Genomic DNA, 141,730 nt, shown 5'->3' on the forward strand with positions numbered 1-141,730 from the left:
ATTTCGATTTTACAACATGGAACATCCACAGCTTCAAGCTGTCTGGATATTTCCCATATTTGAATGGACCTTTTGTCAGTGATGTCAACAAATGTGCCTCAATGGCATCTGTACAGAACTTGTTCCTTTTACCTGAAAAAGCATATCCCATTTTCCTATTGCTATTACAGAACATGCACAATCAATAATTCAACATAATTCACATACTACATCAAGGGTTCAAATAAAAATCAAACCTTGGATCGAAGTTCAGAATCAAAATTGTAGTTTTCAAGGGCAGCCTGGAAATACTTGAAGAATGAAAGAAATACCTTCCGTGGAAGCAGTACGATGGCCTCCATAGGCATCCACGAACATCTGCTTGAATTCAAGCCTGTTTGGTCTGGTCTGGGGCATTGGAGACAGCAACAGCAGAAGCAGTGGGAGAAGCAAATCCAAGGTCCAAACAAAGTGAGCTACCATTTTGTGTATTGCAGCATTTAAAGGTCTTGCATCCATTTTAGCCTCTCAATAGTTTCTAGGATATTGATTCTAGGTATGCTTTTCCAATGTGATAGTAAACGATGATCTATTTTATCAAGCAGATGCATAGAGATATATAGATCTAGTAGAACAATCATTGATAAATTTTAGATTCAGAAATTTTTCCTAGAATATGGCATGAGATCCTGTAGTTTCCGATATCTGATAACCAAGTTGGATCCCTAAATGAAAACAGAACTCCTCCAACGTTTACTTTTCTTCATGTCCACCAGTATGATCCGAACTTGAAACATTGCTTAACAGCCACCAAACATTTTATTACTCATCCAGAAGGTTGAAGCTGCCATATATATGGTGCCTACCTTTATAAGCATGCTTACATAGGCTACTTGCAGCATGAAACTGAAGCATATGTATACATACATACATATATAATAGTAAAATAATGAAAATAACAAACAATCACAACATATATTGAAACACAAGTACTAATTAAGTAACAAATTTACCCTGTAAGAATATCACAATCACTATAACCCCTATAAGAATCATCATCGTCCAAGAAAATAAAAGGAGGCTCCCAGAATCAACTAAGATCTTTGATTTCATTTTTTTTAAAAGAAAAAAAAAGAGACATTATACAATTGATTCCAACAGGGAACACTGGAAATACAATATCTTGCAAAAAACCAAACAGATTTTTTTTCTTTCACGTTCAATATTGAAGTGCAAAAACAACAAAGATTACACTGTTTTCCCACTAAAGCAAATTGAAAAGCACCTCCCACTCCTCACAAAACAAAACAAAAAAAAAAACAAAACTAAAAAAACAGTCTTGTCTGTCTGTCTGTCAGTATATTTATCCATGGATTTGGAATCCAGCTTGTAAGTCAAAGAGTGAGGAACGAGGGAGTGGGGTGAAAAACAGCAAAAGGCTGACCTGAACCAAGTATTTCGTCTAACCATCCTGTAACAATGAGTATGATGATACACTCAGTTTTACAACAGTCAAGAATGCACATAACTACCGGGTCGCAGAATGTTCCAGCAGAAAAAAAAAAAGCCCCCATTTAGTCATCAGCCTAACCACGATTACTACCCTTTTTAGCAGTACCTCCTTTGGGCTGTAGGGTCTTGGGATTATGAGGAAGAGTACCAAATGTTAGGTAACCAGATGATTCAGTAAATCCATTGACTTTCACGGGCATAGATCCTACTGTTACCGTCTCAACAGCATCAGCATCTACAGAGGGTTTAGACTCGTCCTGCTTTGGATTTTTAGTGAGCAAGCCAATCTTTAAAGTAGAAGCATCGTTGTTGGCTTCAACTGAGATTTGATCTATATTATCATTCATGTTTCTTGCATTAGTTATATCAGAACCAAAAGAAACCTGTTGACTAGAAGAAGGAACAGTTCTCTTCAGCATGTCAGGATCGCTTTGCTTGGTAGCTTTCTCATTGCCATTCAGATGTAGCTCAAACTTTAGCTTAGTGGCAGCATCCAATGTCGATGCTTGGACTGGGCTCTGAAAGCTTCTAATTAGTAGCCTGGCCTTCTCTTCTTGCATGATTCGCTGACGATTTTCATAGTACATGAAGTCATCAAGTAAAGAAGTCTTCATTGTATGATTTTTGAATACCTTCAGCATCTCCACACCTTGCTTGAACATTATCTGGAGTTGAGAAGACATTTTATAAGACAAAATAATATGCAGATTTTATCAAGATTATATATAATCCTGAAATAAACATACCTCTTGCGTATCCCTGCTATTAGTCACAGGCTTGTTTTCATTATTCTCTACTATGATGTGTCTAAAGTGGCTATTTGGAACATCTTTAATGATGTGCCACTTGACAGGGAAGCTTCCGCTCCACTTATCTTGCTGCCAAAAATCCATTGCCTTTTGGAAGTCAACTGAGCCAATCATCTCCGCAACACCGCAGAATTGTCCACTGGCATTAACCTGTGCATACAAAATACCACATTGCAGTGGTTAATGAATATCACAAATCACAGACCACTTCCATTTAATAAAAATCTTAGAAGTCTAAAGTCCCTTAATACTGAGACAGGTATAGAACTCACAGAAAAGAAAAGGAAGATTGAACAGCCCCTAGGTTTCCCTGCAGCTATTCTCTGTGCATCTTCAAAAGCACTATCCAGCTTCTTGTTGCCATGGGGTGTGGATGACCAAACATTGTATTTGATGCTCTTGTGCACATCATCCTCGCTATATGATTTTATTACAAAGAACTTCGCATCAACATAGTCAATTGGAAAATCATCCTTGTTATATTGGTCGGTATAGATAACGATGTTCCCTTCGACATCAGAATTTCCTGCTTTAGTTGTGTAGGCTTTAACCATGAATTGATTTTTCAATCTGTTGGTTCTGGGACCTCGATTCTGTTCTCCCAATGTATCTGGGTAACCATGCGCATCATTCAAAACCCTTCCAACAGAGATATTTGGTCGAAGCGTATCTAGTGCACCGCGTCCAGGAGCACTTGATCTGTAGTCAGAAAAGGTATTACCAGCAGGAAGATCCATTTTTAATTGATTACAGTGAGATGGAAGTTTCCCACCAGGAATGTTGCCAATTGACTGAATGGACCCAGAAGCAACTCTACCCTACAAAGGTAATTACTAGATAAGAAACTTCAAACAAGATCAAAATTCAAGAAAGTCTAATTCAATAAGAGTTCAAATCAGAAACTATGCAAATGAACCTGTTGAGTGCGTGCTGCAGCTGGACTGGAACTATCAGGAAAATTCCCACGGTTTGCAGAATGTTTACTTTGTCCATCCGATACCCTAGTAAAGGAATCTGTCTGATTTGGAGCAGACTTTGAAGAGTTCCTAGAAAAGGCTGCAGATGCTGAAGCAAAGTTATGTTTAACTCCCCTTCCATCAGGTCTACTAGCTATTGATGCACGAGTATCAAGCAAAAATTCTGTAGAATTGTTTGGAATTCCATCTGGTTGAATGACAACGGGAACATAAGCAGTTGGTGTTACAGGGTTTGAATAAGGGGGAAAGGAGTAATATTGTTGTGCCCCTACGAATGGGCTATCACCCATCACAGCACTAGATATGTAAGGATTGTATGGGTTGTATGGAGACTGTGCATATCCATAGCTAGGTGTGCAATATACATAAGGCAAAGTTTCAGTTTGGGCACGCTGAAAAAGAGAATAAGGGGCATTAAGAAAATCTTAAAATGATAAATCATTAAGAAGCAATTTGCTATCAACTATAGAGTTAGAACGATAAATTTACACACCGTAAATTGGACATCTGCACCATCTGCACTAAAAATGTTCTGGTGTTCCTCCCATTCAACGGGTGATTCAAAACCTGTCCAAATGCAATCGACAGTATAAGCCAGAGATTCAAGAAGTATCATCTACGTACAATACGCTTTAAGGCATTTAAATTACCAGTAAAATAATATCCAATGCTGGTACCAGTAGGGTAGTACATTGATCCCTGATCAATGACAAACTCAGGGGCTCCTTCCTGGTACATAGCTTCTTCTGGTTAAAAAATAGTAGACTTTTTTACTATGTCGGTTCAGCAGAGAACTTGAATCTGAAATTCAATACACCAAGTGTCATTGATAATACACATCTACAGGAATAACAAGAATACATACAGAAGTCCAAGCAAACCACCAAACAAGATTTTTCAACTGCCATAAATACTGAGATAATATACCAGGTCTGTTTCTTAATTCGATGTTCGGAAACATAACACACAAAAAGTAGATTTCATTTTACTAGTCAAACAAGAGAAAGAAACAATGCACAACCCTATTGTTTATTGATGAATCTTAAGTGAAGGGCATGAACATGATATAATAATACAAAGGGGTTTTCTATAAACAAATCACATGGTCAAGAAAGAAGCTTTTCATTTTTGGTGGTCAAACCAACACCACCCTAGAAATCCCTGGGTTAAGAAGAAAACAAAAAAGAAGAGAAAAAGAAATGAAAACACAAGGAGAAAGAAAGCAGCAATTGTACACACACCTAAAGCATATTCCATAAAGCTACTAGATTTAGAACCAGAGATGGGAACAAAAGGGAACAAAAGGAAAAGAAGGCAAAACGCGTCAAAAATCAGCAACCTCAGAAATCCCCTCATTAAAATTCTGAAATTAGTTTAAGCAACTTCAAGAAACAAACTCTAGAAAACACTCAAAGAATCAAGATACACGCATCGAAAATAATCAAAAGCAAACTCAAAGAAATACCAAAAACACAACTTCAAGAACGAAAAAAAAAACCTCAGATTTTTTTCAAGACTTCAGACTCTTACAGATACACAAATCAAATCAATATCAACTCAAATGAAAATACCCCCAAAAAAACCTATCTTCCAAATCAATCTTTAAACAGAAAATCTCAAGATTTTCAGGCCTTGAAACACAGCAAGAACATGGAAATTTACCGTAAAAAATCAAAGAATTAAGCCATGGTTGACCTGGAAAGTTGCTCCAGAGAAAATTCCCGCAAATTGTAGAGAGAAAAAGGGGGTTTTCTGCAACATTTTTTTCTTCGAAGAGTGCCCTAACCCTATAATATAAAAATAGGGAAAATTAAAAAATAAGGGAGGGTAAGGGTAAAAGGAGATTATAAAAAAGGGCGGTTTTTTGCCGTGTGGGTTAAAATTGAAAAAAGGATAATATCAAATTTAATCCTTAAAATGTTGTAAATTATTTAATTTAATACATATGTGTTATAATGCTATTAGTTAATTCATAAATTTAATTAGATATTTTTTAGCACATATGGTATCAAATAGTTGCCACTAGACTTATTCACAGGTGAATTTGGATTAGTACGAATTCAGATTACAGGTTTATATGTTAAAAATTCTTTAAGAAATTGCAAAAAATCAATTAAGCCCTTATATTAAATTCTCACTCAATTAAGCCCTTATCGTTAATAAAAAAATCAATTAACTCCCTTCGTTAACAGTTTTCATCATTAACCTTGTTAACCATTAAAAATTAATGGATCAATCGACGATAACATGTGACAACTTTTGGTTTAATCTAATATTTTCCTATAAAATTATTAAAAATCATACAAATCATAAAAATGTATTATTAAAATTGATATAACTTATAATAATTAATAATTATAAAATATAAAAATTTATAAAAATAATAAAAACATATTTAAAATTTTATAGAAACGTATAAAAATTCTTTAAAACCGATAAAAATATTAATAATATTAAAATTGATATAAACTTATAAAAAAATTCATAAATGTTTTTTACTGGATTGAATCAACCAGTTAGACCAATCAGATAAGGGTATTAGTCTAAAGAAAATCATTAGATTGGTTGACCTGGAAGCCGAGCAGTTGAACTAATTTTTTTAATATTTTATTAAATTAAACTAGATTGATATATCAAACTGACACACCGATGACCTAATTGATTTGACCATTGGTTTGGTTCTGAAAACATTGGTCAAAGTATTTTATATTGACATATGTTAATTGTTGGATAATGAAGATTTATAAAATTAATGAAAACAAAATCAAATTTAAGTATTTTTTGTATAATTAAACTAGTGGTCAAGTCGATCAAGCCATCAGTTTGCCAGTTCGATTGGTCAGTCTAGTTTAATTAAATAAAACATTATAAAAAATCAGTTCAACTGCCCAGCTCCTAGGTCAATCAATCAATGGCTTTCTCCAAACTGGTACCTTTGTCGATTCCGGTCTAACCGATCAGACCGATTGATTCAGTCAAATTCAAGTTTTTATGATTTTTTTTATAATTTTTATAAGTTTATATAATTTTAATGTTTTTATTAATTTTTAATAATTTTATGATTTTTTATAAGTTTATAAGAATGTTATACGTTTTTATAAAATTTTAGATATTTTTTATTAATTCTATAATTTTTTATAATTTATTATTTTTTATAATATTTATAAGTTTATATTAATTGAATTTTTTTCCATTTCCTTAAGGTTTTTTGACATATTAATCTAAACTAAATAAATTTGATATATTATTTTACAAATTTAACTATAAATATTCGTGAATATTAAAATAAATTTTATATTTTTAATATTTTATATTTTATAATTTAAAATAAGTTATTTGTGCGTTGAGACCGAGTTTGATATTAGAAAATCTTTTTAGATCAAATAGTAGTTCAATGTGATCTACTTCTAGTTCAATGTGATCCACTTTTAGATTGAGTAGTAGTTGGCTCAAAAATCGGTATGAACCGGTTGAACTAGGCTAAAAAACTTATTGAACCATTTTTTTATCTATTTTTATTTTTTAAAAGTTTTTTAATGATTAACCGAATCATCAATAGTCAAACAAATTAGACCAAATAATCAACTCAACAGGAAGTATGGTGTTTTCCTGGTGATATTAATAGAAAGCAATGGAGATAAGAGCATAAACCGATGCTCGCAAACCTACTCAAGCTAGATTCGAAAAAAATTCAGATTTATTTAGATAATTACTAAATTATACTCGAGTTATTAATTTAGATGAATTCGAACATCATAATACTTAATTAAAACAACTTATGAATCTAATCAAAATCTTCATTTTAATATATTATATTATTACATTACATTTTACTCTTAATACATAAAATGAGTTTAAGTTCAAATGAACTTAATCTAACTCGAGCATCGATAACTAGCTTAATCAAGCTTAAACTTAAGTTGCCTGATTAAATCTCGAGCCAAACTCAAACATAAAAATTGACATTTGATCAAATTTAAGCCGAATATCGAGCCTTGAATTTCTGAGTCAAGCTGGAGCTTGCTCCCAAAGAAAGTTATAGCCGAAAGTTTTCACAATGTAACACCAATTCTTTTTTCTCAAGAGTGCTCTACGGTAGGTGACCGAATGTTTTCCTCGCAAAAATGGTTCAAACTTCTTCAGCCTCCTTCGAGCACTACTCGTCGGCTAACATTGCTTACACCTATGCTCTATCAGCCTCCTTAGAGCACTACTCGTCGCCTAACATTGCTTAGACACCTATGCTCTATCAGGAATTGGTCGGAGTAACAAAATATTCATCAAAGTGAACTAAGGACAAAAACCAAACCGAATTAACAAAAATATAGATTACCACACAATCAATACAGAACTGTACAGAAAATCTACGGCAACGGTGTCTCGTGATGATGTTATTTCCGGACACAAACAAATGTTACCTACAATCTGCAAATCAATTCCGAAAAAATATTCCTCCATCTCTCAACTACAGGCCATTCCAAGGTATCAAGCTACAGTTGAATCCGGATCAGCATCTGATTTAACAACCAGATTCTTTTGGCGTCTTCTATCCTGAAATTTAACTTGGGATTGTCAAGCTACAGTTGCACCCAAAACCGGAAATTCTCCTACTGGACGATTTATCTAAAAGCAACAAATTACCATTTTCTACCCAGTTTTTATTAATAAAAGATGAGTTGATTGTGATTAACGGGTTATCGTATGTAAAGTATCAGAACCGAACCTCTCGAGGAACCGGATACTCCTCTGATTCGAGCATGCGAGCAACCTGGCTCATTTTTGGTCTTTTATCAGCATCGGTATCAACACATCTCAACGCAGCCAACAAAGCTCGTTTGAGAGCACTAGTTTGCGGTCTAGTCTCAATGTTAGGGTCTACTACGTCCTCGAAGCGTCTGAGTTGAACCATCATCTTTAGCCACTCAACCATATTTACCTGATAAATAACCGTACAACGGATATAATGATTGAAACATCTCATAAATGTAAAAGCCTTTATAAAATATATGTCGATGAAGAAATGCTGTTCCTGTACCTCTGGCTGAGGGCGACCGTAATCTACCGGGTACCTTCCGGTAATTGCTTCTAAGAGCACAACACCAAAGCTATAAACATCACTCTTCTCGTTTAGGAGACCAGAGTTGGCATATTCTGGGGCAACATAACTGGGAAAAAAGAGACTGCATTAGCCGATGATTCTTTGCTTCTTAAGGATACAACTAAAAAGGGGAATGAATGAACTAGTGAACGTTGAAAAAGTCAAGGCAGATGATTGCAAAGGAATGCCATTGTTCTTACCCGAAGGTACCCATAACTCTAGTTGCAATATGACTTTTCCCATCGCCTAGCAATTTGGCCAGACCAAAATCGGATATCTTAGCATCAAAGTTCTCATCAATCAATATATTACTTGATTTTATGTCTCTATGTACAACTTTCGGTTCAATAGCCTCATGCAAATAAGCCAACCTGCAACATTTAGTTTTCGAGTGGCAAATGAGATTTAAAGCAAATGTAAGCATTAACCAACTGAGATTTAGTTAAAGGCAGACTTACGCCTTGGCAGTACCGAGAAGAATCTTTATACGAGCATCCCAAGTAAGATATCCCTTGTGACACATATCACCTCGGAGCCATTGCTCCAAATTCCCATTATTGACGTATTCATAGACCAACATCCTGGATTTCGTAGCATAAAATTTACAAAAAAATCATTAAAGAATTATTTCCTTAGTATGCAACAAGGATTATTATGAAGACATGGGCAGCCCCCTAAACTATGAAAATCTTAAGGGAGTACATAAAACAACATGGTACCTTTGAGTTCCCTCGATGCAGTACCCAAGAAGTCGAACTAAGTTCTTATGCCGCACGTGACCTATGGCTTCAACTTCCACCCTGAAATCCTTGTCAGCTTGTCCCCTAAAAATAACATAGAATCAGTATTGGATAACCTGACAAGTTACAGATTAATTTTACCATAGAAAAAAGCTTCGCTGCAACATACGGATTGTTAAGGAGCTTTTTGACGGCAACCGGGGTTCCATTAATCAGATTGCCTCTATAAACAACTCCATACCCACCATCACCGATAATATTATCCTTTGAAAACTGGTTAGTGGCAAGTTGTAGGTCTCTTAGAGTGAACCAATGACCCCACCCAAGGTGCGAAAATTCGGGCAGGCCGAACAAAGGTGAAGGATCAGTCAAAGGATGTGAAGTAGGTCTGTACGTGGAAACCGCACCCGTGCCTTCCCGTTCTCCTAGTTGAGGCCCTTTAACATCTTTCTCTAAATGATTAAAAGAATTCGATTGGCCACGATTATCTTCATTATCTACATTAAATCGAATTTTTTCCGAACCTCTGTCACTAAGTTTATCATTAAGTGCATCCAGGCCACCGTTGTTTGCTGAAAATTGATCGACACTTATCTCTTTAATTACCTCTAAAATATAAGATTCTTGCCTTATAGGAAGCATGTCATTAGCCCTTCGGGATTTGTTTCGAAAACTAAGCCATAAAGATACGCCGAGGATAACTAAAAAAATCACTGCCAAGCAAATAACAATAAGCACCCACAACTGCAGACCAATGTATGTCCTCGACAAGGTTCTGTTCAGATCAGATGCCATTCTAACACCGAGAGACCTTAAAACAACACAATCTGCATCTAACAACGAAAAACATCAAAATATTGCATTTATTCATCGTATTAATCAGTTTATGAAAGAAAAACAACCAAGTTTTAGGGTAAAAAAACAAACTAAACCCAATAAAGTAATCATATGCCAATATTGCAAACTGTTTAGGGTTAAAAGATCCCAGAATTGTCCCTGGTCACTAGCTCAGGTGGTAGAATTCTCCACCATGAATGACCTATATGCCATAAGACATGGGGTCGAGTCCAACCCTACACAAACTCCTCAGTTTCCATGGTTTCGCCTGTTCAGGCATTCGAAGATACTCTCATTCTATGAACCCACAAGGGCTTTCGGTGGAGTCGGGAGACAAAAACCTGTGAACAGTTCCCGACTTGTGTGATATACTCTTCCTATGAACCCTCAACAATATTGCTCATTGTTTCGAGTTAAAAACCCTCAACAAGACCGGTACTGTCCCCTCGCTAGCTCAAGCAGTAGAATCCTCCACCATGAATGACCTATATGTCATAAGTCATGGGGTCGAGTCCAATCCTACACCAACTCTTCAGTACCCTACACAAACTCTTCATGGTTTTGCTTGTTCGGGCATTCTGAGATACTCTCATTCTATGAACCCACAAGGGCTCTCGATGAAGTCGTGAGACAAAAACCCTAGTACAAAACCTATATTGTCTGATATAGTCCTCTTCCTATGAACACGTAGTGCTCTCAGTAGACACATTAAACAAGCTTAATAAGAAAATCAGACCTTGAACCAGAATCAAGTTTTCCCCAAAACAAAAGAACCCAATGATCATACAGCCATGGATAAACAAAAAAGAAAAGCAAAGAAACCCTTAACTTTTTTCTTTTCAAATGATAAACTAATATCAAAATCAAATTTCCAACATATACTCTTTACATTTAACAAATCATCACACATACAGAACCAGATACCGAATTCCAGGCATCATTCAACAGAATCAATCAATATTAAATGCCACTAAACCCAATTCAAAAAAGGAGCAAAATCTAACACAACAAACCTCGTTGAGCAATGGGTTTGTGGCAAAGTTCACGAATCTGGGTGTTCTACAAAGAAGAAAGGCTTAAACCCCATGGGAAGTACATTAAAAAAGGCTAGAAAAAAACAGGGCGCTGCTGTATTTTCAGAAATGGGTTTTGGGGGTATTGAATGATAAAAAGGAATATCCGAATATAAGGGGAGTTTGTTTAGAGGTAGGTGATGAAGAAAGACATTATGAAACTGGAATTGAAGCTGCTTAAAAACAACAATCAGAATAGGTAGCTTTTTCTCTCTTTTGCTGTTTCTTTCTTCAATTGTATCTATACATATATATAGAAATATTTCTATTTCTTTGTTGGTCTTGAAAGCGACATAGTATCTGAAATTTAACACAGAATAGTTATATAAATTAACAATTAAAAAAACTGTAGTTTTTATCAGTCAAATAAAAACTTGAACTTTTGAAATAAAGAAGAAGAACAAAGAGTAAGATATTTTAGTAATTAATTTTAGGTTAAAATATGCATTAAGCCCTTATACTTTTTGAAAATGTAAAATTTAGATCCTATATTTTATTTTCAAGAATTTAGTCACTCTACTTTTTAGTTTTTCAAAATTTAAGTCCAATTATTGACACAATTTTTTTGTTAAATTTAGGTTTATTACAAGTCATTTTTTAATTATATGACTATTAAGTGAGTTTTATTTTAAAATATCACATCAATAAATTTAATAAAAACATTTTAATAGTGTTAATAGCTAGACTGAATTTTATAAATTAAAAATAAAAGGACTAAATTCTTATAAATAAAAGCACTAAGATTAAATTCCAAATTTTCAAAAAATATATATAACCTTTGAAGGGATGAGAATTATCTAAGTATTTGATAAGAATTCTTATCACTCTTTTAAATAAGTGTTCACAGTTCAGTAATTAACTTCAAAAAGTTATGAAATGATCATTAAATTATTTAAAAAAATTTATTTAAATCACTGGGCTGTTAAAATCGTTATTGTATGACTTTCTTTGTTCGCATCGTCTATAGCAATCGAAAGTTTTCATTTCCCTCCTTTTCTATAATTCAATTTTTTTCACGAATCTGCGAACCAAAGTTTAAACAACTTTTGTCTTTGATCTTTGACACTGACCGTCAAATTGACTTGGATCTAAAATATATTCTACTCATTGATAGGTACTGATCCATCGTACAGATCATTGAATCCTCGTTTTAAGCTTGTTAACTTGACTTTTAAAAAACCAACTTAATAATCAAATTATTTAAATAATCAAATTACTTAAATAAACACTCTCAAATAATTCAATAACTTAAATAAAATTTTAGAATAATTCTGTGAACATGTCTTTACTTTTTTTTTTTTAATTAATAACTAAAATGAAAATTTATTAATGTGCTGCCCACAAGAAAGATGTTGAAACAAGACAAGAAATCGAAAATACATGATTAATGAGCTGTCTACCTCTTAACAAACAACAAATTTTTGTGTTCAAAATCATAAATACATAGTCTAATGTCAATGAATTTTATGAGTTTATTTTTGGTGAAAAAATTCAACATTTTACCTACTTACCTATCTTTACTTTATTAAATGTGACGAATACTCCTGTCAGGCTCGAAGGTTGATGCGAAATTTAGAAAGATTTTTGTAGAAATATTAAATTCAAAAAGTAGATTTAAACAAAAAAATTAGATCTGTTTAAAATATAGGTCGAGCTCGGGTTTGAATATTCAAGGCCCAAGCTTAGCCCAACTCATTTTTAAGTTTATAATACTTTATATTATGTTATCTTTATATATGATGTAATTTATAACACATTAAAAAAATAAATTTTATATTAAATTTATAACACTACTATAATGTAAACTTATATTAAATATTAAAATAAAAATAATATAAAAATTTTAAAATAATATAAGTGGGTTTAAAATAGGCTTTGGTTAATCTTTTACAAATATGGGCAAGTTTGGGATAAAATTTTAAGCTCATATTTCGGGTCAGGCCAGAATCTATTAAACATAAAGCATATTAATATCATACTTAGACCCGACCTGTCCCAGCCCATGAACATCTCTAACTACGACACAATTCACACGAGATTATCGAAAGTCGTAAAAAACAATGAACCATATTCGAAAAAAAATTCTAAATTATATTCGATCGACACTCACTCCACCAATATCTACATAAAATAAACCCAATATTCTTTTATTAAAACTCCAATCAAATAAGTAAATAATAAATTTTAAACGCGTGCAAATTTGTGGAATGAAAAAATCAAAATTGAGGAAAATGATAAAATCACAATATTTTGTGTCGGTGCGGTTTTACCATAAATAATTTAAATCACGTGTTTTTTTTTACTTAAAAAAAATAGAAATCAAACTTCAGACGTTGTTGTTTTTTTATTTTTATTTTTATTTTTTAAAGTTATAATATTAATGGATTCATGCCCCCAAGATTTGTACCACATATATGCGATGGGACCCAAATTTGGCATTAGGTCAAATCCACAAGACCAGATCAGAAATGGTACTCTACTATTATAGTCACCATATTTATTTGATATTAAATTTAAAAGTACAAAATTATATTTTTTATCGGTACATAAATTATAAATTTATATATAAAAAGTTGATTGAGTCTTGGTTCGATTGGTATAAGTATTGTTGCTAATGTAAGAGGATATAAGTTTGACTATACTGAAACGCATTGTCTTCTTATTTATGGGTTGGAGAGGGATTATAGATAATTCTAGACATTATATTAAAAAAAATTTTCAAGCCATGTTATCCGGGGCATCCTAATAGCCAAAGGAAAATACAAGGGGCAAACAGGGCCCCTATTTCCCAAAAAAATAAAAATTTACAATTTTAACCTCTTATAAATTATCAAAGTGGTGGTAATGGAAGTAATAGCAGACGGACCTCTCAACAGAAGGTAACGGAGGCACCCCCACTCCGTGAGTCATTCAAGGTAACATGGGGACAATATCTTCTATCGAGGAGTCCATCAACTCCTAAGTGAACGATGACTTCTCTCGAAGGAGAATCTAACCTCCCCTCAACATAAATATTAACTCTATTAAAATTTAAAATATAATCCATCTAATAATAAAACAACTTACCAAACTCATCAGATGCAAACTCATAAATAGAAGAATATCACGCTGTATTGCACTCGAATCTACATCCTATACAATCGAGTTAAAACTCGATTTTTTTTCAAATTCATCCCACTAGGAAGGAAGTTGAAATGCTGCAATCTCCAAACATGTATGATATGCATATTATATTTAAATAATATTCTTATTTTTGGTGTTCTTTTCTTGTGGAATACTTCCTTTTGATTTTTCTTTAAGGAATATTTCCTTTATTTCATATCATAGAAATATAAATATACATAATTTCAGATTAGTTAGCCGCCAATTCCTAACAAATTGCATGATGAAGGTCCCCATTCCCACTAACATTAAGCTAATTTAATATGATGATAAATCAATAAGCTGATTTGGAAGTTGAATGTCGACAACAAAAGCACTTCCAATGTCTCCATTTGATCACATTTTGGGGCTCTTTTAATGTTAAATAGAGAGATGTCTTAGATTCTTTTAATGAATCATGAGATGGGTAATCAGTATGTTTTTTTTTTTTTTGAAAGGGCATATTTATTACTGTATTAATGCAAATTTATATAATTTTTAAAGGGTTAAATTATAAACTTTCTGTTTTTAAAGGGATCAAATATAAATTTTAAATTTTAAGAGGGATCAAAATGAAATTTCGCTCTTAGATTGACATAAATTTTTGGTTTTTTTAAAGGGATTAAGGAAGTAAATTTTCATTTCGGGCCTACCCCTTAATGTCGTCCTTTGATAATATTAAATTTGTCCAGGCGTTAGGCGATCCATTTGATTCGGCAGGGTCGGCTAATGTTGGATGAAGCTTGAGAAAAGATTTTTAACTCCAATTGGCTCGATCCAGCAAAAATTAATATTAAATAATTTCAAATATATATATTTAAATTTAATTATAAAATATATTAATAGTATTATATTATATGAGTATTGTTGCCAAGAATGTGGGTTCGAGTGCGTTAAAACGTATTATCCTCTTATTTAATACCTACCGAACTCCGCCATTGACCTTATTATTTTTAACTAACCAAAAACTCTCGAATCAAATTTAAATTTTTTTTCAAATCGAATTATGCCAACACATTTAAATAAATATCAAAAAGAGAATGACAGTAGGACACTTCACCGAATTAAAGGCTGAAATACTGAATCTAAACTACAAAAATATGAAGATAGCATTCGCTGCATTAAGAAATAGGGTTTATTGATAAATTGCCCCTCGACAATACTCCAATTCTTAGATTAGTTCTTCAATTAGTTTTTCGTTAGGAGTGGTGAATAAACTATTAGTTTTATTTTTAATGAAATAAAGAAATAATATTTTGAAAAAAAATCAACTTAATATATTTCAAGCGTTAAGTAGTTATCTATTTAATTATCATATTCTAATATTTTTTTGGTAAAAAATTATATTAAGGTCTTATTTGATAAAATATGAGAAAAATTTAATGAACTAAAATTAATATTTTCATCATTTTAATTTTTAAATATATTTAATAACTCATGATGAAATTTATTAGATAGAAATTTTTCAGTAAAAAGTACGGGAAACGATAAATATATAGGAACCTACTTATCACTTAATAATTAATAAATAAATGTTGAAAATTTTCAATGGTTTATCAAACACACCTTAACGTCGAAAAATTAAGTATTAAATTTAAGTTATAAAATATGTTTGGTATATTTCTTCAAATTGAATACGGAATATGATTAGATTACTTGATAAATGTAACTTTTAAAATTTGAAAGGTAAAATGTTTAAACTTAAAGTAAATAAAATTGTTAGAATTGAGTGACTGAATCCTTGTTTAAATAAAATACAATGATAAAATACAATAAAAGTAAAATCCATATAGAACTACACATCTTTTATTTTATTATATAATAAGGTTTTTAAACCTTATCAAACTTAATTTATTTGATATTGATTAGAATAAGGTGTTTCAATATTACTACACTCCTATTAGAATATGGTTTTATAAGCCTATAAATAGACATAGTCTACTCCTCTTGTATTCATTCGAATTCGGCATAGTGAATTTTCTTCATCTCTGCCAATGCTTTTTTTTCTCGAAAGGGTTTCCACGTAAAAACCTGTGGGTTCTTTATTTTTTCTTTCTCTTTTTTTTGCGATATATTGTCATTACCGACATTCTATTTTTAAAAACTGGTATCGGAGCTTTCAGGTTGTTCATCTAAATCACGGTAATGACATCTTTGAAGTATGAAATTTCGCTGTTGGATGGCAACACCAGATTCGCATTGTGGCAGATAAAGATGCGGACAGTTATTGCATAGATGAACTTAGTGGAAGCCCTGCTAGGGGTAGATAAGATGCTTTCGACATTGACGGAGGAAGAGAAGAAGCGCAATGATAGAAAGGCGTTAACGCAGTTGCATTTGCATTTGTCTAACGAAATTTTGTAGGATGTGATGAAGGAGAAGACCGCCGCTGGATTATGGAAGAGGCTGGAATAAATATGTATGTTGAAAACTCTAACCAGCAAGCTGCATATGAAGCAGCGCCCTTATGCTCATCGTTTGGAGGAAGGTGCGTCTGTGCACGAACACTTAATAGTGTTTAAAGAAATTCTATCAAACTTGGAGGCCATAGAGGTTCAGTATGATAAAGAAGATCTAGGGTTGATTCTAATTTGTTCGTTGCAACTGTCTTATTCAACCTTTAGAGACACAATTTTACGCGAGTCTCTCACAGTTGATGAGGTTTATGATTCTTTAACCTCGTATGATAAGATGAAACATCTTGTGGTTAAAACCGACTCTCAGGGGGAATGTCTCATTGTTCGTGGGAGACAATATTTGAATGCTGATGAAGATCGTGGAAGGACATAGGAAAGGAATAATCGCGGTAAATCTAAGGGTAGATCGAAATCTTCAAACAGAGGTAAAACTTTTAACTTCTGCAAGAAAAAAGAACACATTAAATCTGAGCGTTATAAGCTACGGAACAATATCAAAATGGAGGTTGCGAATCAAAATGGAAAACAACCAGAAATTTTCAGTGAAGCTGATGTTGTAAAAGACTACAGCGATGTTGAACTTCTAGTCGCTTCTGTCAACAATTCTAAAGTGAGTGAGTGGTGGATCATTGATTCAGCCTGCACCTTCTACATGAGCTCCAATCGAGATTGGTTTACAACTTATGAAACAGTGTCTGAAGGTGTTGTCTTGATGGGAAATAATGCTTCGTGTAAAATCGCAGGTGTTGGAACAATTAAAGTTAAGATGTTCGATGGAGTTGTCATAACACTTAGTGACGTACAACATGTTCTAGAATTGAAGAGAAATTTAATTTCGTTTAATAGTCTTGATTCAAAAGGGTACAAATACACAGCTAGAAGTGGGGTTTTGAAGATTTTCAAAGGCTCCCTTGTTGTGATGAAAGGGCAGAGAAAGACTGTCAAGTTATATGTTCTACATGGTTCTACTAATACTGGTGATGCAACTGTCGTTTCATCTTCATTGTCAGATGATAATATTACTAAATTTTGGCATATGCGCCTAGGGTGTATGAGTGAGAATAGCATGGCAGAGTTGAGTAAAAGAGGACTTCTTGATTGTAAAGGAATTTGCAAACTGAAGTTATGTGAGCACTGTATTTTTGAAAAGCAAAAGAGAGTTTGATTTACCAGATGAATCCATAACACGGAGGGAATGTTGGAGTATACTCATTCTGATCTGTGGAGGCCATCCAGAGTGCCTTCGAGAGGTGGAGCTAGTTATATACTAACTTTTATTGATGATTTTTCCAAAAAAATTTGGGCGTTCTTCATGAAGTAGAAAAGCGATGTATTTTTCGCATTTAAGTCTTGGAAAACTATGATTGGAAAACAGACGGGAGAACAAATAAAATACCTTCACACAGACAATGGCTTAGAGTTTTATTCTGATGAGTTTAATAAATTGTTCAAGTCAGAAGGGATCGTGAGACACTGACAGTTCGTCATACTCCATAGTAAAACGGCGTTGCAGAATGAATGAACAGAACAATCATGGAGAATGTTCGATGCATGTTATCAAATGCCAACTTACCAAAGTAGTTTTGGGCCAAAGCAGCCTCTATTGCATTTTTTTGATCAACCAGTCTCTAACTGTTGCCATTGAGAAAAAGACTCTGGTAATCCTGCTGACTATTCTGATTTAAAGATCTTTGGGTGTCCTGAGTATGCTCACGTTGATAATAGAAAATTGGAATCGAGATCCATTAAATGTGTTTTTCTTAGTTATAAAGTTGGTGTAAAAATGTATAAGTTATGGTATCCTGAAAATAGAAAAGTCATGATTAGCAGAGATGTTTTTGATGAAACTGTTATGCTACCTAACTTATCTTTTAAAGACTCTTCTAATAAAGAAAATCAAAAGTAGATGGAGTATCAAATTAATCGATAATCTACAACAGAGTCGACGCCTCAGGCCAATACAAAAATTCAGAAAAGAGTTGCTTCTTCACCACAATACTTTATTGCCAAAAACAGAACTAAAAGAGAAATTAAACCTCCAAAGAAATATGCCGAGGCTGATCTAATTGCTTATGCTTTAAATGTGGCTGGAGATATAGATGCAAACCAAGAGTCATCTAATTATTCTAAGGCAGTTAGCTATGAAGACTTAGAAAATTAGATATTTGCTATGCAAGAGAAGATGGAATCACTCCACAAAAACAAAACATGGGACCTTGTGAAACTTCCTAAAAGTAAAAAGGTTTTTTGTTGTAAATAGGTGTTTAAAAAGAAAGAAGGGACTTTAGGAGTTGAAGAACCTAGATATAAACTAAGGCTTGTTGCAAGGGTTATAGTCAAATTCCAATAGTAGACTATACAAATGTGTTCTCCCCAGTTGTGAAGCATAGTTCAATTCGAGCTTTGCTTGGTACTGTGGCCATGCATGATTTGGAGCTTGAGCAGTTAGACGTAAAAACTACATTTTTGCATGGAGAACTTGAGGATGATATTTACATGCAACAACCAGAGGGTTTTAATATAATGTTTTTATATTAAAAATAATATTTATCAAATAAATTATCTTTAATATTATATAATATAATAGTATGATTCAATAAATTAATTTTATATGTTTTTTTTTCACGTACAAATTTTATAGAAATCCTTCTAATACTTGTAGGGTTAACTGTACTAAACATTCTTAAACTATTGTGCATATTTTATATTGGTTTATAAATTTTAAAATTTTATAATGAAGTCCTCAAAGTTAGGGGTAAGTAACCTGTTAAGTTGGTTAGTTCGGTCAATTTTTATACTCAAACTAATTTTACTGACCAACAGGCTACTATAACCAAACTGATTGACCTTCTTGGTCTTAACCGACTTAACATTGATCAGTCCGGTTATTTAAGAAATTTATTTAAATGATTAAAAAATACTTATTATGTATTATACAAATTTATTATATATTAAAATCATTATTTATTATATGTTATACATATATTTAAAATAAATTTAAACAATTTATATTAAATCAATATTTTAATAATTGATATGTTGAAAAGTTATGAATATCACATATATAATAAGAATAATTACGTGTTGTCATTTACTATCATAAAATGTTAACAATATGTGTAGATACTTTAGTAACTAATTTCTAATTAATGATGGGTGATTAAAATTAATATTAATGTGCAAAAGTTATATATTAGAGTTATTATCCTTAAATTACAAATAAATAACTTTTCCGACATCCCATATTCGAAAAGAGAGAGCATCGTTTTTAAAATACTTCTTTGTTCATTTAGAATTTTAAAACCACAAGTTTTCAAAATATCGAGATATCAATAGATTTAGGTATGCTACGCATTTAATTTTGTTCTTAACTTATTTTTAATGATTTGACGTTACAAACCCTTATTTATGATTTTAAGTTTTATATAAGATTTTTTATTCTACCATGATAATTGACTAAGAAAACCAACTTAACTGAGACCTTAACTAAATTAATAAAAATTTTGAATTACTTAAAATTTACTTAATCGATTAAATAATAATTAAATATTATTTTAATTTAATTATCATCTAAATAATAGTAAAATTAAGATTTATCATATTAAATTAATTATCATTTAATTAAATTTAATTAATATTCAAAGTAATTAATTACATTAAAAATTGAATGTTGATCATAAATAATAACGAGGATGATAGATATCGAAGATGATAGATTTAAAAAAGATCAAGATAAATTCTACTACAAGATAGACACACGAAACATTTATTTATAACTTAATCACATTATTATTTAATACATCAATTTATATAAATTAAGTAATTAGACTAAATCTCAAATTTTGTAAAAGTACGAGGAGTAGCGACGTATTTTAACCAAAAATTTAAGAGAGCTTTCTTACCCTTCTACGTTAGATCTGTGTTGGGCTTTTTTTTCTTTACTATGTTAGATCTAGAGGTGTTCATGATCCGATTGGTCTTCCCAACTTAATCTATTTTATTTTTATGAAATTAAAAATATAAAATATAGTAATATTTATATAAATTTATTATTATTTAAATAATGAAACATGCTATTTAGGTAGGTCAAGCCCGAGTATGAAAATCTCTTTTAGAAGCTTGTCTCAACCCAACCCGACCTACATATGTAATAACTATACACATGTTTTAAAGAGGGTCCATGTAAGAATTAAACCATCCTTTTAACCTCTAAGTTAAAGATTCGTCTACTTATATCTCAAGGACTCAACTGCAAAACATTTCTAAACTCAAGGACCAAATTAAAATTCAATCCATAATTTAACCACATCCAATGAAATTAACCCAATACATGTAACTAAGCATTATTTTAAAGTGTATATTTTAGTATTAAGATAATAGTCACACAGTAAACCGTAATACTGTAATGGAATAGAAATTTACTAATAAAAATCGTACTCTCTGTGTGTTTTGCCAAAAGGGTTATCTCCGTCTCCATCTGAATCTCTGATCTGCCAAAATTTTCCCCAGATTTGCAGTCGGTTCATCTTCCTGTAATTATCTCTTCTCATTTTTTCCCTTAAATTTTAATAATCGTAATTAATATACGTATATTTCTACGTAGTTAAATCAGTGATTAATTCATCGGAACCGGATCTCTGCCTCTCGTTCCCCCATTTTGATTTCCTTTTTTTTTTCTGATTTTTTTCGTTAAATTAGGTGAGCTTTCGTTCTCAATTTTATGATCTATCTACATTCTTTGTTTAATTGATTATGAAGTTTTTGCTATTTTTAACGAAGATTTGTCATTTTCAGGTGTAATAATCAGTGCGGAAGACGTTTTCAAAAGAAGATAATTGAAGTGTTTTCTCATTAGGGAAGCAAGTTTACTGGTAAGAACTATTTCTATTTCTGGTTTCCCGTCGGAGAAAGGAAAAATGTTTTATTTTTGTTGTTTTTGTTATTTATTTATTTATTTATTTGTATTATTTTTTGGTTAATAGCATTCTGCGTTCGGATATTTGGTTCAAAGGAAAGGAAAAATGATAAACAAGGCGCATGTATTGACGTATTTCTATCTATTGATCTACATTTTGCTTTCTTCAGGCGTTATATTGTATAACAAGGTAACTCACTTTATTGTTTTCCACTGTATGTAAATTGTACTGTATAGTGTTGCTCTTTTCTGCCTTTGCATTATCATGCAGCAAAATTACATAACCGATCAAGTTTTATTGATCTATTACTTGTAATAGTTAGGTTTAGATTTGGGTTGCAACTAAAGAAAGCAATGATTTTTCTGTTTCATTTTGACAAGGCAATTATGCAATTCATTTTATCTTTTAATTTTGCAGTGGGTTCTGTCTCCCAAATACTTCAATTTTCCTTTTCCTATAACGTTGACAATGATTCACATGGCATTCTCCGGAATCGTTGCATTTTTTCTTATCCGTGTTTTCAAGGTATGAGTGACATGCAACTATATTCAATTGCTAGCTATTGTAAGGAATGTCTTCATGCTAAACTGGTGAATGCAAAACAACATATTCCCATCTCACCATTATATGCAAATAGCTCTAGGAATGCCAAGTTTGTCACTATAAATTTGATTTTGATTACATTATCCTCAGTTCAATAAGTTAGTGGTCTCTCTATGACCTGAAACTAAAGATGCCATTGGATTTTTTGCTGTGTATTTTACCTACTGAAGCAAAATATAAATTTGAGAGCACTATTATTATGTTTCTTTGCAAGCTTCATTTTCCATTATTTTGCTTAGCTTTGAAGTAAAATTTCCTCTTCTCAATGTCACCATGCAGGTTGTAGCTCCTGTCAAAATGACGTTTGAAATGTAAGTGCTTTTCTTTATCCGAAGTTGCTATTATTAATCTCAATTATTGCATAGCTATGAGATCCATCTTCTCTCCCCTAACAAATTTTCTCGGTGTTGCAGATATGCAACTTGTGTAGTACCTATAAGTGCCTTCTTTGCTTCAAGTCTTTGGTAAGCACTTAACTGTGGTATTGACTTAACTTCCTGTTTTGTGTGTGATTTAATGCTATACTCATTAAGATGGTATTATTTGTGCCGTGTAATAAGTCATTTCTGTAGGCAACAAGTACAATCATACTACTTGAAAACCCCACTGAGTGCTGAGCATTACTTTATAACTTGTTGCTAAGTATTGATCATGTAGTAGATAGTTTGTATCACAGTGAATCCCCCTTTCTGGATGTTTCAGACTGTTTTTTGTTTCAAGTACAGTATTTTTCCTCAATGGATCTGTTTGCTTTGCTCTCCTAGTGGTTGTTACGGAGTTACTGCACCCAAGTAGTTAGTTTGACTTGACTTTGTTGAAGTACAGAATAAAATTTGAATCCAATACACCGAGATGATTACTTTTAAGCTGAAATCAACTTTAGATGCAATATCAGTACCTACAAGAAGTATTATTCCATCTTTTATTTTACCTTAAAGAGCTAAGCTTTAAGTGATTTCGTGGAGCGGTCAAGATGCATCTTGTACCCATCCTTCTCGGCATAATGAAGTTTGAATTGCAGCCATTTGCCTTGATTTCTGTTTCCTTCTCTTAATGTTTGACCATGAAATTGGCTCTAGTGGTACTAATTTGCATTTTGTTTTTTTGCTACTTGCTTTAATGGAATTTAAATCATTAAGTGCACTTATGCTATTGAGTTTCCACAAGGTTTCTACAATAGGCTGCAAATTGTTTATGATATAGCGCTTGTTACCTACTGGCTTAACAGAATTTTTACAGCTATGTTCTATATTTCTCCCCTTTTGTCGATAGTGTTTTGCATATTCTAAGCATTATTTATTTTCTGTTCTCAATACAGGTTTGGTAACACTGCCTATTTGCATATATCTGTGGCATTTATCCAGATGCTCAAAGCTCTTAGTATGTGGAAACAAATTGCACTATTTAGTTACATCGAATGAAATCCCTCTGTAATCTAATGACTGGCCATTTGCATTTTAATGTTACAGTGCCAGTGGCAACATTTTTCATGGGTGTAATGTGTGGCACTGATAAACCAAGGTGCGATGTGTTCTTAAACATGGTGCTGGTCAGCGTTGGAGTTGTCGTTTCCTCATATGGGGAAATTCATTTTAATATAGTTGGCACAGTTTATCAGGTCACGGGCATCCTAGCTGAAGCTTTGAGGCTGGTCTTAACTCAAGTCCTACTGCAAAAGAAGGGCTTGACTCTAAATCCAATCACCAGCTTATACTACATCGCACCCTGCAGGTACACTTCCTTATATATAACCTCTACTGTTAGATGTATGTGCAGGGCATTGCTCACATGGCATTTCATTGTACACGAGATAGCAATGATCATCGTGTGATCTATATTTTTTCCTTTTTCCTTGGTGGCAGTTTTGTGTTTCTTTTTGTGCCTTGGTGTTTACTGGAGAAGCCTGGGATGGAAGTTTCACAGATACAATTCAATTTCTGGATCTTTTTCTCCAATGCTCTTTGTGCTTTAGCTCTGAACTTGTCCATATTCTTAGTAATTGGAAGAACTGGAGCTGTCACCATTAGGGTTGCTGGTGTCCTAAAAGACTGGATACTGATTGCCCTTTCCACTGTTGTTTTCCCGGAGTCTACAATAACAGGGCTCAATATAATTGGTTATGCAATCGGTACTTCTCTACTCTGTATTATGACATTGCTTATTTTCTCTTATGTATTTGAGAAATTTATTGTGGTGAAAACTCATTTTGTTCTCTCCTTCCAGCTCTTTGCGGTGTTGTCATGTACAACTACATAAAGGTTAAGGATGGTCGTACACCTCAGCTCCCTTCGGATAGTATTCCTGAGAGATTAACAAAGGTCAGTCTTCTTAAATCTCAATAGTCAATAACATCATTATCATGTCGTAATGTTTAATTACTTGACTTTTGTCTCTGAAAACCTACTATAATCATACTAGCAAATAAACTTGCAACGTGCATATTGGGGATAAATATCAAAACTATACAGGAACTTTGATTCAATGCGTACTGTGATACATGAACTTTTTGATTTTATGCAATTGTATACATTAATTTTGATTTCAGTTAAATTTTCACAAACCATTAATACAATAGCCAATGTGGCATGATTTTAAGTGTTCTTTTGTGCATATATAAACAATTATATTTGACCAAGATGTGAATAACTAGAATAATTTGTCCTTTTCTAAATGTGTACAATTGAATCAATGTCAAAGTTTTATTCATACAATTGAATAGAAATAAAAGTTTCATATGTATAATTGTACCAATTCAAAAGTTTTTTTTATTTAATCATATCACACATCAAATCAAAATTCTTGTGTAATTTTGAGATTTAACCCTATATATCGTGATGGTGTCAAGTTCTAAAATACTACATAAATGTGTGGCTTTGCACATTTAAGATCTCTTTTCTCTTGTTAATATAGGATTGGAAGTTGGAGAAAAAGTCATCTGACATATTCACCCCGAATGCCAACAACGATGCCAACGGAGGAAGCAATTTCAACGGCTCTGAATTGAATGACGAAGAAGCACCTCTACTTTCATCAAGAATATCGCTTTTAGGGCGCCAGCTCAGCAACTCTAGCACTCAACGTGTATAGAGACTAGAGAACCATACTATTTGGACGACAAAGGAATTGCAAAAAGAAGCCAATTCACATAAGCCCTAGCCTTCTAAGTTGAAGGGAAGGGAAAGAGGTAATTCTTTTGGAAGGGGATTTGATTGATTGATGTTTCATACTTAAAAAAATCATAGAGCAAATGTTATTGTAATTACTTTTGATTTGATTTTTGTATGCATGCATAGCATGCAAAGATTATTGCAAGCTCCGAGACTGCGTAATTTGGGTGATTAACTTATGACACGGGACGAGCTTTACCGTAAGTAATATAGCCAGCTTAGTGACACTCTTATTTGGATAGGCTTGCATTGCATTGCATTCTTTAACCTCTACTTGCTCATACTCACTGATATCGAACCATTTTTGGATTCGTAAATGTTGCAGTATTTTTATTATTATGTTCATTAAGTTGATGGTAAGTACTTGATCGTGCCCCTTGTTTTTCTTAGCTTTTTGTCTTTTAATTTCTTTAACAATCTTAAAAGTATGCCACTCCTTGTTTGAATTGGAACGGCTGGTTAGATTGGTTGGATCAAGAACCGGTCAGGGTATCGGTTCAGAGAAAGACCGGTTGGCCCTGTAGTCGGTATAGACTAGTTGAATCAGATTAAAATCAGTTGAACTAGACAGTTGAATTGAAGTTCTTTTTTTGCTTTTATTTATTTATTTATTTTTAGTTTTTATGAATTTTTAATGATGCATTTAATTAAACTAGATGGATTGGTTAATCAGTTTGACCATTAATTCGGTTCTGAAAATCTTGATTGAAGGTTCCATTGATAGACAAGAAAGAGGGAGATTGTGAATGGAATGGTGGTTCATTTGTCCAACTGAGAAGAGCTCGCATAGTTGATCATGTCCATAAATCTATGTTCTTACATATGAGCAAAGTTATAAATATTGGATTATATCAGCCGACTGATCCGTGGTTTAATCGGTAGAACTGTGAAAGTTGGTTAGTATGGTTCTATCATATAAGTTGAATTTGAACATTAGAGAACAGAAACTATTTAAGCAAAAAAAAAAAACCAAAAATTGAGAACTGTAAAATTTGAATAAATAAAATCATATTTTTGTTTTTATTTTTTTTTTCAAAATGAAATTTTCATTATGTTTTGATTCTTTTCGTAAGTTTTATACTTGATTGATTCGAGAGAATTGAAAAACAAAACTTTAACCGATCGATTCAAACAATTCAACATGATATGGAATTTTAATAACAATGCTAGTAAGTTCTTATCGTCAATAGTAATTTGTTAAGTATAAATAATGAAATTCTATTACCTTCGAATCAACACTAGATGTGATTATGGGTTGGGTCCAAGTAAAAATTAATGTTTATTTGTTAGGCTTGGCTCAAATGAAAATGTTAAAAACTTGGGTTCGACTCGGTCTGCCCATAATAATTTTTTATATTATTTTTTACATAACTTTTAAATATATATAATACATTAAAAATACTAAAAATATTAAAATATAATATTAAGATAAATGCAACTTAACAAGAAAATGACTCTAAAATAATAACAAAATTAACAATAAAACAAGTGTTATACAATATCCAAACAATAACAACAAAATAGTAACAATATAATAGTGGAATTGTAGCACAATACAAAGAAAACAACAAGAAAATATCATTAAAATAATAAAAAATAACAAATTTTTTTTTTTGGCATTTAGGGAATTCGGACCGAGTTGAGTTTAGAAAATAAATATCTTACCCGATACATGACTCGTTTTTAAAACGAGTCTTTTTTTTTACCCAAACCCATTTTTCGAGTGGGTCTTCTGATCTGGTCAGATATCCTATGAGCAGGTCTAATTAACACCAAAAAAATCTAATTTCAGATCAAGATGATTTACCCATAAATATCCTTGACACTACATTGCAAACACTGGGTAGATTAAACTCGACTCTAAAATGTCAAATTTTAGAACCTCAACCTAATTGAGATGATGTTGATTTTGTCTAAAATTGTACATACGCAATGAAAAAAAAAGTATATACACGTGTTGGCCATAAACCGGGTCAAAATCTGGCCCATTGACTGCTTTGATTTCTTGACGGGTCAGAAAGATATATCTTTTAATCGAAAATGTAAACAAAACAACGCCACATCTTTTTCTATTTGGACCACCATTCATCAGTCACGTAAAATCCACATCAACAAAACTTATCCCTAATAAATAAATGCTATAAATGATTGAATTGGAATCTTAAACCAAATAAACAATGTCTATAATTTTCAATTTATTATAACCTGGGGTCCAATTTTTTTTTTACAGAAATTGTTCACCTAATTTTGTCCCTTTTGAATTATTAAAATAAATAATTTTTTAAAAATAAGAAAATAATAAAAAAATTGTATTTAAACTTTTAATTATATCGATAATGAATTTCTTTGATTATAGACCTTACAAATAAAATTTATGGTCATTTTTTAATTATTTAAGAGAAATTATTTCTCTTTACCCGAATCTCAAACTCCAAACCATGAACTTTGAACTCTGTAAGTTTAGAGTTTAGGGTTTTAATTCATGGCTTGAGTTTATGTTCAGGTTTAAGATTTGGGATCTAGGGTTTAGAGTTTAAGATCAAAAAATTACTAAAATTATGGATTAATGATATAAGGAGAAGAACCTATCAAACAATTTCTCCTTAAAATAGGGTAGCGTAAAAAATAATAAAAAACGCTTGAGATTATCCATAATTTGCTTGTGAAATTATATTTAAAATAGAAAAAATATTACCGGGTTGACCCAAATATGTGTAACTCTTATCCAATACCCGAAAACCAAAATTCATTGTACAAAGTAGCTTATATATTGCTTATTAAATTTTATAATTAAGATATAAAAGGATAGGGACCAATCACATAATTCTACCTTTTTCTTTTATCGTTACACTTACAATACGATTTATCCAATTAAAATCGACTTTTAAAAACATTCGATTTTTCGTTTCTACTTTTTTGGGGTTTTTGCCGTTTTGCATCATCATCATCATCATCATCAACCTCCAATCGTCTATCTCTATGTTAGTGTCATATTTTCCTTACAACGAAGTTCTTGGAATTGCATGTTGCTCGCCGCCTGGGGGGCCTGGCTGAAGAAAGGTCTTAGCTGAATTGTACAAACAGTGAAGGGGGAGGGAGGTTTGTTTCTTTTACAAGGAACGGTGATGGCGGCTAAGAAGGCGAGTGAATCTTTCTCCAAGACCTTAATTGAGGAAGTTCACAAATGGGGTTGCATGAAACAGACAGGGGTGAGCTTGAGGTACATGATGGAGTTTGGGTCTAAGCCTACTCAACGAAACTTGTTGATTTCGGGTCAGTTTCTCCATAAGGAGCTTCCTATTAGAATTGCCCGAAGAGCAATTGAGCTTGAGAGCCTCCCTTATGGTCTTTCTGAGAAGCCTGCTGTTTTGAAGGTTCCTTCTTTCTTTTATGCTTTTTTGATGGGTTTGCTGCTATTTTCTGTATCCCACACCAACTATTTGATTTTTTATGCCAATGGGTTTTTTGTTTGTTGTTTTTGCCAAAATGGGTATTTATATCACAAATTCAACTTGACTCTTTTTTTTTTCTCCTTTGCATACGTGATTCTGCATACCGGGTCTTTTACATTTAATTAAATAATTGGTAATTAATTCATTTTTACTGTACAAGGATATTCTTCTTGTCTCTGCCTTGTGATTTTCAAGTTATTTGTTGCCCTTGACATAGGTTGCTTGCTTTTTTATGCTGTCTGTTGACCTTTTAGAGCCTCTAATGGAATCATGGAGAAATTCTTTGTACCCTGAATCAGCTTTTGAGGCCATGGTTTCTTTAGAATGATATGTTGCTTAAAACATTATCTAGTGCAGTTGACGGGCTCTCGTCTCACAATTTGATTTCATATTTGAATCATGTTCTTGCTGCAGAACCTATTCTTTTGAACACTGTTGATCCTTGCATTATGTGGGAGTTCTTTGTTTTGAATCTAAAGATTGGTTTACAAGATGATGGATCAAGTGTTGAATTTTGATGATATAAAGTAATAACTCTTATCTGTTTTAACTTGTTCTTAGGTGAGAGACTGGTATTTGGATTCCTTTCGTGACTTAAGATCTTTTCCCGCGATCAAGGATACCAATGATGAGAGGGAATTTACACAAATGATTAAGGCTATCAAGGTGAGACACAACAATGTGGTCCCTATGATGGCTTTGGGGGTTCAACAGTTGAAGAAAGGCATGGATCCAAAGATCGTTTATGAGGATCTTGATGAGATTCATCAGTTTCTAGATAGATTTTACTTGTCAAGAATTGGAATCCGTATGCTTATTGGTTCGTTTCATGTTCATTTTTTTTACCATGATGATAATCTACTGTTTTAGTCTGTAACACCTGCTGGTTACTATTTTTTAATATTTTCATTTGTTACAGCTTCTTGAAGCTGGTGTTTAAACACCGTCTACATGTTTAAATTTTGGTGAAAGCAGGGCAGCATGTGGAGCTGCATAACCCTAATCCTCCTCTGCATTGTGTGGGCTATATACACACAAAAATGTCTCCGGTGGAGGTGGCTCAAAATGCTAGTGAGGATGCTCGCTGTATTTGTTTGCGGGAGTATGGTAGTGCTCCTGAAGTTAATATCTATGGTGATCCCAAATTTACTTTCCCGTAAGTTGGTTTAATCTCACCTTCGTCAAGTTTGCTATATTTAGTTTCACCTAGATTTTTCATCTCTTTCATTTTCAATACACTTTCAATTATTGGATTCTCCAAAGCAATTCTGGTTCTTTAGTTTAGTCATAAATCCGGTAATCAACAATCATTTGATTTCCGTCCTATGTTACTATGTATCATGTGTTTTCTTGATAACAGGTATGTTCCAACACACTTGCATCTTATGGTATTTGAGTTGGTCAAAAACTCCTTGCGTGCTGTCCAAGAGCGTTATATGGATTTGGATAGAGTTGTGCCACCTATTCGAATAATAGTTGCTGACGGAATTGAGGATGTAACCATAAAGGTAGTTTATCGTGCTTTGTTATCCATAGAACTTTGAGCAACTATTTCCTTTTTATCTTTCTTTCTTTTTGTTTGCGGAAGAGCATGGGGATTTAAAGTTTTTAATGTATACGATCAAACATACACTATGTTTTTACTCATTGTCTAACAATATAACTTCCTTTAACTGGCTATGCAGGTCTCTGATGAGGGGGGTGGCATACCAAGAAGCGGTCTTCCCAAGATTTTCACATACCTATACAGCACTGCCAGAAACCCATTGGACGAGCACTCAGATCTGGGAACAGCTGATACAGTAACCATGGCTGGATATGGTTATGGGCTACCAATAAGCCGCTTGTATGCTCGATATTTTGGAGGAGATCTTCAAATTATCTCCATGGAAGGATATGGTGAGTGCAGTTTGCTATGGTTTGACCACTTAAACTCTTGCAAAATTAAGGTCAAGATCTGATGTCTTGACAGTTGATCTGTTTTCCTTGTAAGCATTTGGTTGGCAACACATGCGTGTTTACATGTGTGTGCATGTATTCTTGCCCATATCTAGTTTTTGGTATCATCATATAAGATGAGCTCACTCTAGAAAGTTTTCCCTTGCCATCAAGGCATAACTGTATCGAAGCCAATCTGAGTGCTTTTTCCATGCGAAAAGCAGTATAGTGACCTTGATAATCTAGACTTGCAAAAATGCAATTATAAAATAGGGAGCCATGCCACTAAGGCCTTGGCTCTGTTCGCAAGTCTTGAGGTCTTTGCCTTTGAGTGCCCAAATTCAAGTCCCACCCTCCTGAAAATTATGTGTGGGTTGGTTAGTTAGTTGAATTGAAATTTTAGTTAGTTAGTTTGAATTGAGTTTAGTCATTCAATTCAGTACTTGTAATGAATGATTCTTATTGGAACTGTTGGTAGGATTGTTAGAGGGTCCTAGTTTTGTTCATGTTGGAAATAGGTAATTACCTCATAACTAATAGTTAATGAAGCATTTTACCCTTTCTTAACTCTTGAAATTTGAGATTTTCTCAGTAAATAGTAAGATAAAGTCTGCATTTTTAATGATGGCAAGTTTTGTAAATATCAAAATCCTCAAAAGTTCATAAAACGCTACAATCTAGACTCGATCTATATAGTTTGTTGCCTGTTAGACTATATCATATGTACCAAATATAAAAAACTCAAAGTTGGTAGACAGATAAAATGATAGGCAATAAGGCATAATGAAACAAACAGTTTGTTGCAGAAGAACCAATCTTCTTCTAAATTACTGTACTTAGACTGTAGGGTTTTGTTGCGACTGTGGGGTTGCAATTATCATGGTACAGTTTCTGAGACACATGTTTGTAGTTGTTCTCAAAAACTGACATAGCTTAGTAGTTTCATGTTTCGTAATACTTGTGTGGTTCTGGTTGTTATGTTGGGTTATCCCGAACTCCCGATATCAACTGTTTCTTATTATTGATAGCAAGAGATGATATTGTGCGATCGAGCTGCATTAACACGGCTTGTATCTTGAAATGCTTTATTTTTCACCTTCCCGAGTGCTTGTATTACTGGCTTTCTTAAGATTTATTCACTTATTGTGTTTTCTCTGTCTAAATTAACCCATTAGAAACTTATCTGTTTTTTTCTTGCAGGGACTGATGCATATCTTCATTTGTCTCGTTTGGGAGATTCACAAGAACCCTTGCCATGATTTCATGAAATAAGTTCATGGCAAAATTAGGGTTTTAGGGAAATTGTGATGCATTTCTATGGATTGTGTAATTTCCAATAAATTGGTATTTGGCTCATACTACATTTCATGTTCTAGCATCAATTGTTGCAAATGGAAAAGTACCCTCCTTTACTGCTTTTATGAACCGCCAATTCTCCTTTAACTTTTTTAACATTTTCTTGCGCACCAAACATACCAGAGAAGCTTGCAGGCATGTCTGCACTATCGGGATGACAATGGGGCGGGGAGGGGCGGGTGATTTATGACACTCACTCAAGCTTACTTTGTTTCGAACTTTATTTGATATTTTCGTACTTTCTCTTTCTGAATTCAAATTGACTTGAACTCATTTCGTCTCGAACTTTATTTGATACTTTTGTATTTTGGCTTCCGACTCTGATCATAAAATGATTTCCTTGATCTTATGTCAAAGTTTTAAATAATATTTTACATTATATTGGTTTTTTTTTTTATAAAAGGAAACCAAATATACATTCTAATTTTTATAAAATTAATAAATATTAATAAGATGTATTTAAAATGTTTATAAAATTAAAATATACATTAAATCTTTTTATAGAATCAAGAAATTATAATTGAAAATATAAAAATAATTATAAAAAGTAAATATATTAATGTGGGATGTCGACGTGATTCTAATAAAAATATAAATATATATTTAATCAACTATAAAATATAAAATATAATTAACAAAAAATTAATAAAAACCGAACAAAACCTACGTATAGCTAAAGACTCACATATCATAATTCCACTCCAACCTAAATACTTAAAAAGGATCTGACAATTTATTTTTAATGTTTATGTTGGGGAAAATAGTTATGTTTCAGAAATCATGATTGCTGCTAAGTAGAGGTGATCATGGGCTGGGCGGCCCGGCCCGACGGCTCGTCCGAAATATGGGAGGGTTCGGGTAAAAATATAGGCTCGAAATATGGGTTTGGGCAAAAAAACGAAGCTCGTTTAGAAAACGGGCCAGGCCTCGGGCACCACTTTTTTGGCCCAGGCCTGGCCCGAATATAATATATTTATATTTATTTTTTTAATTTTAAAATACTTTTTTATTTTTTTAATTTTACAATAAATTTTTGGTGTTTATTAAAAAAATAGGTTGGACTGGGCCGGGCCGGACTTAAGATTTTTTTCTAAGCCGGGCCTGGACAAAATTTTAGACCCATATTTCAGGCCGGGTCCGAACCTAGGACACGGGCCAAATTTTTTCTGAGCCCGGCCCATAATCACCTCTACTGCTAAGCACAATTCGTGGCAAAAGAGGCGTGGCATGAAAGTGAAAATTCTACTGCAATTTGGATTACATCGTTTAACGTACCCCAAAGATAACAAATGCCCAATCATCTGTTTATTCGTTATTTCAATAAAAAAAATACATTTATTGAAGTTTTTTTTATTAAGAATTAAATTATATATTTTTATTTAAAAAATAGTAAATTAATTATTATACATTAAATAAAAAAGTAATTACTTTTTTTAGTTAAATTTTTCTATCAATTTTTATTGTTAAAAACTGATGTAACCGACGAAATAATTAAATAGTTGCACATAGCGTGCCTAGTATACCTCATTTTGACGTGCATAGATCAGAATTTAATAATAGAAATGGATAAAATTTTTAACAAAAATATCAGTTTACTCTCTAATCTAACATACATAGACTAATTTACTTATTTTTTTAGTAGAGTAAGCAAAATGCAATCAGATTTCTAATATAAGGGCCTCCACGATATATTTACCCTCGTTTAACCGTTTGTTAAGAAAATAAAAATCTATTTAATTATGTATTGGATTATAGCACATCAATGTTGTTGGTGAAATTTTTATGTACAACGATAGTTATAAAAAAAGGATAAATATGGTTTTGATTGAAATGATAAAATAAGTTTTAAAATTTATGTTTTTATTGTTTAAATCTCATTTTTGTATTTTTTAAGATTTATTTATTAGCTTAGTATTTAATATACTGATAATATATATTTTTAACTTTAAATGAAATAAATTTTAAAATTTAAATTAAAAATTTTAAAATATTTTGCTTTAAATTTAATTATAAAATGTACACATATTAATATAAAACAATATGTTTTTAATATTTCATTAATTTTTAAATCGAGATATAAGCCTTTGCATGAACTGAGCTGATTCTAAAATTTATTTAACTTCCAACCTCAACGCGACTCAACTTGACCCATGGACTCCACGTGGTCATCCAACCTTTTCTAAAATATCCTTTAACTTTAAGGACTAAATCGATAAATGGAATAAAACTACAGTGCCTTTTTATTTTATTTTTTCTATGCATGTCAGGTTCAATTAACCTTAAAGCAGCTTTCGTAAACTCACCGACAAACAAAATTCAATAAATAAATAAATAAACAAATAAATAATCATGCTGTTATAGTTAACACCACTGAGTTCGTACCTACGTACATACCTACATAATTACATATATATTATACTAATTTAAAACTACATACAAACATAATCCGTACATTATAAGCGAAATTTTTAGACTCCACGAGCAGTGTCCTATAAAATTATAAAAAAATATTAAAAACAAACATTTAAAAAGAAATGCTATCAGTGTACTTGTAGAGTATGCCTCGCATTTCAGATGAAACAAACGGTGATGTCGTGACGAGGAAGAGTTGATGCCTCGATGAGAATAACCCTCCGTCCCGATGACGCGATGCATGGCGTCCCAACGTGGCGACATGCTCCCCACTTAACCATGTTTTTTTTTCCTAGTTAAACTATGTTATCTTTTCTCAATCTAACTTTGATTATTCGAGGAGTGTTTTAGTTTTACTTTCACACGAAATTCAGTCTATAAATAGGTCTTTTAGCAACCCTAGATAGTTTAAAATAACAACAACAAAATTAAGAGAAAGTTTGTGGGAATTTTAGATTTGGTTTTTTCGTTTTTAGTGAAATTTTTCTTTACTCTTCGGAAGAGTTCTTTCACGTAATTATTTATGTCCAATTTTACTCATATCTGTTACATAATTCAAATTCGACCCAATAAAATCAAATATTAACCCTTAAATATATTAAATAATATATTTCAAAATTTATAATTCAATCCGGATCTTTTGAATTCCCCATTAATATATATACAAAAGGGTAGATGTTAAAGGCAAGATTATCCAGTTATGTGGGAGGCAAATGGTATAAACACAGTGCAATAATAGATACTAATAATTGGAAAAATTATAATAAATTAAGTTAATCTGAAACACAACAGTGCATGCATCCTTATGTTGAGATATTTATTTAATTTCCCCATTAATTTATCATTAATTTAAATAAACAAATAAATTAATCATTGGGTGACTGTGGACTGCCAGTGCTTTCACATGTCTTTTATTTATTTTATTTTTATAATAAAAGTAACTGTTGGAAGTTATCCATTCCACCCCCAAAGATTCCCTTTGTTACTTTCAACGACTACATCATTTACTATAATTTTTTTCTTTTATTTTTTAAATAATTAATTAATTTTCATATTGATCTTATTTTACTTGTTTATGTTTTTCATATATACATGTGAACTTTGATGTCTATGTTCAATGAAAAGCTTTTGAGATTTAAAAAAGAAGAAGAAGTTAAATGTGATGAAAATGGCATGTGAAAATAGTTTTTGTTTAAGAAAAAAATATAATTAATTAAAACCGAAAATGATTCGGACTAAAACTTACACATAAACAAATTTTTTATCGAAAAATTTTAAATTTAACTATGTGATATATCGGGGTCTTTAATTAAAATTTCAGGTCGGATTCGGTAAAATTTGTCCCACCCTATCTCTAATACATTTACTAAAATACTTTTATATTTTATTTTTATTTTCTTAATTTTTGATAACTTATAACCTACATTTTAAATTTATAAATATTTTAATATATTTCATTATAATTTCTTACGTTCATGAGATTTTATAAGTTACGGGTATTTTTTTATTATGATTGTAATAATTAATTTGCAATCTAAAATTAAAATTTAAAAATTAAGTAAATATCAATATAAATATAAAACTATATAATAATTCATTAAGTATCAGTATATTGTATAGTTTATATAATAACATATTATGGTTTACAATATTAATAGGTATATAAATGGAATAAAATATGTGACTAGTTTTTATTTTAGTTACTTTTTAGAATTAATTTTTTAAGTAGTTTTTGTTTTATACTGAGATTTTATTATATATCTCTATTTTTTTCATTTAATTTTATCAATCGATTTTGTATTACATTACTCGCGACATCAAATAATTGAGTCTTAGTTCGACTAGTATGGGTTGAGGAGGGGTTATGAGTAGTTCTAAACATTATGTCAAAAAGAACAGATATGATCAGAACCTATAATAAAATTATTAAAAAAACATATAAATTAAAATATTATAGACTATAATATACAATTTTTTATATGCATCAACTATAATATATTATAGTCATGATAAAACCATAAGGCTTTCAAAACAAAATGGGTCATACTTTACACCAATTAGCATAATTAAGTTATACCTTTTTGATACTTTGAACAAATTAAGATGAAAGTTGCAAGGAGGCTAAATCTTTGGAGAAATTTTTTTGAAGTATTGTTTATTTAGAGTTAATGGACCTCTTAATATGTTCAAATTTGTCCTTAATCGAGGTTTTGTCTCTCGACTTTATGGATTGCTTGGGTGCTTGAGGGCTGAAGCTGTTTGAAGAGGTAACATGTTCAATAGAGTGGGAGTGTCTCATTGAATCAGACCGTGTGTGATGTATGGCTACTTACTAACGAAATGTGAGCATTAGCACTTTGTAGGATTTAAACCCATACCCTTATACGGTGGGGACAGATAAGATGAGAGGGGGAAAGGCAAGGGCTTTACCCTCCAAAGATTGGAAATTATGTTTTAGCATATATAAAATTTGAAGATAATGCATGGTAAAATTAGAGTTTGGCTCTAAAAAATTATGAAATTTTGATTTAGTCCTCCTAAAAACTATAAATATATATACTGGTACAATGGTGAAATTACATTTTGATTTGGCATATATGCTACCTCATTGTTGGTCACAAGTGCACAGGCTCAAACCTTACCAACCTATTGAAGGATTCGTTGATTCTAGACGAACTACATTTTAAAGGCTTCTCCAAAAAAAACCGACCTCCCTTAATGAAGCTAGTTGTGATTAGTAAAGGAGACAAGTTCTCAAGTCTAGTTGATGAACAATGGTCTTGTGATTAGAGTAATCACTCACTGAAACAGTATGTCAAGCTAAGTGCTACATTATGAGAGCCACATGGTGAAAGTCACTTTTAGAATCTCAACACTTATAGAGTAATTTTAGTATTTTAGGTTTGACGGGTGGAGATGCAATGCACAACAAGAGAGGAGTAAAGAGGAGAGGGTGGTGGATATTATGGAGGTCGGTTCATCCACTTGGGACAAAGAGTCAGAGGTTATCGAGAGTGAAGGAGAAGGGAGTGTTAACACTAGGAGCTAGAAGTATATTAGCAGAGTATAGACTTAGTATTCTTGGAGAGTCGATCCCTTATTCATTGTTCCTAGAGGTATTTATAGGTAGGGGTCTCGTGTAAGATGGTGTTAATGTGTTGGACTTGCCATCTAGCCATCATTACAGGACTTGTGGGGGGATGTCTTTGATGGGACGAGGGTGTCTATGACATGACAGATCCTATCATTTATCCTAACCTGATGGGATAAAACAGTTGAACTCACATGATGTTTGATGACCAATAACTTCATGTTCCCGATAAAGCTTTGGGATCTGGATGGTGGATGGTATGTGCTTGTTCGGATGTTCATCTTGGAAGGGAGAGCTCATGGGCGGCCTTCTGGTTTGTTGGTGGCAAGCTTACTGTTCAAGCGTCTTTTTTTGATTTGACACGTACGTGTCTTGATGGGGACAAGAGTATAACAATGAGGATTAAGAGTGAAACCAATTTTTTTTTTACAGTTTAAGAGGATAAGGCTTCTGTCTATCCTATTCTTTCGCTCCTGACGTGACGAGAATATCAAATTTAAAAAAAAAAAATCATAACACTCAAATCTCATATCCAAAAACTCTAAAAATCAAATATAATATATTAAACGAATAATTTCTTAATATAAGTCGCATATAATATAAAATATACTTTATAATGATTATACAATGATAAATTCAACATGTACTGCAACCTCTTTTAAATGCTTTGAACAAATTACACTGCATGGATATGCTTATCCCTCCCACAGAAATATAACGCCCCTACCGCTGTGTACCCATTGTATTCCATGTCCCAAAAATCATAAAAAAAAAAAAAATTCTCTAGAGAATTTTCTCCATTAAATTTAAAGTTGAATCAGAATAAATTTAAATAATGAGAGATAAAGTTTTTTTTAATATTAATTTTTTCATTAATTTATTTAAAAGATATCAAATGTTTTACCATCTCAACTAATAAATGTAGAGTTTGATTTTTTTTTGGTAGTGAGAGAGATATAAATGCAATGTTGTTTGAATCCAATTAGGCGGTTTTATCGAATTGATTGGACCAAAAATCGATTTGGGTATTGGTTTGATTAAAGGAGTTAAACTGATTGATTGACGAATTGGGTTAATAAATCAATTGAATTGACAGTTGAACCATTTTTCTCTATTTGTAAATATTTTTATTTTTTTATGAATTTTGAATGTTTTTTAGTCAAACCAGATAAATTGAGAACCGATGATTTGATCGGTTTGATCATCGATCTAGTTCTGAAAATATTGTATTAATGAATAAAACAGGGCATGCATGATATTAATACAATGTTATTTGAATCGAATTGGACCAGCCGGTCGAACTAATTGGACCAAGAATTAGCCATAATATTTGTCTAATTAGAAGGATTAGATCAATTGACGCATGAACTGAGTTAAAAAATCAATTGAACCCATAATTGAACTAATTATTTTTTTAATAACTTTTTAATCAAATCAGATAAATAAGAATCTATGATCCGACCGGTTCAACCATGGCTCCAGTTATAAAATCATTGATATTAATGAAAGAAACAGGGTATGCATGATGCTAAGGCGAAGGGGAAGGGGGGCGGTCGCTTTTAGACGCAAGTGACAGAGAGCATTGAAAAAGGTAAAGGCATTCACGTGTAAGGGTTGTGCTCGGGAGCGTGCACCATGTGCTTCGGTGCAGTCGACCAAAACGAAGAGCCTTTCTTTCCCATAACACACAAACTAAATAATTAAATAAAAAAGCTTGGTCTACCTTATCTCACGGATCTTGCTTCTCTTTCCACACATAACCTTGCCTTCCTTCCTTATACCCCTATATATTTATATGTATATATAACGCCTTTAAGAGTTGACCAAATTAACAAGAGCCAATAGAGAGAAGAAGAAAAAAAGAAAATGCAGTCATTTTGCAGATAGCCAAAAGCAAAGCAAAGCAAAACCCATCATTAATCTACAGCCAAACCACCATTAGTCATCTACTACAGTTGAGAAAGAAGGAAAGTATATAGGAGGAATTGATGGCTTCTTGGAAGAAAACCATCGCTACGCCTTTCAGAAAAGCTTGCACTTTCTTCAACCAGCAACCAAGGGATAAGAAGTCCCAAACAGGTATATATTTCTCTCTTCCCCTTCTCGCTCTCTCTCTCTCTCTCTCTAATTTCTCTTTTTAAAGGGATTAAATTGAATTTTTATTATTTTAGAAGAGTTAAAAGTGTAATTTTATTATTATATTATGATTTTTAAAGGATAGGCTATAATTCCTTTACTATATCCTTTTCTCGATAAATGGATTGTTGGATTTAACGATATAATTATATGTTGATTGAGTCTTAATTGATTGGTATTAATATTGGAGAGGACTATAGATAGTTCTAAGCATTTAAAATAAATAAATATCATAAAAATTTACGATGAGATTAATATTCAAAACAAATCCATAATATTGTATTCAAGAACAAATCCGAGAATTTGTTGTTGGAAGGGCCAAAATAAAATTACAAACTTTTAGAGGTTAAAAGCTAAAAGAAAGACTTAAAGTGAAGTAGTGAAAATTAGAAGGACTAAAGTTACAATTATCTCATTTAACTAAGTGCTTGAAGATATATCATATTGAAACTTACTGGAGCATGAAATATGATTATTATTGAATACTTAAAATATTCATAAAATAAAGTAAATTCAATATCAACAATAAGTCGTAAAAATTCGATCTAATCAATCGATTCAATCGAGAATTGATCGGTCAAGAAAAATCAGTAAGAAACCAAAATTTAAGGATGTAACTAGTTTGACTTTTCGATTCAATTTTTTCGACTATAGTCAAATATAATCTTTTTAATTAGTTAAACTAATTAACCGATTCAACTTCCGATTCGATTATTTTTAACTACGAATAATAATTTTTTTTATGGGTGCAGAGCATGAAAAGCATGTGATGGATCTGCATGGGGAAGTGATGGCATGTGCATATGAAGATGTCCAAGTCATGTGGTCCATTCTTGACAAGTCCAAGTCCACGGCTTGTAACATCAAGCCTTAGGATTCCCTTTTTACCCTTTTTTTTTTCTTTCTAAATTTAATTTTTCTTTATTTTATTTTGCATGTGATGTAGATAAAACTACAAACTCGATTGCAAATTTGGGGGAAATTAGGAGATTGGGGAAAGAAGGGCATTATTGTAATTTTGGATGGAGAGAATTCAAATGTTTATTTTTATAGGGAATCCCCGTGAGGATATGAAAAATCCACGGCGAGATTTTTAATGAAATTTCTCTATTTATTTTAATTGTTTTTATTTTTATTTTTATATTTTTAAGTATAAATATTAAAACTATATATAATTTTGATTTAACGTATAATGTCATACATAAAATTTAATTTTATAGGATTTTATACATAAAATTTTGATTTGATTCAATTTTCACAAATCATTACCAACATTATCGAATTAGAACCATTTTATGTTAATATATTCCATACGAAAACAATTATATTAATCCGATATGAAAATAAATGTATGCATTTATTTTTAAATGGCTACAATCGAATAAAAATCACAGCTTTTGTGTATACAAATGAATCATAATTCAAGTTTCATGTGTATAATTGCACTAAATCAAAGATCATTTATCAAATTATACATTGAGCCAAAGTTTCATGTTAAATAATATTTTATGTAACTGGATCTCCGGTAAATCTCCTCTAAATATTATAATAATTAAGATAAAAATACTATGGAGGCTTTTATATTAGGAGTCAGATTACATTTTGTCTCATTTACTTCAAAAAAAGAGAGTAGAATAGTTTTTATACGTTAGATCAAAGAGCAAATTGTTCATTCTTTTAAAAATTTCATCCATTTTCACTATTAAAAACTGGTCATTGTATGTCAATACGATGTACACGTGGCGTGCCACGTGTAACTACCCGTTTATTTCATCAATCATACTTGTTTTTAACAGTAGAAATAAAAATTTATATGTACATGGATAAATATACATAAACTTTAATCTGATATATAGGGATAAACATAAAATTTATACGTAAACTTTGGTCCAATGTGCAATTTGATACATAAACTTTGATTTGGTGTGATTATACAATTGAAACTTGAATTACGGTTCATATGCATACACGAAATTTTGATTTTAATTCAATTGTACACATTTATTTTCAAATTTGATTAATATAATTATTTGTGTATGCAATATATCAAAATAAAACGGTGCTAATTCCATAATATTGTTAAATATTTGTGAAAATTGAATTAAATTAAAATTTCATGTATATAATCGCACTAAATAAAAAAGTTCATGTATAGATTTGATATTTATCCTCATTAAACTCATCATTACCGGAGCAAAAAAAAAAAGAAAGTCAAATATATCTATGTATACTATCATAATATGCTCGATTGAGTTTATGTCACGCATCAATTGGATCCCAATTTAGTTACGGAATTTATCGAAAACACATTCCTTTTTACAAATTATTATAATTTACTATCTCAAATTTACAGTTTCAATCTAAATCAAATTTAACCTTTTTATCAAATATTTTATAAAATTGTTAATAACATTTCTACCCATGTTGTGTCATAATATGCATTGGCAGATATAACGGGTAGGTGGGGGTCACTACCCCCTAGTTTTTTTAGAAATTTACATAGCAGTCCTTTTAAGATGAATTTTATTACATTAAACTCTCTAAAATTTTAAATTCTGCTCTCCAAACCCTTAAAAACCAAAACCAAATATGTAATCGACAATGTTAATATAAATTTAGTCCCGTAAATAGTATTTTTAAATCCCGCACCAATAATATGTTAATTTATCTCATGTAAAATTTTAGATTCGTAAGATTGAGTGAGATCATATCATAATCTATGGTCAACTTTTTTTTTATTAAATATCTTCAACTTGCATCTCATCGAATCAAAATCTGGGTGCTAAAGGAAATCTAATAAAAACATGATTATTAGGATTTGATAGGAAAATTTTACAGCAATTTTCTAAATTTTTAAAGTGATAAAATCAAAATTAACTCACATGAGAGATACATAGATAAGAACAATGGTAATTCACAAGTTTGGAAATTAAGAAGGTATAATGATGAATTTAGTCCTTAATATTTGTGTTTTTAATTAATTTAGATTTTCTAGTTAAATTTGGTTCTTAATTTTTAAAATAGTCAAATTACTTTTTTATTTAACTAAAACGTTGACTAAAATATTAAAATTTTAATGATGTTGGACTGACAATCACATGACGGTCTATGTGTATTTCATCTTGACATGACATTATTTGTTATATATGCCATTTTAACAAATAATTTAAAACTTATAAAATATTTTAAAAATAAAATAAATTTAATATTTTAAATTAAATATTTTCGTTAAAACAACAATTCAACTCTTTTAGAAAGGTTGATGGTTAAATTTGATTCTTTTTAAAAGATCGAGGGCCAAATTTAACTAAAAAAATAAGTGTCAAATTGAAAAGAGATATAAACGTTAAAAGCTTATTTTTTTCATTATGCCAATAAGAATAAAAAATATCAAGGAAATCAATACGAATGCCAAGTTTTAAGTGTCTTTCAAGAAGTGCCGATTAAACCTTAACTCGATTGGTATGGGCATTGTTGTTAATACAGGAGGGCATGGGTTCAAGTGTGTTAAATAACATTATTCTCCTATTTATGAGTTGTAAAGGGACTATAGATAACTTTTGGTATTATGTAAAAAACGAACAAATATAATCAAGTATGAATTTATCAAAAATTGTCCCCTTTTAACAATCTTTAGCAAAATGATCATGACTTATCTTTCCCATTAGACCACGGATTGCGAAGTGGGAAGCACCAAGAGGAACGGAGCCAATGATTAAGACGGACGAGCATATAAGGTGGCTTATGACGTTGTTTGAGACACAAATGGACTTGTGCGAGTGGGTTGTGTGCCTAGCGACTATTGGGAGCTTTTGATGCGCTCTCGGTCGAGGCACATGTTGTCATCAGTGCACTCAAACTGGCGCAGTAGCTTTGGTAGCTTCACCATTGAGATGGATTGTTTTGCTTTTGTTTCTAAATTAAATGGTTGACCTTTCTATGCATGACTGAATCATTGAGAAGGCCCTTGGCGTTTGTTTGGTTGCTTTTAAATATGATTGTCAATGTGGGTTTTTCGGACTTAATAAAATTTTAGGTCCGATTGATAGGTTTGGCTTAAAAATTAAGTTTAAATTTTTGTTCAAATTTAGTCTGAATAAAAATGTTAAAATCTAAACCCGATTTGTTCGTATTAATTTTTTTTAATTTTTTATATAAAAAATTTAAAAATATATAGTACATAAAAACACTAAAAACATTAAAATAAATATTTCCCAACAAATTTTAAAAAAAATTATACTTAAATAACACTAAAATATGTGTAACTTAACAAGCAAATGCCTCTACTAGTAGCAAAAATAACAATAAAGTAAGAGTTATATAATATCCAAACAATAACAACAAAATAGTAGCAATATAATAATGAAATGACAACAAAGCAGTGGGAAAATAGTAGCAAAATAGTGGCAAAACAACAAATTTTTTTTTCAAATTCGGGTCAAGCTAGACCCATTTTCTAAACAGGCCTTTTTTTTACCTAAACCTGTTTTTCAAGTCTATATTTTTACCAAAATCCTCTTACTTTTCAAGTCTAGGTGCAACACGTAGGCTTGCTCAATGATCCTTACAAGAGAATGTTAATTGTATTCTTGATTTGGTTTATTCGGAGATTTTTCACCCCATTGTGTTTGATGACACATTGAATGTTTGATAAATTGTACCCAACATGCTTATTTTATATATATAAGAAAGTAAACTTATAAGTATAAATTGTGTCCGAGGAATGAACTCAAGATTTGATGTCAACTATTTCTTCATTCCAATATAAATATTTTGTCATTAAATGGATCGAGTAAACTTTTAATGATAAATCTAACCTCACATATACAGTTAGGTTAAAAGGTTATTAATATCAATAAATACATAAAAGTTAAGCAAACTTGTATTAAAAGAAAATCAAATCTTGTGAGTCGATTAAACAAGTGAAATTTTAAATGATTTGTGTCTAAGTTATTATTTGAAACCCATCTCGGTTTAATTTACTTTATAAATTAGTGTATTACGGTTTTAGATGATATCGAAATTTAAATGTTATGATTATTATCCATATCAAGAGTGTAGTAAATGTGGATGTTAACACTTACATATCTATTATCCAAAATGGTTTTAATTTTGCATATTTACTGTTTAATTGCATCCAATTTCAAACCCATTTTATTATTCTAAATAGTAAATTTGAATTCGGACATCTGAATTTGTTATCTATTTATTGATTTTCTATTTTTTAAAATTATTTAATAGATTTAGATATCCGAATAATGTAAATAATATAATTTTAAATTCAAATATTAAAAGAGCATAGGTATAATCAATTCTGTATAAATCAGATCGAATTGATTCGAGGTAGAAATGTTCGTGGGTTAGAGCGAGCCGTGTTCCGGTAGAGTCTAATCAAAATATTTGGCCTGTTTGATAAGCCTGAGCCCGATTTGAAAATATGTTTAAAATTTTGCTCAAGCCTAATATAGATAAAAATGTTAAAAGTTGGGCTTGACAAAACCCGCCCGAATTAATTATTTTATATTATTATATATATTTTAAAAAATAATACATAACAAATACTAAAAATATTAAAATAAATGTTTTCAAATAAATTAAAAATAAAATAAAGAAAATAAAAAAAAAGGTCTTAGTTTTTTTTTTGTTGTTGTTGAAGTCTATTTTTCGAATCTATATCTTTATCCAAACACTATTAATTTTCGGATTGATCCAATTCATGAACAGGTCTAATTGATTCGAAAATAAGGTTAGATGATTTAATATGTGAATCACTCGAAATTGGGTTAAAATATGATTTTTTTTTTTTTGTAAAAAAGTTTTTAATAGGAATAATTATGTTAGCGGCTCGACCACTGGTCGAACTACGAAACCTTGGCTGTGATCTTCTTTGGTAACGTGATCGGAGATAATTTGAATTTAGAGCTTTATGTTGTTAACTTAAAATGAAAATTGAATATATGGAATAGAGAAAATCGCAACCGGTAACTAGAAGAAAAACGAAAAGGCATTATCGGAAAATCGGCGTGAGCGACAACGTAGTAGGAGGTTGTAGGTGGTCATTGATTCACTGATCCGCCGTGAGAGTCTTATTTTTCTCTCTTTTATTTTTAAAGCGAAAGCATGGGAATTTCACCGGCGGAAAGCGGAAGTCCCGAAAAGGAGCAGCAAGCCGCTGGAGTGGGGATTCTCCTTCAAATTATGATGCTCGTCCTTTCATTCGTCCTCGGCCATGTCCTTCGCCGTCACAAGTTCTACTATCTCCCTGAGGCCAGCGCTTCTTTGCTTATCGGTTAGTCAATTTGGATAATTTCCTTCTTCATTTATCTTTATATATCTTGACGCTTTAGCTTCCTTCGTCACGAAATGATCGTCTTTCTACCAGGTTTAATTGTTGGTGGACTTGCTAACATCTCCAACACTGAAACAAGCATCAGGTCCTTCATTTCTTTCCCCATTATTGTTATTATATATATATATATATATTGTTTTGTTTGTTCTTTGTTTTCCATTTCGATCTTGTTTGATATAAAATTGGCAAACCGTGAATTTCATCGTATCTTATTCCTTTGGCAGGGCGTGGTTCAATTTCCATGAGGAATTCTTCTTCCTATTTCTCTTACCTCCAATAATCTTATATCCTTAAAACCTATGATTGCTAGTTTCTATTTATCACTCTAGGATACCTCATTGATTGTGTTTCTTAACTACCTTTTCTGTTTCGGGCACTCAATCAGGTTTCAGCTTATCAGCTGTAAGTAGTAGTATTATGCATTACACTCTTCGAGTTTTGCATGGTTGATCTCTCTGTTAATTGTCACCTCGTTTTGCCCCCTTTTGCAGAAACCCTTTTTCTCTAACTTTGGAGCCATTGTCACATTTGCTATTTTAGGGACTTTTATAGCTTCAGTTGTTACAGGAGTTTTAGTGTGAGTACTCTTAATTATAAAAAAAAAAAAAAAGAAGCCAAAAAACAAACCAGTCTGTTCTTTTTTTCCCCCTCACTGCCTTGTATAATCTAGCCGCATATGTACAGCTATCTTGGTGGTCGCATGTACATCATGTACGGACTTCCTTTTGTTGAATGCCTAATGTTTGGTGCTCTTATATCAGCAACCGACCCTGTTACTGTTCTTTCCATATTTCAGGTCAGGTTTTTATGCTACCATCCTGGCTATTTATTGTGGGAGGGTGAGGTTAAATGAAAACATAGCTATACTATGATACATGTCGTACAACTAGTCCAACACCAAATATGAAAATTTGTGAAGGTCTATTGTATTGCAATAATTTCTATGATCAGAAACAATAATAATATTCACATCAAATTGTGCTTCTTCCATGCTGCTGCCAAGACACATGTACTTCTTGAAGTATCATTATACCTTTTGTTTCTGTATTCTTAATTTAGAAAAGTGATTTAACTGAGATTAACTTAGGCTCCATTTGGTTTCTTCTTTTGCTTCTTTCGTTTTGCCATTTGAATTTGCTTCCCGATAAGTATATAAAAGGCAAAAAATAAATAGAGAAAGCAAAACAAATTATGGTTATTAGTGAACAAATAAGTATATGCAACACCATATCTAACATAATTGTTTTGTCAAGAATAATCATGCATTTTATTCCCCGAAAAATTTTAAAAACTTATTTTTCAATTATCAAAAGTATTAGTATTTTCTATAGTGTTGGATTCGGCCTTTTCTCTCTTTTTCTTCCAAAAGCAAAAACGAAACTGGATCCTAATAATATATATAACAGTGAAGCAACTTTTTTTTTCAGTTGCAAACATGTGGACCTTTACCTTCCAAAAGAAAAGTCTTAGATATACTCTCTTTCCCTTAAATATCTTGCTCTGTAATTGCTTAGCTGCTTAAGTTTTGCAAATACTTATGGTAACCTAAACCTTCTATTGCTACTGATTCTTTGAAGGTCTTTTGTTGTTTCCTTTTACTAATCCATCGCTTAACTGGACTTTCATTAATTTTAATGAAATGTCAGTTTGTAGTTATACAGAGATTTCTGAGTGTCTGTGTTGTAGTGTCTAAGCGGTAAAAGCAACAAACCATCCCATTTCAACTTTTAGACCTTGTATCCATGTATGATGATCTTAATTGCAGGAACTTGGCACTGATACGAACCTTTATGCTTTGGTGTTTGGAGAATCTGTTTTAAATGATGCTGTAAGTTTTTCTAGCATGCTATTGATGGTTTCTTGTTTCTCGTATTTAACATCTTACATGTGCATGCACGTTATTTACTGGGTGAATTGGTTCTTTATGTAGATGGCAATATCTTTGTACAGGTATGTGAAGTACTTGTTGTCCTCTGTGATTTGATTGTTTAGTTTCGTTTTTGAGTTAAAACGTTGTTTGCCTATGCAGGACAATGTCCATTGTAAGAAAGCATGCATCATCTGCGCAAAACTTCTTTATGGTGATTTTTAGGTTTCTCGAGACCTTTGTTGGCTCTATGTCTGCAGGTTTGTCTTAACCTTTGGTCTTACTGAGTGAATTTCTCTTATGCTATAATCTACTTACTAATTAATCTTTTTAATTGGAAAAAGAAAAGGAACATTGTTTTCTTATGCTTCATGATGCAAGTGAATACATTGCTATTCTACCATTCAGGAAATGGAGAATGCATTATTTTCTTTGGGTCCAAAATAGGACAAATTGAAAAAGAAAAGACAATTCAATCTAAATTTTTCAGTGCAGTTATTTTCTATTAACTTATGATTAAAATTCTACCCATTACATACTTGTATGTCCTTTTAATCACAATCACGAAGATGCTTTCCTTGTTGCTCTGCAGGTGTTGGAGTTGGATTTGTTTCTGCTCTAATATCCTTTCTGATTGACTTTATATTCATATACCATGTTTGATGCTATAAATTACAAGCTATTACTTTTACCTTTAAACCTTAACTCCAAGAACCTCTTTAAGTATGCTGGATTAGATGTTGACAAGTAAGTACTGCATTTGCATCTTTTGGTTCCTTCATCAAACTTCTTAGCATAAAAACTTCTGAAATTCCCTGACACATCTTTTGACATGCTCTTCTCAGTCTTCAAAACTTGGAGTGCTGTCTTTTTGTTCTTTTTCCTTATTTCTCGTAAGCAATTTTATGGCCCTATATATTCTCTGTTTTCCTACATTTTATATTTAATGGATTCATGGCACAGTTATGAAAACATCTTGCCTTTCTAGGTACATGCTTGCGGAAGGACTTGGCCTCTCTGGTATCTTGTCAATATTGTTCACAGCAATTGTAAGTGAACTTGTTATGCTGATTGAGTAGTAGAACAATGCAAGCTGATGCAGCATGATGAACTTTTTCTTTGTTTTAGGTGATGAAGCACTACAGTTACTCAAATTTGTCAGAAAATTCTCAGCAATTTGTATCTGATTTTTTTCACTTAATCTCATCACTGGCTGAGACTTTTACGTAAGAGAGTCATCTTTATGTGATATGACCTGATTTAACTTCGTCCATGTGATACCTTCCCATTTTGACGATTGATTCTTTTTTCAATGTTCCAGATTTATTTACATGGGTTTTGATATTGCCATGGAAAAGCACAGCTGGTCGCATTTGGGGTTTATCTTTTTCTCAATTGTATCCTTGTTAATTATTATTATTATTACAGCTTCTGAACTTAGGTTTAGTGGCTGTATTGAATTTCAGCGTCATTGTTATTCCTTTACTTTCTTCATAATCACGTCAGTTATTTATTGTAGTTGCCAGGTAAATGAGATTTATTGGTCTTTCAGTTTTTAAATCATATATTATTGAGGGACCATGAGTAGAATAATTAATGCAGTTGTGTAATTGAATCTTTAGGGCAGCCAACGTCTTTTCTTGTGCATATCTGGTCAATTTGGTTCGTCCTGTCCATAGGCAAATACCTTTAAAACACCAAAAAGCACTTTGGTACAGTGGTAAGAAAAATCATACTTACATCATAGTTGATTTTATACCTTCCCAAAATACTAAATTATTATTAACTTGGTTAGGACTTCGAGGAGCAATGGCGTTTGCCCTTGCTCTGCAATCTGTTCATGATCTTCCAGAAGGACGTGGTCAGATTATATTCACTGCAACAACTGCCATAGTTGTTTTGTCGGTATGATTGAAGAACCTTTAAATTAACAAACTATTGTACTGGGAAATAATTTCAATTTTATCTTTTGTAAGTCCTAAAATTTGCTTATCCATTCCACGCTCATTGCTTAGATCTGAGGGCAGTAGTTATTTACAAGTCGCTGTTTCATTTCTTTCGAAAATATTCAACTACCTGCTGGAGAGAACTTGAAAGTATAATTTCTCTTTTTCCTCTTCCTCCCATTATTTGGGGAGAAAATTGGCATTTCCTAAGCAAAATAATGAACTGAATTAGTTTACTACACTAATTATTCTACCTTCTGCAATCAGCATGCACCTGAACAATGAAGTGGTAGCTGAGTCTTTATTGCTTTAAACTGCGAAAAGAGTAGTTGATGTGATTGGTTTCTACTTCCTTTACTCGTGGTTTTATTCTAGTAAAATGTGGTGTCAAATTATGCTACTTTTGGCGCACTGCACTCTGATGGTTCACTAAAAAATTCAGTATCGTCTTTGCAATATAATCTTCATCCTCCGGAGTGGATAACCTACAAAAGACTGTTGGAGTTAGAATTTTATAAATTTTGCTAATATAATCATCTCGTAGTACTTATGGAAATATTTCAGTTTTATTCTGCTATTAGAGTGTTTAGACTAGCCGTCATCTTGGTTTGGTGGTTTATAATGGTTCGTTACCATATTGAAAGGTATGTTCCTAATTGGAGCTACTGTTAATCTAAGGTGAGATCTTGCATGGCCAGTGTAATGCGCATAGCTGAATCATCTGGATATACTCGTTTGAAGAGTTCTAAATGCTCCACAGTTTGAATGTTGTAATTGATACTTATCCTTCCAGTAACTGTTTATATTTTCCCGAAATGTCACAGGTTTTGTTAATTGGAGGTTCAACAGGGACGATGCTAGAAGCTCTGCATGTTATCGGAGATAGCCATGACGGTCACTTAGGTGAAGTAAGTTTCAATCGTTTCTAGCAATGTCGCATAAACTTTTTATATGCCGACTTACCAAGTTATGTTTTCAACACAAAAAGTTAAATTTAATCCAATGCTTACTTTGCTATTTGAACTGTTCAAATTGATGATAACCAAGTAAAGATGTTGAAATAGGAAATTGCTGCTGCCTTCATGAGGGTGGTTGTGTTTTGTTGTGAATTTAAATATATATATATATATATATATATATATATATATATAAGAGAAAACCCGGTGTAAACACAAGTAATTTTATTTTCGGTAGTACTGATCAATGACTTCATTGCAGAGCTTTGATGTTAATAATGGCTATGTTGCTCCATCTTTTAAGAAAGATGGAACATCCGGAAACGGAATAAAGATGAAACTGAAAGAATTCCACAAAAGGTAACATGTAGATTTTTTTTATTTTTTATTTACTTTCAGTAATATATGGATTATGCTCTAATTTACAAAAATTAAGAAGTTAGTCCCTCTACTTTACAAAAACTAAGTTACTTTAATTGTTAATAAACACATGAATTTAAAATGTTGATTTTTTGCATATAAAGTACTGAACTGTTGAATTTAAGGACAACTGGACTAACCGAGTTCTGACAGATTAAACTAGAATCACTAACTTCTCAGTTTTTGTAAAGGGATGAAAATTCAAAGTTAGACCATGAAGTAATCATCTAATTTCTTTCATTTATTGAATTAAAAAAACACCATTTATGGCCTTGCAGAACATCATCATTCACTGCATTAGATAGGAATTACCTCACTCCATTTTTCACTAGCCAGAATGAAGATGATGAGGAAGAAGAAGGTAAATTTAATTTAAATTCTTTTTATTTTATGTTATTTACATCTATGCTTTAATCACTTTTCTTTTTCAGAAGCTTTATTAGATGAGCGGATTTAGGGGAGGGTTTCTTGGCCAATAGATAAGTGTCCTCAAATGCTCTGCTACAAAGGAAACTAACTTCTGGTACATAGAGATGAAATTTTCAATGCATTTTGGGTGTGGAGGAAACATTGAGTTACTCATATTATCATTCCTTATTAATCTGCCAAGTTATATTAAAATTTTGAGTTCATAGGAGAGAATGCATAAATTTAATGTTTGTTGAGATTTACTTTATTGTTTAAAATATTAATTTTTATATTAAGTTTATATCTAAGAAGATAAATTTAGCCCCATTCGATACTTTGGTTCTGGTTCTAGTTTTGATCATTTTCGTCTTCAAACTTTAATTTTATAATCTTCTTAAAATTTTGAGTTCATAGGAGAGAATGCATAAATTTTGAGTTATTTTAAAACTTATTATAAACAATTTAGTCTAATGTCGAAGTTAAAATTTTGAGTTCATAAGTTTATATCTAAGAAGATAAATTTAGCCCCATTCGATACTTTGATCATTTTGTCGATTAAATTGATTTTTTCTTACAAAAAGTTGATTGAACTATTAAAATCTTATCAGCATTGATGTGACTATCTACATGATAGTATATATCTATTTCATTGTTGGTGTGAATAGTTTTTAAAAATTTTATGAATTTTCTTAAAATTTTTCATTCTTTTAACTTTATGAATTACTTGCTGTTAAAATTTTAACGTTGTCACGACAGAATAATAGTTTTTATGTGTACGTTAGGTATGTATATTACTGTAATTAAAAGGAAAAACATACAATGAAAATATTGATAAAAGGATGTAGCATTACTCAAAATTTTCCATCTTGAGAACACTCGATAAATTTGATGAAATCAACAATTACTCTTACTTTATAGAAAATTTAGACCAAGGGATTAAGGGTAAGATGTTCATTTTATCAAAAGTAATTAGTTTTTGTAACTTTGTTTACGCTAATGGAATTTATCATTTGACCAGGAAAAAAAATAGGTTAAAATACCATAAAAGCCTATGCAATAGGTGTCGGATTGCATTTTGACTTATACCCAACAAATGGATAAATTAATTTCTATACATTTGATCAAAAAAACAAATCGGTCATTCTTGTTAAAAGTTTTATCCATCTCTACTTTTAAAAGCTAATATGAGTAGCAAAACAATCAAATAGTGGCACATGTCATATGCTGACATAGAGGGACCAATTTTTATCTGTAGATGGATGGAACTTTTAACAGAACTTTACTCTTTAACCTAAAGTACAAACACTGATTTACCCATTTTTTGAGTAGGGATTAGAATGCCAACCGGTTCTATCTTTTCTATGATGGGTCTTATTCTTGTGAAGATTTCTGGTAATGTCTGTGGTGATTATAAACTAAAATAGTATTTGTGTAATGTTTGTTACCAAGTTCTAGACTTGAGAATGGGACGAAGTGGAAGTTCGGCTCGAAAAGTGAGAGGGTTTGAACAAAAAGATAAGTTTCAAAAATAGATTTGGGTAAAAAAACCCATTTTTCGGCTCGGGCCCAACCCAAATTTGCAAAAAAAAAAATTTATTGTTTTTCATTGTTTTGCTGTCATTTTATTATTATGTTGCTACTGTTTTTTAATACTGTTTGGATATTACATAACTCTTGTTTTATTGTTAATTTTACCACTATTTTAGAGGCATTTGCTTGTTAATATGTATCTATCTTAATGTTATTTAATTATAAAGACTTTTTTTAATTTATTTTCAATTTCTTGGAAAATATTTATTTTAATGTGTCTAGAGTTTTTGATGTATTATATTTTTAAAATTTTCTTTTATATAAAAATTTTTAATATGGGCGGGCTGGGCTCAAGTTTTAGCTTTCTTATCTGAGCCGAACTTGGACAAAATTTTTGGCTCACTTTTTTGGTTAAATAGTGTCCGAGCTTATAAAACGAGCCAATGAGGACCTACTTGCCAAGTTTAAAGACCAAAAGTTACATTATCTCACTTTTTTTTATGGCCATTAACATAATAGGCTTAAATAAATAACGATTTTCAAATTCAGGGGCCAAAGTGAATAAAATTTTTTTAAGGGTGTATGTAGACCTACTTATCAAGTTTAGAAACCAAAACTTATGTTATCCCCAAAAAACAAAGAAGATACATCGACGAAAAATAATTACAGTCTAAAATGTTTAATTATGATTATAATTTATTTTAATATAATTTATTTATTATTATAGTTATATTTGTAAACTTTTATCTTTTACTTTTTTATAGTGCAAGGATAGAATATGATGCATAAAAAAATAATTATACTATTTATGATTATAATTTGAGGATCAAATTGATAGAATTTATAAATATAAACGGTTAAATTTATTAGAATGATTTAGAATTAATATCACATTGATAAAAATGTGTAAATATTGAGAACTAAACGTGTTATTATACGAGTTAAAGAAATGTCGCATCATCATTTCTGTTAAATGGTTAACAGAGAATGACTAAAATAGAAATGATCTAAATCGTGAGTGATAAAAATAGAAATTATCTAAAATATTAGTGACTAAATTAAATATTTTCACAATTAGGGTAACCAAAATAGAAACACGCTAATAGTTGAGTGATTAATTCTAAAATTTACCCTTTTTTAAATGGAATAACAATCCAAATCGGCTTGACCCGATCCATGAAAAACTGTCATAAAAAATCCGACCCATACAACCACAAACTATATAACCCAACCCAATCAGCCCAGCCCAAACCCTCTTTCTTCTCTCTGTTTTATTCGTTTCTCTTTTTGGTTCTCAAAGCTTCCTTTTACAGACGAAACAGCGCCGCCAATCGCCGCCGTGCTTTCAGATTCCGGCAATCCGGAATAGAAATATGGGTTTTAAAAAAATAATATTTTTTCAGTTTCTGTTCAGAGGTCACAGTGACGTTGCCCTCACGGTCTTTCAGGTCCCTATCCATTCTTTCTTGTTTGGGGTTTAGGGTTTGTAAATCTCCAATACGATCGTTAGGTTGACAAGATTTGGGTATCTGGGGTAACCTTGAATTGTTTGTTTTCTCTTCAAGGGGAGGTGATGAGCTTCATAGTAAGCAAATTCAAATGTAAGGGCATCACCTTCTTCTCTCTACTTCATGTTACTCACTATTCTTCCCGTTTTAGCACCGCCGCAGTTGCATCCATTGAACCAAAAATACCACCGGATCTTTCATCTTGCATCGTTCAAGATAAGGATCTTCTTCTTAAGAGCTTGAATCCTTCGGGGACTGGGCTTCACGTTCTGGACCTCGTCGATGAGGGTTCTTTAGAACCCCACCCAACGCTCTACCATCTTTTGCTGAAAAAATGTACCTTTTTGAGAAAGCCCAAGCTTGGGAAAATTGTCCATGCGCACATTTCGAACTCCCATTTCCGAGGCGATGTTGTTATCCTCAATACACTTTTGAATATGTATGCTAAGTGTGGTTGTTTGGATGACGCTCGCAATTTGTTCGACGAAATGTCTGTGAAAGATATGGTCACCTGGACTACATTGATCACTGCCTATTCTCAGCATGATCGTCCTTTGGATGCTCTGCTTTTGTTCCCTCAAATGCTCTCCCTTGGTTTCTTTCCCAATGAGTTCACCTTGTCTAGCCTTTTAAAGGCTTCGGCTGCACTTTCTGATACGCCCCAAATCTACTTCCATGGTGCTCAACTTCATGGCTTCAGTTTCAAGTGTGGTTTCCACTCCAATGTTTATGTGGGCAGTTCCCTTTTGGACATGTATGCTCGCTGTGGTTGCATGGATGAGGCCCACTTCGTCTTTGATGTGCTTCCTACGAAAAACGAGGTCTCATGGAATGCATTGATTGCTGACCATGCTAGGAAAGGCCAACTTGATCGTGCACTTAGTCTCTTCTTGAAAATGCTTAGACAAGATTTTCAGCCCACTCATTTCACCTTCTCCAGCATTTTTGGTGCCTGTGCGTCCACGGGGTCTTTAGAACAAGGCAAATGGGTGCACGCCCATGTGATCAAATCCGGTGGAGAGATTATTGCTTTTATGGGCAACACACTCCTCCACATGTATGCTAAATCTGGTAGTATCCAAGATGCTAAAATGATCTTCGATAGGTTGGTAAAGCGTGATTTGGTGTCTTGGAACTCCATGCTCACAGCATATGCCCAGCACGGGCTTGGCAAGGAAGCGGTGCAATGCTTTCAAAAGATGCTGAATATCGGACTTGTCCCTAATGATATAACGTTCCTTTGCCTTCTCACTGCTTGCAGTCGTGCTGGGCTTTTGGAGGAAGGGCAATACTATTTCAAGTCGATGAATAGGTATAACATCGAACCGGGGATTTCACATTATGTTACCATTGTTGATCTTCTTGGTCGAGCCGGTCTTCTTAATGAAGCTCTGAGGTTTATAAACGAAATGCCAATCCAACCCACTGCAGCTGTGTGGGGAGCCTTGCTTGGTGCATGTAGGATGCATAAGAATGTAGAAATGGGCAGTTTTGCTGCGGAACGGGTTTTCGAGCTCGATCCTCATGATTCGGGACCCCATGTCTTGCTTTCCAATATCTATGCCTCCGGCAATAGGTGGAGAGACGCTGCTAAAGTGAGAAAACTGATGAAAGAGAGTGGGGTGAAGAAGGAGCCTGCTTGTAGTTGGGTAGAAATTCAAAACACAGTCCATATGTTTGTGGCAAGCGATGATTCCCACCCGCAAATGGGGGCAATCTATAAGAAGTGGGAGGAGATCAGTGCAAGGATCAAGGAAATTGGATATGTTCCTGACACGAGCCACGTGTTGTTCTATATGGATGAACAAGAGAGGGAAGTGAAGTTGCAGTACCATAGTGAGAAGCTTGCATTGGCATTTGCACTCCTCAACTCGCCTGATGGATCCACAATTCGTATCAAGAAGAACATCAGGGTTTGTGGTGACTGTCATTCAGCATTTAAATTTGTGTCCAAAGTTGTTGGAAGGGAAATCATTGTAAGAGATACCAATCGGTTCCATCATTTCTATGATGGGTCTTGTTCTTGTGGGAATTTTTGGTAATACTTGTGAAGAATTCCATTAGCCAAAGGCGAAATCCTATAAAACTTGTATGATGTAAAGTCTTCTGTCATTAATGTGGAACCAATGTTATTTAGACTTTTTAGAAATTGCAGATATGAATAGATTTAACTAAATTAGGGTTTGAAAGATTAAAAGATTACATGAAAAGGGTTAATTAAGTTTAAACTCAAAATTTGATGTCAATAAAGATTTAAGCAATTAGTGATTAATGGTTTGTCTTGACTTGGATTGAATTTGGACAAAGATTTTATGTATCTGGTTGATCAAGTATGACTCAATTCAATTTACATAATAAAATATTTTTAAACTACGTGATCGATCGGCAAATCAATTTAAAAACATATTTGGACAATTAATTACTTTTTTGAAAAAACTCAAATACCACTAAATTTTCCTTAAAAATTTGATGATAAAGTACATAGAAAAAGACAACAAATACATAACAATTAGATGTTTTTTTTAAAAGGATAAATCTCAAAATTATACGTGTACTTTGATTTTATGCAATTTTATATATGAAATATTGATTTGATTCAATTATCATAAATTATTAACACAATTATTAATATAACATAATTTTATACTTATATATTGCATACATATATAATTATATTTATCTAATATAAAAATAAATCGATGTATTTATTTCTTTAGATGTGCATGATTGATTCAAAATTAAAGTTTCATATATATATTTGAACCACAATCAAAGTTTCATGTAGATAATTGCACCAAATTAAAGTTCGTGTATCAAATTACACATTGAATCAAAGTTCATGTATCATTTTGGGATTTATCCCTTTTTAAAAATAAATAAATTAAAAAAAAAAAAGGAGCGTGTAGGAGAAAAATAATCATGAAAAATTTAAACAGTGAACTACGGCACGTGTGAAACACGTGACACGCTGTCCGCTATAGTGATTCAAATTTGAAAAACAAAACAAAAAAAATTCCCCAACGGTAACGCAAAATTCTTTCCCCCTTTAGCTTTAAACGAGACACCTAAAAGAAAAATCTCTTTCATTTTTCTCTAATAATTAACATCATTGTTTCAACTTTCAATTCAAAAGCACAGATTTCCCTTTCTCATTTCAAATCATTGATCCCTTTCTTTTTATTTTTATGTTTACTAATGGAAGATTCCAACAATTTTCATCATCTTCGGACTGACCCTCTTCTTCTTACCGACGTTTCTTGGCAACAAAACACCTCTTTTTGTAAGAATTTCGATCATCAAATCAAATCCCGTCAATTTCCCACTTCATTTTAGTTGTTTATTTTTTTCTTTTACTTCTTCTTTGGCAGATACTGATGCAGCTATGGCATCTCACTCAGAGAACCCTTCATTGTCTGATTTAGTTTCTTCTCCTAAACAAGATTCTGGTGATTTACTCTTCTTTTTTGATTAATTTTTGGAAATGAAAAATTGGGTTTGAATTCGATTTTTTATTATTATTTTGTATTGATCTAAATTATCTTGGGTTGTTTTTTTTTTAGCTGATGTAGTTGATCCTCGGCAATCCCAGAGCCCAAATGTAATTAGTACGCCTATTAGAGAATTTGATGGTAAAAACCCTTTGTTTAGAAATGAATTCAAGTGTCATATGAGTCCGTAGAGTACTACCACTTTTCTGGGTCGCACTGCGCCGGCACCATGTCCATAAACCGGTACCGTTTTTGAATGCTGTCTATCTCCTCAATAGATTCAAATCCAGGTCCTTTTTGCAATCATGATACCATTTGATCTAAGCTAGACCAGATATCATGGTTGTGAAAAGGACAGTAATGTATTCAAAGCCGGAGAGCTGCACATTAAAGTGACAAAGCTTAAGGGGTCAGTGGATGCCTACTACAATACTGGCTTCTGCTCACGAAAGTGGTAGTACCTTACCTGTTGCTGTTGGTGAGTCATGACAGCTAGTGTTTTAAGGATGTAATTTTTAATAAGAATTTGGTTTCAGGCCGATCTATGCTGGGATTTTCTCTAACGTCACCAGACCTTGTTATATGCGCTGGATCACCTGATATTCCGTCAAAAGCCTATGGAGATTCCCCTGAATTCTTGGAGAAACATAGGTGTTCAATTGAGGTTTCTTTAGAGAATGGCATTGAGGGATCTGATAATAGTAAAGCTAAGCAGAAATCCCCCACTGTAAAGTTCTCCACAGTGTGCGAAACATTCCACAAAGAACTGTCCCCCGAATCTTCCTTTGAGCTACTGCCATTAAGAGAAACTGCAGACTATTCACAACATAAGCATGAAGACTATCCTGCTATAAGCATTAATGCGGGGTGTTTAAATGGAGCAGTGGAGTTGGATGGTGTAATTTATTCAAACGACGATTGCTTTGTGGGTGGTGATGTTATAATTGCTGATAGAATTGTTGGAGATGGAGGGGGAAATTCATTATACAACACAGCTCGACTCGGTGACTTCTCATACAACTTTTTGACATTAGAGTGTGGCTTTTATGCTATTGATCTGCATTTTGCAGAAATAGTTTTCACTACTGGTCCTCCTGGAATTAGAGTATTTGATGTGTTTGTACAAGAAGAGAAGGTAAGAAAATCGGATTCAATGGTTTTGATATTACATTATACTAAATGAGTGAGTGTTATTATTTGATAAAGTTGATTGAACATGTTGTAGGTTGTGACCAGTCTAGACATATATGGCCAGGTAGGCGCAAATAAGCCTCTGGTTATTTCTAACATTAGAACTTTCGTTGATAGCGGTGGGGGATTGCTCATTAGATTTGAAGGTTTAATGGGGAGTCCAATTGTATGTGGCATCACTGTAAGGAAAGATTCCCTTGAAAGTAAGTTTATAGTTTGGCAACGTATCTCTGTTCTCTCTGCTTATTTATTTTGCCTTAGTACTTGAAATGTAGACATATTCTATCATGTATTACGACTTCATATTCCCCAAAGTACCCGTGTCTGACACTTTAGTCTGACACATACTTGGACATAGGTATCAGCGCATGATCCTCCAAATATATAGAAAATTTAGAGAAAAAAGTATCCATACCCATGTTGGGCATCTGGTCTTCAACAGAATTTTCACTTAGTTTGTCCACTCCTTTTGGCGACCCACTCCTGTTCTAGGCAAACTAGTCGTCCTTTTGTTTGTATCTGGGGTAAGCCCGCCAGCAGCTCTTTTAAGCTCTGTCCCTATGGTTTGCTCATCTCTCTGTACAGCGAGATAGTCTATGAAGGAGAAAAACTTTCTAGTAAAGAAGAAAATGAATTAAGGAATAAGATAAGAGATGAATGGATGAAAAGAGGAAGAGGAGCATATACCCGAATCTATGTAACATTGGGCATGGCTATTTAAGGTTCTCTGCGGGCAAACCTCATATTACAAGCTAGAAGGGTTTGAAACATTTTTTATATGATATAATTTCCTGAAAAGCATTTATTTATTGTTAAGAATAAGAAATAACTTGCTGCATGAATTTGTGCAACAGGTTTTAAGGAAGCTGGATCAGAGGAAATCATGGGAATGGACAAGGTGGGAGGTCATGAGTCACCAAGAGTAAGGAAACTTCCTATAGTTTTTTCAGTGTTTGAATAGAACTGCTCAAAATTGGGAGTTGAGATCATTACAATATGATCACTTGCAGGATATTAGTGACTGTGAGATAGAAGTGAAATATCAAATTCTTCAAATGGACTATGAGCGACAAAAGAAGGAATTAGCGGAGATGAGGAGTGCCTTGGAGGGGCTTAAGAGGGAGAACAAACTCAAGACTAAAGAGTGTCAAGAAGCTTGCAAGTCTTTACAGGAACTCCAAAATGAGCTTATGCGCAAATCAATGCATGTTGGTTCATTGGGTAAAGAATTTCTTTCTCTTTTTTTCCTTTTGATAAGCTGTAAATACCTTATAGTTGTAATACGGAATGAAATGATGTTGCTTTTATGTATAGCCTTTGCGATTGAGGGACAAGTGAAGGAGAAGAGCAGATGGTTCTCATCATTGAGGGACATGACAAGAAAATTAAAGGTAAAAATTGGAACTCAATGATGCATAAATAAAATGAAACACACCAAAATTTCATGATGTTCCAATTTGCAGATAATGAAAATGGAACGCATCAAACTATCAGAGGAGGTATCACATTATAAGAATTGTATCATGGATATCAATGATTTTGGGACTAAAATTCAGTCAAGAAGTAAGTTAGCAACACAACTTACAAGCAAATATACTCAAACTTTCGGCTATATTTTCTTCCCTCTTATACAATCTTGTTTATCTTTCCAAAAGTAAACCAGCAAGCAGATTTGCATGAAGATCTCAAGACTAAATATCTCAAAGGGGCCAAAGAAAGGAAAGAACTGTACAACAAGGTTCTAGAACTGAAAGGTTAATCGAGTTGGTTATTCAATATATAAAGTATTTGAAATAGGTTGGAAACTTGGAGCATAAACTGAATTTTCGGTTTCTTGCAGGGAACATAAGAGTCTTTTGTCGGTGTAGGCCCCTAAATTCTGAAGAAATAGCAGCGGGAGCTTCACTGGCTATTGACTTCGAATCTGCGAAAGATGGTGAACTCACTGTGATATCAAATGGTGCTCCCAAGAAAACCTTTAGATTTGATGCTGTTTTTGGCCCTCACGCTGAGCAAGGTAATGCCATGACTCATAGCTGTTTTGGACATAAAGCAAAATCAATATCAACGAAATTCTTATTGATGTTTACTTTTTTTGCTTTATTCAGCTGATGTTTTTCAAGACACAGCTCCATTTGCTACCTCAGTTCTAGATGGCTACAATGTCTGCATTTTCGCTTATGGCCAGACAGGGACTGGAAAAACTTTTACAATGGAAGGTACAAAAGAAGCCCGTGGAGTTAATTTTAGGACTCTAGAGGAATTGTTTCGCGTAATCAATGAGCGACAGAAGTTATATCGATATGAGATATCTGTCAGTGCATTAGAAGTCTACAATGAACAGATTAGAGACTTACTGGTGTCAGGCTCGCAGCAAAGCACAATGGCAAAAAGGTATGCAATTTGTTTAAGCCATTCATGTTGTTTACTATGTAAGAATGTGGCTAATATCCTTTTAAATTGATGTTGTTCATTGTAGACTTGAAATAAGGCAGGTGGGTGAAGGAATGCATCATGTACCAGGGCTAGTCGAGGCTCATGTAAACAACATGAATGAGGTGTGGGAAGTTCTACAGACTGGCAGTAACGCAAGGGCTGTTGGCTCAACCAATGCTAATGAGCATAGCAGCAGATCCCACTGGTCCGTCGATCAAATTCTATTTTAAATTAATTCAGTTCTCATTGCACAAAAATGTCTTTAAATGAAGCTGAAATTAGAGCATAATGATCTCTCTTGATGCAGTATACATTGTGTGATGGTTAAGGGAGAGAATTTGTTGAATGGGGAATGCACTAAAAGCAAGTTATGGTTGGTAGACCTAGCAGGAAGCGAACGAGTAGCAAAAACCGACGTGCTCGGAGAAAGACTCAAGGAAACTCAAAATATCAACAGATCTTTGTCTGCACTTGGTGATGTCATATCTGCTCTTGCTACCAAAAGCTCCCATATTCCTTTCAGGTTATAGAAACACAGAGATGAGTACTGTTTAACTATTAAGTTCGTAGAAATCAGCTCTATTTCCTAGGTTTAAACTCGACTTTACTTTAATCATGCAGGAATTCAAAGCTTACGCATTTGCTTCAAGACTCTTTAGGTACATTTTTTATCTTTATTCCCTGTGGTGAAATTACTCTGATATAAATGATTAAAAAAAAACAATGACAAGGTTTGTGTTCATTGTAGGAGGAGATTCTAAAGCTCTCATGTTTGTACAAATCAGTCCAAATGAGAATGACCTTGGTGAGACCCTATGCTCTCTGAACTTTGCAAGCAGAGTTAGAGGGATAGAGTTGGGTCCGGCGAAGAAGCAAATGGACACCTCGGAACTTCTGAGATGGAAACAGATGGTACAACTAACAACTTATTGGCAATATATTTGAGCTTATTTTGTCATTTTGATGTTACCAATGACATTTTTTCCTGTACTTGAAAAGGTTGAGAAATCAAAGCAAGACATGAAGATCAAAGATCTGCAAATCAGGAAGATGGAGGAAACAATTCATGGATTAGACTTGAAGATGAAGGATAAAGACCTAAAAAACAAGAACCTGCAAGAAAAGGTATTTGATTATCTAACAATATCGAAAAATATTCAATTTGTACCTAATAGATCTCTTTTCATGGTCCTCATATATCTCATTTTTCCAGGTGAAAGAACTGGAGTCACAGCTACTCATTGAGAGGAAGCTGGCACGTCAGCATGTCGATACAAGGATTGCTGAACAGCAGCAGAAACAGCAGAACGAGGATGTTAGACCACCTCTGGCAACACGACTTTTGGGTACTAACAAGAGTTCAAATGAAGTTAAAAATGGTACATTGATGAAAGAGCAAGTAAACCTTACTCGTCCACTTACGGAGAATAGCTTCAGGCCTTCTATGCCTCTTTCTGTAACAGATGGCTCCTTCAAGCACATTGATCCAGTAGAAAAAGAAAACAATCCCGAGGTTGCTGAACAACTGCGACTCCCCACGAGAACAGGAAGAGCCTCAATGTGCCCGACAATACGTAGAATGCCAGCATCCTCAGCTCCAAGGCGCAACTCATTAATACCATTGCCAAGCACGCCTAGCTCAGCACAGCTTGCACCACCATTTCACCCATTGCCATCACAACCGGATATAATAGAAGAGGTAGACGAGTTCATACCGGAACAAACAGTATGCAACAGTCCTAAAGGAACGAAAAGTGGGGGTAAGAAGCTGAGCAGCATATTGAGACGAAGCCTACAAAAGAAAGTTCAACTAAAGTCACCAATGCAGCAACATTTGAGAAGAGGTCTAAATGTGGGGATGGAGAGGGTTAGAGTTTCGATCGGAAGTCGAGGGCGGATGGCCAGTAGAGTACTGGTAGGCAATGGTAGAAAAGGAGGCAAGGAAATTCAGCAGAAACAAAACCAAAAGGAAAAGGAGAGAGCATGGAATATTGGGAGGACTGCAATCTAACAGCTTTTTAAGATTCATTCCTATTTATTGTAATCCAATGTACAGTTGAATATGTATTCCTTTGTTGCCTTATGCAACAGCTTAAAAAAAACACAAAACAAAAGTGTGTAGAGATCTCTTCCTAGATGATGCTGTGTTTGGTTTCTTGTGATTGCTAATAGTAAATGGATTGTTTAAAATTATGTGATCCTGAGGTCTTGATAATCTTCACAAAGGAATACTTGAAATCCATTTTTTTTTTAATCAAAAACATGAGAAATGTACCATTTGGTACTTGCGTTGAGGTTTAATGTAGAATTTGATACTCAGACCAAGTGAAAGTTTGGCATATGTGTTTTAGTAAAAAAAAAAAGCATAGGTACTTAATTGAAACATAAAAATTTACAAGTACTAATTTGAACATTGAAGTCAAACTTAAGTGCGTGACTAGGATAAAAGGACTATCAAATTGAAAAAAATTCATTAACAAAATGAATATTGAAGTCAAACTCAAATATCAAATAGAGATAAAAAAAAAAACCTCAGTATCAAATAGTATATTAACTGAATTCTTTATTATTCGTGAATAAGCAATTTGGGGAGCATTTAGCTATGAAATAAGGATTTCAAACTTAAAAAGGGAAAAATCATTCTGTACAATGCAATTTAATCTTCTTCTTTTTTGCTATAATCGTCTCAAACATTCATTTGTGATCATTATGCTTATAATATAGTTTTATAACTTAAATTACTTGTATAAAAACTAATTTGTTAAAGTTAAATCATGTACGACGAGTGTTTAGAAAGTCATAGGATAATTAGATTTTGTGTAATTATCGATGCAATTATTCCAACTCTCACCCACCTTAAGAATTGAAAAATGTAATTGAAGCCCAATTCAATGAAACCCATTTTAATTTAGTCGGTATAAAAAATCGAAAAAAAATTAAACTGGTATAAAATCAGTTGAACCGGTAAAAATATCAATTGGATCAAGTAAAAACCTAATTAAAAACTATTTAAACCGGTTTAAAAATTTTAAAATATTTAATTTAATTTTTATAATTTATAAATGGATTTTTATATTTCTATTATCCTGTTTTGTGTTTATTAAATTTAAAATATGATGCATAAATATTAATTTTTTTAGTATAGTTAAAAAAAACAAAAATTAGATATAAAAATAAATGGAATATTGCTATACCAAACCATCTCGGCTAGAGAAACTCACCATCATTAAGGTTAATTACTACAATTTTTACTAATGGTGGGTTTGGATAAGTGGTGTGTTGATGGTGGTGAGAATAATTATTGTATCCTGAGACAAAAAATAAGCTAAACACATTGCACTGCACTACACTGTTCATCCAAACCCACACGAAAAAGGGCTCACTAGATTCCAATGTATTTTCACATGAGCAATAATCAAATCACATTAAAATCTGTCTAGTCACATCCGATAAAGTTTCTCAATATGCTACTGTTGAGTGTTGACTCTACAAAAGTAAGACCAAATCTCATCTAATCATATCTTAGTAGAATACCCCAACGCTCTACTAATAGCATTCCATGTCTTACATGATTAGTCATTTGTGTAAAAAAGATTCACGCCAAGTACCTCTATATAAATTAGACCTGTCCATAGATCGGAGTGGACCCTAATAAAATTCTAGGCTCATTTGATATGCTCGGGCTTGACTTAACTTGAAAATTGGATCTAAACTTTTGTCTAAGTTCGTCCCATATAATTTTTTATTTTTTATATAAAAAATTTAAAAATATAATGCATCGAAAACACTAAAAACATTAAAATAAATATTTCTCAATAAATTGAAAATAAATTAAAAAAAGTTTTTATACTTAACACTAAGATGAGTATAACTTAACAAGCAAATGTCTCTAAAGTAATATAAAAATTAACAATAAAATAAGAGTTATATAATATCCAAACAATAACAACATAATAGTGAAATAACAGCAAAACAACGATAAAACAATAGCAAATCAGTAAGAAAATAATAATTTCTTTTTACAAATTCAAGTCGGGCCCAGGCCAAAAAATTTTACCCGAGACCCGACCCATTTTCTAAACAGACCTTATTTTTTTTTATCAAAATCCATTTTTTGAACTTATATTTTTATTCAAACCCTCTCACATTTCGGTTACAGGTTTAATAACTCCCCCATCTCTTGAATATTTTTTAATGTTTTCAAACCTCAATTGGCACCCTAAAAACAAACTTTATCATTGGCTTTCATCATAGAATTAAAAGAAAAATCATTATATAATTTTATATATTATAGTAGAATAAGTGATTACGAAAAGGAGCTGAATGTTAGATGAATCTATCGTTGAAAGTTATACATAATTTCACTTTTAATCCTTTTCAAATACAAACAGTTCAATTTATTTATTTATTTTAGTTTAAGTCAAATAGGAAAATTACACTTTTACTCCTTAAAAGCTTCAATTATTCAATTTAAATCATTTTAACTTCAAATCTTTTAGCTTTCGCCCTCTATTATCTCCGCCCAAACAAAATTTTGGTCTAATTGAATTAATTTTAAATTTACTTTGAAAGTGTAAGACATGCATGTTGGGATATTGTGATGGTAAAGTGAAAGAGAGAAATAACATGGTGATTAAGGCATGTGAGCCGATTGAAGAATAATAAGTGTGTCCATCACCATCCCCAACATGTAAGAAATCACAATCTTCTAGTATGGATCGTACATGGACAGTAGTTGGAGTCAGCGGTTCTCTTAAGTTCTCCATTTGAGATTCTTCGGGAAGAGGATCAAGTTGGCCCTTGCGAACAGCTTGATACACTATCTTCTTTCAACTCTTTGAGCGAAATACAACAAAAAGAAAGAAAATTCATACGAGATCATCCTAAAGACGCCTTCGATATCCAAGGGTCGTGGACCGACAATAGATTTTGCAGCTATTTTATAGCTAGAAAATACTTTTCTACGGTCATGCTCTGGTTATAAAAATTTTCAGAGCATACTCTCGTCCAAATCCATCTAAATAGTTTATTTTCACTATTAAAAAGTACTTTTATTTGAATTTTATTATAAAATATATAAATATTTTTATTTCTCAAGATATTTACAGAAGCAAACCCAATAACTAATATTTCGCATTCTGTAAGCCCTTTAATGCTGAAATATTTTATTATTTTTAAATAGTAAAATAAGTTGAGGCAAATCAATTAAAAAATTTTAAAAAATTAAACTCAAACTACTCCAAATCGAACCGTACTCGCCGGACCAAATTGACTACTTGGCCATGAAAGCCTCTCCAACATTAAAATACCAAAAATTACATGACATTTTTGTGATGTATTTTTCATTTTTTCATGACATGTAAAATATATATATTTTATTTTAAATATCTTTTCGTGATGATAAAATACGTCAACTATGTAATTATGTTTCCATTCCTTTTGTATTAACATAATTAAAATTCGAAAAAGCTCAAATTTATAATTAAAGAATCAGACTTTAATATTAATATAATTATGTGAAATTATGAAAATATTCATAAATAATAAATATTTATATTAAAATTATTAATAGAAAAATAATTAACATAATAATTAGTTTTATAATTATCACAAATGATTAAACATTATTTATTATATAATACTAATAAAATTAAATTTAAATCGTATTTTAATAAAATTAATATTTAATCTATATAAATTCGATATTAAAACCGTATTATTTCCTCTTTAGTTTTACAATTATTATGAATAAAATTGTACTCTACCAGTATTACTATGCTTTAATTTCAATTTCTCATCATCATACAATTAAGTCCTTTCCGAAGCCAACGCCGCCGCTTCACACGGTCAACTTGCCCCCTTTCCCTCGCCGCCCCACCCACTACCTCCGGCGGCTTGTACTGTCTAATCAAGGGCAAATTTATTCCATCAAAAAAAGGGTGCCGTTTAATGTCCTGCGCACCACTGGTGCACCCTAGTCTCCTGCTTGGATCTTTTACCAATAATTTCTCAATCAAATCCTTTGCCTCCGAAATTCCCGCTTCTTCCACGCCCGGCGCGTGGGCGAATCTCATTTGCCTGCTACTCGAAGCTATGTTCCGAAGAGTAATTTCGTTACTAGCCCCTTTAAACGGCGTCGTTCCGTATAACAACTCGTAAACAAACACCCCAAATGCCCACCAGTCAACGCCGTTACCATGCCCGTCACCGGAGACGACCTCCGGCGCTAAATACTCGTGAGTCCCCACGCATGACCGTGAAAAAGCCGTTACCGGCTCAGCTACGGGAACAACTTCTCCTTTATCGTTCAAACCGGCGGCGGGACCAAAACAACCGCCGGATAAGCGATTCCGATTCGGCTTACCACTTCTCCGGCGAACGAATTTAAAAGCGGGAACCACGTCAGCCACGAAGCACAAATCGAAATCCGTCAACATGATATGCCCATCTTCACCTAACAATACGTTTTCAGGTTTAAGATCCCTGTAAACGATCCCCAAAGCATGCAAATACTCTAAAGCAACCAACACCTCGGCGGCGAAAAACCGGACCGCCGGCAAAGAAAACCGGTTCCCGGGCTGTTTACGTAGAAGGGAAAAGAGGTCACCGTTAGGACAAAAATCGATGAGGAAGCAAGTATAGTGAGAAGCTTGAATATGGGCATAAAGCCTCGGAAGAAACGGGTGGTTCACCATGGATAAGATTTGACCCTCCGTTTGAACGTGAGAGAGTTTCTCGGCGGTTAATGCTTCTGTGTCGATCACCTTTAAAGCGAAGAAGGCGCCGTCGTGGTCTTTGAGTTGACAGAGGAAGACTCTGGCAAGGTTTCCGGTACCCAAATGACGGATAAGCTTGAGGTGATGAAGTTGGAGGTTGCCGTCGTCGGTTGTGACTAGTTTAATGGGTGAAAAACGGGGATCCCATTTGCGGTGGTGAATGGTGGGAGAAGAAAGGTGGGGTTCCTTGAAGGATAGGGAAAGGGTAGAAGAGGCTGAACTGGAACGAGAGCTGGAGCTTAAGGTAGTGTCAGTAATGGCGGAAGTGAAGCTTAAGTCTGTATCGGTGTCAGGGAAATAAGGTTCTTCGTCCACCATGGCTTTGTAGTTTAAAGCTTCTTAAGAGTAAGGATTTAGCAGCAAATTTCTATATATATAGACAAGAGAGAAGAGGGGTGTTCGGTTGACCCATTAGCGGTTTTTCCATGGAATAGAAAAGGAAAAAAAAATTTGCATGGAAGATAGAAAAGTTGTTAGCCAATCTCGAATTTCGAGAATAATTAAAGATTTGTTGGGAATTATATATTAATAGTCGAAAAAATAGAGGAAAAATCTAATATGTCGTTTTCTTATTCGAAAGAGTTAGAGATATATGAAATCATAATTTTATATAATCTCTTCTAATGTGAGAAAGTTATCATATATATCATTTTTAATATATTTAATTTTCTTATTACATCCGACAATTACATATCAGCTCTTATACCTATGATTGTGGAGTACTAGTAACAATGTATCAAATAATTTAATAGGTGACACATAGTCATTTAGGATGCAGTTTAAAGAAAAAGTAAAAGTTATATTAAAAAACTGAAACATTGTTATGCTTAATCATATCACGAAAGGGTTTCATCATCGTCAAAGTCAACCACTACAACTTTTATTAAGAAAGGCTCCTCAAGTTTCATATGCTTCTTATGTGAGTAACCACTACATCACATTAGGATCCATTGAAATTTTTTTTCAATCACATCCCATAAAATCTCTCAAGACTCTACCACTAACTTTATAAAAATAGGACAAAATCTCGTCATATTTTAGTAACAAACTCCATAACTCCACTGTGCCGTGTCCTACATGGTAAGACACTTATTTAAAAAGGGGTCACACCAAACTTCTTTACATAAACCCCTTTTATCTCTAAGAAGACTTCAAGCACTCATTTGGCTTTTAACTAACCATATTGCCAAATGGTCTCACCATCGTTAAGGTCAAACACTACAACTTTTACTAGGAAGGGTTTGTCAAATTCAACCACTAAATCACATAAAGATTCACTCAAAAACTTCTCCAATCACATTCTATAAAGTCTCTCAGGACTCTACCACTGACTATATAAGAGTAAGACCAAGTCTCATCTAATCACATCTTAGCAAAACATTCAAAACTTCATCGGTTGCATTCCATGTTCTACACAATAGGATACTTATCTAAAAAGAGTTCATGCCAAGCTCCTCAACATAAACCCCTTTTATCTCTAAAGAAAACTTCAAGCATTCCCTAATTATTGAAGCCCTATCGAATCTTTTTCATCCTTTTTCAGCACTCTCAAACTTCCACTAATGACTTTCGGCATCATGATATTTGTGAAATTCAAAAAATTATTGATAATATACCAAATGTTAAATTATTTATATATATTATATTGGAGCAATAATGAAGCAAGGTGATGTTCAGCAACATTATGCTAAATGCCCCTCTATGACCAACATGTTCTATCAACCAATTCTATCTCGTTTTTATACCCACTAAACCACAAATACAAATTATTTGTTTTCCCAGCATTAAGAATAAATGATTACACAAAAAGAGCTGAATAATCCATCACTCGAATCGAATCTATCGTTGAAATTTAAAATGATTATGATTTCTGGCCAAGTAAGGTGCACGTAAGAGTTTTGGTCTTTGTCGTTTTAAATGGTATAATTTCACTTTCAATCCTTTTGAAATAGAAACAACTCAATTTAACCTTTTTTGGCTTAAATCAAATAGAAAAAATTACATTTTTGCCTCCTTCAAAAATTCAAATATTCAATTTAAACCCCAAATACAAAATTTAACATGCATGTTGGGATATTCTGGATGGTAAAGTGAAAGAGAGAGAAGTTGTAATAATGTGATGTATGGTGGTGATTAAATTTAAGGCATGTGAGGCAATTGGAGAATAATTATTGTCTCAATCACCATCACCAACATGTAAGAAATGACAACCTTCTACGGAATTACGAATAATATATATATCTTTGCTAAATAGACATTTACACCTGAAGATTTTGCACCATAGTTTCTAGAAAACATTTTTTTTAGGCAAAATGTTGACGATTTGATTTTTTTTTTTAATTTATGTAATTATATTTTCTTTTACAAGTGCCTTTTTTTCTCCAACCCGTTTGCTTCTTATTTTTTGTTTTGTTCAGTGGCGGTGCCAGCCTTCAGGTTGGCTATCGCTCGTTTTTTTCTCTTCCACCAACCTTTTCTTTCTTTTTTCTTCTCATTCACTATACATGTTTTTTTCTCTTTTCAGTTTGTAGATCTGTTTTGTGAGTATCTTTGTTGTCTTCACAAGTTGTGATGGACAGATGATGGTGCATGTCATTCACTAAAACTCCACTGGCCACCAGTAATTTTTCTTGGAAAGTGGGTGGCTCTTCGCCAACTTCTTAATCTGTTTCTGTTTTGAAAGTATTTTAGAATAATAAATGATTTCACGTTTCGATTTGGACCCGTGTTATCTTAAGTTTTATATATATATATATATATATATTGTTTGTTTTTTCATTGTTTAATAAGTCTTCAGTTTTAGAAATTTCTGTCTGCTATTGTAGCACGTTTTTTAGTCTTGCTTATGCATGTAATCTTAGTTTTACAAGTGATTTTAGGGATGATTTTCTTGTCGTCCTCCCTAGTTTGGTGAATGCTTGATTCTTTTGTCGATTTTTTCTCGTCGCTTTGGACCATCCATGACTGATTTCCTTATTGTATTAAGTGCTTGCAATCACTCCAAATATATCATGCTTGAGTTGTGACAAAACCATTTGTCAACGTTTAATAATGTTCTATTGATGTTGAGGCTAAAGCTTTTATTGTGTTGGTGAACTTATCCTTCATCATTTACGACAAGTATTTACTATTTTTTAATGATAGAAACTCTAAATCGATTCATATTAAATTTAAATATATTATGTAATTTGTTTTCGTTCAAAATACACTATATAAAAATTTCAACACTTAATTTAATACATTTTATATTTTATATTTTGCCAAAATGGGTCCATTTTCATATAAAATTATTTTAATATAGTGTTTTTGAATAAATATATATTAAATCTAATTTGAACCAAATTAGAGTTTGTGTCATTATTTAAAATTGTTTTATACTGATATTTATATACTTTATAATTAATTTTACATAAAAATATTTTTAATATATAATTAATATGATTCAAAATTAAAAGAAAAACATGTTCAAATTTGATTTATTATGAACTGACGAATAGCTTAAAGTTTCGAGAGTGTTCATTATCATTCATGGAGTAAATATCATATTTTTTTAATATTTGAAAATTTGTATATTTTTCGTATCTTTTAAAATTTTAAGAAGTTCTTAAATTTTTTACAAATTTTATAATTTTATTAAAATATAAAAATTTTAATTTTTAAAATATTTTTTAATTGCTTATCTACTTTTAACAAGTAAACCAATTAGACAAAAAAAAAAATTTAGGGTCGTAAAAGTTAGTTTGCACATGCAAAATTGACGGAGGGAGCAAGACTTTTGTTTTGAACATTAATCTCATTACAAGTTCTTATCATATCTGCTCTTTTTTGATACGATACCTACAACTACTCATAACCCCTCCCCAATCTTTAAATAGGAGCATAATGCGTTTCAGTGCACTCGAATCCACGTCCTCCGGTACCAACAACAATGCCAATATCCATTAAACTAAAACTCAATCAGTTTTTAAATTAAAAAAAATATAAAAATCAAATATCTCAAAATTACAGAGACTAAATTTTAAATTCGAAAAGAGTGTAAATTTAAAGATATTCTCTCAAAAAGATGAATATTATTTGAACTCATATGCAATAATAAAATAAATAATATTTTTTATCAATATCTCATATATATATATATATATATATATATATTATATAACTAATTGTTTGTTAAAAGCAAAGGACAAAAATAACAATAAAGCACAGATAACTATATACCAACCTTAATGTATAGCTTGCTATACAATGTATCTATCCATCACTAATTTAACATTATATTATGGTGTCACATGCAATTTATTCAACTTCCAAACTTCTTATTATTAACCTCTATTTTTTTTATAAATTATTTTATGGAAAGTAGTATTGTGCATCACCGACATTTTTCTATATAATATTTAATAATTTTAAAATTTAATTAAAAATATTTATTATTGAATTGATAACGTTGCGTTAAAATTGAAGTTTTGAAAATTTTGAGGTTATAAATTTCAATTAATTAACTATTAATCCGAGTTTATGTAAATGTGCGGATTCTTTTTATTGATTTTTTGGTTAATTATTTATTCTGATTGATTGAGATTATTTTATAAGAATGATTGGGTTAGCTATTAAGTCTAATAAGTTGAAATTATTCTGTAATTTCAATTTTATATATAATATGTGGATTCTCTCCTAATTAGCTACTAATTTGGATTAATTGAAATTATTTTGTAATCGGTGGTGTGAATGAGGTATTGGCTGTTATAAGCTACTCTAGTTCGACTTGAAAAAAAATTTAAATTCGATTTGATAATTACCGAGTCGCGCTCGAACAATAGGTCGAGCGAGCTGAATTCAAGCTTAGTATTACTCAAATGGCTCGTGAGCCTTATCAAGCTTTTCATTTTAGTATATATTTTAAATAGTTTAAATTATTAAATTATGTTGTTTTTCTTAATATTTATTATTAACCCTAAGCTTAATTATCAAGTTGAATTCGAGCTTTAATACGCACAAGCTTAATCGAGTTCGAGTTTGAGCTTTAAAATAAATAAATAAAATTTTTAAAATAGTCCCAAAATAATTAAAATCCAAATTAGAAAAAAAAACTATTATTAGAATTGGATGAAAAGTCAAAAAGAAAAAAAAGCAAAGATTTTATATACAGAAGTGGATGCCTCAACTTGATTAATTACAGTTATTTTCAGTAGAGGCAGAAAGCATTTTCAGAATATAGGGAAAAAAAGTGCTCAAATGAAGATAATGAAAATGAAGGGAAAATAAATGCAAAACCCCCTGAAATTGGAATAAAATTAAAGTTAAAGTACATGTAATATTCTTTGTTTTTTTTTTTTTTTGGGTGATGGATTGAATCAATTGAACTAAGGACACCAATTACATGTGTGAAGCAGAGGTCGGATTCGTTTTGGAAGAAATTTTTGTAGCATTGACTGTCAAAATCGATGGACCCCTCAATGGTGAAGGATATTGTGCATGGGGTATTTGTGCTCGATTCTATCTCATGACTCCACGAAGAGTCTTGAGGGGTTCAAAGAGTGGGAATGCTTAACACACAAAGGAAACGTGAACATTTACTTTTTGTGGGGTTTAAACTCATGCCCTTATATGGCATTAGTGGTATGACAAAAACTTCTTCTATAATGAGTTAAACCTCCCTCAACGATACTTATATTAAAATCAATTTAATCAATTAAAAATCAATAAAAAAGGTAAATTAAAGGGCAAACTACACCATTGGTCGCTAAATTATAAGTAAGTTTTCGTTTTAATCATTTAACTAAAATAAGTTACAATTTAGTCATTAAACTATTCCAAAAAATTTTATTTAAGTCACTGAGTTGTTAAGTTTTTTTTTTTTAAATTCCACCAACAAGCTTCAAGTAACAATTTGACGACCGGTACAATGGATCAGTACTCATTGACAAGTAGAACATACTTTATATCCAAGTCGATTTGACAATCAATGTCAGAGATAAGAGAAAAAAGTTATTTGAGTTTTGGTTCGCAGATTCATAACGTCCAAAGATGTTTCATGAAAAAAATTGAACTACAGAAAAACAGGAAAAAGAGAGCTTTCGATTAGTGCAAGTAGTGAGTGTAAACAGAGAAAGTCATATAGCATCAATTTAACCAACATGGTGACTTAAATGAAAACTTTTGAATAGTTCAATGACCAAAACAAAACTTACCTATAGTTTAATGACTAATGGTTTAATTTGCCCAAATTAAAAAACAAATTATTTTCAACTTTCCAATTATATTCTTTTCGTTTTGAGCTTTGGCTGCTCTGGGAATATCCCATAAAAAGAATGGTAAATTTTTTCTAATATGGTGATGGAATATAATAACAACACATCATCTTTCGTCATTTAACTCCAATAAATTCCAATCCATTAAAATAAGAAATTACAGGGAGTATTCTTCGTTTTTCTAGCCTTCGACACATGAAAAGGAATAATAACAATTCTCTGCATTTCGTAAGTCTATTAAAAGAGTAGATACTTATCACAACTTTTAAAGCTACTCCATATCCAAAAAAAAAATCGAACCCTCAATCATAGATTAGGATATGATTAGGATAAGAGAGACCTTGCCATCTCACTTAATTTCAGTGATTATAATTATACAACTTTTAAATCAGCCATGTTAGCATGAATACAAATATTGGATATGGATATATATAATTATACATACTCGATAAACATGTATGAATTTTTAAACGATCATACCACCATAACTGCATATAAATATATGTTGAACTTAAATATCGAATACGAATAATTAAGTAGAAGAATGTTTCAGACATTTGGATCAATATACAAGCAGATCAATTTTGATCTTGATTTCTCCTTTGATTTCATCTCCAAATTTGATGAAAACTTGGGCATTTTGCTGATCAGCCCCCATGTTTTTTCTTTTGCTTTCCACCTTCAAAACACCATTATACTCCATTGTTGGAGGCATGGTATAGTGTTTTTTTTTTTCTCTTCTGGAAGGAAAAGCAGAGAAAATTTCTTCATTAAAAATGCCCTTTTTCAGATTTTCAGGTTGAAGATCTTCTCCATTGCTTTTTACTTTTCTTCTGAGGCAATTTAAACGGACTCCAGCTCTTTCTACGTTTAGAGGTTTCGCAAAAGAGACCGGATGCCAAGGCTTGTTGTAGCCATAACTCGAATTCTTCTTCATCTTCGTCGATCATTTCAGCATCCAAATCCCAAGGATATCGGCTCGACTTTGATCTTTGGGTCTTTTCTAAACCAACCATGTTTACATGGAAGCTAGGCCGATGCGTGTTTGGTCTACAAGCCATTCTCTGCAACAAACCATCAATGATAAGTTATACGTCATGAAAACAAAGGTCAACTTAGATGCATGTTCGATTTACATAAAATCTTAAAGAGGAAGATTCTTAGGGGATAAAGACCAGACCCTTTGTTTTTCGGTTGTACGTTATACGTCAAAACTGTATCTGATCTTCAGAATTATCTTTAAAATTGGATTTCAATCATTTAATTAACGAGAAATGGACCCGAACTTTAAAATGATTGGATTTGAATCATTTAACTAACAAGCCAGCTCACACTTGCACATTATGACACATACATACACATGCATGTTGGAACATAACATGAACCACTGACCTGACAGATAGCCCATTCTGAAACATCAAAGATCTTGCTTTCAGCACAAACAAAAGCCCGTGGTATTTCCGCCTAAAAGACAGCAAACATATCAAACTGCTAAATAGCCAATTCAAGACATTTTAGTATAGGATAAGCTCATTATCTTGTGTTTTTAACTTCAAACAAATAGTAAAAATCGTCAACGGTGACAAAAGAACATCCACAACTCAATGGTCATACCAAATTCAGTTGAATCAATCAACGTTGTAAATCAAACGGATCAAAGCTTTTGCACCAACTAACAAGGAACTTACTTTTTGAGGCCTATCAAACACCAAGGAACCTTTGTACTCAACCCATCCATCTCCGTCTTTGGCTTGATGATATTGACAGCAATCCTGAAGCCAAACTAATCTCAGAAATTTACAAAATGCATTTAGGGATAATGAAATGAGTTTCTAGACGTGTTTGTTAATGTGCTTGTCTTTTTGTGCTTCCATGCAAGCCTATTTTAGTGCGCAAGAGAACAAAGTTTGACTATTGCCTTAAACAGCATTATGGAACCATGCCTTGAGAGAGGCTCTAGGACAAGGTGTCGTAACATTTACAGTTTTCTTAAGTTATTTGCAGCCATTATTCCAATCTCAAAAGGCTTATGCCTTAAAGGTTTAATGGTTAAGACTTATTCCGTTCCAAGAATCAAAAAGTTACGCTTTTCAAAAGATAGGCTTTGACATAACAGAAAGTAGAGAAAGTCTGACCTGACACCATCTAGCCTTGGCCTTGTTCCTATTTGTGCAAACCCATATATGTGAATTACCACACTTGGTGCACTGTATACGCCTCGATTCTTCAGAGCGGTGATCTGAAGTAGCCTGCTGAAAGGAGAAAACGTTGAAAGATAATTAGTTTTATACGACAACTCAGTATCATTAAACTGATTAGGAATGACATCAATATGGATAAAATAAATACATTTTTTTCCAGTTTGCTTAAAAATCCAGATCTTTCTACAAATATAATATAACAAACAGCAAGAGAGCAAAACTGAGTCATAAGAACACTGAAGCTAGATTCAAAATATATCACCCAGTCGTTGCTTTTTAGTATAAACTCCAATGTAAAAAATTGAACTGCAAGGAAATATATAATAATGCAAGAAAAACAAAATGGAGTAACTTCAATTCAAACTACCTGGCGTGTAGAGCTATGGGACTTTTGACAGACACTCCTAGTTTTGGATTCTTCCTTTCTCAATTGCTCATCGTAGTCCTTCTTTTTCGTGGAATCTGAAAGGACCTATAAATCCACACCAACGTAAGCTGTGAAAAGAAGTCCTGATTGCCCGAACCGTTGACATTGTTCAACTTTAGTTTGAGATAATAGGAACTCAAAATGAAAAATGATGCAAATATAGTAACAATAATGATATGAACGTGGTTGCTCACCTCATAAGCACATTGAAGTTTCTTAAATGATTCACTTGCTAAAGGACTTCCCATGTTTTTGTCAGGATGTACAAGCATGGCCTATCAAAATAGAATCCCAAGATAATAAATTGAGAAAACTAGGGTATACTCAAAAAATGGGATGTACAAATGCGTTAAGGCTTCTTTCGGGATAGTATCTACCTTTTTCCGGTATTCCTTTTTCAGGATTCCAGAGTCAATTTTTATATGCCGAGGGAACCCCAATGCTTCATAATGATCCGTGCTATTCAATATTCTTTTCATTTCATCAGTCGAACTCGTATCTTCCTTGACCACCCTTTTCGCAGAAAACTCCTTTTGGTTTATAACTGATGTAGTAGCAGATGTGCTCGATGACTTGCATGAATACACCTTCTGCGGTTCATCAGAGGGAATAGAGTATTCACATTGTCCGGGCAAATCATCTTCCATAACTGGTTTGGGTTCCTTTTGCTCTTCAAAGTGCATGTTTTCATTCACGTTATCAAAACATTTCAGCAAATAATCCGCTACATCGTTCGATAGAAATGCAAGGTTTATTGATAGAAAAACACCAATCCACCCAACTCGAATTTTGACACAATACACAGAGTACACAGTCGCTATTAAGACTATCAATCTCGCATGGCTTAAGGAGAACAAATAACCTGTGCAGATACATATAACTCCATCAAACAAGTGTAAGCATAAAGAATCTTCCAAAATGAGATACAATTCATACCCCGTTTAGCATTGAGAACATAAAATAAATATGTATATCTAAAGTAAATTCACATGCTAGCCAGACATTAGATGACAGTATATGGATTACATAAAGTAGTACTCTTTTGCATACATTAAAGGCCAGGTAAGAGCTTTGGTTGATCACCGAGAATTATCAAATGGGTAATAGATAATGGATAGTCACAGGAAATCCTCAGAATCATCATTCATGAACAAGCTCGATAAAAAGAAAGCCATAATCCATTTTCATACAGCTTAAGGTGGATAATTTTGTGAAAATAAACTATTTCTCAAACAGAAAACATATGATTAGCTATAGTTGCAGATGTCACCGAAACCATAGATAGAGCTATCCATGTGTCATGTGGATATGAAAATAAAATAAGAAAAAAGTAGGAACGCCATATTACCAACAGGAAAATTTCACTCAATAGAGCAAAAAACAAGCCATACCTCCAACTATAAATAATGTTCCTGTTATCCAAAAGTTAGCATACATCCATAATACCAAAATGCCGAACAGTCCTACAATAAAGAGGCCAGGTGTGTAACCCAAGTACTGAACAGCAGCTCCAGCAGCTCCCTGAAACAAACGAGACCGGACTGTCAGCATCATTCTAAAATTTCTCGTTGTGCACTGATAAGATCGATGCCATAAAGTAGAATAAAGTTGGAACGGGATAGCATAAATCCACCTAAGTCTTAGAAAAACCTAAACATTACATGTTTACCCGAACATATGGAAAATATCCACAATTAACAACCTCTTGGTAACTTTTTGCTCCTTCAATTTCATGTCCGGTCATCAAAGAAAATGCTATCAAACAGAATAACATAACTTGTAGGGTCGAAAAGAAGATTTTTAACTTCCCTGAGGTCATTTTGTAGTGCAAGCGATGGCTCATTCGAGATTAAGTATTTATGCATAAATAGTTTATGACAAAAGAAACAAGGCCGGATATTCAAGAACAACAGCCTGAGGATAATATTCAAGGATCTCTAATAAATATATATACATACATACATGTATATATCATACATTTTGATATATCTTACTTCAGGGTATGATTTCCAATCAACACAACCATCAGATTGTAGAAATGAAACTTTTAAGCTAAAATTCAAGCATCTTTGCTAAGAATCTAACCTAATAAACACATCAAATCAGCATCGAAAAATCAAGCTTAATTCTATGACCTTATCAAACAAATTTCAAAGATAGATCAAGGTTGACAAGCATAAAATCCAAATAAATCAATCATCTCAACTTCATTTTGAGTAAATTGCAATCGTTTTCAACCCCCCCCCAATCAACAAGCCATATGAAATCAACAAGCAGCTATCCCAAAATAAAAGCAAAACACAAGATTTTAAGGAAACAACACATTACCATGCTTAAAAGCACATAAAGCAAGCAGGACATGGAAGTCAAGCTAAGGAAACAACTCCACATTATTACAAGCAAAGAAGCCGAACCCAATCTGCTACACGATTGAAACCCTCTCACTAAACAATCTATCCAATAAACCAAAACCAGCTTCAAAAACTTGCAGAAACCAACACATCCACTACAAACCATTGGCCAATGCCTCTCCATTAACAACCCCATTTTATCTCTACAATAAGTAACCGCCGTTTTGGCCTTGGAATAAACATGTTTCTGAGATTCTAACCATTTAAAACCTTGCTTAAAAAGCCCTATATCCTCCATTCTCCCCCACTTTTAAAAAAACTCTTTGGATCCACCTCAAAAAAAGATCAAGTTTTTAACAAGAAAATGGAGAGAGGAAAAAAACCCATTTGTTTCATTTCCTTCTTACTAATTTAAGGAAAGAACAAGAAATACCCATCAAAGGAATTGCAGTTGAGAGAGTAAATTCGATCACGATGGGTTCATTCATTCAACCCCAAATTTTTTTTTTTTTTGCTTCACATGTAAGCTTCGGGAAAAAAAGGGATTTAAAAAAAGAAAAAGGACAAAAGATTGAAGCAAATTATGCCCCTTTTTTTTGTACTCTGGAAAAACTGGAACTAAATACTAAGACTAAAAAAGCATTAGTAAAGCAAAAAAAAAATGATAAGGTCAGTTGAGTTGGGTGGGAGTGAGTAAAAGCTAAAAATTAAATTAAAGAAAAAAGGATAAAATTTTGGGGGTTTTTAATGGGAAAACAAACAAAACCTAATGATTTATAACATAAACATTAAACAGGTTTTATTTATTTATTTCCTTTTTTGGTGATTATTATTTTGGGAGGTTTTTTATGTGGGTGCTCGTGAAAAAGGGGGTCTGCTCTGTTTTCTGAGTCGAAAAAAAAAAGGTGGAAAAAAGGTGGTTGAAAAAAGACGGAGGGATGAATGAGTGAGTGAGGTAAAGCTTTTTTTCACACAGCTAAACTTCAACTCGGAAACTCACTCATTAGAGATTAGACATTAGAGACATATTAGGCAAAGACAAGGAAGGGTTGAGGACCCACTTGTTTTTAACATCATGAAACTATGAACATGATATATGAAATGAGATGCTGCTGCTGTCATTTTATATTTGTTTTCTAATTAATGAATTTGATTCATTTTATACATGATTGTTTAAATTGAATCGAAACGATCAATTCAAGAATCGACTGGTCTGAAGAAAGGCATCGGATCAGTTGGGAAATCGAGAATAAGATCAATTGAACCATAATTTTTTTAAGAATTTTATTTTTCATAAAATTTTCATAATTTTTTTAATTAAACTGAGCTGATGGACTAAAACAGTTAAACTAATAAACTAGTATCCTAATCACTTCAACCATAAGTCTAATTTTAAAAATCTTAATTTTAACTATTTAAAATAATTAAAATATATTATTTTATAATTAAATTTAAATAATTTTTTTTAAAAGGAAACAGACCATTTGTAAATTCAGTTTAGACCTGAAAATTTTTGATTTAATCTCGACTCAACTCATAAACACTTTTATAATGAAATTAAATTGTTATTTTATTATTTTAATAACTTATAATTTTATATTTTTTTTATACCATGCTTAGAACTACCAATAGCGCATAGGATAATACGCTTCAGCATACTCGAACCCACATTCTTTTGCACTGACAACAATGTGAATACTAATTGAGCTAAGACTCGTTATAATTTTTGAAACCAGCTATATGCAATTTTACTATTTTAGTGGTTAAAGCCATGGTGGTTGGTTCAATTATTTTATTTGTATATATATTTATTTTTTTTAATATTTATTGGTTTATTTAAATCAATTTTATTCATGTATATAATGAACTTAATATTCTTTTTGTTTTCTTTGATCAGCAGGTTTACCTTTGTCATTATTGTTTAATTTTATATTTCATCTTTAAAATAAGGTTTTATTGACGTTTTAGTCCCCCAAACTTTTCCCATTGTCCCAAATAGGTACCTAAGCTTTTTTTTTTTTTTGGCCTAAATAGATACCTGAACTTTGACTCACCGATACCAAAGCACCAAATTCTGAAAAATGGAAATCGTTTTCCGAAACCTAAAACCTAATTCTATGGAGAAGATGAAGCTCAAAACAGATGAGGTTTAAGGATATGGGGTGCAAACCCTATTGTTTGGGGGGGGGGGGAGAATATGGTCTTTTTACCTTATGTTACTTTATAAAAGTAAAATATGTATGTATTTTAAATATTTTATTTTTTATTTGTATTTGTATAAATAATTTATTTATTTCTTTTAAAACACGTGTCGAAGCCGAATTGGTCAGGTAACTTTTTCCAAACGGACAGAGTTAAAATTCAGGTACCTATTTGGGATAAAAGAATTTAGGGTACCTAGTTGGGAAAATGAGAAAAGTTTGAGGATTAAAATGTGATTAAACCTTTAAAATAATTAATTCAATATGCAACAAATAATTGCTATTTAAATAGGTCAAAATTCCAATGACAATATCCAGATAATGTAAGATAATTAAACAAATTAAAATATCAAAAAAATCAAACCATTTGAGCATTTAAAAAATTTAAAAATATTCTAAGTCATATTTAACAAAAATAAAATCACTTTAAAATGTCCTTTTCATACTAAACTAAACTAACAAAGAAAATGTTTTTAAATTATGAGATTTGGAAGTCAAAACTAGACCCTTTCTTGCAGTAAAAACTTTCCCCTGAAATCCACTAAATTATTAATAAATTTATATTTTAATTACTTAATTTTAAAAAGTTACGAAATGATCACTGGATTATTTGAAGTTTTAATTTAAGTCATATCATATATGACCTCTACTCGCACCATTTACACCAATTGAAAGCTCTTCTTTCTTTTCTCTTTTATAGTTCATTTTTCTCGTAAAACAACATTGGACATCACGAATTTGCAAGCCAAAATCCTAACAACTTTCTCCTCTAATCTTCGAGACTAATTGTCAAATCAACTTAGAACTAATGTATATTTTTCTAGCAATTGATGGGTATTTATCTATTGTGCCAATCGTCGAATCGGTGCTTAGATCTCATTAAGCAGACTTTAAAAAACAAAAACTCGACAGCCTAGTTAACTTTTCGAACTCAATGATTAAAATGTAAACTTAGTAATAGATCAGTGACATTATGTGTAGTTTACCCAAAACTCTTTCCTATAACTTATATTTTTTTTCTTTTGTTTATAAACGGTTTTAATTTATTAAAACATTTAATATATTAAATAAATTCATGTAATCATTTATTTATTTACTTTTTTAAAAATTTAAAAGTATTTATTTTATCAAGATACTCTTATACTAATATTTGGGTAACAATTTATAATCAAACACAACATTCAATGAAAAATTCAGAAACTTTTAGGGATCAAAATTAAATAATAAATTTTGAAAGATAGAAAACATAATTTTTTTTAATTTAAATCATTTTAGCATATAACTTTTAGCTTTGACTTTTTTAATCTCTACCCACCACATGCTTTAACTTCCTTCCTATTTAGGTACTTTATAATTTATAAACTTTAAAATTAATAATAGTAAAATTGTACTTTAACCCCTTTAAAATGATAAAATTTTGATTTAATCCTTTAAAAATTATATCGATATAGATTCTTGAAATGATAAAATTACATTTTATTATCATAAAAATATATAATTTAATTCGAGCTCCCAAAAACTCCATTGCAATTTATTGTTGAAGGATATCCTTCATTTATTTATTTTTCTCCTTTTCCTTTATGCACTTTGCTAGCTTTAAGAATCAATGTTTAATCTATTTAGGAGATCCTACATATTAAATAATTAATTATATATAAACTAGAGTTTTTGTGCTTTCTATTTTGTCGGTGAAAAGAAAATAAAAATATCAATTAAAATACCACAATGCAGCATATATCATGTATCCAATCAAAAGCATCCTGCGGTCGAATATGACATTAAAATTTTAGGGGTTTAATTACAAAAAAAATTAAAAGTTGAGGGTTTATTGAATTTTTTAAGGATTTAATTAAAATTTTCAAAACTTTTGAAGGGCTTAAAGAGAATTCCAAAAATTTTAAAAGGACCTGATTAAAATCTTCTAATTTTTTAAAAGTTTGATGGGAATTTTACAAATTTTAGGGGACAAGATCTGGCTCCCATTACGTTCCGCTTCAGGCATTTTTAAACTATAGTTTAAATTTTAAATTAATCTCTAAATTTCATATTGTTCTAGTTGACTTTTCAAAAGATTGGTATCATATTTTTATCAAAAAAAAATTGTATCGTATCAGTTAGATCCACTTATCGTGAAAATTAAATGTCAACTTAAATTTAATGTGAAACATATTTAAAATATGTTGATCAAATTTTAATCATGTGTATAATTGTTACATGAACTAGCGGCGAAGGTAAAAGAAATTAGGGACGTAAATTTGAGTTATAAATCTTTTGGGATAAAAGTAAATTTATCATTATACTAATTTATATATATTTAAAAATTTTAAGGACTTAAAAGAAATTTTACTATCTTATGGGGCCAAAGCCACTACCTGCACCATTGCATGGACATATTAGGTTTGACGTATTAAAAATATAGTGTCATTAAAATTTAATTGACTATTTTTAATAAGTTCTATTTCGTATTGAGCTAACACGTAACATATAAGTTGACAATTGGACTAACAAAAGAACATTTTGAACTTTGAGATTAAATTGAAATTTGAATCCTAATTTGAGGATATTCGATGCAATTAATTTATCATTATTGGTGAAAATATAAACGGAAAAATCTTTAAATAACACAATGCATAGATCTCCATCCATCCGTAAGAACCAGAAAAGTCCATGCCTTGACTTTATCAATGCATAGGTTAAAATATGTTTGAAGTCCCTGTAGGTTTTGTACATTTATAATTTAGTTCATTTCTTTTTATTTCTTGAAATTTAATCTTTCTATTTTTCGAATTTCATAGCTCAAATTATTGTTAATATTATTAAAAGTGATGTTGTAATGAACCTAAATTTAACAGAAGAATTTTCACGGTATTAACGATTAGACTTGTGTTTTTTAATTCAAAAATAGAAGAGCTAAATTCTTCAAAGATAAAAATAAGAGAACTAAATTCCAAATGTATAAAGATTATAAGGACTTAAAATTTATTATCATTTCATGTGCTTAGCCATGAAGCATAACCTACTGAAGGGTTATTTCATTGGACTCCAATATTAAAACTCGAGTTCGATTTAGCTTGACCTATTTTTAATTTTATAATACGTAATTCTTATTTTATTTTATGCATAAAATTTTAATAAAATATATACCCAATTAATAAATATTAAATTAAAATTAGATTTTAATAAAAAAATTAAAAATAATACGGATGAATCTAAAGAAGCTTGAGTTACCAATGATGTTAAATATAATGTTAATGTATGTATAGACCTAACTCGAAGTTAGCCCGATACAAAAATCATATATTATGCTACGATCATATATAAGTCCAACCCGAACTCGACACGAATTGGACCAAAAATACCATCGATCAACTCTGCAAAAATTTCTTTTCATTCACCAAACAGGGAACATTTACAAGACCTTAGTTTCAGGCTTTCAGCTATTTCCACCAAGTATAAGAAATGACAAACACTGTTGAAAATTTACAAACTGGAAAGCTTCAAAAAAAAAAAAAACCCCAAAATAGAATAAAAATGAATAAATTTCGACGTCCGTTATTGTCGATGTTTAAACGCTCCGGTCATCATTATTCATAGTATTGAAGGTTGTATTTGCGGAAGTCGAGGTTCCTGACGATATGGTTGAATTGCCTTTGTCTGAGCCAGAGAAAGCATTGTACGATGTGTTCTTTTGTCCCGGCTTGGTTTTATCGGAACTTCTAACTTTGAGGTCCATAAAATCGGAAATTAATCCCGGTTTTGTTATCTTCCTCTCGTCGACCATTTTTTGGCCTGTTAGCATCTTGACCACCGATGACATAGAGGGTCGTAGTTTAGGAGCATCTTGGGTGCAAAGAAGACCAATCTTGAGGTACCTACAAGCCTCCTCCGCATCAAAATCACCGTTCAGCAATTCGTCTACCAACCCGACCAGCTCCCTTTTCTCGTAAAGGTCCCATGTCTGCAAGAAGAGATCAGTGTTCATTAACCCCAAACCCTTTCAAATATAATAATATTTTAAGGAGTTGCAACATGTTTCTAGCTTTGCAAATTTCATAAGTGCTTGATTATTTATCTCTGAGCAAAACCGAAAGGGAAGTCTCGTAACTCACAGGTCAAGCTCTGTCATTGATATAATTGCAATAAAAACTTTTAACTATAACGGAAAGGACTCGAACCCATACCCGTTCTAGGAGATATTGTTCTCCTACAGGTAACCGCGTATTTGTGTTACATCTGCCAGTGACTATTTCTATGAGGAGAACGCCAAAACCGTAGATATCTGCTTTCCGAGTCAACTGCCCCCTTATTGCATACTCCGGTGCAAGATAACCTCTGAAACGATGAATGTATACGTAAGTGGCATTTAATACTTATCAAAAGCATAAAATACTGAGAAAGAAGTAAAAGAGAGGCAAAACTTAAAACTCAGTAGAGAAAAGGAGTTAAATTTCGCTTTGTTGCTCCGACTCTTCACTTATATTCGAACATGGATGTGAGTATATGACCCTCAGAGGACCCTCCAAATACATAAAACAAAAATGGAAACAATTGAATATAACCACGTGAGACATATACCTCTACTTGACACTCATATTTGAGCCCCAATAACACAGAAATTTTGTATTACTATTGCTTTTAACACCAAGCCACTTTGAAACTAAAAATACATTTTAAGCATGTTTAAACTTGAAGGAGTAACGAGAAGATTGAAGCCTTACATTGTTCCAGCTACACGAGTACTGACATGAGTCAAGTTTGCCGGGATAAGTTTTGCCAAGCCAAAATCTGATATTTTGGGTGTTAGGTCTTTATCAAGAAGAATATTGCTTGCTTTGATATCTCTATGAACAATGTAAGGCCGTACTTCCTCGTGAAGGAAAGCAAGCCCACGTGCGATCCCGATACATATTTTGGACCGTGTTCTCCAATTAAACTGGATATTACTGTGACCACTACCTGTAAAAGAAAAAGGGTTCGTTTGCTCTTAGTTTCTATTTGAAGGCAGTGTAATATATATACACATGTATACATATATATATATACATGCATGTATAGTTTTACTACTATGCATTATGATATGAAGAATAGCCTCAATAATCTAAATTTAAAATTGTAGAACGAAATTGAAAAAATTACCAAGAAGAGTCTGGGAAAGGCTATTATTCTCGAGGTAGTTATAGACCAAGATTCTATGATTATCTTCCACACAACAGCCATAAAGCTTGACTAAATTTTCATGCTCTATCTCGGAGATCACTTTAATCTCTGTCACGAATTCTCTCACTCCCTGTCGAGATTCAGCTGAAAGTACTTTTATTGCAGCAATATTTCCGTTTTTAAGCCGCCCCTGAAAATCAATAATGATAATTAAGGTGGTTTGTTTCGCAGAACAATGAAGGGTCGAGCAGTCAATGCTCCATATATTGAAAGAACATATATATATGTCTATACCTTATAGACAGAACCGAAGCCGCCTTCACCAATCTTATTGACAGGGCTGAAATCTTCAGTAGCTGTTCTTAATTCTTTGTATGAATAAAATTTTACGTTTTGAACATCAAACTCTGTTCGGAAGAAGGAAAAAAGAAAGCAGATTAGGAGTTTTCCTTCATTAAATTGCACACGACAAAATGAAAAGATGTCCTAATTATCACAAGGCTTCTGACTTACCTTCATCAACCTCGAAAGTCTGGTTGTTCACTGAATCGTTGCGTCTACGAAATAAGAAAGAAAAACAAGTCATAACTTTATGATGCGCCAGTGCCAAGTTTTCCTATATATTTGATCAATGCTTTGAATCAGAGCAGTTATGAACCTGCCGAAAGGAAACCAATGAGGAAAAAAAAAAAACTTAGTTTCATACTAATAATTCAGTGGACTTGAATAACAAAATCATCGAGGCAGGCATGTAGCACTCATTGTAATACACCAAATTCCATGGTGCATCAACCAAAATCAAGCAGCTAACAATTTCAGGAATATCTTCCAGGATTTGTTGATGTCTCTATTAGTGTATTCATTATAGAGATCAATAACCCACAATGACAGTCTCTAAAGTAATGAAGTTATCTATATACACACACATAATATCAATATCAATTGAATAAATCTAGTACATACACAAAATGCTTAAGAAACTATAGAAGTTTTGAGCAAGTAGCAAACAAGGGTCACTTTGCTGCACTTAACAAGGCATTGGTATCAATTATACATTTCGAATCATCCATTAAATAAAGTTCCTAGTTGAAGAAATTCATATATTAGACACCATATCATCAAGTTCATTAACAAGAACTTGTTGAATTCTGAAAATTCAGTTAATAATATTATGAAGTAATCAGCTCATAGAATCAAATGCCCAATAAATTAGACACCAAATACAGGCTTACTCTCGAAACTAGATATCCGAACCGGATTCGATTATTCGATCTCCTTAATTGAAACTCGGTGTATATTTCCAGCAATTGAGAAGTGAAGAAGAGAGCATTGAAGTAAACAAAGGGGAAATTCGACCAAATTGCAAAAACTAAAAAGCTTAATACATAATTCAACAACAACAACAACAACAACAACAATAATAATACCACTTACCAATTCCCAGTTCATTTCACTTCAATTTGATGAAATAAATAAATAGATGCTACCTGAAGTCAACCCCAATTTGACTATGTTCATTTCACCATTAAACATCAAAGAGAAGGAATTATAAAAATAATTTTTTTTTTTAAAAGCACCCATTAAAACTATGAACTAACTAAATCAAATTCAAGCAAAATAACAACATGCTTCAACAAGAAAATAGAAACCCAGATCAGCAAATTAGCTAAACATGAAGAAAAGCAAGATTAAAGAAAAACAGATCCCAAAAAAAAAAACCCCGAAAGAAAACTGATAGGTAAATCAGAAAATTAACCTGAAAAAACAAGAACCTGAGAGAAGCAAAAGGAATCAGTTGAAGGGAAATGGTTTTAAGAGAATAATGAAGATAGAGAGAAACCAAAGTCCATAAAAGAAGGTGAAGTAAAGGGGAAATGGTTTTAATTTATGTTAGGTGTCAGTAGTTGCCCAAAACTGACTCGTCAAAATTTATTTTATTTAAAAAAAAAAATCCATTTCCTTAAATTAACATGTTCAAAGATAAACATTTCTTAAACTTTTCAAACATGAAACAAGAAAGAAATTAGGGTTTTCTGCGCCTTCCTTCCTGGCGCGTACGTAAATGAATCTACTCGGCTAAATTTTCCACTCATTTGGTTTGGTCAATTATTTGCTACGTCTTCTTGAGCTCTTTTCAATTCTATATTTGCAAATTTTGGCTTCTTTTTCATATCATTTGCATGGTCAATTATTTTTCATGGAAATGATAATTATTGTTGACCAAAACAAATATATATATTTTCTATAATCTCAACATCAACTTATTCGAACTTATATCTTTTATATTGATAAAAAATTCATATTAATCAAACTAAGATCGAATCAACTTTTCTTCTATTATTTATGAACAACTCTGAAAGTGAGTAAGGAGTATTATCACTTAAAATGTAAAATAAATAAAGGGAAAGATTAAAGCATCTTTGCTTTTATTTTATGTATAAACTCTAATGATTTCTATACTATTTTTGGGTTATTGGACTTTTTTTATTAAATATGCTTTTGAATTTTTAAATAAAAGCAATCAATAACTCTCCTTTTGAGGAAAAAGAGAATATTTTGAAAATAAAATACTTTTCTATTATAAAAATTTAAAATAATTTTAAATTAAATAAAATAATTATTCAATTCAAATAATCGTGATTATTTTGTTATTTTTTATCGATAATTAAATTGATAGTGGAATAAAAATCCGTAAACGAATTTAAAATATTATCATATTGAAATATTTATTGTTAGGGTTCAAATTTTTAAAATTAATATTGGAATATATTTCTTTTCATCACCATGACATATTTATGGTCACAAAATTAAATTTCGACCGATAAAGGTTTGTTTTACACTAAATAAAGTAAATTGTATTAAGTGAAATAATTTATATAAAATTAAAGCAATTGGTCATACCGTTGACGATTGACATTATAAATTGAATGTCATTCACATTTGTAATCTATTCATGAGCTACATGACATGGAACATGGGAAATTAATGTGTAATATACTTGAAAATAATTTCAACAAAATTAAAAATCGATTTAAATTTTGAGGTTTGATTTCGGATTGATTTTATTAAATTTAAATAAGTTATTATTTAAATGTATTTAGTTCGATTTTTATTTCACAAAACATTAGGAATAATATTTGATAGACCGCAGGTTGAGTTTTCGAAAAAATATATTTAAAAAGGAGATAAATATAACAATTTTTTAAGATTTCTGGTGAAATAAAAATGGTAAACGGCTGATGTACCAAATATTAACCCAAACAATCATTCTATTATTCTACAATCTAAGGAACGACTCAAAGTGTAAGTTGTGAACTCAAACTTTGAGAGAAGTTGCAATTGGCTGCTATTTTAGCCTAGATGATCCTTAGACGCACAAGGCGCTTCAAATTGTACAAGTCAGTTGTTCTTGGTGCTCTTCCTCTATCCCAATAGTCGGTGGTTGAACTGAGCAAAAGAGACCTGACGCGTTTTACAATTGCAATATATTTTTCTGTTGTACAAGTATTAAGTGAAAGAGAGGGTCGATCGAAGGGAGACATATATAAGAATCCAACTAAAAAGCGCGTTTCTCTTGGAAAATGGGTACTACTCATATGCTTTACTGACATAATATTCATTTGCCTCAATTTGTCGAACCACTACTCGAATCCTAAACGGCGAGAAGGAACCAAAAAAGGGATAGTATTTGGTACATTAACAGAGTGTTATTTTTATTCTAATTTTTTTTTTAAATTTTCCTTTTTAATATATTATTATTTATCGAATTTTGCTTAGTTGGATTATTTTTAAATGATTTTAAAAACTTATTTCATTTTATCTTGATGGTGTATCTAAATATGAACACAAAATCAACTTTTGATTTATAATTCCAAATAAAGTCAAATATTTTTTATTAGTACAAATTAAACCAATTGGTCATATAGTTGCAGTTATAAAAATTCAATCATTTAACTAGATTCAACAGCTCTATTCATACAGTGGCCAACTGACATTATTTTGAATTGAACTTTATTCCACCTTAATTCGTCATACCGTCACCATTACATAATTAAACTTTATTCCCCCTCTCTAACCTATGGGATTTATAGCAGGAGGAAGTTTAATCAACTCGAATTGAAAATCAACTGATGTATCTGATGGGTGTCGAATCCACCAATATAAACTTACATCTAATTTTGCAATTTTAAGCAGTATAGGGAGTAGGGCCGATCCCTCAGAGACTGGGTTTACTGCAAATTGTTGCTCTCTTGACCAGATTTATGTTGGGGCAGTTGTCGTGCCCAAGAAATTTGGGGGAGGATAAAATCGAAAACCTGGAACCTGAAATAAATAAATAAAATGTGTAAAAAGTAAAAGCTGAAAATAAATAATAAAAAGCAGTTAAATAAATCTGAAGAAAAATTAATTAGAATAAGCTCAGCTTTAGGCACGAATTTTTCCTCGTCTTTGAACCGATCCTCGAAATTAGATGAACTCCTCTTTTCCAATAAGCTAGTTATAGCTACCAAGGACGCCTCGGACACCAACTCTTCCTTATATAAATTAGTTATGGAACGTCCAATAACTAACCCTTACCGATCGAACAACCACGAAACGTTCGTGATTTAGAACTCCAGCAGCCTTGCGTTCTAGAAGAGCCTAGCTCGAACCAATGTCCTCAACCGCTTGGGACATTTAAATCCGGTTACTACTTCCCTTGACGGAACCAAACAGCTATCTCCACTTGGCACGCCAATGTGTTCACAGAAAACCGATTAGAAACGTTCCTTTCGGAATTCCAATTGTACGTCTAACCACACTAACTCAAACGACGTCTTTTTTGACTTAGTGTTGATCTGACTTTATGAGCTGGCAAAATCATACTCTTAATCCGGAGAAATAATAAGTACTGAAATTTAAGAATTAATTTGCTCGGGTTCGTAACTCACGGATCTTGACGAAGTTAACACCGGCCTAAAGCTGAAATGGATACTTAATAAAAAAACTTGGTAATTAAAAACTTGATTAATGACTTGATACAAGACTTGATTCAAGACTTGATGATAAAATGAACAAAGTAGTCCACTATTTATACTAGTGGCTTTTCTAAATTAAGAGCCAACTAGTATAGAAAATCAAGGAATAAAATATTAAAAATCCCTACATAATCTCCCACTAAGTCAACAAAAATTTCAGCTAATTAATCTTGGAAAAATTCTGCTTTGGTCTTCCTTCTTTGCTTCTTTCTTCAATCTAGCCCAATTGTCTCCTTTTTCTTCTATTTAGCCCCAAATTGCACCCCTGCATAAAATTCAACAAAAACATGGAAAAATTAGTGGTGCACTCTCATAAATTAATAAATTTAATTACATAAAATATGTAACTGTAGCATTTAATCAGTATCGATTCAAATAAATGGTTGAATTGGGTTTTGAATGAACCCTTTAAAATTAATTGAACTGAACTTAAAAATCAATTGAACGGGCGATTGAATCGATTTTCTCTATTTTTTAATATTTTATTTTTAATAAAACCAAACCAAACCAACCGAACTGAAAATTAATGATCTGCTCGAATTGATTACCGATCTGATTTTAGAAAGAAGAAAAATAAAGAAAATCTAAAATTAATTTGAATTGTTTTGTTTTTATTTTGATGTATTTGGATAGTTTAGTTTTTAGTTTATAAGTTAAAACAATTGTATTTACTTGACTAGGAGATTTTCATTTTATATATAAAATAAATATTTTATATTTAGATTGGTGAAAATAACTTAATAGTAAAAAGTTAAATTGGTGTAATTTGGATTGATTTGGTTATGTTTGTGGCTTCATTCGGTTTCGGTTCATTTTATTTTAAAAAATCATAATATTACGTAGTAATATAAATATTTTTAAATCTTTCCGAATTGAGTTGTTACCACCTTTAACGAGTAATATTTGAGGGTCAAATTACTTGTCCAATCACTAAGCTAGTTAGAGAATTTTTGAGGTAGAGTGAAAAGCTGAAAAATAAGGTAAGAGAATGTGTTGAGGCATTTTTCCACCGGTGCTTGGGTTTTTCATGCATTTGGTTGATGAGAAATGAGCATTATTGATGAACTTTAAAAATATAAATAAAAAGATGTTAAAGATTTTTAAATTCTGTTATATAATTTTTAAAATTAGAACTAAAATGACAACTTCTGTAAACATTGAAGGGTTAAACTTGTTGAATTTTTTATATTTAGGATCAAATTAATAGAATGTGTAAACACTGGAGGGCTAAATTTGTTATTATGTCAATAAAAAAGCCCACGTTAGACTATCTGTCACTAAGTTTACGACAAAAGCGACTAAAATATTTAATTTCAAAAAGTTGAGTGACTAAATAAAAAAAATTAATAGTTAGGCGATCAAAATAGAACGAACTAAATAATTGGGTGACTACAGATTTCATCAATTGACATTTTCTTACATACACAAATCTGATTAGTATTAATCTTATCAAGAAAGACAAGCCAAATAAAGAAGCGGAGCTTTATCCCAACTAACTAAATACTTGTGAGAGTGTTTTGCAGTGCCACCCAAAGAAAATTCCTATTTATTCGGTCCAACTAATTATTAACCAAAACAGGTAATAGAATTAACTGTGTCGTGTGAAGTGAAATTGTAGATGTTATTAATTTAATCAGAGTACACCTCCCAGCCGATGAAAGTACTTCACCTTTTCAATTGCTCAGTTTCTTAATAACTTTACCAACATTACTTGCATAAGTCTCTTTTGTTACCCAACTATGAATAATTGATGATACATTCCTAAACCATTAGTAAGAGGGATACCACAAGCAGCACTTAAGGTGACTTGGCATGTACCTATGCCTAGGTGACTAGGAAAGTTTCATATGATGTGTGTTGAGTACTCAAATGGCATGTGCTAAAGGTATAAGCATTGGTAATGTTTTGTACGTATATGTGCTTACATAATGAGTATATTAGGAGTTGAATGTATTAAATATTGGCAAGTGCTTGAAATTGGCTATTCTTGTACTTAGTGTATGTTCATTAAGTTTGGAGGTGATTGGTATGTGTTTTTAGTGTTTCAAATTTGGTTTTTGGGTCGAGCTTAATATTAGGTGATGATCAATTAGGTATTAAAATAGGGTAGTTAGAGGGAAAATTTTAACTTGAAGAATCCATGTTCGATATCCTTATTTTAGGTATCAGTACCCAGTTTAGCAAAATATCAAATTATATAGGACATGGACTTAGGTATCGATAAATAGGCCCTTGAACAGGACTATTGCCGTGTTTCGAGCCTATTTGACCTTATGAACAGACTTAATTATAGGTCGGGTCATCCGTCTAAATCTGAAGGCCTGGTCAAAAAATAGGACGGTTTGGGCAAAAATATAAGCTTGAAAAATGAGCTTGGACAAAAAATAAGGTCCGTTTAGAAAATGAGCCGAGCCTCGGGCAAGACTTTTTTTGCCCAGCCCGGCTCAAAATTGACAAAAAAATTTATGTTGTTGTTTGTTGTTGTTTATTACTGTTATGTTGCATTTTTGCTACTGTTATATTGTTGTTTTGCTACCATTTCGTTTTTATATTGCTTCTATTTTATTGTTATTATTTGGATATTGTATAATTCTTATTTCATTGTTAATTTTGCTCTATTTTAGAGGTATTTACTTGTTAAGTTACCATTATATTAGTGTTATTTAAGTATAAATATATTTTTTATATGTATTTTCAATTTGTTGAGAAATATTTATTTTAATATTTTTAGTCTATTTGATGAATTATATTTTTTAAATTTATTTTTATAGAAAAATAATTTTAAAAAATTAATGTGGGCAGGCTGGTCCAGACCCAAGTTTAGTACTTTTATCCGAATTGGACTTGAGCAAAAGTTTAGGCCCATTTTTCGAGTCGGGCCTGTGTTTAATTTTTTGCATTGACCCAATCCAAATCCGACCCGACTCATGATCAACTCTACTTACAAGGTCCATAATTGATCTTAACACCTCCGAACACCTAAAAATTGATTTTAAGATATTTCAAAATAATTTTAAAATCCTATAATTGATTATTATTCATTTTTCATAATTTTATAGAAATGTTATAAATCTTAATTCTTTAAATCAAATATCATATGAACAATATTCAAATAATTCAACAATATAACGTGACATTTCACATTCGAAAAGATTGATTATAACTAAAGCTGCATAAATTGATTGGTGGGGTATTAGGATAGACTTTCAGGATTCTTCCGTTGTTTTGGAGAACATTAGAAGATTCAAGAGTGATCATTAGTCTGACCAAAGCATGCATTATTATATACATAAATTAATGCCAAAAAGTATTTCCACGTGTCAGCATGACAATCACTTTCTAGTATCTTCATATTATAAATATAATAATAATTATCAAATAGTATAAAATAATAATCCCATTTAGGCGAAAGCATTTCCAGCTACTCAAATAAGTAAGAAAAAAAAATGGCTGCCTCAGTTATGGCTTCGTCTTCTTCAGTAAGGCTTAAACCTAATTTCAATGTCGATAAATCAGGTGGTAGCAGAGGCGTCCCTTCCCTTGCTAGGGTTCCGTCTTCTTTCAAGGTTGAAGCTGGTAGTGGCAAGAAGAAGATCAAGACCGATAGCCCTTACGGTAATTGCTCACATTTTGTTTTTTGAAAGTAGGTTTTCGATTGGTAAATTTTGATTATAGAATTTGAATTTTTTCATGAACAAATTTGCACTGTTATTGATGATTCGTTAGCATTGTGAAATCGCATGATCCGTTTTTTGTTTTGTTCTTTTGTATATTTTAAAAAGTATTTGCCATCATTCCTTAAATTTTGTTTGTTTTGAAAATTTTACTTATAGTTCGAGTGCGATTCGAAATTTGAAGATTGGCATATTGTTCGAGCTCAATCGAAATTAATTTTTAAGCTCCGGCTCTACTAACGAGCTAATCAAGCTTGTTTATCATTGTACTCAAAGATCGAATTTGAACTCCATTAGCTTGGTTTGAAGATAAAAATTTTGAATAAGCTTAAATTCGGTTTAATCAATAGCTCCATTATTACTAAATTAAATTCAAATTACTTTTTATATTAAATATGAATCACTTTGTGAATATTAGTCTCGTATTTACTCTTTTATTTTGTAGAAAAATTATATATTTTGGTATAAAAGAATTCTCGAAATTTAAAAAAAAAGTGTAAAAATATTATATTCTTGTTTTTGTGAAATGATTTAGTTATAAATTTTAATAATGAATTTTGCAGGAATTAATGGTGGCTTGAACTTAAAGGATGGTGTTGATGCTTCTGGAAGAAGGGCTAAGGTTGGTACTGCCACGAGGAAATTATTCGATATCAATTTAGTTAGAGAATTTTTTAAAAATTAATTTTAAAAATAAATATTATTATATGGTATTTATCTTTTATTTCATATAAAATATTTAAATAAAACAAAAATATATGATTAAAAATAAAATATCAATAATTTAATTTAAAATTAATAAAATTTATTAATAAATTCTTTATTAGTTGTTAAATAAAATTATATATTTTATTTTATTTTATTTTATTCATTGTTTTAAAATTTATCTATCCACATGCTCAAGGTGAAATCAGAAAATTTTTTAAGAGGATGAAATTAAATTTTAATTTTATGAAGGTAAAAATATAATTTTACTATTTTAATAACTCATATTTATATTTTCTTTAAAGAGTTAAATCAAATTTTTATATTTTTAAGGAGGTAGAATATTATTTTACTTTTACTAATTTAAAATTTTAAAAATTTTAAATAGAAAATTTTTTATTTTAAGGGTCGGGGTAATTGCCAAGTGCCAACCCGTTAGTTTTGCTCCTGTGCCTAATCCATATAGGTTGCGCGTCAGACAGAAACTTAAATTCAGTTTGATTTTATTATCTACAAATTCAAATTAAATAATAAAAATATTTTATTATTTATATTAAATGGATAGATATTTAAAATAAAAATTTCTGTTCACGATTCCATCTAACAAACTAATTTCTCATGCACAAAACATTATTTGAAATATTTTATTTATTCGTTTGTAACAAACCCAACCTCAGTTGTCCTTTTAATATAATTTATTGAATATCAATTAAAGACATGAATTATAGTTACTATTTTTATCATTCTTTTGGGTTTTAAAACAACATTATTAAATAATTTCATGAATAAAGTGTAATTAGTAGATCAATCATTTTGTACAGACAATGAAATTTCAGTGTAAATCATCCAAGTCTTAACCTATTTATAAAAATCATAAAAGTGATTCCCTGCATTACACTTAATTCAATGATTACGAATTACATATAAATTCAATAATTTGGTGACTTTTCTATAATTAATTAGCATTTATGTATAGCTGTATATTTGTAAAAGAGATTGACAGATTTGAACTCTGAGAATTTATGTAGGGAAAGGGTGTCTATCAATTTGTTGACAAATATGGTGCTAATGTCGATGGGTACAGGTATGACAACCTATACTCCCCTTTTATTTCAATCATTATATAATTCTGTATTACATTTATTATGCTTTTCACCTCGCATCCCGCTTAAATTTCAATTAAATAATAAAATTGTTTTAATATTTCTCTATTATTTAATATATGAAAGATAAAAATTAAGATTCTAGTTTAAATATAGATCAAATTTAAGTTTGACTATGATGTTTTAAATATATACTCAATCTGGATTTAGATGAATTGAGCTCGTTTTATTTAATTATAATTTATTTATTTTAAATAATTTCATTATAAGTTTTGATTATATTTATTTTATTTGACACAATGTTTAGAATTACTATAGTTCATTTTAACCCATAAATAGGAGGATAATGCACTTTAATATACTTAAATTTACATCTTCTTGTATAGACAATAGTACCCATATCAATTGAATTAAAACTCGATTGACATTTAATTATAATCACAAACTCAATTTTTATGGTGTAAATTATACACGCGCATACATGCATACGCGTATATAGATAATACATTAGATAGGATGTATATGTACTTGCAAAGTCTTCGATCATGACTCATAAGTGTTAGGTAGAGGGTTGGCCCCCAAAATGATAATTTTGAGTTTAGTCCTTGTAATGGTGAGATTTCATTTTTAACCCCTAAAAGATTTTCTTGGTTTTGCCCTTGTGAGTTGGTGGCACAAGTTATACCAACCAGGGGCAAAGTTAAAGGGGCAGGGGGCATGGCCTGCTCCTTGATCCCTCCTAAAAATGAAAATTTGTTGGTTTTGTCCTTTTTAAATTACATATTTTTAAGTTAATTCAATGATAAATATAAAGTTTGAGCCCTCTAAAATGAAAAGTTTATAGTTTAATCCCTCAAAATTTGTGAAGTTTCATGTAAAAAATGATAAAATTACATTTTAGCTCTCCAAAAAATTTATAATTCAACTTCACCCCTCCAAAAAATTATGGGTTTGCCCCTGATACCAACTCGAGGAAAAAAAATCATTATAAAATAAAATTTTAAATTAAATAAATAATATGCAAATGCATGATTATCGTTTTTCCCTGATGATTGAACTGCAGCCCCATATACGACCCCAACGACTGGTCTCCCAGCGGTGATGTTTATACCGGTGGTACGATTCTTATTAAACTTTTGACCTAATGGGACAACGAACTCAACAATCAGGACAAATAAAGTTATATAAACGATGTTGCAGGGACTACTGGATTGGCAATATGGGCAGTTACCCTAGCCGGAATTCTTGCCGGAGGAGCTCTTTTGGTTTACAACACAAGTGCTTTGGCACAGTAGATACATATATTTCTATTAGTGATACTTGTATTATAGTCTCCAAGATGTAATTATGTTCTAATCAAAATAATTAAGCAACAAGTTGGTTTTGCATGTCTATATGTAGACATGTTGAATGTTTTGCCTTTGCAAAAATTAATTTGGTAATGTTAATAAGGTTAAACAACATATTAAAACCAAATCAAAAAGTTACTGTCTCGCCAATTCATAATCAGAATACACACATACCTTCTTCTGAAAGGCATGAAAACTCTCTGTTTCGGGCCCAATGCACAATGGCGAAACAAAATTCCGAGTACCTCTGCAGTTGATTGCCAAGGCCTTGTGGTAAAGACCAGTTAGTTCAATCTCATCATACCTCCTCATAAATATCTTCATCTTGGGGAGGAAATGACAAGCTCTTCACATGAGTTGAGCTCAAATGTTCGGTTCCATCCGCAATCATAGACCGAGCTATCTGCATTATACCAATAAAATATATGGTTATTTTGTTAAGAACAGATGAAAGAACTGTGGTTAGTATTCAATCAAAAATGCTGATCAAAAGAGAAACACTACAAGATCAACTGGGGCTCGAATCTTAGTACACGTGTTGAACTTGAAAACCAATCTGATTAACTTGAACCCAAATGCAACCCAATTGGATTTGACCATTAAAACCCAAACCCAAATTGACTCAAACTAAAACAGACGTGAACATGAAATGATCCAAACCTGAAGGGACTAGAATACAAAATGATCCAAACCTGTATTGGCCCGATGTGAAAACCGAGCTTCAAAACCAAATGACCTTAACTCAAAATTAACCCAAACCTAAAATGACACAAACTAAAAAATTGACCCAAATTAGTCCGATCTAGATCAACACAATCCACCCGTTTGACAGGTCTAATCATACATAATGTATTGACATGCATATGGTATTTGGAGGGTCACATTCTCAAACCTAAATCTAGGTGTGGGTCAGACTCAGGCACCAATACTTCAAGACAATTAGAAAAACAGAGGCGTAGAATAAGGGGTTATTATATACTGTACTATCTTCTAAGTTTTGGGGGTAGCTTTAGCATGTTCCTCCTCAACTGATCATACAACAAAAGAAAGAACAGTTTAGAGCTTCATGCATCATCAGTTGATTAAAGTGGACTAGGTTTCAATTTAATAGCATAATATGAAATATATATGTAGGGTTGAAGTACTGAACCTTCTCGATTTCGTCACGTAGAATAGGGTTGTCTCTCAAGTATTGTAGTGCTCTATCTCTGCCTTGCCCCAGCCTTTACAAAAACATAGAAAAACAAGACCATAGTAAGTCTAACTTCTATATCTCCTGACACATCGAATAACATTTACGATGCTAGTTCAAGCAAAACGAGTCTATGCAAAAATGTGAAATAAATGAATACGAGACACCAACAAGAGATTATGACTGTGCAGAACACAACGGTTAGTAATCTATGAGCAAAAATGTAGTAATTAGTAACTACACTACTGCCTAAATTAAAAAAGCTAATATCTGTATAAGTTACCAAGTCTAATTCTTAATAATCAGTTTTTGAAATTATAAGCAAGAAAACAAATAAAAAGATCTAAATTTGTCTTAAAAGTTTAGGTAGTAAAGACAAGCTTGAAAGCAAACCTATGGTCCCCATAGCTGTACCAAGAGCCCTTCTTTGTGACAACATCCATCATTTCAGCACAATCTAAAATGCATCCCTGTAGGCTTTTTCATTGTCAAAATAAAGAGAAAAAGTTTGAAAAATTTGGATGAATGTAAATATTTGATTGCATTACTTACCAATTTGCTTACTCCCTCTCCGAATATGATTTCAAATTCTGCTTGCTTGTATGGCCTTGAGACCTGCAACAACAATCAATTTGGTGACACATTTTCACCAGATATATTAAGTGCTATCAGGTCACCCTGGATAAGTTGACCTCTATTCTAATGGTACATTTATGTCAAATCTATAAGATTGAAAAGCATCAGATTTTATCGTTTAAGTTCCTTTCTTTTTCCTTCTTTTTGGGGAGGATATTTCCATCGAATCTTCCCATTTAATTGGGATGAAAGGACTTTTGATGAGAGTTGGTACCATGAGGCAACATGGGCCAAGCCTAAGATGCCTGAAAGCATTTCTAATGGTCTTTTGGCATGCATTATCGATTTTAGCTTTAAGACTAACAAGAACAACGAAGTGAAGTACAGATTCCCATTGTCATCAAATTTGCTGATATAATTCTTATTTACCTTACTCTTCTGCACTCTTACACGAACACGAAGCCCAATGTCCTCATCACCTTTAACCTACAATAATATGAATTATGTACTAGTAATGATAATATATTAAGTGATAAAACGGAAAAAACTGTAGTGGAAAATCAAGTAGCTACTGTGCTAATGTGCTTACAGACTTTATCTTCCCAGTAGAACGTATTTCAAGACGAACTGAGGCAAAGAACTTTAATGCAATTCCTCCACTAGTCACTTCTGGGTTCCCATAATATACTCCAATCTTTCAAAATCAGAAGCAATACTATCAATTGGTAGAAGGGAAGGGAAAAAAAGAAAAAGAACATTGAAATCATGTTGATCTAATCGAGAAACATAGAGTAAGGGATGTGCCTAAAAATAGTTTGAATTGGACACATTAGTGCCCTGTATATTGCAAGTGCAATTGCTTTTACTTCATCTTTCAACAAGAAGACAACTTCAAAGTACCTTATATCTTATTTGATTAAGAAAAATTAGAGTACAACCAGCTTTAGAAGCATTTCCTGACATCTTACGTAAAGCCTGACTCATAAGACGTGCTTGCAATCCCATTTGCTGCATCCCGATCTCACCCTATGTAATAAAATGCAACAAGAAAGAGCTTAGACATGGCAAAAGCATACAACAAGAAAAAGAAAAGAAAAAGAGGTGTACAAAAGGGGAAGAGAAGAAAAGAACAGATACGTCAAATACTAATTCTTAAAGTTTATAATGAAAATCACAGTTTAGAATAAAACACCAAAGTGACAATTGTTCTTGAGTTCTTTTTAAGATGCTCCATTGTTAGCTAGGTGTTAGCCTCAAATTCGAGTCTGTATTTTCCATTTGTTACATTACTTAATTGGTACATATCCTTATGTTCAATCAAGTCATGGATTCATAGAAGAGGCAAAAAATTTTAAAATAAATAAAGACATGTCCTGGTTTAGATACCCTTTCAATTGAAACTGATGGACTAAAAGGATTTTGTGGGGACAACTATTGTAGCTTTCTGACTGGAAAGACTCAATAAACCACAGGAATGAAATGTAATTTACTTTCTAGAGTAAAGAAGCATACTTCAATCTCTGCCCGTGGAGTGAGAGCTGATACTGAATCAACACAAATTAAATCTACAGCACCAGACCTGCACATACGATCCGCAACTGAAACATAACAACTTTATCAGTCTTATTTGTTGAGCTTACAGAAATAGTAAAATTTTCAAAAGCATCACATGTACTGCATCAGTTACGGCCTTCCTCAACCGTGACCACTTTCATAACTGCATAAAACGGGACTTGATATATTACTTTCTAATGCCATTTCCCCATTATCCGGCTGGCACACAATCAAATTCTCGACATCTACTCCCAATGCTTTTGAATATGCTGGATCAAAAGCATGCTCTGCATCAACAAGCATCGCGTTGCCACCAAGCTTCTGCATAATTAACATAAAAACAATGCATGTAGTATTTCACTTCATTGACCTTTTTGTAGCATAATAAATCAGAAACCAAACCGCCTAAGAAAAGGGCAGGAAGCTATCAACCTGCACTTCAGCAATGGCATGGAGTGCTAGGGTAGTTTTTCCACTACTTTCTGGTCCATATACCTGCCAAGTGAAACAGCAGATATTATGATGCCACTCAAAGCAGGTTTGGGTATAATATTGAAATTAAAACATGGAGTCTAATGTCATTAAATACCAAAGCTGGAAAAATTGAGAAGCACAGTGGTATTAAAGGAAACAAATTTAGAACCATGATTTACTAAAGCATATGTTCATTGGTTTCCTATGAGAATAGAATGATGTTTATGTCACAGAAATTTTGTTTCCAAAATGTTTTATCATCACGATAATATGATTTAATTTTTCAGATATCATAGTCACAATTGAGTCACCAGTTTCTTCCATATCCTATATTAAAGTCCAATCACCAATTGTACCTGGCAGATGAGTCCAAAACTCTCAAATCTACCACATGATCCATTATTAATTAATGTTGTAGGTCTGTGATGTGAGTAGAAACACAAAGAAATCTAATCATACAAGCATTGGAAGAAAATACGACTAACTTTAAGGCTACCAAAGTGTGAGGCATACTCATGAAATCATGTGGAATCAAGGGTCACTTGTCAACAAAGGTTGCATCACAGTGGTTCTCGGCTAGATAGTTAAACTTTTGGTTTCAATGTAATACACTAGCAGAAAACGACTCCTAAAATATTGCAAAACTTTCCTTAGAAATATATTCTTTATTTTTCAAGTCTCAACTCCTAAAAGCTTTCCACTTATTCTTTTTAAGCTTTTACTCTCTGGACTAATTCCCTAATTTGCACCAGAATTGGCCGTTTTGTTGCTTCGACCACAATCCTTAATTTCAGATGTCCTAAGCACTGGGCCTTTATGAGAGTAATTAGTCATCTAGCACAGAGGCACATCACTAAACAAAATTCATAAGGCAAGTGAAAATGAAGGACATGTTTGAATATCAATTTAGGAAAAATGAAAAGTTGCAGCAACATGCTTATGGCCTAAGGGCCTTTGCTTCCATGAAATAAGGTGAAGATAAGAAACTTGCAGGAGTAATGTCTAAACATAGTTTGTCAGTTATCATTCTATCTATTACTTTCTTAATGAAGATGTGTTAACAATTCTTTCACTTCATCTTGTTTATTAAAATTTTCAAATCAAGTAATAACACCGTGAATGACACTTTAGGATCAGCTTTTTGGATACAGAAAGTAGTAGAAGCAAACATTCAAAGTATGAGGACAGATTGCTTCCTTTTTCAGTTACAGTGTTTCCAAGCCCTAATTCATAATTTCTACATATTGGCCAATTACAAAGTTACCATTTTTCCTCTCCACCATCATCAAAAGGAAACTAGCATAGCCAGATAATGTTCATTCAAATAATTATTTTGATTCAAATTCATGGAGAAATGGAATGATGTAGAAGGAGAAAATCAATACCTCCACAATTCTTCCTTTGGGAAGGCCACCACCTAAGGCTAAATCTAGCGTCAAACAACCACTTGGAAAAGTTTCACTGAAATGGATTAAGTTTTACCAAATGAAGTCAGGCTAAACACAATTCCAGTTAAAATTCTATAACTAAATGCCTCATAGAATCTCAACATAATACTTGCCATAGCGAGCACAATTTTTTCCAGTCTAAACAAGAAAGGAACAAAACCCGAATTCCACATATCAAAGTAAATCAATAAGAATATCCTTAAATAAAACAAGAATGTTATGGTAAGTTCGAAAACATACACCAATGCTCCACCAGCACTCCCCAATCTTGTAACACTTCCTTTTCCAAATGAACTATTTATATCATTCATTGCAGCCTCCAATGCTTTTTGCTGGAATGAAAAAGAAAGAAAAGGAATCAAGCATATAACATTAAGCATTCAAATAAAACTAATCTCGACTAACATATTCTGACAAAACACAACAAAGGGGAAGGCAGTATACCCAAAACCAAATTCATCAAGAACAGGGTAGATGATTACTTTTGTTCTTGCATTTTGCATTGGAAAATTCACTATAAAGCCAAAGCAGATTGTAGAGAACCAAAATCATAATCGACATAGCAATGAACACATGACTAAAACAAAAATACAAATTCCAATATTAGTGGTAGTAAGTGTCGAATGCAGCTATGTTCCAACAAAGATATCCTCTCTTTTTTATTCTTATTTTTCATATATTCAGAGGATTATATCTCAGAAATGGCTAGTATAGGAAAAATGAAAATCCATTAACATAGTACAAAGTGCTCTATATGAAAGTAAACTATTTTTTACCATCCAAAGTTTTTACTGAAGTTTGAATTTTTAAAAGCAGAAAACCAACCAAGTTAGCAAATGAAACAAACCCAAACCGCAGAATTGCAAGCAAGTTTCAAATGGGGCAATTTTTTTCTTGCTAAGCCAAGCAAAAAAAAAAAAAAAACCCCACAAAAATGAATAGCTCTAAATGACCAAACTCTTCGAAGTGAGTTTTCAAAGCAATCCCAGAACTATAGCAATGAAAAAAAGGAGGAAAACGGGTTACCCGGTCGAGGAAACGGGAATCAGGGTCCGGTGAGAGAGCACCATTAACTTTGGGTTCGAATTCACAGTGAACTTTCCTGGGTGGTTTCTTGGCCGCCGCTAAGTGGAAGTTGGATGAAGTGAGAAACGGACGTCTTTGGAAATGGGTTGGGAAAGGCAAAGAGTGATGGTGGAGTTTCAGTTCCAAAGAGAAAACTAAAGAAGAATCCATGCAATTAAAATTTGCTCACAAAGTACAGTTCGAAAGCTTGAAGAAGCTGCAGCTAAGGCGGCTTCTTCTTCTTCTGCTCTTGCTTTCAAGAACTATTAACTATTTACAGTAATTTTTTCTTTAGTTTTATCTTTCTGCCTCTTCCGCGGTCGAGATTCTCATTTTTTCGACATTATTGGTTGTTAAAAAAAAAAAAAAAAGTACTTCCGACTTTGCAAGGTTAAAAACTAAAAATTGTAGCTTTTCCTCTTTAAAAGTATTTTTGGTATCTAATTATTTTTCATCTCTTTAATAATATAATATTTTTTAGATGCTTAATTATAAATGTGTTAAAATTATTAATTAAAATAAAAAATATTCTTTAAAATACTAATTATAAATATTTAATGGTTATATTTAAATATTTAAAGTATAATTTATATATTCTAATTAAATTTTATAAATAATTAATATTTATTGCTTAAAATATTTAAAATTTATATTTCATATATTAAAATATTAACAACAAGTTATAATAATTTTTATATTCATACTAAAATATAATAATATTAACTAATTTAAATATTATTTAAATACATATTTGTTACTTGATAATAACATGTCTAAAATAGACATTTTATTTCTCAAAAGCACTTTTTGACAGCAATGCTAAACAGTTAAATTTTAAACCAAACTTTTCAAAATCACTTTTCCACATCACTTTTCAAAAGCATTGCAAACTAAGCTAAGGTTTTTAATATGCAAGGGCACCAACAGAGCTCAGTGTCTATTAGGTCTCGGTTTCGAGATGAGCGCTGGGAAAAAAATATTTTGGATAAATTATCTATTAGTCCCTATACTTTGAAAAAGTTATATATTTAGTTCATGCACTTTAATTTAATCACTTTTAGTCCCAGTCTTTTTGAATTTTAAAATTTTAGTCTTGACATAAACAGGTAGTATGCGTACAATTGTAGATTCAATTCGTCCACGTTCTCCAATTGGATCATGCCAAGTCCTTACACTTTTTGAATTTTAGAATTTTAGTCTTGACTCAAATCACACTTGTTAATCAATTACTAGATTTTTAGTAAGCAATATGTGAAAGCTGACACAGCATGACACATATAAATAATATGTTTACTACATCAGATTTTGAAAACAATAGAACTTAATGAATTAACAGTTATCATTTAGCGAGGACTAAAATTGTAAAATTCGAAAAGTAAAAGGACTAAAAAGACCAGATAAAAGTACAAGTATTAAATCCACAACTTTCATAAAATACAGGGACTAGTAACAGAATTTAACCAATTTTTTTCCAGAATCTAACCCAATATTGATTTAAAAAGGTTTAATTTCAGTTTTAGTCCCTCTACTATGTTGAAATTTGAATTTATATATTTTACTTTAATATGATTTTCACTACGATTATATTGACAACTCATTTAAAATTAGTCTCAATCATCGATAATATTTGAATTTACATATTTTACTTTAATATCATTTTCTTTTTATGATCGTTCATGTCTATTTTACAAGTATGGTTCAAGAAGATTAATTCTTTTGAGGTTCATGGTTAGTACAAGAGGGCATTGATCCCTTAAAATGACAAATTTTAATTTTAGTCCTTTGAAAATTTTATAATTATAAATTAATTTAATGGTAAAATACACTTTGATCTCCCAAAGATGAATTTTTTTAAATTTAATCCTTTTAAAATTGTAAAATAACAAGCATATAAAAGATAAAATTATATTTTGACCCCTTTAAAATTTTATAATTTAATTTTGACCTCTCCAAAAGTAAACTCCTGACTTCATCCTTATGTGGCTATCTCTCCCAATAATCTTATCTCCGAGGTCAGAACTCAAATTTTCTTATTAGGAGTGCAAAACAACTATACCCAACATTTACTGATAAAATATGAAAATATTTATAAAACTAATCCAATTTTGCACTAATTTAAATTTACCCCCTCTTCCACAACCCTATATTTGATTCAAATAAACTTTGATGGTTACAATTTTCTCCTTTAGGACCATCACATATCTTAAATAAAATGTTGAAAGGAAGTGGGGCAAATAATTTATGATACCCCAAATTAGTATAATGTGTTTTTTTTTTTTACAAACATTTTTTTTTGGTTCTAAAACCCTAATGACAATATAATTAATAATTAATTCCAAATGTAGGACAATCCCAAATTCCAGACAAGTAGCTGTGGTCTGAACTAATTCCTCCATCGAAGCTTGTCGATTCCTTGACATTAAGATAAGTATCCAGCTGTGTCAGATTGTTCAATACAGCTTTGATCACCATTTTGTCTCGTGGGAATGAATCTAAACATGAAGTTATGTCGTTAATGGCTGGCATCATTTGTTGTTGTTGTTGTTGATGATCGACCGATGATGATGATGTTAGGGTTTCAGTTGGCATGTTCGGTTGCATTTCGACTTTGAAACTGTTCGGATCGGTTTGAGATAGAACGGAGAAGCAGGGCACTTGCTCGTTGGAGTTCGGTCCGGTGTGGTCGGAGATTAGGTAAGGATCCGTCAATGGTGGGAGCTGGGATGAAGAGCTTGTGTCGTCCAAACAGGTTGTTCCCATGCTAGAAGGTTTGGTAATGGTGTCTCTTGTTTTATGGAAAACTCGACATAAGACCCAATCTTCCTACATATGTTTCGAAATATAAGAAAAAAAAAACATTACATTATTAAACCTAAATAAGAATAGTCGATTGAGTCTTGATTAATTGATATCGACATCATTATCAATACGGGAGGATGTTGTTCACGATATTGAATCGTATTATATAGAAATTTTAAAACTATATATATATATAAAAGGGAGAAGACAAAATCAAATTAAAATAATCGGCTCTGGATAAAAGAAAATCACATAGAGATCTGACTTTTGTCATCAGTCACATATTTTTATTATTATTACATTTTATATTGCAACATGTCCCAAGATTCATGCAAAAATCCAAGGAATTTCTTAAAATGTAAAATAAAATAAATAAACTCGAAAGCATCCTAATTAGTATATTTGATATGATCTGATAGTAATTTGTTTTTAATATTTAACATTTCATTTTAATTTTTATTACGGGATATATATCACCTTTTAAACTTGCTTGTAAAGTTTAAAATCTTCATAAATAATTTTATATTTTTAGGTAAAATATGCTATTAAGTTTTTTATTTATTTAGAAATTAGTCTATATATTTTTATTTTCAAGAATTTAGTCTTTTTATTTTTCGATTCAAAATCAAGTCTAATTGTTAACCACTTTAAATTTTTTTGTTACATCTGTTGCTATGGTATTTTGAAATTTTAAAAATTATTCACTCGATAGCTATTTAACTAAAAAATGGTATTGTAATGAACCTGAATTTAACAAAAGAATTTACTTTTTAAATCTAAAAAGTGGAGGGACTAAATTCTAAATTTACAAAAAAAGTATAAATACTTATAACATTTTTAATTAATTTTTAATAAGGAAAGAGGTAGAGATGTTTAGAGATCAAACCCAAAATTTAATACCAATCAAGATTATTTTAAGGAAAATCCTTTATCATTACACCACAGACTCGGTTAATTTTTTTCAAGAAATCATTAATTCAAATTAATAAAATTTTAAAACTTAAACCGAAAATGTGTAATGTGTAATGTGTAAGTAAAGAATGTACCTTGAGAGTGGCAAGGTTTGGAGGAGAAAGGGGGCCATCAAGCCTGAATTCATGCATGACCCAATCAGACTTTGTACCTTTAGGTGCCCTGCCATTGTAGAACACCAAGGTTTTCCTCATTCCTACCACCATGCCTTTGCTATGGATTGCCCTATCTTTCCCCGTTGCCTTCCAATACCCACTGCATGTTGCCCTATTTGTCCTCAGCCCCGTTGCATATTTCCTGTCTCTTTTGCTGTAAAAATACCATTCTTTGCCTCCCACTCCAGCCGTTTCTGCCATGTACATTTCCCAATTCCCATAAATATATTCATTTATTTTTATAAAAAAAGCCCTCGGTTTGAGGCTTATAGATGATGAGATTTGGATTTTAGATATATATAGATTGCTATATCACTTTTTGTACATTGAATTGATGTTACGGGTCAACAGTATACCAAATTCAGTTTCGAAAAATAATTAAAAGCTAATCTTCCTTTTATAAATTAATAAATCTTATATGATAGGACCTCATACCATAATCTTCAAAACCTCAACTTTACAATTTTAAACACATCATCCTTTGATTTTGTACATAAGGAAATGAGTTGTCAAACCCTAATGTAAAGATATATATTGGTAAACCCTAATAAAATATATAGTTAGGTTGATCCAAAGAACTATATATTAACAAATACTTGTAAAACAAGGTCAATATAACATTGTTATTTGTATATAATTTTGGGGTACTCAGCTTTATATTTGCTAATGTGTATAAAAAATATTTGTAGCTAGACTTGCATGCATCACATGGATATATATGCCTTATATAAATTAATATATTTGACTTTATATTTTGATCTTTGTAATTATATGCAATAATGCTTGGTCATATATCTCTGAAGTCACTTATGGGTTTTGATTAATAATATTTTGAAAGTTGAATAAATCATATATATATATATATATATATATATATATTTCATAAACTAAATTATTTGGTTATGATGGAGAAATTATTTTATGAACCTTTCCCGCCACATCATCTATGGTCCCTTTTTAATTATTTAACGATATTTCAATAATTTATTCCATGTCATTAATATCTAATTGTGATAATTTTTTTACTTTGAATCCTAAACCTCTAATCTTGAACTCTAAACCCTGAACCTTAAATCTCACAACTTGAATCATAAACCACGAACCTAAACCCAGAGTCTTAAACGCAAAACCCCAAACTCGAATCAAAATTGGGTTTAAGGTTTCAAGTTTTGAATCAAGTTTGAGGTTTAGAGTATTGGGTTTGGAGTCTAAGGTTCAGGGTAAAAAAAATTACCGAAATTATGTATCAATAATATGAAAAATTTTGTTGAAAAATCATTAAATAATTAAAAAGGAACTACGAAAGATGTAGTGATAAAGATCCATAAAATAATTTATCGGTCATAATCTCATTGGTCAAGTTGAAAAATAAATATGTTTTTAGGATAAGTATGATGATCATATAAAATCTCAAAAAAGAATAAATAAATTATGATGATGTTGAAATTAGGGTTGATAAGCACGTGGCAGTCCAAATGTAGAAGCATCAAAAAGTTTGTTCACTAACCGGCTAGCTGTGACCTAAAATAGGTGACCCAATCAAATAATTTTGCAGTTGAAAGGTCAATTTCTGTCTCTTAATATAGAATTATTGAAGATAATAATTGTAATTTGCCAAAAAGACAAAAGGATAAGTTGCTTTGCTTACACGTGTGGTATGTGTGAAATGTGAAAGTTTGAATATTTAGATTAAAAAAGAAAAAATAATTTCCACCATATTTATATTTATAAAATAAAATAAGTATTAAATAAATTAAATAAAAATTATAATTAATGTGATAGTTTATTGGATTTGGTGTGTGAATATAAGAAGTGATCCAATTCCTTGAAAAACCTTTAGATGACTTTTTATTATTTTTCAAAATTTTAATTAATTAATTAATTAATTAATTATCTCAATCACTTTCACAGCTTTTAGTTGGGACAATGCCAAGACTGTCAATTTCATTAAAAAGAAGTAGAATATGAAATTGTTGGATTATATTATTAATAATAAAATAAGATTGATGACTTTAATTATTTAAATTTATATATAATAATTTTTATTTAATATATAAAAATGTTATAAAATACTAAAAGAATTTCATTAACAAAACACTTCTCTTGAAATAACAATCTAATATTTCAATACCTATCAATATGGATTTATAGATAATATTCAATTTTCAGGTCACATACATACCAACCACACCACTTTTCAAATTCAATTTTATATATATTTCAATGTATTTTCCGGAATGAGTCCAGTAACTAATCATCCGCATTTCGTAGATCCATTAAAGGGGTAGATGCTGGTCATGAGTTTTAAAGTTGTTCCATATCCAAGGCTAGAATTGATACTCAACCACTGGTTAAGGTAGGAGAGACCCTTATAATCTCACCTAATTCCCGTGGATTTTTCTTTAAATCATATTCTAGAATGAAAAACTAATATTTTAGAATTAAAATATGAAAATTAGGGTTGAGAGAAGAGTTTAATTATCATAGAACATCAAATTATTACTCAAAATTCGCACTTAAATTCACACTTTTTTATTATTATTGTTATAACAATGATGTCAGTCGAGCTAAAGTTCAAAAAAATCACGAATTAAATGTGAAAAATACTAAAAGAAGAACATTATTAATAGGAAATATCTTTCAATATTATCCATTTCATTACTAAAAACTAGAAAAAAAGATATTTATTTATTTTCTGTAGAGAATATTAAACACTTCCCCACCACAAAAGCAGAAAAGATTCACATAAAATGTATCTTTATATGTGTATATATATATATATCCATTTATAGCCGATCCAGTTGCTATCATCTTTCCATGTATCAAATTATGCAAACAAAAACACAATTCCTCAAGAACAAAAAGCAAAGATCAGAAACCCAGAAAAACATACGAATTGGTTCATCGTTTCATGCAGTTACGTGTTATCTTGGATGTAGTTTTTTTTTTTTATCGAATTTAAAACCCAGAATTTGTAGGTTAAATAAAAAGAAGAAGAAGAAGCTTACCAGGAATATCCCATGGCTCACACTTGTTGAGGTCAACTTCGATCATGAGTTGCAAAGTATCAGCAGAAGCCACCTTCTTCATCAAATAATCACAAACCAGTTCTTCATCTTTAGGGTGGAACCTGAAACCAGGTGGTAACTTGGCTTCCACCAAGCTTATGTTACTCATTTTTTTTTATAAAAAAAAAAAAAGATTTTGGATTTAATTTAAGACAAGAAAGAGATGAGAAACAAGTGTTTGCATCCCAAAATTGGAACTGTGTTTTATCTTTTTGGAGATGAAAATAGGTCTCTTATAGTTATGGAGAAGGCAAAGAAGAAAAGAAGAGGGGGAATAAATAAAGAGGGTTGGGGGATGGGGGGTTGTTTTATTGAAGTCAACTTGGTAAAAATAAAATGGACCCTAATGCGTATAGCATATATATATATATAGGTTTTATTTATTTTTAAATATTTATATATTTTAAAGAAAGTTAAAATATGTCATAAGTCCCTGTATTCTTTGTAAATTTAGAATTTAGTCCTTATATTTTTATTTCTAGGAACTAATCCTTTTACTTTTTCAGATTTTAAAATTCAAGTCCAACTGTTAATTTGTTAAAATTATTTTGTAAATTCAAGTTCATTACAACATTATTTTTCTAGTTACATACCTACCGAGTAAGTTTTTCTTTTTATTTCAAAGTGTCGCACCAAAAATATTAACAAAAATCAATAGTGTCAACAGTTGGACCTGAATTTTGAAATCTAATAAATAAAGAGACTAAATTCTTGAAAATAAAAATAAGGGACTATATTCCAAATTACACCCATGGTCATTTTTGTTTACATTAGGTTACATTTTAATCGCTTATGTTTGAAATATTACGTTTTAGTCACTTAAGTTATCGTGTTATAACATTTTAGTCATTAAGCCGTTAATTTTTGTTAATAGTGAAACAGTAAGCTGATGTGGCATGTTAAATCATCATTTCAAATAAAAATTTTAGGTTAAATTATACAATCCATCCCCATATTTTTTTCGTTTTGACCAATTTAATTTTTTTCTTTTATGTTCTTTAAACTTTCCCATTTTTTTCATTCTCTTTTGTTTCTTCCTCTGTTTTCTTACATTCTCCATTTCTTTTAACATATTAGGAAGTCGAATTGGCAGTGAAGAAAGAAGTAGGGAGTCGAGAGCCATCATTGCCTATAACCAAAACCCATAAATCCATACCATGCTTCTTTCTTCATTGCCAATTCAACTTCTTGATATGTTAAAAGAAATGGAGAATGTAGGAAAATAAAGGGAGATGCAGAAGAGAATGGAAAATAATGAAAAAAAAAAGGAGTTAAAAGAACATAAAAGAAAAAATTAAATTGCTCAAAATGAAAAAATATGGAGACCAATTGTATAATTTAACCTTTTTTTTTTGTTTGAAATGATGATTTAACGTGCCACGTCAGCTTACCGTTACACCATTAATGATAATTATCGGTTCAGTGACTAAAATGTTACAACACGATAATATAAGTAATTAAAATGTAACCTGAGGTAAACAAAAGTAACCATGGGTGTAATTTACTGGATAATAAATAAGCTCAAGTTTGAGTTAATATTATTGGCATTTTCCTTAATTAATAAGTTAATTCGGCTTAAGCTCTGCTACAAGTACAGCCGAGCCGAGCCGAGCCAAGCCTTGATAAAGATTTTTATATTACTAAATAATATTTTAAAATTGATAATGAAATATATTTAAGTATTTAAAAATGAAAACACAATAAATTTTTAATATTTTAATAATGAAAAAGGGTGGGTTGAGCTTAGAGTGGGTGCATATGCTTTCTAAAGAAGTAAACGGTTAGTCATAAAATGTGATTCATTTTCATGGATGAGAATCGAACCTCCAAATTATAATTAAAGAATGAGGTAATTATATAGAGGTGTTCATGGGCCGGGTCCAACCAAAATCTTAGACCCGTTTGCTAGGCCCGGGCTTGACCCGACTTGCCCGTATTAAAATTTTTATATAATTTTTAAATATATATATAATACATCAAAAATACTAAAAACATTAAAATAAATATTTCCCAACAAATTGAAAATAAATTTTAAAAAATATGTATATTTAAATAACACTAAAATAGATGCAACTTAACAAACAAATACCTCTAAAATAATAACAAAATTAACAATAAAACAAGTGTGATATAATATCCAAAGAATAACAACAAAATAGTAGCAAAATAGGGAGAAAACAAAAAAAAAAGCATTAAAACAGCAAATAATAGCATTTTTTTGTCATTTTGTGAATTCGGACTGGGCTCGGGCCAAAATGCTTTACCCTAGACTTGTCCCGTTTTTTAAACGTATCTTATTTTTTGTCCAAACCTATTTTATAAGTTTATATTTTTACTCAAATCTTCTTACTTTTTAGGTGGACCTTCGAGCGAGGCCAAATCCCATAGTTCTATAAGTAACCATCATATCATATCATATTTCATGATTATTTTTATTGTGTTAACTTTTTAATCTGAATGTATTTTTGGGTTATGAACTTGAAAATCATTCATAATGTATTTATGGACTTTCCCTTTTTAGGGTTTGGCCCAAAGCTTAATTAGATGCCAAGATTTGATTCGTCTATAAATTTTGTTTTTATAGGCTCTAAAAGATATTTTTCCCTTTTAAAACTGTGATATTAATAATGAAACAAGTAAATGTTTGCTTAAATATTTTAAAATTATTAATTATGCTTTTATGTTTTTTTTAATATAAATGTATCGTAAAATCCCATGTGATAGCTTGAGAGTCAAGGAAATTTATTGTCCTAGGTGTGACTTGAGTTCAAGTTGCGCTAATCGTGTTTGTTATTTGGACTTTGTCCTATTATTATATTTCACTAATATATATATATGACTTGAGTTCAAGTTTTTGTTTTGACTTAAGTATCGAAAAACATCCTAAAATACAACCTCCATTATTCTTTAATTTACTTTCATCTTGCACGAACTTTGAGAGTGTTTAATTTGTTTTGAAGATGGAATATTAGCCCATACAAACACACTGTTATTTTTTTTAATATTAATCTCATTATAGATTCTTATAATATTTGTTTTTTATACAATGTTTAAAATTACCCATAACCTCTCTCTTCAGCTTTTAAATAGGAGAATAATGTGTTTTAACGCATTCGAATTCACGTCCTGCTGCACTTATAACAATACTAAAGTCGATCAAACTAAAACTCAATCACCACGCTGTTGAATCTTATTTGCAAAGATTAGAAACTTTGACTTCATCATCAAATATGATGTAAAGGAAATTGGTGACGTGGTGATACATAATCCAAGCAACCATATGATTAATATGATAAGAATGATGTACCTAATATTTTCTCCACAGTTTTAGTACGCTTACAATTTTGGGGGGGGATGGGGATGAGTTACGAATCCAAATTATAGGTGTCGAAATAGAGCTTCTTTACCATTTATTCAATTGGGTTGTTGGCATATTCTCCACAGTCTATGCAATTACAGAATTCGATTGGTATGGGTATTGTTGTCAATGCAGAAGAACGTGAATTCGAATGTGCTGAAATGCATTATCCTCTTTTATATGGGTTGGGGAAAGACTATGAGTAATTCTACACATCATGTTAAAAAAAAAACAGATATAATCATAATCTATAATATGATATTGCCAAGAACCTCAACCTTAAAACCCATCCATTCATATTGTTTTCATGTATTTTAGCATATCATAATTAATTTCCTCCACACGAAATAACTGACCCAAACCTATCCACCCAAAACCCAAAATTTGGCCTCTTAGTGGACGTACATGAATGGTCGACACAAGTAAATGACGTTTTAAAATGAACCACATTCAAATCCAAAGCATGGTACTTACTAATATTGAAAGCAACAGTTCATTGATCAATGGATAAGTTAAAAGCAAAATGCAAGACTTATCAACAATCTCAGTCAAAATTCAAGTCCTTAAGGAACTCTTCCACCAATAATTTTATGATTTGCGACTATCATTTCACTTTTAAAGCCAAAAACTCCCCAATCAATTTGGGTATCAAAAAACTTGAAAGTGAATGCATGCTTTGTACTTTCCTGAACAAATTAAGTAAATTTCATAATAGGTAGTTTTAGATGTTAATGGCCATATTCCAAGTTTGACTCAACTTCTTTTAGTTTACTTTCATTACATTGTACTTTGCATTTGGACAAAAATGCTTTGTCGGTCCATGTACTTTGCGAAACTTTGTGGATTTAATCTCTATATTTTAATTTAGTCTTCACTTTATAACTATTAAATTCATTAAATTAAGTTCTGTTATTTCCAATTATGATGCGGCAAATATAATACTATGCCAACTTATTATTTTCACATACTATTCACTTGAAACTCCAATTAATTGATTAACGATGGTCATTTATATCATGATTGAAATTTTAAAAATTGAAAAGTATAGGGACTTAGTATGGACTAAAATTTTAAAATTTTAAAATTTTAAAATTAAAAAAGCATAAGTACTAAATCTATAACGTTCGCAAAGTACAAGGACTAATAGCATGATTTAACTAAATGCTTTTAGAGAGAACCTATTGATGTCTTTTAAATAATGTGCACTAAAAGAGCTCCACCCCTATAATTTAAAGGTCTGATTAACTCGAGTTCGAGTTTTATGAAGACCCAATGTGAGTATTGTATATCGAAAGAAAATCTTGGTCTGAAAATGCAAACAAATGGAATATTGTGGAAAATTCTAATGGTGGAAGGAACAAGACAGGTGTTTAAAAGGACAAAAGATTGGGCAAACTATAGCAGGTGTGGTGAGGCCAAAGGGGTCAGTTATTTATAAAGCAAAATGCCTACTTGCTTATTTCATAACCCCAAAAAAGAATACATCCCCAATATTTTTGTAAATTTGTCGACTACTCCACCAATCAAATTAGGCAAAGTTTCTTAAATTATATTATGTCAACATTAGCCATGATAGATACAATTATAGGAGAAAAAAATAAGTAAAATATAATTAAAATGTTTTTCAAATAAATTAATATAGTATTATTTACTACATGATGTAAATAAATAAATATATCAAATTTTATATAATTATAAAGGGATAAACTAACATTTAACCTGTAAATTTAGAAAAATATTTAATTTGGTTCATGAACTTTTTTTCGGTTCACTTTAGTTTCAATTTTTGGTTTTATTTTCAATTTGATCCTTAAATTCATATATTGTATTGTGTCATCACTTGAACTTTATATATATATATATATATATAGATTTTTTAGATTTTATATAAAATATTTGGTGATGATGTTGGGTTGAGCCTGGATTATGTAACAAACACAAACGAAAAATCGAGAAAATTGGAAACAAATATTTTCGTGGAAATACTCTTTCAAAAAGGATAAAAAATCACGAGTAAAGAAAATTTCACTAAAATGGCAAAAAAAAAACCCCAAAATGGGAGAACAATATAGAGAAACAAATGAATCCTGAACCCAAAATATAAAGATTCCTCGAAATTTCCACAAACTCTCTTAATTTTGTGTTGTTATTCTCAACTATCTAGGGTTGCTAAGAGGTTTATTTATGGGTTGAATTTCGTGTACAAGTATGACTAAAACATCTCTAGAATAATCAAAGTTTAATTGGAAAAAGATTACAGAGTTTAACTAGGATAAAAAAACTCAGTTAAGTGGGGAACATGTCGCCATGTTGGGACGACGGTTCTTCCTCTTCACGACATCAACTTTGTTTCGTCTGAAATTCAAGGTAAACTCTACAGATGATGTGATATAATCTCAAAGTGCTAATAGAGCCCAAGTTTAAGAACCAAATTAAAATTTTTTATCAAATCCAGAGACTAAATGTTAATTTATGCAAATTATATAACGTTTTATGATATGGTTTTGAGTTATATATATAGCATGATTTATAATTAAAAATAAAGGAATTCTAGACACAAATATGTCAGCATGGTTGATTGAGATTAACATTAACTTGTTAAATAAAGAGTTTATCTATTTTTTTTTCCCCCAATATTGAATAAAAATTACCCAAAAGTCCAAATTTTCTTTTTGTTGAAGTCAAATGTTGACATTCAAAAAAGTATTGTCTATATAACCATCATATTTTGATTGGGACATTTTAACATAAACTTATCCACAAGCTTTCGTATTTATTAAAAGTGGGTTTGAATGGGTGGTGCGTTTATCGGCGATTATTGTTAAAACATCGGTAGTGGTGAGATTAGATACTGTAGCGTGAGACAAAAAGTAAATTAAATGCACCGCATCGCACCCAATCGCCCATCTAAACCCACCATAATATTAATTCTTTTATTTTTTTACATAAAAAATTATTTTTTCCCTTTTTTTTCTACCGTTCCTGAAATTGTGTTGTATATAGAGCTGAATAAAATTTTGGATATTTTAAATTTATATAGTCTCGAGTTATTTTAAACTGTTTCAAATTCACGTATTATTGTAAGTTAAAGCAAAAACAAATGTTGATACTCGTTTTAATGCTTTAATTTTTCCATATCATTAGATAAAGAGAAAAAAAATAATCACGTACTCTAAAATGATTAATTTTATAAATTGTAAAACGAAAATAAAAGATATTTTAATCATGTAAAAATTAACACCGTCATGTAATATTAAAAGGCAATAATCTAACAATGAATTTACATGAAACAGACATCAAAGTGTAAGATGTAGGTATAACAACCAATACAGCTATTTACTACATTTCACAAATATAAAGTCAAAATTAACCAATATAGATAGAGGTATACCAACCCCACCCTCTTTGACCACACACTTCATCTTCTTAAATTTATTAATTATAAAACTTTGACCTTATGTATGAGTAAATAATTATAAAAAAAAAAACAAAAAAGTTAATTAAAATAAAGGAAAGAGTTTGATAGAGTTTTAGTTTGATTAGCATCAGTATTGTTGTTAGCGTAGGAAGACATGGGTTCAAGTGTGATGAAGCTCATTATCCTCCTATTTAATAGTTGGAAGGGGCTATGGGTGATTATACACATTATATCAAAAAGAGCAGAGATGATAAGAACATATAATGAAATTAATGTTCTGGGGTAGCAATTTGGAATAAGGGGTTGGATTGGTTGACCATCAGATCGATTGAACCAAGCAAAATGTCAGTTGAACTGATTGGATCGATCAAACTAAAAATTAGTAGTCTAATTGATTTGACCACTAATTCAATTTTGAAAACCTTACATTAAATTTATTCTTTACGAACAACTTCTCTTAGATTATCATGTAATAAATACAAAATGATAGGTTTTTAAAAAGGAATTGACTACAGGTTTTCGTAAGGGTCTAATTCAAAAAAAAAATTCGAGCTCGAATTATTTAAGTTTGAGCTCGAATTTGTCTAAATAATTTTTATATATTTATTATTTTAAATGATAAAATAAGCCGATGTGGGTTACCTCAATAGTTATAATATTTATATCAAAACCCAGTCCAAAACGAAGCGGGCTGATCACCCATAAACCCACCTCTAAACCTGACCTTGAGTAAACTGAAAACGTGAGCATTGATTAAGAAAGTCCAAGGTTTAACCAAACCTTGGGTGAAGGCCCATTTCACCCCATAATGGAAACGTTTGGGCTAAAGCCATTTCTTGTCCTTTTGCTTTTTCTTTTTGGTGAATTAAAGAGAATGACAAAGCTTAATAGCAACGCGACTAGCGCGACTTGAACCCATACTACATCTGGAGCGATGAACACCTTAACCATCAAACCAAACCAATACATGGGGCTCTTTACTTTTGTTCCTTTAATCATATGTATATATAGATATAATATAAAAGAACATATGAGAATATATATGAAAATTTTGAGTTCTGAGTTAATTCTTCTATTCTAAAATACTTTCTTTTAATTATATTTAAAGCGGTCTCATTTATTAAATTAAGTTTTAAATATAATTTTCTTGCCATTAATAATAATGTTTTAAATAATAAACAGATTCAAACATCATGCATTAAATCATCATTAAATTTTCAAACTAAAATCTCCAACATAAATAAAAATAAAAATATATTTCCAAGCAACAATAAGCTATAATAACATTTTTAAGAAAAATTCTTATAAAATTTTTTAAAATATAAAATAATTTTAATGTTATTTAAAATTTAATATTTTCTCCTAAAATTTATGCATGTAATACATTAAAATATTAAAATATATTATATACAAAATAACTTGTATAAATAGTAAACTTGTGCTTTGCAGAGAGAAAACAAGAATTATATAAAAGAATGTATCGAGCATATATGGAAACATTGAGTTCGAGATAGTTTTGAAGTTCCAAAATATATTTTTAATTATGGTACTCATTATTAACTTAATTTAATTACATTATATAATAATTAATATAATAAACTTTAATTATCATATTATATACCTCTCTATTAATCACATCATATAATAATTTAATTTAAATAAATTTAAGAATCAAATATAAATATGACATTTATTTTATTGAAATTATTGGGTAAGAAATAAGAAAAATTAAATATTTTTATTTTATTTTTCTATTTATTATATATATGATAGCATACATACAAATGCCATATCTCACACACATGTATATATAATAAAATAGAATTTTGGAATAATTTTAGTAACAATTAATGCTAATTACCAGATTTAAAACATTTGTCGCCTATTAAATGTTGACACATTAACATAGTTTAATTTTGTAATCAAATTATTAGTGAAATATTATAATAAAAAATAAATGTAATTGTACAAATATATTGATTGTAATTTTATTTATGTATTGTGATGATTATTTATTATTATAGCTTAAAAAACATTTAATTTTAAATATAAAGAAAACTAAAAAATATTTGTAAATCTTAGTAACTATAAAGAACATTAAAAAAAGCCCAAGTTTTAAAAAGCATTCTATAAATTGATATAGTTTGGTATAAATTGATATAGTTTGGTATTTGAATATTCCATCTCAAGGTCGAGACCCATATCAACCTTGAGATGAAGGTAGGAATTTGGTATTGGTGATCAAAATAAAATTATAAAACCTGAAGATCCAAAGTTAAATTTTATTTTAAAAGGATGAAATTAAATTCTTGCTAATGGTGAAACACCGAAATTGATATTGTCTAATATATGAACACATTTTTTTAATAATCCTATTATAGGTTCAGGTCATATTTGTTCTTTTTGACATAATGCTTGAAACTACTCATAGCTCTTCTCCAGCTCATAAATGGGAGGATAATGCGTTTCAGCGCACTCGAACCTACATCCTCCTGCATTGGCAACAATGTTTATGCGAATCGAACTATGACTCAATCTGTAAGTATAAACACATCGTTACACACGAATACATATATCAAAAAAGTTAAATTACAAAACTCTAAGATTAAGCATTGAATCAATCATAAAGCTAACATTTTTCTAAGTGGTTATTTGGACTATAGTGTAAAAATTATTCATTCATGAACTACGTTTCGCAGACAAAGGAACTTTTGAAAGCTAGCTTTGAGAATAATTTAGTTTTTTGAAAATGCCTTGTTTGATAATGTGATAATATTGTAATTTATCTTGTAAAACTATTTCCCATGAGACAATAATATCAGTCTTTGTTTATTGTTTGGGAAACAACAAATTAGTTAAAAAAAAAAGGCTCATTCTTTACATTGTGAATGATAATATTATTTTTAAATGATACTATAATTTTATATTTATAAAACAATCAATTATCGACATGTTGTTGGTATGTATATTTTGTGAAAATTTTCTACTTAAAAAATAAATTCCCTTATTTTATCGATTAAAATTTATAGTGCAATCATTAATCTTATTAGTAGTATCATCAAAATTAGCTTGCTATGGGGTATGTTTAATAAGTTCATGATGATTTGCTTTTAAAGTTAATATGCTTGCATGAATATCTCATGGACAGACTTGATCACGGATCACATCAGGTTAGTGTAGAATTTTAGACTCAAGCTCAATCTGAATTTTGTTCAAGCCCAACCCATATTAAAAATACTAAACATGAGTTCGATCTGGCCCAATCGTAATAATTTTTCTAGATTATTATTTTTATGTAAAAATAATTTTTTTTAAAAATATAATACACCAAATATACTAAACACAAGCCAAAAAAATTCTGCCTGAGGTTTGACCTATTCAGAAAACAGGTCTTATTTTTTGTCAAAACCCATTTACATAGGGAGCTAAAATATAATTTCACCATATCAACCAGAGGGGGGCAAGGCCTCTTTTTGTCTTGTTGGATCGGCCTTAGACGTATTGATGGCAAATTTTGACAAAAAATATTGTCAATGTCAATGATCAAATTGAGATTTTTAAATTAAAAAAAACACGAGTTTTTATAGGATTAAATCTCAAACAGTTTTAAGTACATGAACTAAATCTCAAACTTCATTTTAAATATAAGACTAATGGTCTATTTTAACCCAAATCGACACTTATTTTTCTCACACGTCTTCTTATTTCCACTATGAAAAACCTTAAATCGTGTTAAAAAAGTGTAACAATTTTTTTTTGTTTTAAGCTCTCGTATCCAGTAATAATATTGGATCCCATTTAAATTCAGAATTGAATTCGATCAGACTCTTAAAATAAGAATAAATTCAATCGATGATATTTGTTTTAGATCCACAAAACTCCGATCTAAAAATTTTATTTAAAGAATATCGAACTTCTTACTACTCGATTGAAGATGCGTCTACTTGATGTGTATATATATATATAAGTAATCTGTAATGACCCAAAATTCACGGGCATCGGAAAAGAGTAGTATCGGGCCTCCATCTTAGAAAATTTAACCTGTAGATAATTATTAGAAATATTTATGAGTCTAGTGGTGTGTCTAATTATGTTTTAATTAAGTAAATTTATCCTAATGTAGGGTAATTAGTAAGAAGAGACTAAAGTGAATAAATGTTAAAAGTTTAATTGTAGATTAAAAGGAAGAAATAGGGACCAAATAGGGAAATAAGCCAATGGCTTAAGATTAGGCAGCAATACATGAAAAATCTTAGATTTTCTTGATTTATATTATAAAAATATTATTTAATTAAAACATTATAAATTATATTAATTAAAGTTAAGATATTATATTAAGAAATAAATTAAATAAAGACAAATGTATGGTGATAATTTAATGCAAGTGTATTAATAAAATACATACATTTGTAATACTTATAATTAATTATTAAATAGATATTTATTAAATTATTATTGTAATTATTATTGTAATTATTTTTATTATTATCACAATTTGTAATAAATTAAGAAAAGATAAATGTAGGGTGTAAAAATTATACATGTGTCGTACATTAGGGGCTTTATGTGTCGTATCTCAGGCACTTTATGTGTCGTATCAGGTACCTCGTGTGTCGTTTCAGGCACTTATGTGCCGTATACTGATCAAGTACTATATATCGTTTTTAGGCACAATGTGCCGTACTGGTGTGTTTGGGTTGGAATCCGTATATCCGTCAAAGTCCAGATTGTTAATAGGGTGAATAATTGAAATGAGAAAACCAAATGAATTTGATCGATTGTAGTATTGAATATGAGGAAATTTAAAATTGTGGATTGAAATTGAGATTGAAAACAAATGACATGAACTTAATGTTCAAGTAGTGATTGAAATTATTACATGTGATATGTGATTGAAATTGAAGAATAGCTATAAATTTTATTGTTATTGTTAATTGATGAAAGTTTAAGAATTAATTGATAATCAAGAAGATGGATAGTTACATGCTTGGTAATTCTATTTCTTTATTGCTATTATAATTTGAATTATGGTAATACCACCGAGTATAAAATACTCAGGGTATCGTTGTTTTCGTGCGCGGGTTAAAAAGGAATCAGAGTCTCGGTTCAGCATCCAGGACAATCCCAACTCCAGCATAAAAATTTTGGTGATGTTTTCTTCCTTTAAGTGAAAGTGACATGTACGTAGGGATTATAATGATTATTTTAGTATGTTATATAATTTTGTTGTAAAGAAAGATATTTAGTGTTTTGACGATTAAATTAAAAAAATGGTAGAAATTGTTTATGGCATTGGTATTGAATTGGAATGGCTTGAATAGTTGATGAACTAATTAGAAATGTTAATAGGGTTTTCATTAATTAAAGTAGTAAATCAATTTATTAAGCATGATTTAGTGGCGTTTTAAAGGATAAAATCATTGATTGAAATATTGTTATTGATTTTAAGTTTGCAAGGGTTTTATGTAAAAATAAATGAAATATCTGTCGAAATTTTTTAAAAATGAATTAAGCCAATTAGTATAAATTTATATGAATTTATGATTCTTTTATATATGTTTGTTATTTATTTAAGAATTATTTGTAAATTATCTGAAATGTTTGATAATGTATTGTAACCCTATTCCAGCGACGATTTGAGATTAGAAGGTGATACACAATCAACAATCAACAATATTAAAATAAATGAAAAGATGAATGAAACATAACGTCACGAGAAAAAGAAAGGATACAAATAGCAATATATTTAGCAAAAAAGAAACTTTGTTTAAGATAACAAGAAAACGTTCAAAAGGGCAAATTTTAAGAGTAGATAACAACCTTCACGTGGAAACAAACTTTTTCGTATTTTGTGTTATTTTTATTATTTTTATATATTCTATAGTTTTATTTAAGATATTAATAATTTATATTATATAAATTTTTATATCTTTGTATATTATTTTATTATGTTATATTTTAATCAGAGTTTACATGTTAAAATTCTTTAATTGTTTTACTTTTTTTTTGGGGTTGAATTTAATTGTTTACATTCAAGATTAGGAATGGCTATGAATTCGGAAATTTATAGATATTTAAATTGTTGCCGATTGAGTGTTAATTCGATTAATATGGGTATTATTGTTAATGCAGGAGGATGTAGGTTCAAATATGCTAAAACGTATTATCCTCTTATTTATGGGTTGGGGTGAGACTATGGATAGTTTTAAGCGTTATATAAAAAGAACAAATATGATCAATAAACAATAAGTAATTTAAATTTTAAAGTAGATTTATATATTTATATTTAAAATTTACATCACATATCTTATTTGATGCTACCTCTAATCAAGATTATATTGTAATTTTAGACATTCTATGTATACTAGATCTAATTTTTATAGATTTTCAGAGCTTAAACTTTAACTTTTGATGCCAATGTTGAGGGAAGGCCAACTTCTTTCAAAGAAATTTTCAAAGCATTGTCTGTTGAAAGTTGACGGAACCCTCAATAAGTTGATATTGTCTTTGGTCAAAGTTTTATCTCTCTACTTTACGGAGAGCTCAAGTGCGTTAAGTTAGAACAAGTGGTCAAGCGCGAATAATCATGTTCCTTTGGTAGGTGATCGTGCACCATGTATGATTCGATCCAACGAGGCGCTCTCACTCTATTGAACTTATTGCCTCTTCGGGCAAACCTATGTAAAGTAGAGAGATAAAAATGTGATTAAGGATAATACGTACCCGTTAAGAAATTTATTAGCACTCAATGGTTGATACTTTAAAAACTTCTTTAAAAATAGTAATTCGGCTCTACAACTTTATCAATTCAACTATGACCGCGTTAATCGAATTTACGTTATTATGTATCCGAATCCATTTTAATTTGGTAAAATATAAGAAATTAGCAAATTCAACCACTAAATTTTAGAAAAATGGTAATATACATAATTGAAAAAACATGAGCCACGTGCCCTACCCCTCAAAAAACTTAAAATTTTACCCTATTTTCCTCCATAGGTTATATGCATACTATAAATAAATGTCCCCTCTCCTCCACAGTATTTCACAGTTTTTATTTCACTCACATCACATGTCTCATCCCCAAACCCTAAACAAAAGCCAAAATACCCGAAAATCAATGCTAAGCCCACTTCCCCCTTTAGATCCCTTTTGTAAATGTAAATTCCCTTATTAACAATCCATAACCATAACGCAGGTTTTTTTTTTGTTTGTTCTTTGGGATTTTCATGGCTTCAGCTTGTGTTAACAATATCGGCGTTTCGCCGGAGAGTTTCCAGCCCAAGACGAGTTACCCATCGTTCGGCTGGTTGAGTCCACGGATTTCGTTCAGTCGAGAGGAAGAATCGTCGTCGAAGTCGAAGTCTAAAACGGATCCTGACACGACGGAGATCCAGGATGTTCCCCCGGGTGAGTTTGAGTTCAGGCTTGAAGATCCCGTCGCCATGTTACCGGCCGATGAGCTTTTCTCCGATGGTAAACTAGTGCCTCTACATTTATCGACTGTTAAACAACTGCAGCAACAACAACAACAACGACAAGAACAAGAACAACATCGTGCTTTGAATGGTTTAGCTGAGATCAGGTCAAGGGAAACAGGTTCATCAATGGAGGTTTCCGGGTCGGATCATTACTTGTTTTCACCTAAAGCTCCGAGGTGTTCCAGCAGGTGGAGGGAACTACTGGGTTTCAAAAAATGTTCACTAAGCACCAATAATCAACCATCAAAACCCGAATCTCAAAGCAGCAAAGTCTCGTTATTATCCAATAATAACCCAAAATCTCTCAAGCATTTCCTTCATAGAAGCTCCAAATCTTCCTCAGATTCTTCATTGAATCTCCCATTGTTGAAAAGCTCAGATTCCGAATCAGTTTCCATATCTTCATCACGTTTATCCCTTTCTTCATCATCTTCAGGCCATGAACACGACGATCTCCCACGGCTATCACTAGATTCCGATAAGCCAAGCCCCAACCCTTTTGCACCATGTAGAAACATAAACCCAAACCCAAACCCACCAAGAATGAGGATGGTTAAGCCAAGACCAGGGTCTGGGTCCGATCAAACATCCACCGGTGGAGCTAGAATGGGTCGGAGTCCGATCCGGAGAGAACCAATGACAAGCCGGGGAGTTTCAGTGGATAGTCCAAGAATGAACTCTTCAGGGAAAATCGTATTTCAAAGCTTGGAAAGAAGTTCAAGCAGTCCAAGCAGCTTCAATGGCGGTCCAAGGTTTAAACAAAGGGGAATGGAAAGATCATATTCAGCAAACGTTAGGATCACTCCGGTCCTTAACGTACCCGTTTGTTCATTGAGAGGATCTTCGAAATCGGGTTCGGTTTTCGGGTTCGGGCAGTTGTTTTCATCTTCCCCACAAAAGAATCCAAATGGATCATTATCATCATCATCATCAGCGGCAAGCAGTAAAGGCCATCAGATTAGCTGCAACAGAAACAGAACAACCGATCGAAATCATTGAAGAAAAAGAAAGAAAGAAGAAGAGATTTGGTAACAAATTTTAAGTACGAAGTTATTAATTAGTAGTAGTTGTAGTATTTAATTCATGTGGTATTTTCTGAGATTTTTATGTAATGGGTTTTTCCAATTTTCATCATTGAAAAAAAAAAAAACTTTCACAATTCCCCCCCACCCACATTTTCTTTGTAACTTTCCCTGTCTTAGTTTTTAGTAAACCAAAAAAAAGAAAAAAGTAGTATTGAGATGTAAATATCCCTTTTCTTTTTTCTCCTTGTTTATGATTTGGTCTTTAGTTTTTCACTAATTTCTGACTTCTGAGTGGGAAAAGGGCAGAAAAAACTGAGTATTTGTAAAGGTCAAATTATGATATTGGTCCCCTTATTATGCTTAAATTAAAATTTAATCCTTTACATTGTTGGCAAAGGTTGTGGAGGGCATGGGTCTTTTAAGCAATCAAGTCTCGTAATGTGCATTTGTTATATGTGAATTTTGTTCTCTCATATGCTTTGTATTGAATTACATGTATTCATAATTAGATTATATATAATAACAGGGACTAAAACTAGATTTGACCATTTGGGAGAAGTTGATTTTATGTTTTTTCATTAGGTTGAATTTGATCTGAAAGATATGGAATCTCTGTATTTAGCTGTTGTTTTGGTATTTTTGGGAGTCCACGCGCTGGAAAAGGCGCGTATGTCAGGTTTTCAATTCAGTCCCTTGGTAATAGTCATGTTGAGCTTATCTAATATGTCTCTTTCAGTAAATATTTTAATAATTTCGAAAAAATAATATTTTTTGAGATTTGTTGTTTAATGTTTTTATTTATGGAGTTTGGGAAATGATGCCACATTTTGCTGGACTGTATCAGACTCCCCACTGCCTTTTCTGCTACAAAAATTTTAGCCTTTTTACCACTAATCTATTATTTTATATATTATTTTTCCTTCCATGTTTTGTACTTTTAGGACCTCATGCCCTAACTTGTATAAATTTAGGGTGACAATTGGGACACACAAATCAACAGCAAAAAGTTGTAAATTATATTAAGTTAATTACACTAATTTTTTTTCGATTAAGAGAATGTGGGTTTGAATATGCCGAGGTGTGTTATTTTCCTATTTATGAGTTAGAGAAAGATTATAGATAATTTTAAGTATTGTATTAAAAAGAACAAATATTATCACTATTAAAAACAAACTACACTAAATTTTAGTGTTTATTTAGTTTTCTGGAAATTGATATTAGTTTTAATTTTTAATTTATTAGTAGTGTTATGACATATAGATCGAATTTGTCAAGGTAAAGGCGTCATCAAACGGTCCAAATCTATTGAGAATTGTTATGGGAGGATTTTTTTTCGTGACAGAGCGATGATGTTTACGAGATTGGGCTCCAAGATGAAAAGGAGTGGTTATTTGAGAATTAGCTTTTTATGCATCATTGATGTGATGGATTTCTTAGACTCTTGGCAGTTATTTATTGGTTAACTAGAGTTCGTCGTCAAGTTGATGAATTAGGATGCAATTCTCGACGGTTGATCAAGGTGATTCACTCTTTGATTTGTTTCTGAACCTTCTAGTGATGCAGTTGCTGTCAATTTGTCTCTCCTCTATTTAGAGGCGCCGAGAGAGGACAACCAGGGCCTCTACCCCTAAAATTGGAAAATTACATTTTTATTCTTTAAAATATATAAATTTTTGCAAACTCGAATTTTTTTCCTTCACATTTATTGTGGGAAAATAAATCAATATATTTGTTATGTATTTATGGTCACCAACTCAAAAATTAGATAAGATTCAACTCGAAAACTAGATAAGGTTCGAGTCGTCTATCCACGACCCGACTAGGGCCCACCAGATGGATACGTGCAAGCCTCACAGTACGAAGTCAACAAGGGGTGCTCACGGACTCAGCTCGCATATGCCCAAAGAGTGTCCAACAAGCAACCTAGAACAGTACACACGTCTAGCATACTTAAAGTCTACTAAGAATGAAAAATTACTCAACAATATTACTTTAAATTATTCATATGCAAATTTGTTTTTATCTTAATGTCATATTATTAAACGTTGAAGTTTAAGTTTTATAATATGTAAATATTGAGTGAGTTCTCTATCAAATTATTTTAAGTTATATCATTCATGAGCTGTTCAAATTTATTTTGTTATGGGTCTGGTTATATTTCGAGTTTAAGTTTATCATGTATTATATTGAGCTGATTCTACTAAGAAACTAGATTTTATACAACACAATATGATTTGCTCTTTTTGACACAATGTCTAGAATTCTTCATAACTCCTCCCAACCTAAGAGGATAATGTGCTTCAGCATACTCGAACCCACGTTCTCCTATATTGATAATAATACACATGCCAATTGAGCTAAAATTAGATCCGCGATATATAAATTTGTTTATTATTGTGAAAAATTGTGATTTGAATATAATGAATCATATATACAAAACTTCATCAATTAATCTAAATGATTCTTTTTTCATAAACTAACATATGATAAATGGGAAAAATTGGCCATTGGATTTGAGAAATAGGCAGGTTTATATAGGGCATATAGCATGGGATCATTTTCTTTAGGAGGGGTGTGGCATCTATGGCTATTTTGTATTTAATCCACCCTACTTGCTTGAGCCCTTTGGAGCCATTGCTATATTTTATGTTTTTATATAAAGCAAATGGTGTTTGTTTGAGATGTAAATTGTATTAAACTAATATTATTAAAGTTAATTATTCTATTAAAATATTTGATTATATACAATAATTTTTTAAAAAAAGAAGCTCCTATAGTCTTTGAATAAATACCATGTATTAGCATCTAATTGGGGAAATACCATGTTTTAATTTATAGCTAAGGGTATTAATAATTTAATTAAAGTATTTTAACCCTTTTACAAATAGAACATTTTATTTTGAACCCTAAAATTTTATAATTTATCTCGCTCCTTGTACAAAGATCTTGATTTGATCCCTAGAGGTACCATATTGATAAATTTAATAAACTTTAAGAGTCGTTTATAACATTATCTCAAAATTTTAGTTCCACTCCAAATTAAATGCATAGGTACTTAGAACTTGAGAATCATCTCATCATCTAAAATGTTTTAGGATTCCAAAGCTAAAAGTAGCCATAGTAGGAAATTAGTTCTACTCTAAATCAAATGCATTAGGCTTTTCAATTTGCAAATAGATATAGGAAAAAAGCAAAAGTTGGGTAAAAAGGAAGTATGATTAAAATATGAAAACAAATTGTGGGGAGAAAAGAAGAAGGAATGATTAAAAGATAAAAATAATTTATTTATAAGTATCGTGTGATGATAAAGTATGTTGCAGTTTTAAGGATAAAATTTAAGTTTAAATTCTAAAAATAACATTGTTGACATAGAAACAATTAACTTTTACGAACTATAAAATGAATATAGAATATATTTTGATAGTAAAAAAGAAAAGAAAAAACCTAAAAAGATGAGTGTTTTAATGGCCTTTAATTTTGTTTGGCCTCAACCACAAAAGAGAACTCATCACGAAGGCATAGCAATGGTGTGCATTGTCAAATGTTGGCAAAGGTGAGGAGGTAGTAGTGGTGGGCAAAGCTATAGTTTTAGGTCTAATTTGGTGGGCTATATTCAACTTGAGAATTAATATATTTTTATTATAATCCTTTAAAATTTTTTTATTATAACCTTATTTTCTTAGTCCTGCCTTGATCAGTAAATTAATAATATTATGAATTTGAGTATGCTTAAACGCGTTATATCTTCTACTTTAAAATACTTTTTACTGACAATATTTGTAATTGAATTATATCTAAAATGCCAATTTTACATATACGAGTTAATTGAAAATATTTTTTATTATATTTAGTGCACTCTATACACTTATAAACTCACTTTATTAATAACTAAACTATCTATATTTATTTGGGAAAATTTTTAATGATGTAGTATAATTTAAGCTACTAATAATATAATATATTTTTATTTAAGGCCCTCTAGTATCCATTATCCAAGTTGAACTAAATTTGATGTTAAAATAAATCGAAACTCTAAACGAAGATAAAACACTTCCAACATTGTTGTCTTCGTTCACAATATTCGTACGCAAAATCTTTCTTAAGAACACAAAGCTTTTTATCTAAGCCCACCTTGAGTTTTTGTGACCTCATAGGTCAACGCCCTTGATTAAGAAGAATCACCTCACAAGCTAAAGCTACCCGCGAGTAGAACTGTCCAAGGGTCAGTAGCCTACTCATGGACATGAATTTTTTTTTGAAATCGGGTCTCAGCTCGACTTGACCTGCTCATGGATAGCTTTACCTGTGAGTCCAAACCCTCACATGCCAAAGACCTTACAACCCCATACCATCAAAATCACACACTTGACATGGATAAGGTATTTGTCACTCGGACGCAATGATATCCATTCATTTGATATGATAGCACATACCTACATTAACAACGTATCAGTAGATAAGCTAAATATTAGAGTTCGAAACTAATACCATATGGATGACACGTGACACATCGAGAAATGATTAGAGACAAATCCTTAATTGCCTATCGGCATTAGGATAGAAGGCCAAGACATTCTCTCTCCTCTCTTCCATCCTCTTTTTCTCTAAGTACCCATATTCCCATCATTCTAATTTTCGTACGACTCTCCACTCTTTCAATGAACCGTCACAAAACACCGCAACCTCATCTTCACATCAACAATAACATATAATTGTTAAACCCCAATAAATAAATACGTTAGACCGTTAGTAGCAAAGTATATATATACAAAAATAAAAAAGAGGAACAGTGGGTGGCCTGGCCTGCATGCGAAGGCTGGAAGAGGGGCATCAATGAATGAAACAACGTGCTTTTCTGTGTCTATAGATTCCATAATCCTCCAATCTCTCTCTCTCTACCTGCAACATTTGTCTCTCTCTCTCTCTCTCTTAACTTTTTATTTATTTATTTATTTGTTTGTTTGCTTTTCAATTCTACTTTTTAACAGCTTCAAGATGCCTTTTGCTTAAAGTTAATCATATTTTTTTATTCAGTTTCATCCCTGAGTGCCGACTTTCCTTTTTCACTTTATTACAAGATTGGGTTAAATTATGGTTTTGGTCCTTTTATTATGCTCACACTTGAAATGTGGTCTTTGTACTTCAACTAATTAATCCACATAGTTATCTATTTTGGGTTAAAATATTGATATAGATTTTTAAAATAAAAAACACTTATTCTAACTCTACATTAATATTTTGACTTGAAAAGTTAATAATATTAATTATACAGATTAAGCATTGATATTATAAGAATAGAGGGACTAAATCTTGCCAAGTAGGGTCTGCAAGCCCCCCTAAAAATAAAAAATTTCACTTTACTCCCCAAAATAATAAAATTTTGATTTAATCTTTTAACTCTCATAAAATATTCAACTTAATTCTACCCCTAGAATTTTTTTTTGGCTTCACCCTTGATGCCAAGTACATGAGTTAAATTATTTTTAAAAATATAACAGAATGAAATTAATTATTGTCATAATGAGTTTAAAATTAAATTAAATTTATTATTTTTAAATTAAAATAAATCTTATTTGTGATAAAAATATTGAAAATAATAACTATTTTCATATGTTAAATAAAATTTCAAATTCATCTCTAAATTCAAATCCATCCTTTTACATATATGCTAGAAGGAGTAATTTTGAAAACAATTATTTTTAATTTTAAAACAGTAAAATAAATGAATAAAAACTAAAATTATACATGAACTTTGATCCGATGTCCAATGTTATATACAAACTTTGATTCATGTAACTTTGATTTGATTTGATTTTCATAAATCACTAATAACATTATTGAATTAACACAAGTGAAAAACAATTATTGAATTAACATTAATGATATATTGTGTGTACAAACAATTATATTAATCTAATATGAAAATAAATGTATGTATTTATTTCCTTGAATGTGTACAATTGAATCAAAATCAAAAGTTTCATGTATATGTATCATCATAATTCAAGTTTCACATATATAATTGCATAAAATTAAAATTCATGTATCAAATTGCCTATTGAACTAAAACTCATGTAGAAATTCGATATTTGTCTCTAAAATATAATAATGTTTTTATAATTATATGCTTTTTATTTAAACTTTTTTTAAAAAAATTCGTTGATTAAGTTGAAATTCAATAATTTTTTAAAGTGGTGTATATATAAATGGATTGTACTATTTCTTTCCCCATGGAAAGTGACAAAGAAGATATTTAGTCATTTCAAACTTGTGTGCAAATCATATATGTACGGAAATTTTTTTGATAGAAAATGAAGTTTGGGGATATATTGAATCTTAACTCGATTGTCATGAGTATTATTGTTAATGCAGAAAGATGTGAGTTCGAGTGCACTAAAGCGTGTTATCCTCTTATTCATAAACTACTATACGTTCAATTTTGTTGTGTTAGTAATATTTTTTTATATATTACACTTTTTTTTTCATGCTTATTAAACATACCATACTCATTCATATTTTGATATATAATGTTTGAAAATTATTAGATCTGCAACATGAAATCACATTGGAAGTAATCTTCTATCTCTAAACAAAGTAATTTTATCCAAGAGAGCTACTTTCCCTTGTGTATTATTGTTATACAGTCGCCGAGGAGCCCACCCACCAGCATCGACACTTCGTCGGTCGGTAACACTTTTATCCTGCATGTTTAGAATTATTTCTCTCTTATTTCGACAATTATAATTATTTATCTCTTGAATATCATGCACGTGATTTCTTATATGATCATGTCGTCGACCTAACCAGAAGATTTTATGAAGATAACACTCTCCATGATCACTAAAGGCACATTCCCAAAGCCTGCCGTAACTTATTTAGGGGGATAACCGGAGGCATTGGGATTCACTTAAAGAAGTTATATAAAATCTCCCCCATTCTTGAATGTAAAAGGAAGGACCTTATTGTTACTTTCTCAATTCGCCTCTCAACTCTTCTTTTTTACCATTATTTATGGCTCTCCACACGGACATTGTATAAATTGTCACTAACCACCGCTCCGACATCTCTGTATCAACAATCACAAGCTTTGAAAGATGTTTACATGGGGGGGGGGGGATGACATTTTAGGTAGCCATGGCCATGGAGAATTTACTTACTTTTAAGGCAGGCCAAACCCTAGTGAGTAGCCTATTAATGAAATGAAAATAAGGTTTGGTAATTTAGAGGGATAGTTTCATTACAAATCTAAAAATATAGATTTGACAATTTGAATGGTTGTATTATTTTCGACAACTTTGAGTATTATCGTTTAAGTTATTATATGTATAAATAATTTCTAAGTATAAACTCACACATTTATGTATTTTCATTATTATATTATCTTTTATATTATATTTTATTTCTGCCATCATATAATAATATTGTATTTAGGGATGAAACTAAAATTTTGTGATGAGATTGAAATAAAATTTAGGACCAAAATTAAAAATATTGTATTAAAATGATTTAAATTGAATTTTTAGCTTTTGATAAAAGCTAATAAAATTTTCCTTTTATCAAAGAAGCTTAAAAGACTAAAGTTGTTATATTATTAGAGGCCCTGTTGAAATTACCAAGCCAAGTTTATTTAAATTTAATTATGAAAATTATAGATCTAAATGTTAAATATATATATATATATATATTATTTTTTGAACAATAATTTAGCCTAAGCTGGCTCAACTTAAAAGTTGAAAATATTAAATCCAAACTAAACCCAAAATAAAATAGAATGAGCTAACTGGACCCAGAAATAGAATGAGCAGACTGGACTCAGCAAAGCGCTTGGCCCATGAACCTTCTTAAATCACCTAAATTGCTTTAGCGCACTCAAACCTATATTCTATTACATTGACAATAATGATCATGTTAATACCATTTGAACTAATACTCACTTGATGAAGAGTTTCAAAAGTGCAAACACCACAATTACATGACACGTACAAATTATGAATACAAATATATGTAAAACCAACTACAGCATGCACAGCGGCAAAAAAAAAAAAAAAAAGCATATGTTTAAGGAAAAACAAAGGTCATTCACTTCAACTCTGTTAATAACTATTCAAGAATGGCAAAACCTTACATAAACCTACCTTTGATTGCCAAAATCATGTTTAAGGCTCAGAAGAATCACCTTAAATGTGCACCACATTTGAGCTATAATAACCAAGAATGGTAACATATGGAAATTAGCTTAAAATTGTTCCATCATGCGACTAGTTAACCAAGTTTGAAGGACCAACTTTAATGAAATCTCCTATAGGAAAAAAATGTTTCACTTCGGGACCCTATCAAAACACTATCAGTGAACCAAAACGGATTTTCATTCTCTGGGTTTCATCCGGTTCCTTCGAGAAGTACTTCACCATCTGAAACATAACTGGCATCCTTCATCAGTTCAGTCAGTCCATCCAATGCCTGGTAAATCTCCGGTGCGTAAGGATTCGATGTGTCCCCCACAACGAATGGAGAAAAAACAGATCCCACATCCACCCAAGCACAACCGGGAGACTTGGTTACGCCCGAATCCCTCATCAGAGTCCTGACTTTTGCTAGTTTGTTCCAACAACCAGCGGCAGCGTACATGTTAGCAATCAACACATAGTAACCTGAATGGTCGGGTCTAAGTTCCAAAAGATTCTCAGCTGCCCATTCGCCTATATCCGTATTTCCATGGATCCTGCAAGCTCCCAAGAGAGTGCCCCACATGGCAGCGGTTGCTTTATATGGCATCCTTGTGAAGATTTCCTTCGCTTTATTCAACAATCCTGCCCTCCCGTAAAGGTCGACCATGCAAGAGAAGTGCTCCAAACGGGGAACTAAACCGTAGAAACTTTGCATCTTTTCAAACCAAAATTGGCCTTCAATTACTAGTCCGCTATGGCTGCAAGCCGATAGAACAGCCACCATTGTTAAATGATCCGGCTTGATCTGGAGGCTAATCATCTCTTCAAATAGCTTTATAGCAATATGTCCCTCTCCCTGCATCCCATATCCAGCAATCAAAGAAGTATACGTAACTTCATCCCTCTTTTGCATTAAATCAAATACATGCTTAGCTGCAACGAGTTTTCCTGACCTTGCATACATAGAGACAAGAGCATTCCACAGTAACAAACAATCCTCAAAAACTTTGCGCCGTGTAATGTAGCAGTGGAATTCTTTGCCATGTTGCAGATTTGCCACTCTAGCACAAAGAGGCAGGATGCTGGCAATTGTAACATAATTAGGTTCAACCCCAGAAAGCAACATCTCCTGAAATAGGAAAGATGCTTCTTCGGACTTATCCATGTAGGTGTAACCAGAAAGCATTGAGTTCCAAGTAATTATGCTCCTTTCTTTGATTGACTGAAACAAAATATAGGCGTGCTCTAGATCTTTGCACCTAGAATACATAGTAATCATTGCGTTTCTAACATTCTCAAACTCATTACAACAGCTCCGAATTGCAGAACCATGAATCTCTTTCCCCAATTTCAAGGCTCCAATATGAGAACATGCCCCCAACCCAATGATCATTGACACTTGATCCAAGTGGAACCCATTACTTTTCATCTGAGAAAGCAACTCCAGTGAACGCTTGAAATTCCGTGTTCGCAAGCACCCTCCAGCTATAGTGTTCCAAGTTATAAAATTTGGCTCGATTCCTTCAGCATGCATGCAATCAAAGAGCTCAAACGCTTCTTGCCACATGCCCTTGGAGGCATAACAGCCAATCATTGTATTCCAAGAGACATCATCCCTCTCCAGCATCTTGTTAAATAAATCACGAGCAACATCCACTTTACCAAATTTCCCGTACATGGAAATCAAAGCATTATGCACATACAGGTTCCAGTCATGACAACTAGCAGTAATCGAGCTATGAACCATCCTCCCAAAATCGACATCCAATTCCTCACCACAAGCCTTCAAAACAGATGGATAGGTGAAATTATCTGGTATAATCCCCCTATTCAACATTTTTGTATAGGCAGATAGTGCCTCCTTAAAATGCTCATTCTTAACAAAGGAAGATATAAGCAAAGTCCAGGGTAATGGGTGCAAAATTTTACAATTCTCTGTAACAACTCGAGCATCATCCAAAAGATTAAATTTAGTGTAGAACGTGACGAGCTTAGGAACCAGAAGAGGGTGTTGTTCCAAACCCAGTGAGATGATTTGGGCATGAAGCTGTTTACCCGGCAGAAGCAATTTAAGGTTTGTGCACGATACGAGAAGAGAAGAGACGGGGTGTAAGATAACATCATAAGCAGTGGAAGAGACATGGAGCTGAATTAAAGAATATGATTTAAATGCTTTCAGTATATGTCCTCGGGTTACAAATTCCTTGAGAGATATAACAAGGTTTTCTAACATAGATGTATCATCAGTAAAGATTGTTTTCAACTCATTCCCTCGGTAATCAGATGATTCCGACAGTTGATTGGATTGGATATCTACAGGTTTGACACTTTGTTTCCACTTTTTAGGAATGAACTTCTGGATTCGGGATATAGATAGGCCTTGTAACACTACACGAGATGATGCAGATGGCATACACTACATGAGTATGTACTATGCGTCTTACAAGGAAAAACGAGAGCTGGCTGCATGACTTTACCAACATCCGCCAAACGTAGCTCGGTAAAACTAGACAAGAAAGGACGACCCTGGGGACCGAAGAATTTAAATCGAGACCATGTGCATTCTAATAAAGTCCCTTCATTTCACCTGAAAATGAGAAAAAAATGAATGTAGATGATAAAAGGCCTTATATAGCAAACTCATGTTCCATGGCCATATTAGACTATTTTGATAAAAACAGGTAATTGGTAGAACAAGTTCAATTTCTAAAACTTAAAACCCATAGCATGATTCCATAAACACTGTAGCAATCCATAATGATTATCCACAGCTAACATTAATCAAAACCCATCAATTCATTATGTAAGAAAATGTAAGAAAAATATTAAAAGGATAACTTTCATTAAAAAAAAAAGCACCATCAATACAACTACAAACTAACAGTAAGATCAAAGGTCCCATTTTGCTCAAGTGCACTTTTTCACAACATAAACCACGTTCAACGAAAAAGAAAAAGAGAAAAAAAAACAAATTTCAGCATTTCAAGAATTCATCTTTTCGAAAGAACAAAAAGGGGGAAAAAACATTAAGAACTCCCAAGAAGTAGATAAACCCAAAGTTTGAAAACTCATTCCCGAAACATGTATACGTTTTATTCAACTCCTAAACCTGCGCCGGCGAAGAACAAAAGAAAGAAGAGGGTGGACTAACCTGAAGCGGCGGACGCCGGATAAAGACACAGCGTGAGAGGGAAAGAAGATACTAGTAGGGAAATGGATGTCTGAAAATGTTCAAACGTGGTGGCTTTGATGAAAGAAAAGGGAAGTGCAGGGAGAAATGAAGTGAGCTATGGGCTTCAGCCCCAAAAATTTGCGTAAGCCCATCTTAAAGACATGGTATTTAAGCAAATAAAAATGGAGATGAATTTACGATGAGATTTACCCACGACGGTGGTTTACTTTATTTTTGATTCAAAAATTGATAATTTGATCAGTTTAATTACGATTTTAATTTTTTAAATATTAAAATTTTTTTACTTGTAACCTTTGTATAACAAATAGCTTCAACTTATTCGCATACAAACGTGTCGTATCAACTTACAATACCATGTAGGTTAAAATGTTGAAGAAAGAAATTGTTAGGTTAAATTCAATTATTAAATATATTAATGTATGGTAAATGTATGGTAAATTTGTTAGGTTAAATTTGAAATTCTAATTCTATTAGTTAAATTTGTTAGGTTAAATTCTATTATTAATCCGGTATTATGTGTAATTTAATCCTTGTTTTTAAAATTAATCTTTTTAGCCTCTAAACTTTTCAAAATTTAAAACTTCAGTCCTAACTTGAACGATAGTAGTTAAATTCATTAACTAATATAACATTATTTTTGTGAGTATTATGTGCACACAACAAGCTAATATGTCATTATACATGATAATATATTTTTCAGTATAAGATTTTGGAAATACATAATCTAACGGCCATCATTCGAGTCAAGACTGTAATTTCAATAATTATCAAATTAAAATACAAAATTAAATCTACAACTTACATAAAATATAAAGATTTAGAGCAAAATTTGACCTAAAAGAAAATAGCATAATTAATAATTTAACTAGTTTATAAACAAAAATACGATGTCGATATTGTTAATTTTTTATCAAAATATTACGTGGTTATATATAATTTGAATATCTTAAAAGTCTTAGAGACGGACGAGTGACTTCTCGTTTCTTTTCAGCTTTTATTTTATTTTATTTTATTTTATTTACATTATAAGATAATGGGCCAAATTTAAATTTGGCCTTTATACGATATTATAATATATATGCTTTAATTTCATTTATATAATTTGGCTCCTCTACTTTATAGTGTTTTTAGATAGTTTAAATAATTAATATTGCTAATTATTTCAATCAAATCTGATGCCAATTTTTCTTAAGAACACAAAATAAATAAATTATTATGACAAGTTCAAATGAGTTTTTAAGAAAAAAATCTTAACTAGTATTTTCAATATTATTTATTTTATTGTTACATAACTATCAATTGAATATATATTTTATTAGTGAAAGTAAAGTCAAATTCTATAGAAGGTCATAACACTATATACATTTTGTGAATTTTGTCTTTCTGTATAATTTAATATTTTTAATCTCTCTACTTTTCGGAATATGCAAAGAAATATTAAAATTACATGGCAATTGCATCATAGAAAATGGTTATACAATTGGAAAAACTTTTCTATATCTATGGGATGTTACTTAGAGACTAATTCATTATCACTATGCACTGCAGTATGTGATTTGAGTTCAATTTTTTCACCAAGCTCTAACCTCACTCTCGCACATCAATATACGATTACTCTCTCTACTAAGACTTTCCCCTTAAAAGCTTAGCTACAAACTGAACATAAAGCAAATTGTTTACAGTAAATTTGTATTAAGAATAGGTTCCTAATGAACAGACAAGTGCTATCTCATAATCGTCTGTAATGAAACAAACAAGTTTTCTTTAAATAAGTATTGACGGCTTGTAATTCTTCAATCCATGTGAACGTGTATTCCTTTGAATTGTGCTTGATAAGTTTTTAATAAGGAATCAAAATATTCAAAGATCTTAGAGGAATAGACTTCTATAAAAATCAGATCTCTTTATTTAAGATAGCAGAATAGCAAAAAACTTTAAATAGAGTGATTATCAACGTAACCCATTCAATTAAATTGTTGCTTAAAATCCTGAAAGTGATGATTTTTCAAAAGCCAACATATATATGACAAGTAGCACAATCTTTCAATTGCAAATGCAGATGGAATTTCATCTAGGAGGTAGAATTACAACTAATATGTATTTTCAATATTGTTTTTGAACATGTGATGACGTAACGTATGCATATTAATACATTTTGTGTAGTTATATAAATTTTATATATGTGAAAAGATAAAAAATTATTTAATTATAAAAAATCACGTCATCACATTTAAAGATGACAAATTAAAGGAAAAGATACACCACTAATTTGTGAACTCAATCCTTTGATATTTTTAGTCTTGGCAATCATCTATCTTTACTAATTCTCAAGTAATCTGATTAGACTATGTGTTGACATATTTTGTATAATTAAATGATTTTTTTAAACATTTAAAAAGGGAAAAAGACATAATAGTTATCTAACCATAACAAAAAGTCAAAGTTTGCATGGCACATCATCACATGTTCAACGCTACTGAACTTTGATTTAAGCAAAGAAACCACCATAGGATCATTTGACAAGTGGCCTAATATATTGTTTGACTCTTATCAATATCATTCATACAATCGTAGGATCATTTCCAAGTTCTGCACTTAAACGGTCATGGGGAAAACTATTAGCTGCTCTGTTTTACTAACTTTAATATCTTGCTTTTCCTTGCAGTTTGGTACTGCTTTAGACACCATAACACCATCAAAATCCATCAAAGACCCTGAATCTATAATCTCCCAGAGTGGAGTTTTCCGATTGGGGTTCTTCAGCTTTGCTAATTCCAGCAATCGTTATGTAGGGATATTGTACAATCAAATCCCCGTA

At 31.5% G+C, this 141,730-nt stretch overlaps 17 protein-coding genes across 26 annotated transcripts in view; 9 read left to right on the forward strand and 8 right to left on the reverse strand.

Annotated features, from left to right (window-relative positions):
• Window positions 1-1,069: 1,069 nt before the first annotated feature.
• Window positions 1,070-5,092, reverse strand: LOC105775456 (YTH domain-containing protein ECT4). 2 transcript variants are annotated; one of them, XM_012597967.2, is made up of 7 exons: window positions 4,940-5,092; window positions 3,928-4,078; window positions 3,771-3,844; window positions 3,217-3,669; window positions 2,573-3,118; window positions 2,238-2,450; window positions 1,070-2,156 (listed from the first exon to the last, which is right to left on the reverse strand). In XM_012597967.2, exons 2-7 carry the CDS (start codon window positions 4,013-4,015, stop codon window positions 1,566-1,568), a joined length of 1,965 nt encoding a protein of 654 aa, XP_012453421.1. In that variant the 5' UTR covers window positions 4,016-4,078; window positions 4,940-5,092; the 3' UTR covers window positions 1,070-1,565. The 2 variants fall into 2 exon arrangements, with proteins under 2 accessions (XP_012453421.1, XP_012453425.1); XM_012597971.2 differs by having other exon boundaries at window positions 4,973-5,087.
• A 2,498-nt stretch (window positions 5,093-7,590) lies between these two features.
• On the reverse strand, window positions 7,591-11,259 carry LOC105775467 (probable receptor-like protein kinase At5g18500). 2 transcript variants are annotated; one of them, XM_012597977.2, is made up of 8 exons: window positions 10,966-11,259; window positions 9,285-9,942; window positions 9,095-9,199; window positions 8,834-8,956; window positions 8,576-8,746; window positions 8,313-8,442; window positions 8,001-8,213; window positions 7,591-7,828 (listed from the first exon to the last, which is right to left on the reverse strand). In XM_012597977.2, exons 2-8 carry the CDS (start codon window positions 9,908-9,910, stop codon window positions 7,763-7,765), a joined length of 1,434 nt encoding a protein of 477 aa, XP_012453431.1. In that variant the 5' UTR covers window positions 9,911-9,942; window positions 10,966-11,259; the 3' UTR covers window positions 7,591-7,762. The 2 variants fall into 2 exon arrangements, with proteins under 2 accessions (XP_012453431.1, XP_012453434.1); XM_012597980.2 differs by having other exon boundaries at window positions 9,285-9,948.
• Window positions 11,260-20,968: 9,709 nt separating this feature from the next.
• Window positions 20,969-26,292, forward strand: LOC105775475 (probable sugar phosphate/phosphate translocator At3g17430). 3 transcript variants are annotated; one of them, XM_012597995.2, is made up of 12 exons: window positions 20,981-21,115; window positions 21,187-21,281; window positions 21,378-21,454; window positions 21,566-21,688; window positions 21,917-22,024; window positions 22,382-22,413; window positions 22,516-22,566; window positions 23,421-23,482; window positions 23,572-23,833; window positions 23,965-24,230; window positions 24,326-24,420; window positions 25,013-25,508. In XM_012597995.2, the coding sequence occupies exons 4-12, from the start codon at window positions 21,605-21,607 to the stop codon at window positions 25,187-25,189; spliced, it is 1,137 nt and encodes a 378-aa protein (XP_012453449.1). In that variant the 5' UTR covers window positions 20,981-21,115; window positions 21,187-21,281; window positions 21,378-21,454; window positions 21,566-21,604; the 3' UTR covers window positions 25,190-25,508. The 3 variants fall into 3 exon arrangements, 2 of the variants coding, with proteins under 2 accessions (XP_012453444.1, XP_012453449.1); XR_001127689.2 differs by lacking the exon at window positions 21,187-21,281 and adding an exon at window positions 25,981-26,292 and having other exon boundaries at window positions 21,016-21,115; window positions 25,013-25,286; XM_012597990.2 differs by lacking the exon at window positions 21,187-21,281 and having other exon boundaries at window positions 20,969-21,115.
• A 1,859-nt stretch (window positions 26,293-28,151) lies between these two features.
• Window positions 28,152-32,084, forward strand: LOC105775486 (pyruvate dehydrogenase (acetyl-transferring) kinase, mitochondrial). Its single transcript, XM_012597999.2, has 6 exons — window positions 28,152-28,643; window positions 29,283-29,541; window positions 29,697-29,877; window positions 30,082-30,229; window positions 30,407-30,620; window positions 31,860-32,084. Exons 1-6 carry the CDS (start codon window positions 28,395-28,397, stop codon window positions 31,916-31,918), a joined length of 1,110 nt encoding a protein of 369 aa, XP_012453453.1. The 5' UTR covers window positions 28,152-28,394; the 3' UTR covers window positions 31,919-32,084.
• Window positions 32,085-39,071: 6,987 nt separating this feature from the next.
• LOC105775493 (uncharacterized) lies at window positions 39,072-40,774 on the forward strand. Its single transcript, XM_012598004.2, has 2 exons — window positions 39,072-39,597; window positions 40,407-40,774. Exons 1-2 carry the CDS (start codon window positions 39,507-39,509, stop codon window positions 40,526-40,528), a joined length of 213 nt encoding a protein of 70 aa, XP_012453458.1. The 5' UTR covers window positions 39,072-39,506; the 3' UTR covers window positions 40,529-40,774.
• Window positions 40,775-45,515: 4,741 nt separating this feature from the next.
• Window positions 45,516-51,813, forward strand: LOC105775501 (sodium/hydrogen exchanger 6). Of its 2 annotated transcripts, none has more exons than XM_012598012.2 (22): window positions 45,516-45,943; window positions 46,037-46,088; window positions 46,228-46,287; window positions 46,381-46,405; window positions 46,495-46,580; window positions 46,688-46,799; window positions 47,769-47,831; window positions 47,934-47,953; window positions 48,033-48,130; window positions 48,463-48,491; window positions 48,586-48,617; window positions 48,716-48,763; window positions 48,859-48,919; window positions 48,999-49,096; window positions 49,192-49,267; window positions 49,377-49,396; window positions 49,493-49,590; window positions 49,666-49,775; window positions 50,641-50,724; window positions 51,035-51,132; window positions 51,471-51,553; window positions 51,624-51,813. In XM_012598012.2, the coding sequence occupies exons 1-22, from the start codon at window positions 45,775-45,777 to the stop codon at window positions 51,647-51,649; spliced, it is 1,548 nt and encodes a 515-aa protein (XP_012453466.1). In that variant the 5' UTR covers window positions 45,516-45,774; the 3' UTR covers window positions 51,650-51,813. The 2 variants fall into 2 exon arrangements, with proteins under 2 accessions (XP_012453466.1, XP_012453477.1); XM_012598023.2 differs by having other exon boundaries at window positions 51,627-51,813.
• A 2,589-nt stretch (window positions 51,814-54,402) lies between these two features.
• Window positions 54,403-56,787, forward strand: LOC105775524 (pentatricopeptide repeat-containing protein At3g24000, mitochondrial). Its single transcript, XM_012598038.2, has one exon. It carries the CDS (start codon window positions 54,704-54,706, stop codon window positions 56,678-56,680), a length of 1,977 nt encoding a protein of 658 aa, XP_012453492.1. The 5' UTR covers window positions 54,403-54,703; the 3' UTR covers window positions 56,681-56,787.
• Window positions 56,788-57,682: 895 nt separating this feature from the next.
• On the forward strand, window positions 57,683-63,951 carry LOC105775530 (kinesin-like protein KIN-14Q). Its single transcript, XM_012598042.1, has 18 exons — window positions 57,683-57,918; window positions 58,007-58,084; window positions 58,199-58,267; window positions 58,663-59,261; window positions 59,352-59,520; window positions 60,172-60,239; window positions 60,328-60,538; window positions 60,632-60,708; window positions 60,781-60,880; window positions 60,973-61,071; window positions 61,158-61,334; window positions 61,426-61,711; window positions 61,797-61,958; window positions 62,061-62,276; window positions 62,375-62,412; window positions 62,502-62,665; window positions 62,753-62,878; window positions 62,967-63,951. The coding sequence occupies exons 1-18, from the start codon at window positions 57,834-57,836 to the stop codon at window positions 63,762-63,764; spliced, it is 3,522 nt and encodes a 1,173-aa protein (XP_012453496.1). The 5' UTR covers window positions 57,683-57,833; the 3' UTR covers window positions 63,765-63,951.
• Window positions 63,952-67,400: 3,449 nt separating this feature from the next.
• LOC105775547 (serine/threonine-protein kinase WAG1) lies at window positions 67,401-68,971 on the reverse strand. Of its 2 annotated transcripts, XM_052629568.1 has the most exons (2): window positions 68,446-68,971; window positions 67,401-68,331 (listed from the first exon to the last, which is right to left on the reverse strand). In XM_052629568.1, exons 1-2 carry the CDS (start codon window positions 68,845-68,847, stop codon window positions 67,540-67,542), a joined length of 1,194 nt encoding a protein of 397 aa, XP_052485528.1. In that variant the 5' UTR covers window positions 68,848-68,971; the 3' UTR covers window positions 67,401-67,539. The 2 variants fall into 2 exon arrangements, with proteins under 2 accessions (XP_052485528.1, XP_012453515.1); XM_012598061.2 differs by having other exon boundaries at window positions 67,401-68,969.
• Window positions 68,972-75,237: 6,266 nt separating this feature from the next.
• LOC105775557 (uncharacterized) lies at window positions 75,238-80,760 on the reverse strand. Of its 2 annotated transcripts, none has more exons than XM_012598071.2 (9): window positions 79,737-80,760; window positions 78,800-78,929; window positions 77,786-78,270; window positions 77,603-77,683; window positions 77,349-77,453; window positions 76,916-77,029; window positions 76,469-76,552; window positions 76,173-76,244; window positions 75,238-75,844 (listed from the first exon to the last, which is right to left on the reverse strand). In XM_012598071.2, the coding sequence occupies exons 1-9, from the start codon at window positions 80,055-80,057 to the stop codon at window positions 75,575-75,577; spliced, it is 1,662 nt and encodes a 553-aa protein (XP_012453525.1). In that variant the 5' UTR covers window positions 80,058-80,760; the 3' UTR covers window positions 75,238-75,574. The 2 variants fall into 2 exon arrangements, with proteins under 2 accessions (XP_012453525.1, XP_012453521.1); XM_012598067.2 differs by having other exon boundaries at window positions 76,916-77,032; window positions 79,737-80,759.
• Window positions 80,761-85,327: 4,567 nt separating this feature from the next.
• Window positions 85,328-89,235, reverse strand: LOC105775567 (cold-responsive protein kinase 1). Of its 2 annotated transcripts, none has more exons than XM_052629578.1 (7): window positions 88,890-89,235; window positions 87,631-87,775; window positions 87,412-87,524; window positions 87,097-87,307; window positions 86,679-86,916; window positions 86,142-86,292; window positions 85,328-85,918 (listed from the first exon to the last, which is right to left on the reverse strand). In XM_052629578.1, the coding sequence occupies exons 2-7, from the start codon at window positions 87,701-87,703 to the stop codon at window positions 85,526-85,528; spliced, it is 1,179 nt and encodes a 392-aa protein (XP_052485538.1). In that variant the 5' UTR covers window positions 87,704-87,775; window positions 88,890-89,235; the 3' UTR covers window positions 85,328-85,525. The 2 variants fall into 2 exon arrangements, with proteins under 2 accessions (XP_052485538.1, XP_012453529.1); XM_012598075.2 differs by having other exon boundaries at window positions 88,874-89,235.
• Window positions 89,236-95,537: 6,302 nt separating this feature from the next.
• On the forward strand, window positions 95,538-99,028 carry LOC105775584 (photosystem II 10 kDa polypeptide, chloroplastic). The gene is made up of 5 exons (XM_012598091.2): window positions 95,538-95,750; window positions 96,373-96,431; window positions 97,543-97,598; window positions 98,681-98,733; window positions 98,818-99,028. Exons 1-5 carry the CDS (start codon window positions 95,582-95,584, stop codon window positions 98,910-98,912), a joined length of 432 nt encoding a protein of 143 aa, XP_012453545.1. The 5' UTR covers window positions 95,538-95,581; the 3' UTR covers window positions 98,913-99,028.
• Window positions 98,999-105,606, reverse strand: LOC105775576 (DNA repair protein recA homolog 1, chloroplastic). Its single transcript, XM_012598083.2, has 13 exons — window positions 105,237-105,606; window positions 104,451-104,542; window positions 104,148-104,223; window positions 102,721-102,783; window positions 102,480-102,609; window positions 102,247-102,332; window positions 101,635-101,760; window positions 101,324-101,428; window positions 101,164-101,220; window positions 100,711-100,773; window positions 100,552-100,628; window positions 100,117-100,189; window positions 98,999-99,369 (listed from the first exon to the last, which is right to left on the reverse strand). The coding sequence occupies exons 1-13, from the start codon at window positions 105,444-105,446 to the stop codon at window positions 99,265-99,267; spliced, it is 1,263 nt and encodes a 420-aa protein (XP_012453537.1). The 5' UTR covers window positions 105,447-105,606; the 3' UTR covers window positions 98,999-99,264.
• A 1,800-nt stretch (window positions 105,607-107,406) lies between these two features.
• Window positions 107,407-112,581, reverse strand: LOC105775593 (NAC domain-containing protein 21/22). The gene is made up of 3 exons (XM_012598099.2): window positions 112,210-112,581; window positions 109,121-109,395; window positions 107,407-108,098 (listed from the first exon to the last, which is right to left on the reverse strand). The coding sequence occupies exons 1-3, from the start codon at window positions 112,376-112,378 to the stop codon at window positions 107,598-107,600; spliced, it is 945 nt and encodes a 314-aa protein (XP_012453553.1). The 5' UTR covers window positions 112,379-112,581; the 3' UTR covers window positions 107,407-107,597.
• A 13,520-nt stretch (window positions 112,582-126,101) lies between these two features.
• Window positions 126,102-127,934, forward strand: LOC105775603 (transcription activator MSS11). The gene has a single exon (XM_012598108.2). It carries the CDS (start codon window positions 126,275-126,277, stop codon window positions 127,523-127,525), a length of 1,251 nt encoding a protein of 416 aa, XP_012453562.1. The 5' UTR covers window positions 126,102-126,274; the 3' UTR covers window positions 127,526-127,934.
• A 7,674-nt stretch (window positions 127,935-135,608) lies between these two features.
• Window positions 135,609-139,019, reverse strand: LOC105775660 (pentatricopeptide repeat-containing protein At1g71490). The gene is made up of 2 exons (XM_012598155.2): window positions 138,871-139,019; window positions 135,609-138,306 (listed from the first exon to the last, which is right to left on the reverse strand). Exon 2 carries the CDS (start codon window positions 138,130-138,132, stop codon window positions 135,931-135,933), a length of 2,202 nt encoding a protein of 733 aa, XP_012453609.1. The 5' UTR covers window positions 138,133-138,306; window positions 138,871-139,019; the 3' UTR covers window positions 135,609-135,930.
• Window positions 139,020-141,493: 2,474 nt separating this feature from the next.
• The window catches only part of LOC128040576 (G-type lectin S-receptor-like serine/threonine-protein kinase At1g11330), a 4,885-nt gene continuing 4,648 nt past the window's right edge, over window positions 141,494-141,730 (forward strand). For both annotated transcript variants that reach the window (XM_052629615.1, XM_052629617.1), the window contains exon 1: window positions 141,494-141,730. This exon is cut by the window's right edge and continues 1,066 nt beyond it. In XM_052629615.1, coding sequence (XP_052485575.1) covers window positions 141,518-141,730 — 213 coding nt within the window. In that variant the 5' untranslated portion in view covers window positions 141,494-141,517.

The sequence above is a fragment of the Gossypium raimondii genome, chromosome 1 (assembly GCF_025698545.1).
Source record: "Gossypium raimondii isolate GPD5lz chromosome 1, ASM2569854v1, whole genome shotgun sequence".
In the NCBI taxonomy this organism is placed as follows: Eukaryota; Viridiplantae; Streptophyta; class Magnoliopsida; order Malvales; family Malvaceae; genus Gossypium; species Gossypium raimondii.

Excerpts from the sequence above, each read along its gene's own strand:
- LOC105775467 (XM_012597977.2), bottom strand. The coding sequence starts at position 9,910 with ATGGCATCTGATCTGAACAGAACCTTGTCGAGGACATACATTGGTCTG. Across the intron at positions 9,200-9,284 it reads AAAAAGCTCCTTAACAATCC|GGGACAAGCTGACAAGGATT; the intron begins GTATGTTGCAGC and ends TGTTATTTTTAG. Across the intron at positions 8,214-8,312 it reads ACGGTCGCCCTCAGCCAGAG|GTAAATATGGTTGAGTGGCT; the intron begins GTACAGGAACAG and ends GTTATTTATCAG.
- LOC105775524 (XM_012598038.2), top strand. The coding sequence starts at position 54,704 with ATGAGCTTCATAGTAAGCAAATTCAAATGTAAGGGCATCACCTTCTTC.
- LOC105775603 (XM_012598108.2), top strand. The coding sequence starts at position 126,275 with ATGGCTTCAGCTTGTGTTAACAATATCGGCGTTTCGCCGGAGAGTTTC.
- LOC105775475 (XM_012597990.2), top strand. The coding sequence starts at position 21,605 with ATGATAAACAAGGCGCATGTATTGACGTATTTCTATCTATTGATCTAC. Across the intron at positions 21,689-21,916 it reads GCGTTATATTGTATAACAAG|TGGGTTCTGTCTCCCAAATA; the intron begins GTAACTCACTTT and ends TTAATTTTGCAG. Across the intron at positions 22,025-22,381 it reads TTCTTATCCGTGTTTTCAAG|GTTGTAGCTCCTGTCAAAAT; the intron begins GTATGAGTGACA and ends GTCACCATGCAG.
- LOC105775530 (XM_012598042.1), top strand. The coding sequence starts at position 57,834 with ATGGAAGATTCCAACAATTTTCATCATCTTCGGACTGACCCTCTTCTT. Across the intron at positions 60,539-60,631 it reads AATGCATGTTGGTTCATTGG|CCTTTGCGATTGAGGGACAA; the intron begins GTAAAGAATTTC and ends TTTTATGTATAG. Across the intron at positions 61,712-61,796 it reads CAAAGCACAATGGCAAAAAG|ACTTGAAATAAGGCAGGTGG; the intron begins GTATGCAATTTG and ends TGTTCATTGTAG.
- LOC105775557 (XM_012598067.2), bottom strand. The coding sequence starts at position 80,057 with ATGGAGGATATAGGGCTTTTTAAGCAAGGTTTTAAATGGTTAGAATCT. Across the intron at positions 78,930-79,736 it reads TTTATGTGCTTTTAAGCATG|GGAGCTGCTGGAGCTGCTGT; the intron begins GTAATGTGTTGT and ends CGTTTGTTTCAG. Across the intron at positions 77,684-77,785 it reads AAAAGGAATACCGGAAAAAG|GCCATGCTTGTACATCCTGA; the intron begins GTAGATACTATC and ends CTATTTTGATAG.
- LOC105775547 (XM_012598061.2), bottom strand. The coding sequence starts at position 68,847 with ATGGTGGACGAAGAACCTTATTTCCCTGACACCGATACAGACTTAAGC.
- LOC105775584 (XM_012598091.2), top strand. The coding sequence starts at position 95,582 with ATGGCTGCCTCAGTTATGGCTTCGTCTTCTTCAGTAAGGCTTAAACCT. Across the intron at positions 95,751-96,372 it reads CAAGACCGATAGCCCTTACG|GAATTAATGGTGGCTTGAAC; the intron begins GTAATTGCTCAC and ends TGAATTTTGCAG. Across the intron at positions 96,432-97,542 it reads CTTCTGGAAGAAGGGCTAAG|GGAAAGGGTGTCTATCAATT; the intron begins GTTGGTACTGCC and ends GAATTTATGTAG.
- LOC105775567 (XM_052629578.1), bottom strand. The coding sequence starts at position 87,703 with ATGACTTGTTTTTCTTTCTTATTTCGTAGACGCAACGATTCAGTGAAC. Across the intron at positions 86,917-87,096 it reads CCTTTCCCAGACTCTTCTTG|GTAGTGGTCACAGTAATATC; the intron begins GTAATTTTTTCA and ends TTTCTTTTACAG. Across the intron at positions 86,293-86,678 it reads ACTCGTGTAGCTGGAACAAT|AGGTTATCTTGCACCGGAGT; the intron begins GTAAGGCTTCAA and ends TCATCGTTTCAG.
- LOC105775493 (XM_012598004.2), top strand. The coding sequence starts at position 39,507 with ATGGCTTCTTGGAAGAAAACCATCGCTACGCCTTTCAGAAAAGCTTGC. Across the intron at positions 39,598-40,406 it reads GGATAAGAAGTCCCAAACAG|AGCATGAAAAGCATGTGATG; the intron begins GTATATATTTCT and ends TTATGGGTGCAG.
- LOC105775501 (XM_012598012.2), top strand. The coding sequence starts at position 45,775 with ATGGGAATTTCACCGGCGGAAAGCGGAAGTCCCGAAAAGGAGCAGCAA. Across the intron at positions 46,800-47,768 it reads CTGTTCTTTCCATATTTCAG|GAACTTGGCACTGATACGAA; the intron begins GTCAGGTTTTTA and ends TCTTAATTGCAG. Across the intron at positions 47,832-47,933 it reads AATCTGTTTTAAATGATGCT|ATGGCAATATCTTTGTACAG; the intron begins GTAAGTTTTTCT and ends TTCTTTATGTAG.
- LOC105775593 (XM_012598099.2), bottom strand. The coding sequence starts at position 112,378 with ATGAGTAACATAAGCTTGGTGGAAGCCAAGTTACCACCTGGTTTCAGG. Across the intron at positions 109,396-112,209 it reads TGAGCCATGGGATATTCCTG|AAACGGCTGGAGTGGGAGGC; the intron begins GTAAGCTTCTTC and ends TGTACATGGCAG. Across the intron at positions 108,099-109,120 it reads CAAACCTTGCCACTCTCAAG|GAAGATTGGGTCTTATGTCG; the intron begins GTACATTCTTTA and ends AAACATATGTAG.
- LOC105775456 (XM_012597967.2), bottom strand. The coding sequence starts at position 4,015 with ATGTACCAGGAAGGAGCCCCTGAGTTTGTCATTGATCAGGGATCAATG. Across the intron at positions 3,670-3,770 it reads GTGCAGATGTCCAATTTACG|CGTGCCCAAACTGAAACTTT; the intron begins GTGTGTAAATTT and ends TCTCTTTTTCAG. Across the intron at positions 2,157-2,237 it reads ATAGCAGGGATACGCAAGAG|ATAATGTTCAAGCAAGGTGT; the intron begins GTATGTTTATTT and ends TCTCAACTCCAG.
- LOC105775486 (XM_012597999.2), top strand. The coding sequence starts at position 28,395 with ATGGCGGCTAAGAAGGCGAGTGAATCTTTCTCCAAGACCTTAATTGAG. Across the intron at positions 28,644-29,282 it reads AGAAGCCTGCTGTTTTGAAG|GTGAGAGACTGGTATTTGGA; the intron begins GTTCCTTCTTTC and ends ACTTGTTCTTAG. Across the intron at positions 30,230-30,406 it reads TTGAGGATGTAACCATAAAG|GTCTCTGATGAGGGGGGTGG; the intron begins GTAGTTTATCGT and ends CTGGCTATGCAG.
- LOC105775660 (XM_012598155.2), bottom strand. The coding sequence starts at position 138,132 with ATGCCATCTGCATCATCTCGTGTAGTGTTACAAGGCCTATCTATATCC.
- LOC105775576 (XM_012598083.2), bottom strand. The coding sequence starts at position 105,446 with ATGGATTCTTCTTTAGTTTTCTCTTTGGAACTGAAACTCCACCATCAC. Across the intron at positions 104,543-105,236 it reads ATTCCCGTTTCCTCGACCGG|CAAAAAGCATTGGAGGCTGC; the intron begins GTAACCCGTTTT and ends TTTTCATTCCAG. Across the intron at positions 102,333-102,479 it reads TGGGGAAATGGCATTAGAAA|TTGCGGATCGTATGTGCAGG; the intron begins GTAATATATCAA and ends GTTATGTTTCAG.